At 34.1% G+C, this 144179-nt stretch overlaps 2 pseudogenes; one reads left to right on the forward strand and one right to left on the reverse strand.

Annotated features, from left to right (window-relative positions):
• Positions 1–366: 366 nt before the first annotated feature.
• On the reverse strand, positions 367–83840 carry LOC143386706 (kynureninase-like; annotated as a pseudogene).
• Positions 14128–15335, forward strand: LOC143386717 (omega-amidase NIT2 pseudogene; annotated as a pseudogene).
• Positions 83841–144179: the final 60339 nt, after the last annotated feature.

Below are 144179 nucleotides of genomic sequence, written 5' to 3' on the forward strand. Positions count from 1 at the left end.
GCCATCTACATGAAATCAATTTTGATCTATTTCTTCCATGGGGGTTGAAGGAAAAGGGAGGGGGCAGGGGATTAGCTAAGATGGTGGAATGTGATAGACATCCTTATCCAAAGTATATGTATGAAGACGTGAATTGGGTGTCATAATACTTTATATACAAACAGAGATATGAAAAATTGTAGTATATGTGTGTAATAAGAATTGTAATGCATTCTTCTGTCATTTATTTTTTTAAAGAATCAATAAAAGAAATCAATTTTGAAATATTTTTAATAATTAAAATTTATTTTTAAAAATTAAAAATTGAATAGTAGTAAAATAAGGCATCTTTCAGTAAATTTGTGTAAGTTAATAATAAGAACATTGCTACTTTTTTGTTTCTACAGAATCAAGTACAGAAGAAAGCAAATTGATAAATTTATAAATATCATGAAAAGAATTGTAGAGAGGAACTGGAGCCACTCGAATCCCATTTGGTTCTTGCTTGTCACACTGGAGGAAAAATAAATAATATAAAGTCACAAAAATTTTAGCACATACTGAAAATGTCCATTCAAGATAAACTTCCATAAAGCATTCATGCTGGCTTCCTTGAAACTTAATGCATAAGCAATTTTTCACTTTCAGTAAAATATGGTGTTTCTGTAATTTGAAACTTTCTTCTTTTTTTTATTGGTTATTCAAAACATTACAAAGATTGCAGAATCACTTTCTTCTTTATAATGAAAATAATAATGGGTTGGGCCTGAGGTCCAATCAATAATTATCTTCTCTCACCATCCAATAGATCATATATTCATTTTTTTCTGTGGGGAAATCCTGGACAGAGTAGAATCCTTGGACAAATTTAAATGAATGATATTCTTACTGGGAGTGTTAGCAAATTTTCCTTAAATTTAATTATCTAATCCCTGATGTTACAGATAAGAAGTTGGCTATATGCAGGAACGTTGTAGGAAAATTTGGCCTGACCCTGAAGATCACTATAGCCTACTTCAAGAAACAACATTGTAAGTCAAGGAGATAATATATAGTCTATGCACACTGTCCTATTCAATTCCCATCATTTGTTGTATTTCTCTTCAGGAGACTAAAGTCTACATAGGCCCAGGGGTTAAAAAACTATATATTCCTTGCAATGTTACTACTCTTGAGAATTGTCTCCAAATCTTTTTGACAAGGGTAAAAATAACTGAGTTTATTAGGCTTCTAAGTAAGACCAATTTATTTCTTATCCTTCACTAACTACTTTTGTTTCATAGATTAAATAAAGGTATACTGGAGTTTTCTTGAGTTAAATCTAGTGAATTAATAAAAAACATATACTAATACATCATAATGAAATAATTTCTTTTTGCACTATAATTTAAAAATGAGTAAATTATATAACAACATTTCTCGCAACAAAAATTTGTGATATCTTCTCTTTTATCAGAAATGACAGATACATCTCTGTGCCCTACAATTAGCAGTGCACTGAAAGCTTATTTGGCACCAAATTCATCCTAATGGATTGATGTGAAATGACATGCAAGTATGAATAAACCAACAAATCCAAAATTTACCCCCAATTGCAACACAAATATCCTGGTAGCAATGGGGAAAATATACTTACAACAACTCCTCTTTTTTCTAGTTCTTCAAAAACATTTTTCTTGGCAATAGAAAATGTTAGTGTCAATTGGCAGCCCCGATCCTCTATATTGGATGGAGTAATTATATTCACAATAGGTTTCTTGGTTCCTCCTATATCTTTGTTAAAGTAAAGCTTGATCATGTATTCCAGATAACCAGTTTGCAAAATGGATTTTTTATTCAGTGCTTTTATGATCGTTGCCTAAAGATCTGCCAAATGACAATCAGGTTAGCAGTATTTTAGTGATCTTCAAAGAAGCCAAAATTAAGTGTAAATCATGCATAAAAAAGGAGATGCTGACTTTTGCCCTATCGAACAAACACTCAGTTTTAGCTAATCTTTTTTTTTTTTTTGTAAAAACATGTCCTTTTCTAAGTATTTTTACCATTAAATATAAAGGCAAATTTCCATGAGAGGAAAACTGCAAATATCATTTAAACAATACTTGTGAAAGAAGAAAAATTGAGTTAATATCATATGACTTCAGAGTTATTTTATATTAATTTAATCACCAAGTAAAGCATAACTTAATGCATTCAAATATTTTGAAATTTAAACTTTTCTCTCAAAACCAGTTAATAAAATCAAAATCAAAAAGACTTTTTCTAGGGCTTGGACTGTGGCTAATTGGTGGAGTGCTTACCTAGCATGCATGAGGCACTGGGTTCGATCCTCAGCACCACATAAAAACAAAATAGTAAAATAAACATATTGTGTCCACCTATTAAAAAAAGATCTTTTTTATTCTTATATATGGTTTGGTTAGAAAAAAGTGCAATATGAGATAAATATATGTGCTTATGTGAAGGCAGTGTTACCAATATTATCTGTCATTTTTAACTGATTTATTAGAAAACAAATAGTTAAATAAGGAAGCTACATTTTCTTGGACCAAGAAGCAAACAATGTCACATAATACACTTATTATTACTGAAGCATTAGGATAGTTTGTTTGTTTCTTTATTTCTTTTATTTTATAATTTTTTTCTTTGATAAACTCAAGAAGCACTGTTGTAAAAAAAGTACCATTTGCTGCCGGAGATGTCATACATTAAGATGAGTGACAAGGACCCACGATACCAAATGTTGGAACATTAGGGTAAGAATAGACATGCTTTTTTGGCTTATCTCTGAAGGTTAAATAAAGTTTAAAAATATATCCTATGCACAAGAATTGAATAGACTTCAAACACCATGATGTGCTGGCATGACACTTAATGTCCCTTTTCTGAACTATGAGCAAAACTATTAAGGATATAGATAGGGTAATGTGGTGATATTTAGAGTTCCTCAAGTATTCAAATACAGTTTTTTTTGTATTTATATGTGACATGTGTGGATTGGCATTCTAGTAGGGCTCAGTTGAAGGTATATATTTTCAGGAACTACACTGTTGGAGCTTTTGAATTTGGCTGAAGGAGAAGATGAGAATTGTATTAAAAGGTAATGGTTTCTTAAAAAAGTGGGGATGGGGCAGAAAAGACAAAATGATACCATGACTCTCCAACCACACCTCAGGGACCATGTTTATAGGCCTGCAAAGGTAATCAGCTACCATTGGAAACTGATACTTTTATTTTCAGAAGGACAATTAAGATCTGAAAGCAAGCAAACTGCTTCAAGACTTAGGTGACCCAGATTGCATGGAATTTGATATGTGGTACTTCATCATTTCCTTATGTAAAGCAAAATGTAGGTAGACTTCAAACAATAAAAACTCAAGGGAACTCAATAACTTTTGGATTAACATAGTTCCAGAGGACAGGATCAGAGCCTCACAAGGCAGGGCCCACAATAAGTCATTCTGTATAAGTTTGGAATAAAAAAATATATGATATAGATAAAAAAGACTCTTAGGAGATCAACAATATGCTAAGATGTTTTAATTAATAAATAATTCTAGAAACATTTTTGGTTCTACTATAGGCGCCATAAAACACAGATGGGTGTAATGAGTGAAGTGCAGTTGTCCCTTGGAATCTACAGGGGATTGCTTCCAGGATCACCCTGCATAACAAAATTCACAATACTCAAGTCTGTTGAATAAAAATCATGTAGTATGTGCATATCACCTATGTACTTCCTCCCATATAATTTAAATGATTTCCAGATTACCTTCAGTACTCAGTATAATGTAACTGCTGTGTAACTAGTTGCAATACTGCATTATTTGGGGACTAATGACAAGAAAACAGGAGTCTGTACTTATGCAAAAATTTTTTCATGACTATTTCAGCTCAAGTGTGAACTCCATAGATGTAGAGTCTGTGGATATGGAGGGTTGCCTGTATACTTAGAATGATAATTAATTTGTATTCAAAGGTTTGTAAAATTTAGGTACTATTTTGCTGGGAGCCATCAGCCAAGTAGGTATGACAATTTCCTTGCCAGCATACTCCCATGCTGTCTAGTGGAAGGACTCCTGAAAGTTGACCTTGCTCAAGGACCAGGGCGGATCCCTGTTTAGGGAGTTCCCAGTTTAGCATAATACGAGATTAGGGTGTTCCCTGTTTAGAATAGGGCGTATCCTGCTGCCTGAGTTCCTCTTGAGTTCTTAGGGTCAGACAGTATATTTTGGGAGACAAAAAAGCCCAGTGGAGGTGGATTTGGGCAGAGAACGTGGATTTCCCCAGAGCGTGTTTGTAGAAGGCCGGTGTGAGATCGGGAATAAAGAATTGCTGTTTGAATCTACAAGCTGTGTGGTGGCTCGTGATTTGTGCCCAGACAGACTGCGGCACTATTTACTTACATTTATAAAATTTTTTAAAGTGAGTTAGGAGATTTTGCTCTTCTAGATTACTCTTGGTAATTAGAAATCAGTTTTTAAATGGCAAATAGTCTTGATTTTAACATACTGTTGAATGTATGAATGTAGAATGTTAAAATGTTAAAGAGTTGCTACTCTTTAATAAGAATATAACCTTTAATTTAATATTTTCCACATTACAACCACAACAAGGGCAAATTGGGTTTTGAAGCACTTTTAAATTTTTCTCACAGAATATAAAAGTCTATTCTGAGTCCTCACATAAAAATACTATAGAGGCTAATAGAAGTTAACAGGAAAATAAAAAAAATAATCTCTTTTTTTTTTGTTTCTTGTTAATTTATGTTTTCAGTATTCCAAAAAATTTTTTAGAAAAAATTAATGTAGCTTAAAAATGTTCAGCTTATGAGAATTCTTGGCAGAGTTTTAACTACTTGGGCTATTTTGTTCTTACTGAGTAAAATAAACAGAAATCTGGAAAAGATAGATAAGATTGACTAAAAATTGTACACATAGTATGATGTTTTTAGTTGTGATACTTTTCTCTTACATTCTTAAAATTAGGTCCCTAATGCAGTGTGAAGAAACACGGTGAGTTTCTTTTTTTCTTTCTTTCTTTTTTTTTTGTGTGTGTGTGGGTTCTGATCTTCTGTGTATATTAATTGTTTTAATTTTGTATTTTAAAACAATTTTCTTTATTATAAGTTTATATATTAACAGATCTAAAATTGTCTGCTGCTATATATAAATATGAAACCTCAAAATATAATATATATAAATTTCAAGTAAGTAATTGGAAGAGTGAGAGAACTTCTGAAGTAATCAACTCTAAATATCCTCAGAAAAATGAGGCAAATGAATTCAAGAGCACTAGTTTCGTGTTTAAGGTCATATTTAGTGACCACTTATTCAATAGAGTACTCACTTGGGTTTTAGCTTCAAGTTACTTCCTTTCATCCACAATATTTTAAATACTGTATAAGTCATTTAAAAGCCTGGATATAAAGGGAAAGACAGTTTGAAACTGACAATAAGGTATGTTTAATGGAATTAGTCATCAGGTGCACACGTGATTGCACTCATTATTAGTCTCTTACAAATTCATTGCTTTGAAAATCAGAGGTCATGTCTATGTAATATTGATTCTTGAGTACAGAATCTTTCTGTACAGTTGAAATTTGAGTATGTATAGTATTTTCTGAAAGGAAGGTAGAAACAAAGGAGAAAGTTGAAGTCATGCATATATTTAACTTACTTCAACTTCAACCACTTATCTTCTACAATGCTTTAACTTTTTAAAAGATAGGTAAATACCACTATGGTTAATTCATTAATACTGACTCACAGGGCAAGCTCAGTAAATGTTCCACATTGTGTAGAAAGCACACAATGTGGAACATTTATTACTTTGTAATTTAAACATTTTACAATTTATAATGGGGAGGATTTTGAACATTCCTTTCACAAAAATAAAGCTTGACTAACTAAAGATAATTATGGTCAGAACATAGTCTTACAGTGAATGACCTTGATAGAAGGCTCTAGAGAATTAATAATTAAGTGATGACAAGTTCCATGGATGTCTATATTCCCTTTTTAATGGCTTTTAGGGTCCTTTGGTTAGGTTTAAGTTTATATATTAAAGGGAAAAAATCAGTCTTCAGAGTCTTAGAATAAAATTTTGTCTAGGTTCCATTAATGCAGTTTGGTAGGAAACTAGAGGTAGAGAAAAACAAAAATCCTCTCTTTTTCCATAGAAGAAAGAGTGACTATTGGAGGAGAGACCAGCTTACTGCACAGGCCATACCACAAAGACAGTGTATAAAAGAAAATTTCTAGTTGTCTGAAAAATTATTTGTAAAGATAAAGAAAATCAGATAAAATCATGTTATTTTCTAGTCTTTCTATGATATGTCTTGGTGTCTTTCAGATTGTAACTCATCTTCCTGATACAAACTTGCAGAGTAAACTGATATTTCACTTTGTTTTAAAATGTTGTTTCTTTGAGAAACACTTTTTTTCCTAAGTAGATATTATAAAGCAACTAAAATATTATGAATTACTAAGATATTTACTTAAAAATATCTGTCTGAAAAATCTTGTCACTGGGAGTGTAATCCAATTTAAAAAAAAAATCTGCCCCAAAGTGAAAACAGCTCATGCCCCATCAAGTGGTCAACCTGAGTAGGTTGTGATGAAATGAATATAAGGCAATTGTCATTGTCATAGTGGTGAACTTGAATAAAAACAAAGGAACTTGACATTGCCATCCAGTGGTCATAATGAGAAACTGCCATGAGTATTTGACAATTAGGGCATAGAAGGGATTTGGAAGTCTTTATTCAGTCACTCATTTGATTCTGGTATTCTCCACAATTTGATTTCCCAAAATATCATGAGCTTGATGATTTTAAGAGGCACTGAAGAAAAAATAAAAGCCTTATTTGAATAGCTATGTATACAAAACCTCTATTAGAATAGGTATGTACATTTACATCAAATATATTTTACCCAAATATTTGTATATACAATATATAATTTAATTAATATGTGTATTAAGATTGTTAATTATATAGCATAAAATTATTAACAATCTATGTTTACTCAAATAAATTGAATCTGTTCCTAAATAATATCAAAAAAATCAGTTTGGTTTATATACATATATATATATTTTTCTATTTTCATGTGTGTGTATATATGCATATATATATATATAACTTAACTCATTATGTAAATATTAATTTATGGTGAAACTAAATTTAAATAAAATATTAATTTAAAGGACCATATTAAGCCACAATTGTATAGATTGTATAATGGCATAGAAGGCTCAGGAAAGCAAGAACTCTGTCTAATGAGGAAATCATACAGAATTTTTGATTTACTCTAATATTATTATTTTATAAAAGAGAACAAAAATTTATTTATTTTTTAATTTGATGTTTTATAATAATTTATATATAATAGAATTCATTTTTTCTAATTATTAATAACTCCTCTCACCTAAAGGTAAGTCATTTATAGCTTTGTCACCAGGCACTTTGTCAGTTCACTGGCTCACAGAAGTAGAAGAAACAGAATCCCCAGAAATCCAATCGTGCCTGGCACATAAATATTTTCTCAATGAATACATGCTGTTTGAGTGAGTTACTGAAGAATTAAACACTGGACACTAAATTATTTATATATAGAGAGAAGGTCAAATAACTTATTCAAATTCACACAGATTTTAAGTGGAACCAAAATATATGTCTCCCCAGCTAAATTCCATTTAGTGTTTACTACATTCCAACAATGTGCCAAGCACTGAGTCTGGGGCAGAAAATGTAAATGACAGGTGCAATCACCATATAGTCACCTTTCTAATAGGAAGATGCCGCCTTTTGTCCTTCATTTATGTACAGTGTACATTTATAATCTTGCTTATTAGCAGAAAAAAAATACTACAACCTGTGGCAACCAGGTAAGGAGAAAAAGTAAAGACAGGAAAGACTGACATACAAATCTCTTACCTCCAAACTAGCATGCAATGAACAGACCAACAAAATGGGAGGATTGGAAATATGGAATCCACTGACCCCAGGGATTAACTGCAGTTCTGAAAAGTTAATATCATGTCTTTATTAAAGAATATGCTTTCAAAAGGGTCAACAAGACAAGAAAGAACAGTAAAATATTAGGACTTAAATATTTTTATTACTCAGAGAGAATGCCTAAGATAAGAAACTTAATGGAGTGAAAATATTGGCATATTTTCTTTTAATTGGCAATTCCCATCTCTCCTGTTCCTACCTTCTCAGCAAACTACCAATCAATACAGCCCTTATATACAAAATGAATGTCGTGTATTAATCTGAGTGCAGTGGCACATGCCTGTAATTCCAGTTAGTCAGAGGAGGCTGAGGCAGAAGCACACCAAGTTCAAGGGCAGCCTGGGCAACAGGGCAAGATTCCATCTCAAAAACAAACAAAGCAAATAAACAACAAAAATAACCTCTTCTGGTAATTTTCTACTCACTCTCTCCTCTGCCTGTCTTCCAAACTTCCAAGCCAATATTCCTGTTCACCCCATGCTTTGATTTTCTATCATGGAGCAATGTCTTTCTTCCCCTTCCCCCTCCCCTCCTCCTCCTTTTGTTCAGTACTTGGGATTGAAACTAGGGGCATTCTACCTCTGAGCCATATCTTGGTCCTTTTTATTTTTATATTTCTGGAGCAGGCTCTTGCTAAGTTTGCTCTGACTGGCATTGAAGTTGCGGTCCTCCTGCTTCAGCCTCCTAAGTAGCTAGGATTATAGGCATGACTGAAAAAGAATATCAAGATATGAATGCTATGTAATTATAATGTCACCCAAAGGTAGAAAAATGAATAAAATAAACTGCAAAGGTTACTTTGAACTCCAGGATTATTAGGTCAAGTAGCTTACTTAGGAAAAAGAGGAGAACGAAGGGGAAAAAATTTGCCTAAGTATGAAATATTGGAAATATTAATTGATAAAAGATATTATTCCAGTTAGAATAAGTACAATAAATTGTAGCAAGCTAAATCCAACAGGGTAAGATGGCTAGGAAGAAATAAAACTAAAACTAAGCAAGACCAAGAAAATATTAAAAAAAAAAAGGTCTTTAAAAATTCTTCTAATCTGGGGCAAGTTTAACTGTGACCCCTAGGTCAAATCCAATCTACCACCTATTTTTTAAAATAAAATTTTATTAGAACATTGGCATTACTATGGTTTGATTCTGTAATGTACCCCAAAGGTTCATGTATTTAAGACTCAGGATTCAGTTGATGATGCTTTTGGGAAGAGTGGGACTGAGTTGGAAGAGGTGGGTCACCAGGGATATTTCTTTGAAGTTTATTTTGTCCCTAACCTCTGACACACTTTCTTTCTCTGCTTCTAGATCACCACGGGTGAGCAGCTTTGCTCTACCTGCTATTTGACCATCATATGCTGCCTCACCATGGGCCCAAAATTCATGCAACCAGCTAACCATGGACCAAAAGCTCTGAAACACTGAGTCAAAATAAATCTTTTCTCCTTTAACTTGCTCTTCTCAGTTATTTTGTCACAAGGATGGAGAGTTGATGAATATAATCAAAATCATTTATCTGTGCATATCTATGGTTGCTTTAGCTCCACAATGCAGAGCTGAATATTTTCTCAGAGACAAATATAACACAAAAAAACTTAAAATTTTTCCTATCATGTCTTTTGTGATAGAAAATGTTTTTCCTTACTTAATCAAATTTCTTTATTTACTGATAAGAAAACCCATCTCAAAGAATTAAAGAATTTAAGTAACAGTCATAACAGAGCTAATCATTCAACAACCACATTAAAAAAAAATAAAAAGCTTTCATGATTTAATTAAAGTTGCCCTCTGGGATCCTTTGTATCCTAATTGTTGCAAATTCAAATATATACATAGGTTTGGAAGCACTCTGAAATATTTAGTTTACAATGAATTCTCAAAGCACTTACAATGCTTTCTGTATTCTATATGACTAAAAACAGGGTCACTTAGGAAAAATAGGGCACTCTTTGAGACAAATATACAGCACAGTTTTATTTTTATTCACTGGGGTTAACATCACTCTTTGGTACATGGCAAAAGCCATAAAAAATATTTGGAAAAACAGGGTAAAAAATGATCATATTTAAAAGTACTGCTATATGCTATTTGGTTTACAGTTTTGAATTTGACTTACCCTTAAACAAGAGCCTAAAATAGATATTATTCATATTAGGTATGTGGAACAAAACAGCAAGGACACAAGATGAATACTGTGATTTGCAGCATCACAAAACTATTACACAGTAAAGACCCAAGACTCTCTGGGTCTGACCTTGAGTACCCAATTCCCTCTTGTTCCAACTGCTTGATGGTTTGGGCACTCCATATTGAGAGGATCTGATCAAGCCACATGGGCCATAAGTTAAATTTCATTTCCTTTTATCTCTCTACAAATAAATAGGCTCAAAATTATGCTAAAATCTATAAACACTCTTACACACTGAAAATGTCATTTCTTATTTTAAAAAATCTCAGTGACATTTTCAAAGTGCAATTTCCATGGGGTATGTATATTATATATGTTATACACATAGATGAAAATTAAAATGAAGTTAAAATAAAGTGACTTATGAAATAAAATTGAATATACTTACTGTTATCCATTTTAAATCTGGTGCTGAGTTCATGGCCAAACTATCCCACTAACCTAAAATATAAGGTACCCATTAGATGTTTTGGCCTACACAAATGGTTATTACTTTAGGAATCAGCCAGCATATTAAAATCACTTATGTTTTAAGTTATGAAATATTTAAACAGATAAAAGGTAAATGATAGAAGAAGGCAAGGTTGTCAAAAGTAAGGATAAATCAATTTAATTTTTATACGGCAAATCATCTATTTAATGTAGTTTTTTCTTACTTAAAATAAATTAAAATGACTTGAAATGTTAAGGAGTATGTTAATTTCAAAATAAAGTTAAAATCACAATAAGGTAAAACATTAATATAATATTTTCACAATCTTTAAAGAGAAATGGTAGCTCCAAAGCACTATTTACTCATTGGTATTCTAAAACGAAAGTTCTAAAGAAATTGATTACTTTCATATTGTTAATAAAAATGTTAAGGCCAGGCCTGGTAGTGCATGCCTATAAGCCCAGAGGCTCCTGCGGCTGAGATAGGAGGATTGTGAATTCAAAGCCAGCCTCAATAGTGGCAAGGTGCTAAGCAATTCAGTGAGTCCTTTTCTCTAAGTAAAATACACAATAGGGCTGGGGATGTGGCTCAGTGGTTGAGTGCCCCTGAGTTCAATTCCTGTTTCCAAAAAAGAGGTTAATTAGCCAAACACAAAATACACAATATGTAGGAACATCAATACTTTGGTATTGCTAGATGGTAGATAAAGAACAATTCATAACACTACATCTCAGAACAATTCAGGAAATTGAAATAAATCAGTGAAAAAATTGAAAAAATTATTAAACAAGAAAAACTGAAACCAAATAATGAGTAAATTAAGAAAAGTCAAAACTGATTGTTCCAAATAACAAATAACAATTATGTTGATACATAGATCAAATTTCAGTTGTGGTGGGGGAGAGATGTCAGTTAATCAAGATAATACAATTGTAAGCATGAAGTATAAACATTTTATGGAGGGAAAAATCACAAAATAGGGAAAAGATGAATATCATAACAATTATATTAATTTTAAAAAACTAAATAAAAATAGTACTGTTAAAATATGATACTAAATATTCAACTTAATTCTAAAATGAGAGAAAATCAAAATCAACAGATAGTAATAGAAGCAGTAGAGAAAAATCACAAACATCTAAAACTCCTAAAATTAGGTGGTCTCATAGAGAAATTCTACCTAAACTTTTCAGTTAATCCCAATGCTTTTAAAAAAATATTTTTATTAGTTTTTGATGGACCTTTATTTATTTGCTCATATGTGATCCTGAGAATCAAACCCAGTGCCTCACACATGCTAGGCAAGTGCTCTATCACTGAGCTACAACCCAGCCCAATTCCAATGTTTTTAAAATTATTTCAGTCCACAGACAACAAAATACAAATCAAAACAGTGTTATAGAAAAAATTAGCATACCTGTGATACTCATATTAATGTTAATATTAAACCATTTTAGAATTGCACATATTTAAAAATGTAAGCTAATTTTGAGAATATTAATATAAAATCTTACATAAAATATTAGCAATCAGATTTTAACAACACATTAAATTAATTATACATTATGAACAGTGGAGTTCATATCACGCATACAAGAGTAGCTCTTTACTAGCAAATTTATTATTATGCAATTTATTATATGTGTTAGAGAAAAATCATAGGGTTATCTCCACAGACCCTATAAAGACATTTACACCCTTTCAGAACAATTTTTAATTAAAAAATTAAAGAATATAATAATGGAAACTACCTATCTCAAACCTTAAAGTCAAACTTAGCCACGAAATACCAAAGGTACTTTTGTTAATAAGAAGAATTTACTTAAAGATGCAAAAAATAAAAAGAGGAAGCAAATTATTACCATTTTCAAACTATGTAATTTTGTGCCTGCCATGAACAAAAGGATAATTTAATGTTGCATTTTGGTATAAAATAAAAATGAAAAATTGAATTTAAAGTCACTACCAAGAAATGTTTAAGACTTACATCTTAAACAAACAAAATCTTGAGTAACATTCAACATTAAGAAAAAAAGTTAATTATCTTTAAATTAATGTATACCTTTAATATAATCCAAGTAAAAATGAAAGTAGATTTTTGTTTATTGTTTTTTACTTATAGCTATAGAGAAATGGATTCTAATATTATATGGAAAAAAACAAAACAAAAGATATAATAAGAATTCCATAAAACCATAAGAACAATGGAGGGATATATTTCTACAAGGTGCTAGTATTTAGTAAAAATGCTAATTCTAAACATTGTGGTGTTGTGTTAACAAATCCAATAATATGCAGTCCTTTGTACTAACAGCTCTAAGGGGAAACTTGGTATTGTTTCCATAGATCAATGAATAAGGAGAAAATAATGTCAAGTAACAGTCTATTTAAAAAATCATTTTCAATTTTATTGCCATGTATTAGCTAATCTTCTAGGTATAAAAACACCTAGATATAGTATTCAGCCATATGAAAGAATTAAATCTTGACATTTTCTGCAACATGGATAGACCTGGAGAACATCAGGCAAGTAAAATAAGCTGAATACAGTACCATATGATATCACTCATTTGTGATATATAAGAAACTGATTTCAAAGTGATTGAGAGAACAATGATGGTTATTAGAGGCTGAGAGTACAGGGAAGGGAGAGATGAAAAAGAGTTAATCGATAGATACTCAGTTATCATGAGGCAGGAGTAAAAAGTTCAGATGGCTGTGTACTGTATACCTTAAAATACTAATTAAAAGATGTTGAACATTCTATCCATAAAGAAGTAATATCTATTAGAGAAGACAGATATGTTTAACCTGATTCATGATGTATACATGAATCAAAGTGTTGTACCCCACTAATATGTACAATTTTTGCACTTTTACATATCAGTTAAAAAACAGAAATGAAAAAAAATATCTTAAGATTTGCCTTATGACAGCACCCAAATATAGGCCAAAGATCTAAATATATCACTTATAGAAAAGAAAAATGACTATTAAAATTTAAAAAGAAAAATCATCAACCTACTCATGATAAGAATACAAGCTAAAACTACATTGAGACAACATTGTTCATCTCTAAGGTTGACAAAAATTCAGAAGTTTGATTAATATGCTCCATTGGTATGACTGTGAGAAAAAGGAAAATTCCAGCATATTATTATGAGAGTATAACTGGATGCCTTCCTGTGGGAAAGGGATCCAGTTATATATATATATCCATTTGCATTTTCAGTGAATAATGAAATAAATGAATAAAGCCATAAAAGTGATAAATACATAACAGTTAACCTGGAAAATTCATGTTTGGGAATTTACTCTGGTGAAGTACTTACAGAATTATGAGGTGAATTATGTGTTAGTAGTCACTGCATCTTTTTAGTGATAATCCAGGATTGAAAGGAAACTACATTGTCTTCACTAGGAGGCTGATTTTTATAAACTGTGGTAATTTTGTATAATAAATACTATGCAATTTTAGGTTAAAAGTGAATGAGTAGGGCCCGACCCTTGCTCTTCCCGGGCTGCAGATGGTGCTTCCAGGGAGAGCCATGGCTACTTTCCGCTTGGCCCTCATCCAGCTTCAAGTTTCTTCCATCAAATCAGATAATGTCATTCGCGCTTGTAGCCTTGTCAGGGAGGCAGCAAAGCAAGGAGCCAAAATAGTTTCTCTGCCAGAATGCTTTAATTCTCCATATGGCACAAAATATTTTCCTGAATATGTGGAGAAAATTCCTGGTGAATCCACACAGAAGCTTTCTGAAGTAGCAAAGGAGTGCAGCATATATCTCATTGGAGGCTCCATCCCTGAAGAGGATGCTGGGAAGTTATATAACACCTGTGCTGTCTTTGGGCCTGATGGAACTTTACTAGTAAAGCACAGAAAAATCCATCTGTTTGACATTGATGTTCCTGGAAAAATTACATTTCAAGAATCTAAAACATTGAGTCCTGGTGATAATTTCTCCACATTTGATACTCCTTATTGCAGAGTGGGCCTGGGCATCTGCTATGACATCCGCTTTGCAGAACTTGCACAAGTGTATGCACAGAGAGGTTGCCAGCTGTTGGTGTATCCTGGGGCTTTCAATTTGACCACTGGACCAGCCCACTGGGAATTGCTTCAGCGAGGCCGGGCTGTTGATAATCAGATATATGTGGCTACAGCCTCTCCTGCCCGGGATGATAACGCCTCCTATGTTGCCTGGGGACACAGCACTGTCGTGAACCCTTCGGGGGAGGTCCTAGCCAAAGCTGGCACTGAAGAAATGATCCTGTATTCAAACATAGACCTGAAGAAGTTGGCTGAAATACGCCAGCAAATCCCCATTTTTAAACAGAAGCGATCAGACCTCTATGCAGTGGAGACCAAAAAGCCCTAAAGTTTGTTTCCAACATCTCACAAAACAGGAAGATACAAATGTTTCTGTAGCATAGCTTCTGTTGATTCTTGTTTTGTAGGGGTGCTGAAGATTGAACCAAGACTCATGCATACTACCACTGAACTACATGCTTAGGCTCCTATTGAATTCTTTAATGGTTTTTTAAATAAATTTCAGTCTTTTCCTCCTGGGAGAGCTGTCTGTTGAGATGATAAAGCCATCTTGAATAGTTAGAAAAAGGGGGGGCCATGAAGCTTCTTTTCTTAAGATGCTGAAGAGCAGTAGGTTAAAAAGTATCTTGGTATCCTGTTGGTTGATGTACCTAATATAAACCTTTTTGTATATCAAGCCTCTTATCCCACCTCCTTGAGTTGGTCTGCTGCTATTCGTTTTCAAAAGTATATTAAAGTTATTGTTAGTCCCTGCATAGCTGTGGGAAGCAAGATGATGGATCCTTGGTGTTTGCCAGAGGATATGGCAACCTTTTCTTTCCTAGCAGCTTTTGGGCTCTTTAAATTCAAGAAGGAGCTAATGACTTAACACTAGGCCTTCCTGATCTTGGAAGAAAGGCCAGGTCAACAGTGAGCCTCATGGGAAAATGACATTGGTGAAAGCAACTCTGTGTGTCTGCAGATTTTTCTGATAGGGTTGAGTGTCTGAAAATCTCATCTTTTTCTGCTTTTCAGTTTGCTTTTTTCCCTAGTAATACTTTACAGCTCCATAGATAAAAAACTTCTGAACCACTTTTGGTCTCAGAATCTTCTTGGACTAGTGTGTTTTTATTTATGTGTAAAAGTTGGCTCATGTGACCTGGTACAATACTGCTCTAGCACACTACTGGTTTTACATGATATTTACCATACTGGTAAATAAAGCAAAAATTTTAAACAAAAGACACGAGTATATATTCTATTTGCTATGAGTGAAGACATTATATATCATTTAATCTCTGGAAAATAGCACTGTGTACTCATAAGACCAAGAGTGAAAAAGACAAATGGCTTTTTAAATTAAGTGTATAATTTGGTGAAATTTTATATATAAAGAACCATGGAATAACTCAAATCAAGACAATGAACGCACTTACCACCTGCAAGTTTCCCTGTGCCCATTTATAATCCCTCTGGCTACTCTTCTGTCTTCGGACAATCACTGGTAAACTTTATCACTAATGATTACTTTGCATTTTCTTGAATTATATAAAAATGGAATCATGCCATATGTACTTTTTTCTTTTGGTCTTTATTATTTGGCGATTCATCTGTGTTTGTAACAGTTATTTATTCCTTTTTTAAAAGGAATTGTTTATCCACTTAAATGTTGGTGAACATTTGGGCTACTTTCCGTTTTTGGCTGTTGCAAGTAAAGGAGCTAGAACATTTTATACAAGTTGTTTATCTCATATATGTATTTCATTGCCAAACTGTTCTCCAAAGTGATTATGATTTTACAGTGGTGCCAGCCAGTTGGTCTACATCTTCAAGTACACTTGGTATGGTTAGCCATCATAGCTATCACCGGTGCTATAGAAACAAAGACACTTCATATTGATGTAGCATTCCTACAACAGACAAGGCAGATGCTTGCTAAAACTTGGTTTTGTATTTCAGTCTTGTTCTTTTAGTGTTATACCTGGTGATCTTATGGTGCATTCAAAGACTATGAAAGGAAACAAATGAAGTAGGGATCTCCTATAACGAGTATGAAACATTTTATTTTTGGAAGTGTGTGGTAACCTGGTCAATGTTTTTACCTTTTAGAAAATGGTATCTAATGAATGTTTTTATGGATGGAGTATAAAAGATACTTTGCTTTCATAACTAGTGGAACATAGGGGAGTTTACACACAAAATTAAAATGGTAATATCCATTTAAAGAAGTGCAGGAACAAAGGGTATTTACTGATACTCAAGCTGAAACTCAATACTTGGGGTATTATTATTTTGGAATTTTGCATAAGAAAAGGGGTTTCATTAACTTCTGACATTCTTGTGTCATGGCTGAAACCATTTGAATCACTTCATTAAATTTCTCTACACAGAAAAAAAAAAGTGAATGAGTAGGAAAGGTGTAGAATAGAACATATTATATCATTTGTTCATACTGAATAATTGTTGCTTTATTTGCTTTCCTCTTTCTTCCTCAGCTACAATATAAACTCAGGAGCTCAGAGACTTACCTCTTGATACTTATTTGTAGGAAAAGTAAGAGTGATGATGGGATGTGATATGACAAACAGTTGACAGGTGAAACACAAATTAGGACAACTGAGCCAACCTGGAGATGGACAGGGAGCAACCGTCAGCACCTTATCCACTATCTGTGTATGTTTTAGGAAAAGGGGAAGGACACTCTCTCCTCCATTTGCTACACAGTCAGAGCAGCATGTACAAGGTTCCAGAGCTGAGAAAGGGCAAGAAACTTTGGTAGTTAAGTGACCTTCCCAAAACCGATGACTGCTGCCTAGCACGTGCAATGTCCTTGCTTTGAATATCAGCACCACAAAACAAACAAGCAAAAATGTACACACCTTCCAAAGAAGACTTCTCCATGTTGTATAAATGGCAATTATGCCACCCATGAGAAATGTAGTCAGTATGTATTGAAGAAAAATTAATTGAAATACATCCAACAATTTCTAAAAATTGCTTTTAAATTTTTAAATTAGTCAAACTATAAAAGCAGAATTATCCAGTTTTTTTTTAATTGTTGTTGTTGTATTTTTAGCAGCTAAGTCAGAACTTTCTCAAGTGTAATATAATATGTACAGAAGCTCATATAATTCCTTGAACTTCTTCATTAGGATAAAGGAGGAGAAAAATATTATGATTAAATTCTTCATATGAGATTTTGAAGATAATTACAATGGATATTAATTTTGAAAATAAGAATTAAAAGTCAGAATTAAAATGTATCTGAGGTTTTTCTGATAATTATTTATTTATTTATTCTTTCTGGTAATAATTTATAATATCCATGTTCACATAGAACATTATAAATTTATACTGTATACATAGAAGAAAGAGCTTTATAATCCTATTGAAATAACCAAATTGTTTTCTAGTTTACACATTTTTTTAAAGAGAGAGAAAGAGAGAGAGAGAGAGAGAGAGAGAGAATTTTTTAATATATATATATTTTTTTAGTTTACGGCGGACACAACATCTTTGTTTGTATGTGGTGCTGAGGATCGAACTTGGGCCGCAGGCATGCCAGGCGAGCGCGCTACTGCTTGAGCCACATCCCCAGCCCTAGTTTACATATTAACACTGAAAGATGCTTCTATGAGAAAAAAAAAATTGAATTTTGCCTGTAGAGGAGATCTTGCCTCAGATGTGAAGAACTGTTCTTTCCTTCTAACTGAAATGATCTTGTAACTTTGTAAAGTTTAATATTAGAGCCACTAACTTAATACTTTATATATATATATATATATATATTTGCATTTTCAGTTTCAGGGCAAGCTTTATTTTCAATGTTAACTTGACAAATATTTCAACAGATGGAGCTTTGAGAAAAAGGTATATTCTAGAATTAATTGTTGTTTAGATTGATAGGCAAATAACAGGTTTTGAGTGATCTGGAGAAAAAAATAAAGGATGTTAAAAGTATTTCGGATATGAAGAAATAGGCAATTTGGAAATTGAAAAATATAAATTTAGCATTATTATAATTTTTCATATTTAAAAAAATTAAATTTTTAAAATTTGTTAAAGAGAAATATTTCTTCTAGTCACGTATCAAAAAACATATAGGACTGCATACATAATGCTTTCTGTGGAAACAGATTTACCTCTTGGCAATTTCTTTTTTTTTTCTATTAATCTGAGGCAAAAATGGTAACTGAGACAAAGCAGGGAAAAAAACATAGCGACCCGATTTTTTTTTCCTTTTATGTTCAGTGGGATCAAAACAAAAATTGGAAGAGAGATTTCAATCTTCTCTATTTAGTAAACTTTTCTTTCATATTTGTGTGTTCACTGAAGAACTGGGTATTTGTCATTTCAGTTTGTGGAGTGATATTAAAAATTCAAGAGCATGAGTTATGATGGCTGCTGGTGTATCTAACAGAAACATCAAAGACCTGGTGTTCCAACACTGTATCACAGGAGGAAATAATAGCTTGTTTTTGAAAATAGAAGATGACATGTTCATAAACCAAATATGAAATAAACAAGGGACTGCACAATGGGGGAGATGTGTTATTCTTAGAGAAAAACCTCAGAAATGATTTCTCAACTGAGGCCACATCATCGTTTTTTAGGCTTTATTTACTAAAGCTGTGAAAGTACTTGAACTACATTTTAAATGTGCAAATACAATATGATTATGTAGAAGGGAAGAATTTCAAAGTTGTTTACCTCATAATTTGATGTTGGTATTTCTCTTTTACACTGATTCACTAAAGACATTATATTTTTCTTTCCAATGGCAAAGGACATGAGGAGACCCCGGGACCCTAGCCCAGCTCCACTGAAGCTAATTGTTTGTCGTCCATCTCCTTTCCAGACATTCACAGCATTTGGATCTATTACCCTAGGAAGGAAATTATATAATCACACAGAGCATTAAGGAATGGTCTGGCCAATTAGATTATTGGTTCTCATGCCCATAAGAAATTTTATTCCAAAGGCGTGATTAAGCAATGTTCTTGAGCAGCTAACTGCTAAAGGAAAAAGAACAAAAACTAACAAAGGTTTTCTGGGAAATGGGCACAAGAGATTTCTTGTATTCTAGCTTAATCTTGGCATAATAACAACTTAAAATAGATGTCATTTCCATAATTTCAGATTTCAGAGAAATAAGGATTAAAGAAGTTGTGTGACTCCTCCAAAGGGACACAGCTAACAAAACTCATGATGAACAGGAACACTAACCCCAAGCTAGGAGCTGTGGTTGATATAATATTTTCAGAAGGAAGTTGAATGAAGTCTCAAAATAAGTATCTGAACAAGCCAGTAACCAGGTTGAAGAGGAGATGCTCAATCTCTGGGAGCCGAGTAGAGGAGAAGACATAAATGGCAGACTTCGATAAAGCAAAATAGTTAATAATGGTAAATTAGGGAGGGTTTGTTTTTTAACAAGGATTTTTTTTATGGTTTATGCTCTTAACTAAATCACCCTTCTTTCCTGAGGACTATTATATTTTTCTATATTTCTTTAATTACTTCTCTAGAACAGTTAATAGGACCCCTGACTAGAAGCCAGCTACCCCTACCACAAGAATATAAGGTCTTTTGGGTGGGTGTGTGGCTGGGGGTAGTGGGCAATTTAAACAGGCATTAACTCAGCATAAGTGTGGTGGGCAGACTCCTAAGGAGCTCCCATCCCTGCCTCCTGGCGTTTGGGCCTTTGTGGAACAACTGTCCTCTGGACCAAAAGCAGAACCTCGGACTCCACACCCATGAAGCAGAGTAAAGGAGGACACTTTGAGCTACAAAGAATTAAGAAAAAGGAAACGGAGTCAAAGCTAGATGTATGATATTGAACTATACCTAAAAAAGACAGAGATGCTGACATATTCAACCAGGAAGGAAATATTAACTCGGCAGTTTAAAGTCCTGAAAGAAATGAACACAGAAACTCAGGAAGATAAGATGTTTCAGTTTCATCAATGTGAATACTAATTTATTTTAGTTTAGTTTATTTTGGGGGTATATGGGATTGAACTCAGGGGCACTCAACCACTGAGCCATATCCCCAGCCCTATTTTTTGTTTTATTAAGTAACAGCGTCTCACTGAGTTGCTTAGTGCCTCGCTGTTGCTAAGACTGGCTTTGAACTCCAGATCTTTCTGCCTCAAGGGGGAAGTGAAGTAAGAAAAATAGAAGAAAATAGCAGCTCTCTATAGAGACTTTGTTTCAAACATAATTCTCTATTTATAAGTAGTAAATATGATCTCAAATATAATTCTCTATTTATAAGTAGTAAATAGGATCATATCACTGCAAACCAGGATAATAATACAGTTTTCTTTATAATAGGACTGAAATATTAATATCTTGATATGACAATGATGTCATTAAATTCAGCAGTCAGAGCAATTAAATATATTTTTTAAAAAAACCCTCAATCATAGATGCAAATTCTTGCATAGTTTTCTGTCATATGGTGCTCAAAAAGAAGGGATAGAGGGTTTTTCATATTCTAACTGCTATAAAGTAATAGGATCATTGGTGGCCCACTAGCTTTTATTGAATGATTTTTTCATCATTTGATTCTTTATTCTGATATATAATGTTAATAACTGCCTTGTTATTTTAATCACTGGTGGTATTCATTTTTTAATCTTAATGAAATTCTAAATGTTATTTCTTCTGGAAAATTTTCAACTTCCTAAGATTAATTGCTATACATTTTCACTTGATAAAAAGAAATTCAACCATCTAAACCATGTACTCTAACAAGAAGGTGCCATTTTTATCTTATTAAAATTTGCTTTTTTTTTTCCAGAAACTCCTGTTGGATATACAATTCTTGACCTGTCTTCTTTGATGTGCAGTATTTTCCAGGTTATTCAGCATATTTTCATGAACAACATCAATGATATAATACTTTTAATTTAAGTGGTCATGATAATATATGGTAAACTAGCTGGAAGTTTTATAAAATATTATTAATTTAAATAAAATTAGGAAAAAGAATTCTATTTAGTAAAACCACATGTGAAAGAGATCAAGTCTGGCCCCCAAATTATATTTCTATGGAAGAGAGCAAACAGCCCGAACTTGGGTGATTAATGACTCCCCAAACATTTAACCAAACTCTTATAAACAGGCAAACAGGTTGAAGTTTTATTTCCCTGATTTAGCTTATTTTAGTTGTTTAGTGATTTTGAAAGCAGCAAAACCAAAAATCAACAGAGCTTTCATTCTAAGTCAGACACTACTCTAAGCAGTCACTCCATCTTTAAAATACTCCTGTGAAGTAGAAACTAGTATTCTCCTCATTGTAAAGATGAGGAAGTGAGACTCCAGTAGCTTGAAGTGTAGCCTAAGATTCCTCAGTTATTAGTTGTTGAAGCCCAACTGTAGAGATTGACCCTGAATATCAGAATATTCACATAAAATGCAAAGTCATGTAGGGCAGACATTTTCAATGCCCTGGTAATTCCATGGAAACAACATCCAGGACAGGCTAAGTGCTGCACTTAGAATATTGAGGGGGGAGAATGCCAGACTGTTGACACAATTTAGATGGCAGAACTCCCACAATCTTTTTAGTATGAACAATGTACCCTCCTAAAATAAAACCTGCTCTTTGGACCTTCTTTGTTCTTCCAGAATCTCTGTAGTCAATTCTCTTTCTTCAAAATGGGTAAATCTAGATGTGTGATCTAGTGAACTTGAATAAGCATGGTCTCCCCTAGGTTATACCTTCAAGCCTACTAAAGGAAATGAGGACTGTTTAAAATCTTTCAAAAACAAAACAAATACATATAAGTATTTCAAGATACATTCACTCGAAAGGTACCACATTTAGAACCTAGGAAAACATTCAATTCATTATGAGCCCACTACTTGGAATGTAGAGAAAGCAAAATCAAAACAAAATAGAAATGTAATCTAAACTGAAACCTTAGCATGGTTTACACAACAACAGCAACAAAAACTCAATGTTATAACCTAACAATGCAGAATGAGAAAACTAAATTAGCTCTAAGTAGCTATTATCGTAACAAGCTTAAATCATTCCTAAAAATTGAAAATAAACAATAATAATCAAGATATAATCTCCTTGAACTTGGAAAAGAAATTCAATTTTTTTAATCAAAGATTGAAAACCAAGCAGGAATTTAATTTACTTCGAATGGGGATAATTAACAGAATTTTGCGAGAAGTGAGGTGCTAGAAGACAGCCAGTAAATAAAAAGTAAAGATCGTGATATTCTTTGTGTTCTTTGAACATCATAAATTACATAAAAGGAGTTGCAAATAAATGTTAAATCAACAGTATGACTTGTTATAAAGGCATCTTTGAGGCATCACCAGATTCAGTTACAAAATGAAACAGCCAATCTTGATCTCCTCAACAAACCTTTAATGGCCCAACTTTTGGCATTAGTTTTAAATCTTTTATGCACTGAATTAAATTATCTTTTAAACCCCTCACCTTTGCTCACCCCAAACCTCAACAAAACTAAACAACATTCTAGTTTTTGTTACTTATATTAGAATAAACATCTAGTTCATCATTGGGGCAAAACTCAAAATGTGATAAAACCAGATATTATTTAAGAACATATTCAAGCAATGCTAATTTCATGAAGTCTCTTAACTTGACATTTTATGACCACACATTTAATAATTTCTGTGTTTAAGAATGAGAGCATGACTAGAAGTCTTTCTTTTTCCGCTCTCTTCTCTCTCTGTCTCAAGGTCACAACTTAAAAGTAAATAGAATAGTTTTACCACTTTCACAGCTTTTTAAATGTGTTGAATCAGACAAATTGTTATAGCACTACAAAATCATGGAACATGTGAGTACAACATAATTGTTTAACCTGAATATAAACAAAATCTGCATAAGTATTTAAGGATAAGTAAGAATGTCTGTCATTCTAGCATCTTCTGTAGCTAACTTCAAATAAACTACTCATCAAATCATCATGTTTCATGGAGTCCAAAGTTCAACAAAGTTTGTTTTCTTCAAAGAATAATCATAAATTTACTAATTAAAATATTTTTAAAAATATTCTTCTTATTATTGTTTTTTTAACCCGGGGAGACTTTATCACTGAGCCACATCCCCAATCCATTTGTTTTGTTTTGTTTTATTTTTGAGACAGGGTCTCACTAAGTTGCTGTGGGTGGCCTTGAACTTCCAATTCTCCTGTCTCAGCCTCCTAGTCCTTAGGATCACAGATCTTCATCAGTGAGTCCAGCTATATTCTTAATTTTCATAATAAAAACATTGGCAGGTTGATTTTAAAAATATCTACATGCAAAGAGATACCTGCATTCCTATTTTTATTATAATGCTATTCACAGTAGCTCAGGTATGGAATTGGCTGAAATGGCCCATGATAAAGAAGTGTCCATGAATAAAGAAAATATACACAATGAGATAGTATTTGACCAAAAAAAAAATAAAATTTTGTCATTCATGGTAACATAGATGGAACAGGAGGATATTATGTAAAATGGAATAAGCCAGGCACAGAAACACAAATACAGCATGATCTCATACATGTGTAAATGTTAGAAAAGTTGAGCTCATAGAAGGGAGAACAGTATAGGCTTATAAAAGTAAGGAATAAGGAGAATAATTGGAGTGTGAATGATGAGTATCTAACTAGTTAGATTGGAAGAAAAATTCTGGTGTTTTACAATACACAGTGTTACTATAGTCAATTAGAAATGCATTGTAGTCAGAAGAATGGGATCCTAATTTGAATAAGTTATACTTCACGGATGTATAATATTTCAAAATACATTCTACTGTCATGCATATCTTAAAAAGAACAAAAGAAAGAAAAATGAAAAAGAAACAGAAAGGAATGCATTATAGCCAGGCAGAGTGGTATACCTGGAGTCCCAACACACATGAGCTGAAGCAGGAAGATCACTTGAGTGCAGGAGTTCCAGACCAGTCTGGAAAGCATGGTAAGACATTGATTAAAAAAATACAAGTATTGTATTCTTCAAAATAGTCAGAAAAGAAGATTTTGGAATGCTTCACCACAAACAATAGGAGATTAAAGTGAGAAATATGCTAATAACACTAACTTCATGTTAACACATTGTATACATGAATCAATCACACTGCATCTCTTTGATATATATAATTATTATGCAGCAAAATAACAAAGCACATCCACATTAATAAAACAGAGATATATAAAAAGTACCTTTTTGTACATGAGTAAAGCAAAAAACTGAGTATGTCAGAGTTTGGGATAAAGTTTTCTGAACACATTTTAGGAAAGTAAAGGGAGAATGGAGAGAGTCATCACAGCCACAGATATGGCCAGTGGCAGGCGGATTCCAACCTTAACCTGATGCTTTACTTTTATCACTTGAGAATCACAAAGTTTAAAAGTTAAAAAAGATAATTTCAGAATGATCTATTTTTTTCCATAAGCAAAAAAAGACTGGAAAGATGAAGAGTGCTGAATTTGTAATCTTTTTTTTTTCCATACAAAGAGTGGCTCCCCTTTGTCCTTAAGATAAAACTAAAATACCCTTCTTGGAACATAAGAACCTTAAAGTTCTACCCTTGCTTAAGATGCATGTGAAACCACCTTGTCTTAGTCCCCCACTCTTCCCTGTTCCCCTTGAGTCTGAGTTAGCAGTATGTCTCCAGTCAGCATAAATGTCCCCACGTTGGCAAAATTAACCAGCTTTTCTCTTGCCTTGGAATGTTCACACTGAATGGTAAGTTCCAGAATAAGAAGGTTCATTTGTCTTCAATGATTTCTTGCCTACTGTTCTGCCCATAGTAGATGCTTAAGAAAAACATTTCATATTTATTAAATAAGTATATGATATAGGACTTATGACTTAGTATTCTTTTGCACAAACATCAAATTCATCTTTATTCTCTCATTCTTGTCCCTCTATCCAAATTTTTCTCTATGCCCTTTTCATTCAATTTCCTAATAACTGTCAACTGTAATGCTTTCTCCATCCCATATGCCATTACTGCATTTTAGATAGTGAGCATTTCCCTTTTCTATTATTGCAAAGATCCATCAGTTAACTGACATTCCAATTCTATTCTTTTTTTACATTTTAATATTTTATTTACTTTTTAAAAATCATGGTAAGAACATGTAACTCCATCCTCCTGACAAATTTAAGTGTACAACACTGTGAAAAACTACAGACACAATATTGTAAAGCTCTCCAGAATGTAATCAACTTACATAAATAAAACTTCATCATGTTTCTATTTTTGAACTCTGCAAAGATTGCTATATATCTCAGAATAGATTCAGAGTCCTACCACTTCTCCTCACCTCCTCTGCTACCCCTCTGCTTTGAACTCATCTCTACCTGTTATCCACAATAGTGCTTAGGCTGGTCTTCCAAAGTCCACTCCTAACCCTCTTACAGTTTATTCCCAACAGAGCCCCTGGTGTGATCATTTTAAAAGTTTTTATGTCAGGGTCACTCTTTTGTCAACATAGGCAATGAATCCAAGTCTCTGTATTGCCAGCCAAGGGCTTGCATCATTTGCATGCTTTTATCTCTTGTCCATCTGTCTCCAGCTCTTTCAATCTATTGCAGCTTGTGGATATACTTTTCTTCAAGCACCCAAGATGTACACTTGTCTTAGAATCTTTGATAAAATGCCTCTTCTAACCAAAATTCTTTCCACAGGTAAATGCTTCACCCTCTTTTTCTTTTCTTCACCTTTTCATCTGATTCTTACTTTCTCAATGTGATCGTTCATGAATGCCTTTTTAATATTGCACATTGATAAGCATGCCACATTGATAAGCATGCCACTAGTATGTTCTGATACTTCCTTTCCCCCTTATACTTTAAAAATCATCTATAAGACGTACTGATTTTTCAGACATCATGATAGAGACTCTATTTTGTGTGAGTGTTTTTTTTTTGGTATATTCCAAATGACTTAAAAAAATTCCTGGAGTGTTATAGTAGATGCTCAATAAATATATCTTTAATGAGTGTAAATGTTGCACAGGGGCATTATGAAACTGTGATTTCAAGCAATAAAACTCAAAATTCTTCGGCAGCATATAGTGAAAATATCAACTTCTTTCATGAACAACATTTTTGACTTATTTGCTCTTTCTTTTTGTTTGATCCAAATTCTGTTTTGTATTATTAGCCAAAGTGATCAATAATCAATCCAATTTGTATAATCAAATGTAAACTAATGTGGGTTTGAGTATAATGGAAGTCTGCTTCTGGCAAGCATTCAGTATGGTAGGGTTTGGGCTTGGTTGCATAGCTACATAAATTCCCTGGTAAAATTCTTCAGCCATGACTTCATGGCAGGGCAATAATGTTGTTAATCTATCTTTGCAGTGAGTAGAAAGGTTGGGAAAACAGAGAAACACTTGCTACAGTTCAGTAGATATTGGAGTTCAGAAATAACAGCAGTTCAAACACATATAAAGAAGGTAATGCTAGTCCATACAAATATAGACCAGAGGGCATTAGGTATGAACTAAAAACAAGGTCAAAAATCACAATAGAAAAAAGTGAGAAAAAGAGCAAGAAGAATTTAAAGCTAGGAAGTTGTAAATTAGCACCTTGGTGAGGAAAGTAAAAGCATGCCTAGGTGATAAATACAGATTCAAAGGTCCTAGGGAAAACAGACAAACAAAAAAAATTTTCAAACTGACAAAATAAGTTGGTTCAACTGATAAGTTGTATACTCATCCCTAGACACCAGCAGCCAGCCATAGGCATAGCTGATATAAGGCTTGACATTGCATGACAGCAAGTAGGTGGAATATCACCTCACTCCTTGCAGAGAGAAGATCTCTATCAATTTCTATTTTCTAAAAAAAATGTTTATTCAGAATTGCTGGGCTCTGTTCTAACCTGTGTGATTTAACACTACTCTAGAAACTAGTTTGAAGAAAGTTTACTAAGTTCAATTTGTTTACTTTCTCTCATTTGCTCACCCACCTGTAAATACACAGGGGGGCTCATACTCAATTGCCTTCTCAAATCCCACTCTGTAGAAGAGCCGTTCAAATATGTCCAGTGAGCTAACAGTATGACAAGCATACTCATTAAAATGCACTTCCTAAAATAAAAAAATGCAGATAATGAAAATTGTTTTCTGAAGTCTCAGGATAATATGCTGTTCTTATAAGAACCAAATTAATATTTTTGATATAACTACATTACTAATCAGAAAGCTTTTGGCTGGGCATGGTGGCATAAGCCTATAATCCTAGTAGCTTGGGAGGCCAAGGCAGGAAGATTGCAAGTTCAAAGCCAGTCTTAGTAACTTAATGATGTCCTAAGCAACTTAGTAAAACCCTGTCTCAAAATAAAAAAGGACTGGAGATATAAATCAGTGGTTAAGTACCCCTGGGTGGTTCGATCTCTGGCACACACACACACACACACACAAAAAAAAAAAAGCCTTTGAAATTTTTCTGAATATACTTTTTGAATTGTCTTATCTTAAAATATAGGTTTATAATGTTTTGAAATGCTTTGAAATAAATACAGATGTTCCAAGTACAAAATGAGAAAGATGTCTCAATCTCAGACTTTAGAAAGAACTATACAAAGCTAGATACACTGGTGCACAGCTGTGATCCCCGCTATTCAGGAGGCTGAGGCAGGAGGATTGCAGGTTTGAACAGGCCTGGAAAACTCAATGAGACTCTGACTCAAAATAAAAAAATAAATACATAAAAGAGTTGGGGGAACCCTCTGTGGTATAGTACCCCAGAATTCAATCCCAGTATCACCCCCCCACACAAAAAAGAGACAATGTGATTTGAATTTTGTTCATCAATGCTGATTAAAATATCATGAAGAATTTTAACTATGTAACTAATTTTCATGTATATATTTGGTCTTCACAGAAGCATATGGAAATGCATATTTAATTTGTCAGAGTTTTGCAAGTCACACCCGCCTTCAGAATAATGTGCAAAGTAAAAATCTTCCATATGCTGAAAAATGGTTAGTCTATTATGCTGAGAATAAAGAGGCATATATTTAACAAAATTCAAGAGAAAATTCTTGATCACTATGGATTGTTAAAGAAATATTAATAAAAATATCCCTGCATGCAAAAATTTAGAATTGAAGGTTTAAATTTATAATCAATTTTTTTCAATCATATCACTTAAGATAAAGTCTTACTAGGATCATATTCCCCTTACATTAAAAAAGTTCCACATACTTTTTAGGCATATATTGCCATGGTCAATGTCAAATCTTCTGAGCCCTGACCAAAGCTGATGGGAATAGGAAATGATGTGGGAACCAACAGCATGCTACCTGTACAGAAGCTGATCATAAAAGTGATGGATTAAAGGGTAATTCCTACCCAAATTATCTTCTTTGGAGAGTAAAAGCAGGTTAACAAAGATAAAATGGATCCCATAGTTTAGATGTTTGTCCTGAGCATATATTCCAAGTGTCCTGGGGTCTGTAAAGCTAACCCCAGTATTCGATGTCTCAGGACCCCCACTGGTCTGTGTGTGAAGAGTACACATACAAGAGCCACCTACATACACAGTACATGTGACATGACAACAAACCTCTAACCTGGCTCCTTTGGCACTCATAAAAAACGTGATGAATACATGCACTTTGTAAATAAGAATACATTAAAAATTAGCAAGTTAGTTAAAAAAACCTGTAGATTTCAAATGTCTCTTTCAGGAAAAAACTTGAAGCAATTAAAACAAAAGCTGAAGCTCTTTGATAAGTTTTACTTTTAATGTCTGAAAAGATCATTGACCCCCATATATCTTCAGAGACAACAGACTGCATTTTAGAACAAAAAATAAATTTTGAGGTTTCAAAGGATTTCAGTGTTCTTGAATTAATGATTATGTAATTATTATCTGAGAGTAGTGATTTGTGAACAGAAGTGGACTTAATGTATTTTTTAATACAGATAATTACTATTTTCGCTTAATTTAAGAACTAGGATTATTTTATCTCCTGAGTAGCAAAAAACAAACAAACAAAAAATAGATTATTTACTGAACTTATTTTAAACTGTGATAACACTTCCAAACAAATAAGTTATTTTTATGATCGCAGCTTAAACTCACCATACAGGAAAATTATTTGGAAAATTTTACATAGTTGAAACTGTCAAGCCAAGAAAACAAGAAATCCTTTCCTAACAATTTTTATAAAACAGTTTCTGAATGAAAATAAGTTTAGGTTATGTGTTATGATGCTACAGATGAGTGTTCTTTAAGTAAGTTGCCCATTTCTGGACCCCTTGGAGGGACAATTTGAAGACCAAGACAGAGGACAGATGTAATGCATGAGTGTGGCTCTAGAAATAAGTGAGAGCTTGAAATCCTGATTTTACCACCATGTATAATTTCTAAAATATTTTATGATAATGAGGCAAAATTTAAAATGTTAAGCCAATAACTCAGATTCCATAAAAATTCTAGTAAAGAGATAAAGAGGAAAAGATCACTTGACATATCCCTTTAAAAAATGCCATTTAAATAATTCTTTCTTCTTTTTATACCTTCTTAAATTTATGAAATTTATGAAGTGAATCTCTCTTATAGGCAACATTTTCAGCTTTCAAAGTAACAGAGAGTGAATTTATTCACTTAGTTAACACTGTGTTCTATTTTACAGAGGATTCGTGTCTTTAGTTTCCTACCTCCTTGCTCAAGCTTTTCCCAAGAACCTCTGAGTTAGTCATTTTTGTCTCGACAGCTACTATGGAAAAGTTAGTCTGAGAATTTTCCAGGCCCATTAATTAGAGTTGCCTTAGGACACATATTCTAATTTTGGGTTTTCTGTCATTTATCTCACTCTTTGAATATTTAAGTGATCTATCTCCAAAAGGCCAGTAAGATTTAAAAATCATAAACAATAACCTGTTTTTAATTCCATCAAGAAAGTTTTATTTATTTAAATTTTTTTTTAGTTATACATGGACACAATATCTTCATTTTGTTTATTTATTTTTATGTGGTGCTGAGGATCGAACCCAGTGCCTCACATGTGCGAGGCAAGCACTCTGCTACTGAGCCACAAGCCCAGTCCAAAAGTTTTATTTTTTAAGAAAGGTTTTTGCACAGAAGTATTTGTTGGTTATATTTGCTTATGCTTTCTTAATCAATTAAGGATTGTTTCCTTAATTTTACATGAACAATGACCAGCTTAGAAAAATACCTGTGTCAGAGTAAAATGTGAGCTTTATCTTATTAAATTTTTGAAATAGAAAATAGACACACACACACACACACACACGTAAATACATATATGCACACATATTTATATGCATACAGACATACTGGAAGTTCTCATGATCTAAAGACAAAAGGGAAAATGTCTCTTAATAAAATCAATTTTAAACCTAGCAAGGAAAAAAATTGTCACTGAGATGCATATTAAAATATAAAGTTAAAAATTATAAAAGATTTAAACTTATAATTTGACAAAATTTAGATTAAATTTATAGTATGCTCATCTTAAAAAGACAATATAGTAAATATAGGTTTCTTTTTTTGGCATGTACTTTGACAAAATGATACTGTAGCAAAATATAATCCACTTCATATTATGTTTAACTTTTCAGCATGACCTTTAAGGTAATAGTTTTTAAAGATTTTTTTTAGTTACTCACCATTTTCTTTATACTGTTAATATTCAAGTCATATGATTTTGAAGTACCTTATCAAATCTCTTTTACCTAATCTACTAAGGATTCCTTGATAAATTCTCTCAGATGCTAATGGAAACATTATATTAATGACAATTTCAGAATCACATACCAATATTAAACTCTCCAATTCACTGTTACATTGCTGGAATCCACTCTGCACCAAGGAACTGCCCATTCCCTTAATACTTTTCTTATCTTAGCCTTGATTAGGGTCTAAGCCTGCTGTTTAAGCACACACAAGGAATTCCCCCTTCCGTGGACTCTCACCTTCATCCTGTTCTTCCTCTTTCTTCAAGGCTTTAACTATGAAATTCTTGTACTATTAAACACATAGTCAATCATTTAAACACACACACACACACACACACACGCACACACACACACACACTCTCTCTCTCTCTCTCTCACACACACACACACACACACACTTTAAAGTACTTGTTAAAGGGTGAATAATTAAAACAAGGAACGTTATTTGGATACCATTTCATTGAAATAATATATTTAGACACTAGATGTCACCTTTCTTTAAGCAACAAAGATGACTTCACAAAGTGTAATATATATATGAGCAGTTACATTCATTCTGGTATACTCGATGTTCTCCATATGGTTCTCAGCTATCATACTGAATACTTTAACAACACAAACTCTCCATAGTCTCTCTAATGTTCTAAGAAAATTGAAAAAGAAATTACAAGTGATGGAAGATTTGTTAAACATATTTAATTAGCTGATCCTCAAAGCCTAACAGCTAAAATATAATTATTAACTGGCAAGAGTTAGTCCTCATACAGGAACTTTTGAAGTTTAAGTTGTATTTAATCTCTGCGCAATACATATTTTCCACAAGCAATGTTTCTTCCCCTCATCTTTAAAATAATTTTACTTATTGAATATTATCCTAACATCTAAACAATGAGTCTTGCTCAATGTGATATTATTGCCTTTCAAGTCTTCCTGTTGCTTACTCTAACACTCTTGTGGAAGGTGGTGTTTATTTGTAGCTTCATAAAAAAGTAAAATACATTTATGGAACACAAAGTAAAGTTTGGCAAAGCATTTCTTTTTCTCTCAGGGATACTGAACAGATTATATGAAAATAACAGATCCTTGTATAAATAAATCTGCTACTTTCCATCAGTAATTAAAAAGCTCTAATTCTCTAACACAAATCAAATACATTGCATGATACCTTGTAGAGGAGAGGAAATTAAGGATAGAAATTGGCAGCACTTGAATTAGTCACTAGGCATCACATTAAGAAAAGTTAAGAATGTGAGAAAACAACATGAATAAGCTCGGAACAGGGTTTCCAGCCAGGTGCAGTAAGTAACCCACGCCTGTAATCCTAGTGGCTCAAGTGGCTGAGACAGAAGGATCATGAGTTCAAAGCCAGCTTCAGCAACTTAGTGAGGCTCTAAGCAACTCAGTGAGACCCTAAAATACCAAAAAAACAAAAACAAAAACAAACAAACAACAACAACATCATCAACAACAACAACAACAACAAAAATGGCTGGGGATGTGGCTCAGAGCTCAGTGGTTAAGAACAGGATTTTCTTTAAGGCAGAATTTACTAGTCAAGCCTGATTTGAGTCCCAACTGTCTCCAGAGTGAATTGGATAAAATGCAATGCATATATTTTCAAAAAAGCTAAAAGCATTGCTCTCACACAAATACAAAGTGAACACGCAAGAAATATGTCATTCAACTCAGTAATTAATGGGAGAACCAGTGAGATGAAAAGGGCAGTAAAAAAGAAAGTTCAGGAATGGGGATTTATACAGTCAATTGGGGAAAGATCTGTTGAAATAAACTTGGTGATAGGTAAAAATTTTTTAAAATCCTATAATGTCACAAACTGTAACTCTAGGGGTTTTCTTTACTGCATGAAAAAAATGATCTCCACTGGGCAGAAGTCTGTATGTTAGTATACAAATTTACAATGAGTAAACACAATATCTAGGAGTAAATATTATATAATTACCGAATAACATTAAAGAATGCCCCAATGACATTGTTAAAAATGTCACCCATCATTTTTTAAAATTTATCTTATTTTGGATTCTTAAAATATAGCTCCACATGTATCAATCACATATAGTAAAATGCTGAAGTGTTTACAATTAGTGCTTTAGATGCATCATCTCATTTTTTTCTCACAAAATTTGACTATGAGGTAAATGCTGATAATATTTCCATTAAGAGGCCTAAACAGATCAGCAAGAAGTCAAGCTAGAATATGAACCTGGTCTACTATAATTTAATTAAAGGAGAATAAGAAATGGCTAGGGTGGTGAGTCATCACACAAAAGCAGGAAACATCTTGGGTACCACCTATGTGGAAAATAATTGTGCTATGTGAGATGCTATCAATGGGATTTGCCAAAAATATAGAAGAGGACTTTTAAAATATGTATACTAACCTTATAATATATACTTGATATTGTTCTCTGAGTATTTGAGACAGAGAGAAAAATCTAATGTAGTAACAACAATGAAGATGTACGACTTATTAAATGTCTGTCTAAAGGAAATGTGCTCTTTAATTTAAAAATTTTAAAATTGTGAAGAAATTTTAGACACTATTAAATAAATAATAGAAAACCATTTTAAATTCCTAGGATTTATACATGCACATAACTTCAGAAATGTGAGGTGCTGCAAGACTTATTACTAATTCCACTTCAATTCCTGTAAAGATTATACCACTCAGCCAGTGTCTGAAAGGATTCAGAAAACTAATCAAACATTATTATGTTATCTATTGGGAGTCTAGACAGTCTCCCCATCACACACATTCCAATACAACAACAATAAAAAGGCTTCCTCCCCGACTTCTCAGAATATTATTCCTTTATCTCCATACCAGATAAAAATAAAAGGAACAGTTATAAGTTCCTCAGTCAAATAAAAATGTGTAAATGTGTTGGTGTATTACATTTGCATTTATACTTTCTCTAAAACATAAAGAGAGTTATATAAAATAGAAAAGTACTACTTTTTTATGTCATCAGTGTTGTTCAGTGTTCAGCTTCTTCAGGTTTCATGGAAGATAAAATCTTTTAGGACAAAAGATATTCCCTACAAGCCATCCTGTAACATTTTATAGCTTTAAAGGTAGATTTAATTTTAATAAAACATGCCACGTTCAAGCCTCTATTAGGCACAGCTCTGGTTTTCTTTGATTTATTCATCATTGTGAGGAATCCAAAATTTTCTAAAGTCTAATTTTTGAAAAACCAAATTCAAGCAGTCTTTTTTTCATATAACCATTTGCTCTAGCTGATTGCAGTGGCTCATTTTAGCATTGAAGCTTCCCTTTTATGACTAAATTTCTTGTTCAACCAATTGAAGTCTTTCAAAAGCATTTATTTTTGATAAAACATTTTAATGTTAATAGAGTAGTAAAATAATTGCAATCCAATTCTGATTCCCATTGGATAGCATCTTAGAAATTTCTGTAAATTTTTCATACTATGAAAATGCATTTATTTGTTCATCGCCAAAGAAGAATTTGAAGATGGTACTCACGTAGGTTTTATTGTGTGGGCATGCTTTTCATGGACAAAGGCACCAGCAAGACCTCCTGCTCCTGCATTTAAATACTGGATGGAAAATTAGTTAAATTTTATGAATCTACCTAAATATATTAAAATAAACAATATCATAGTTTTTAAATAAAAATATAACATTTTACTTTAAAATTTTTGAACTTTTGAAATAAAACAGAATCCTGGGGAATCTTATTAAATGAAAACCTAATGAAAATTTGTATTGTTAGGTTGATAACAAAACTGGTCTTTTTAAAAGTTTGATCAAATTTTTCCTCAGTTAGTAGATAGTTCCATTGAGGTCTAATTTCAAAGCTCCCATATTTAAATTGTTTTGCCACAAGAATATTGAAATAATAATAAAAGCATCACATTTTTAAATGCCTATATTAAATTTGTTTTATTTTCACCTATTAATTAAATTTTCTTCAAATACCAAGCTGATTGCCTAAGAATTATATTTACATATGTAGAAATTTCACAGCTTACTAAGAATCCTAATCAATTTGAATTAAGTTGTAACTGTGGGACTCTTTCTCTAGAACCTTTTGATTTTTTCATAACAGCTTAGGAATTAAAGAAATATGTTCTCTGTAATGATGGAAGTGCTAAAATTAAATATCATATCATTCTTCATACAATTCTACTTATAACCCAAATCAGACCATACAGTAATGAAAGAAATGGAGCAAAGTAACTTCAATCTTTGAAATTGGCCCATGGAGCCAGTTTTTCCTTTAGATTAATATCAATGTGAAATAAAAGGCTATAAATATGTTAAGTTGTTTTTACCTTGTAGGAACACCAGCAGGCAAAATCGACTCCCCAGTCATGTAAGTGGAGTTCAACGTTTCCAACTGCATTTGCCAGATCAAAGCCAACAAAACAACCCTAAGAAAGAACATAAAAAAAATCTGAATTTATTGCAATGATTAAAAATAGTAATACAAATATCTTTAAGTAAATTTTTAGCAAACTGTTATGCCATAAGTCATGGTTCATCCTTTGATTCACAAAGACTATTCTCCCCCCTCTTCTTCACTAGGTTGACATTTGCACCAACAATCTAAAATATGGCACCTTAGCAGAACACAAAGCATTAGCACCAGATTGTATCAGAAATCACTGCATTTGTCCCACCACTCACTAGGGGGAAAGAGAGCGTTCACCTAAAATTATCCTTACTAAAGCTACAAAAAGGATCAATTTTTATTAAACAAGAGTGACTTGTTTCTCATGTTTTTAATGTTTGATGTGTGACCACATTTAGAAATAGGATGGTGACCACAAAGGAATGCACTGGTGTAATTGGTTGAGTTGTTAGCTTAACTAGTCACTTTAAAATTTCATGGATGGAGAACCAGTTTTGCATGAAAAAGCAAGTGATAGACAAACACTTGTGATTCATACTGGGTATCTGACAGACATTCCTTTGAAAATGTATAGTTTCACTTGAAGGAAAATAGCCTGTAGTATTTTTACTCAAGTGATAAAATTACTTTCCTAGACCAACTAGAATTGTGAAAAACTGGTATCCACTTCTCTGAGCATGATTATTTCCCAGTATTGAGATATTTCTGAAAAATTTAGTCACAAAGTATAATTTTAAAAATGTTTATAATTAAATGTCAATATTTAGAAAACATATATAACTCAATGAACCAATATTTTCCAAATGATGAATGCTTGATGTTACAAATCATGTATAGATCCAATATATAACATATTCAGTATAATCATATTTAATATACATCAATGGATTTTAATATAATAAGGTACAGAAAGTTTAGTGATTTCAGTGATTTTTCTTCACATTCCATAAAGCAACACCTAAGAAGTTCTCACTTGTCAAGGTTTAGTGCAATATCAAAGAAAATTCACAATTTACTAAAAGGGCTGTTAAGCCACTTTTTGCCTTTTACAACAATATATCTGTATGAGTACAAATTATTTTATGTAATTCACCATGAAGAGAAAAACAAAGATTCAATGGAGAAGAAGCAGGTATAAAATGTCAGCTGTCATTTGTCAGATGTTAATGAATTCACCAAGGACTCTTTTTTTAGCTTGTTTGTTCTAGAAAACGTAATTTTTATAACAATATAATCTTTTATATTGAATTGTATATTTTTTAGTTGTAGTTGGACACAATACCTTTATTTTATTCATTTTTTATGTGGTGCTGAGGATCAAACCCAGGGCCTCGCATGTGCTAGGCAAGCGCTCTACGGCTGAGCCACAACCCCAGCGCAACAATGTATTCGTTATGTTAGTAAGTAATAAGCTTGCTGTTATTCTAAAATAAAGACACTTGAAAATTCTGTTTTAATTGCAAACACTGTAAATATAAATAGGCCTAAACACATCAAGTTCTCTTTGAGATTCTTGATGATTGTTAATAGTGTGTGATGGATTGGATATGAGGTGTCCTCCTAAAGCTCATGTGTGAGGAAATGTAAGAGTGTTCAGAAGTGAAATTATTAGATTATGAGAGTTGTAATATACTCTGTGGATTAACCCACTGATGTGGATTAACTGGGTGGTAACACAGGGTGTGGCTGGAGGAAGAAGGTAAACAAGAGCATGCCTTTTAGGTTTATATTTTGTCCCTGGTAAGCAGAGCAATCTCTCTCTCTCTCTCTTTCTCTCTCTCTCTCTCTCTCTCTCTCTCTCTCTCTCTCTCTCTCTCTCTCTGCTTTTTGACCCCATGTCCTGATTTGATTTTCTCCACTATGACCTTCTGCCATGATGTTCTGCCTATTGGCCACAGAGCTATGGAGTCAGCTGATTATGGACTCAACCTCAGAAACTATGAGAAAAAATAAACCTTTTCTCCTCTTAAGTTGTTTCTGCAGGGTCTTTTGGCCAGAATGATGCAACAGCTAATTAAAACAAAGTATAAAGGTTTTCCATTTCTAAAAAGCTTCAGAAGTCTCACTTTAGTACAAGTCAGTTATCCAAGTACACACACTGTGGTCAGTTTCACTAATAGTTCTGATGCTTTGCTCTTTTTTGTATCCAAATACTTTGCTCTATAAATTTTCAGTTACTTCCATTGTGAGCAATGTGTAATTTTCTGCTGGTGGTCTCAGTCATCTGATTTGTTTGACCAAAAGAATAATGTTATCACATGTAAAAAAGCAAAATAAAACAAACAAACAACAACAAAAGGAGTCTCCAAAACCACCTGTGTGGACTGGAGTTGTAGTTCAGTGCAGAGCATTTGCCTAATGTGATGAGGCACTGAGTTCGATCCTCAGCACCACTAATAAATAAATTAAAAAATAAACAAACAAATAAATAAATAAAGGTATTGTGTCCATCTACAACTAAACATATTTAAGAAGAAGGAGGAGCAGGAGGAGGAGGAGGAGGAGGAGGAGAAGGAGGAGGGAAAAACCACCTGTGTGACTTGGCTTGCTGCTCTCTTAGGGAAGGACTTGCTTTGGTCAATATGCCAGCCCATAAGGAAAAGAAATTTCTTCACCTGAGCTCAGCCTGTGTCTCCTGCATTACTACACCACTTGGTTGGCAACAGATGCATAAGTGAAGTTATCTGACATTATCAGGACCTCTCCAGCCAAGTCCTGAGTAGATCTGCTGACACCAAGGTGACCCATAGATGACTGATTATTATTTCAAGGTAGCTGGCTCTCAAATAGTTTGTTACACAGCATTTTTATGGCAAGAACTAATGATACATACACTCAGTCCAAAAAGGGCAAGACATAATTTACCTGGTCTTAGGAATTGTAGCTGACATTCCAAGATGATCATAAAATGGGAGGTTAAAATCAGTTACTCTTGAGTTCCTTTTAGTTCGCCTGTTGGAACGAGCATTTATCTACGCTCAGCACTAAAGATATATATAATACAGACCCTAAAAGCTGTTTTATCTAATCTTCAAATTTTTAAAAATCAGGAGCTTTCTATTCAACGATACAAGGAAAAGTTCATATTGTTTGGGAGAGAATTACAAAGATAATTTTGACTCCATGTGCTTTCCTTACATATTGGCTCTAGACCCTAACACTTCTTTTTAAAAAAAAAAAATCTTTATTTTCTATTTTTCCCACATTTTTAAATTGGTGCATTAGAGTTGTACATATTGATGGGATTTATTGTTACATATTCATATGTAACAATATATGCACACAATATAACAATATAACTTAGCCAATGTCACTCCTCAGCATTTCCCCCTTCCTTCCCTACCTCCCACTCCTTGGTCCCTTTCTTCTATTGATCTTCTTTTGATTTTTAGGAGATCCATCCATACCTTTATTTTCTTTTTTTTCCATTCTAGCTTCCTCATATGAGACAAAACATACAACCCTTAACCTTCTGATTTAGAACTTTTTCACTAAACATGATGGTCTCTAGTTCCATTAGTTCCATCCATTTTCATGGAAATGTCATAATTTTATTTTTCTTTAGGGCTGAATACACCATTGTGTATATAGACTACATGTTATTTATTCACTCATACACTGTTAGATACCTAGGTGGGTTCCATAGTTTTGACTATTGTGAATTGTGCTGCTATAAATATAAGTATGTATGTATCATTGTAGTAAGATGACTTTAATTCTACAAGGTAAATACCCCAAAGTGGTGTATCTGTAGCCCCTAACCACCTCTCAGGCTCCAACTGTTCTTGGTTATTTACTTACCATGTGGTTTCAAGCATTTTGAGTGTATTAGTGGAAATTCACGCTGTTATAAAAAAGAAAGCAAATTTCTTTCTACTAAATTCCCAGACAATGGAACAACGAATAACTACTATCCAAATTGTACTCAAGTAGTAACTTTCTAATTTAATTGCTTATGATCAAAATCATTTGACTTTCTCTATATCGAAACATTAAGACTTTTTCCTAGAAGACTAAATGATTCATTCCATATAAAAATCATTTTGTACATGAACTTGAGTTTAAAAAGAAAAACTGATAATTCCTTTCTGTTTTATCTCTGGTTTCATCCACTGTTGGTTTACCATTAGCACATATACACATTGAAACTTTAGATTTCCTGCACCATCTAAGGAAAACTTTTATTGACTACGGTCATCTTCATCATCTCCTCCTCCTCCTCCTCCTTCTCTTCCTCCTTCTCCTCCTCCTCCCCCTCCTCCTCCTCCTCCTTCTCTTCCTCCTTCTCCTCCTCCTCCTCCTCCCCCTCCTCCTTCCCTCCTCCTCCCCCTCCTCTTGCTCCTCCTCCTCCTCCTCCTCCTCCTCCTTCTTCTTCAAACCAGGGATTTAACTCAGGAGTGTTTTACCACTGAGCTACACCCCCCTCTTTTTTATTTTACTTTTTAAAATTTTTGAGATAGGGTCTTCCTAAATTGTGTAGGGCCTCACTAAGTTGTTGAGGCTGGCCTTAAACTTACCATACTTCTGCCTCAGTCTCCCAAGTTGCTGGGATTACAGGTGTGCATTACCATGCCTGACTGAGATAACGTTCTTGACGCAAATAATATTGCAGGATCAATTTTTGAGTTTTTCAAACACCATTTAAATATGAATAACCCCCAATTTTCTTTTTATTGCAGTTGCTTTCCCTATAGCAGAGATATGTAAACAATAAACTATTTGTATATAAAAAATTATATTGGAATACCATGAACGCCAGTCTTGTCTGTTTAATACAGATATGGTTCCTTTATGGCAGTAGAACTGAATAACTACATCAGACATCATATGATCCACATGGCCTAAAACATTTACTATGTTGTCTATAGCAGAGAAAAGGTACTTACTGCTACCCTGTGGCATTAGTTTCCCAAACAAAAACTCAATATATTGTAAAGTTGGCTAATTAAAAACTGTACTCATTGTAATATGATGGCATCTAGTATTTCACAGGGACAAAAAATTTCTTAACTGGTTTTATTATTGTTGCTTTTCTGGGGTTCCAGATAGATTTGTACTTTTTTCTTACCAAAAAGTTGAATTATAAATGTTATATTAATAAGAGAGGTTCTCTGTGCTTATGTAACTTTTGAGAATGATAGAGAAGAAATATAATTAATTTTTATTCAGAATTAGAGGTAATCAAAGTTGTAGAACAATATTGAGGTTTGATAGTCATTATATACTTAGTTTGTTCGTGTTTTAAGATGGACATGAAGTACTGGAATTCCATTTGGAAAAAGTTAAAGCTTTCTCTGAATTTGATATCCTTTTCCTACTGAATAACATTTCTAATAAGAACAATGATATTTTATTAAGCACTTTTTAACTAAACGTTCCATACATGTGTTTTTTTTACAACTCAACTTTTCTTAGAAAACTCAAGGATAGGAAAGGCAGTGCTTTTATTTCATTATTAATTATTTATAAAAAAAAGATACCAAGAAACCACAAAACTTCACCTAGTAGATCCCATTATTAAAAGTCCTGTGGCCACAGCTGTGGTATCACATCAAAAAATCACTTGCAGCTTCTACAATATGTTTTAATGCATGTATAGTCCTTTTTGTATGGATGGCAGAAAGCATGAATTATTAAAATGGGACTGTTTGGAAGAAAAGATTGGAAGATGCAAACTTGAGATTACCACAAAGTGATTTTACAAAAGTGTCACTAGATGGCAGCATCTTAAAAATATAGAATAAAACTGAATAACTCCCAAACTACAGTCATCCTGGTAGATATTTTCATTATTCTACCTGTAAGAGTAGTTACACTGTGTACATAGCCACAAACAGATACTCTGCACTTGATTTCCTCCTTTATGCAATTTTTAAAATAAAAATATTTATCAACTCATTTTTATTTATAATTACCCATAGGTGTTTATACTCACATTGATGCAACCCATAATAACATAGAAGTGTTCAGTCAACACATTATCACACTTTATAGTCAATCCCTAAACTATTGCAGTAATTTTTCAACTAATCTGTAAACTCACAACCTGTCTTATTCTAAGCAACTCTCTAAATCACACATTTGAATAGAAAGGATTCCCAGATTCCAAGAAAGTGCCTGCATTATGTTCTAAATAAAACTCAAAATCCTTGGTATGGCTGTTTATACTCTTAAATCCTGGTCTCTTCTAGCTCTTCTGCCTCAGAGTCCCCACACCACTCTCCCTTAATTTGCAAATGTGGCTTCTTTTTTCTCATTTGCTAGGTACTATATTTTGAATGTCTACAATGACTAAATGTGTTGGGAACTCAATCCCCAAATTCAAATTAATGATATTTGGTGGTGAAGCCTTTGGTGGTGACTATAATTTGAGAAGGTCAGGAGAATGAGGCCCTCGTGATTGCATTACAGGCACTCTAAAGAGAAGAAGAGACACCAAAACTGGCACACTTGCTCTGCCTTGTCATGTGATGCCCTCCACTATGCTATGGTGCAGAAAGAAGGTTGTCAGCATGTGCCAGTGACTTGCTCTTGGACTTCCCAGCCTGCAAGAATCATGAGTTGAATAAAGCTCTATTCCTTATAAACTACCCAGTCGATACTTTTCACAGATAATGACCTAAGTCACACACCTGCCTAACTCAGATATTGTTCACAAGATAATTTCTACGGGGCAGTTCTTTTGCCATCTCTCTCCTATCTGTCATCCTAGAGCTCTGTTTGTTTACCTCTCTTGCAGCATTTTATAATCTCATTACCTCCTACTTTTGCACAATATGTACCCAAAGTATTGAAAAATAGGTAAATGAATGAACAAATAAATGTGAGCCATTGTGAGCCATCCATGGGCTGTGTGTGTGTGTGAACTATGTGTATTTGAGCATATGAGGGGATGGTCTGGCATTGCACACTCATTGGGCTGTGTAATGCAAATGCCTTTCCTCTAGTTCTACCGTGATCCCACACAGCACCTGAGATGGGTGTGACTTGCCAAGATGTCAGTCAATCTGCTGACAACATAACATCACCAAGCAAGACTCCACCCTTCGAAACTCTACCCCTTGCCTTTTTTGGGTGGTATATTCTATCAAATGTCTTCTACCCAATGAATAGGGGGTTTAGGGGCTGGGGGTTTGCTTTATTGTTCTTTCCAGCACTGCCCAGTGTGGAGCTGACCCTTGGGGTAACTGAGCAGTCCTACTCTGTCCTTAGAAACTCATGTTCGTGTTTTGCGTGGATTCTTTGCTGCATCCAGCTCCTTTGAACCCAGCTCATCTTGCCAGCCCAGCCAGCTGGCAATTAATAAAGCCATGCAGTTGTCAACAGATAGTCTTTCAACTGATGTTAATCTTCAAAAGAAGATAATCTGAGGCTGCATGGTGGCACTCACCTGTAATCCCAGGGGCTTGGAAGGCTGAGACAAGAGGATAGCAAGTTTGAAGCCAGCCTCAGCAATGGTGAAGCACTAAGCAACTCAGTGAGGCCCTATCTCTAAATAAAATACAAAAAAAGGGGGCTGGGGATGTGGCTCAGTGGTTGAGTACCCCCACCCCCAATAAAATATTCTTTGAGATTCTGTCTTTCTGATGCTTTTTTATTATATACATTACTTGTTCAGATGTGGCTTCTTTTAAAATAAAGTATCTTGGGCAAAAGAGTAGTTAAAAATATGTTCAAAATCCCCCTAAATAAGGAATCACACACGTGCTTTGCTCTTGCCATCTTCCTTATTGCAGCACCAAGGTTTCTTCTAACCAGTTGAGTACTATGATACATATGGATTGGGCTAAACTTTCTAGGGGAAGACCTTATACATTCCCTCTCAATTTTGACTCATTATTTTTCTATTTATTAAAATAAAATACGAAATGGTGTAGCTGACAGTTTTTTAAAGGTATTAAAGTTTGGATAATTTTACTAATTCTGTAACAAATTGACTCTTGACTGTTATTATTCAATTAATTTTATTTTTCACCTTAAAAACTTCTCTGAATTCTAAAGACCATTAATAAGTGGCAGATTTAATTATAAGGGTAAATATGCTCTGGTATGCGTGTGGATTCTTGAAAAAACAAAATATTAAAGTAGGTAAATAGCCTTTGTCCAAACCACTTAAGTAACCACCCATTATTGTAGCCCTGTAGTCCCTGGGAGGTGCCTTTAAGGCATGCCTATGGCTATTCATAAATTCAGTCACTGAACGTACACTGCTAGACACTGCTCAGACAACAATGGATGTGATAGTCCCCTCATCAGTTTCACTAACTTTATGGTGGGTGAATTCCAGTTTCCCCATAGTCCCTTGGATGCTATTAATTTCCACTAGATGGTACTCCTATGTGACCTTCTAATGACTGAGACTGCAGCTTCTACATCATACCAACGAACAAAGTCTTTAGGTATTCTTTTGCTTATACAAAAGCAATAGGAAATAATGATAGGAGTACACTGATATAAATTTAAAAAATATTATTTTAAGAAAAAAGGGTGTGATGGAAAATTTAAGGTAATGGTTTTTTCCAATATTATTTATAACTTTTTTTCCAAATTATAGCGAAACCAGATATGTGGTGTACAACTATAACCCAGCTACTCAGGAGGCTGAGATAGAAGAATTGCAGGTTTGAAGCCATCCTGGGCAACTTAATGAGGCTCTGTCTCAAAATAAAAATACACAAAAGAGAACTCTTAGCTTGTGCAAAACCCTTGGATCAATCTCCAGCACTGGGTGGCGGGGGGGGGGGATGTTATAGGGAAGTGTGTGAGTGAGCACTTGACATGCTGATTGACTCTATATAAATGAGTAGACAAACGGTGTATTAACAATAATACACCTTTGGCTAGTCAACTCTGATATTAGGACTTCCCTAAGAAGTCCACAATTAGGGATTTGCTGGATGATGTTAGCAAGAAACGAAGAGTAGGACATAAGGTTTCTTATCAGAAAGAGCATTTAACTTTTCAAAATACACTCAGGTGTTATGGTTAAAAAGTGTACATAGATGCTATGTTAAAAACAAAAACAGTCAATTTGGGTAAGAGGGCTTCTAGCAGCTCTTTAAATATCTCATTTCTGAGTGAATAAAAGTACTTCCTTTCATGCAGACTTCATATATCAGTGCTTTCGAAAATCCCTGTTCTTTTTCCTTTTCTTCTGACTCTGTTTATAAAAAGCAACTAAGTGTTATTTTGTATTAGGTTCATTCTGTACTAAAAGTCAATGTGTTATATGGGACACAATTTCTTTCCAAAAATTAGTTTGGAAATAGAAGATACTGTTTTCTGCTACTTTTTAGTGCTTTATGTTCAGCCTTTACTTATTTATGCCAATAGCTCAGTAAGAATAGGAAGTCTTCCCTATTAAAATAGAAAATAATACAGAATGAAATAAACATACCAAGGGAAAGAGACAAGATACAATCTTTCACGTGGAGCTCCAAGAAGACTTTAGAAACCAAACAGCATGGCAGCCAGAATCAAAGGGTAATTTTCTGGAAGGCAGAGTTCTCATGCTACTTGGTTATATTAGTCCTAAGGCTCTTATAGATAATACATGAGACCAAAAAAAAAAAAAGTATATCATAACATACATTGCAGAAAAAATAACCTACACAGTATTTTATCCAGGAATCCCACAATGTGATAATTTTAAATGTTTGTAATGAAGCTCAGGAGCAAACAGGAATAGCAACAAGGTAAACTAGGACAGCTGACAAAATTTCATCTTCATACTTTTGATGAATTACTCTAAGAGTAAGATGTGATAGCCAGGTAAAGTTAGGCATATCTGTAATCCCAGCTACACAGAAGGCTGAGGCAGGAAGATCACAAGTTCCAGGTCAACATGGGCAATTTAGGAAAACTCTCTCTCAAAAATCAAAAATAAAAAGGCTGAGGATGCCTCCCAGTGATACCGCTTGCCATTAAAAAAAAATAGATTAAGGTCTAGTAACTTTAAATGTATATCTTGTGTATTGAGAAATATTACAAACATTATACACAATAAGTTGACTAGAAAAATCCTTTGTCCTTGAGCTGCTGATTGATATCACTTAGCATGTGCTAACAGAGGAGACAACAGGACTTTATAAAGTGAACAATGGTCATTTACACACACTCATGGGTTCATGTTAAGGAGTTAGCTGCTGTGAATATACTTGGGAGTTTCCATAAAGTTTGATTTTAAACATAAGAAATAAAAAAAAGAGCACTTGGAATTAAAAAGTCTGTCATAAAAAAGTGTAAATAGAAATCTGCACAGAAATCAAGGGACTTCTTGTATTAAAAAATTATTACCTATAACTTGGAATCAGAACAAAGTGAGAATAAACATTTTAACCTGGTGATTTAAAAACTCTAGCTGTATTCAAGGATAAACTAAAAAATGAAGATGAAATTCTTCCTGAAGTAGGCACTTATTTGTCAACCTGTGCAAATTACAGTAACAAAATATTAGAGTAACATAGTATTAAGATTTTATTTCTTATCAAACTACATTCATCTATATCAAGCCATCCTTGATATTTTTATAAGGTGCAGTAACTTATTGCTATAGTTACCATAAAAGAAAATATGATGGAAGTTTCCTGTTGAAAAATAAATCAACAGGGCATAAGATGTTGGAAAGAAAAGAGAGGACAAAAGCAAGTCAGGGACCTTGACTTTGGGTTAAAGCCCTGGATTCATGAATGAGGATGGTAGACTTTGACTCAGATGTTGAAGGTGGCCAAGCTATCACAATTTCTGGAGAACTTTCTGGGCTCAATTTATTTGTCAAAAGGGTACTTTTGCATATTTTTGAAGTTAATACATGTAATCTAAGAGATTATTTGATTTTTAGGAGTTTACCAGTAATGAGATGTACATAATTAGTCAGTTACACTGTGGGAAAAATTGATATGGAACAATCTGACACCAACGTTACGTTATGTTCCCTAATTATGAGAAAAGATGCCGCCAAAAGGAAATAACAGCTTTTGAATCTGAGTGGGAATGTATCTCCTTGAGCCAATTCAGAGGATGTGGTTTTGGACCAGTCATAAGGATAAATGAATCTGAACATGCATAACTATAATTTCTGTTGTGTTAAACTAAGACACATTAGTGGATCTTTCTTTAAAGCAGTGTTTGAAGAAATTTCCTATGTATCTCATCAGTCAGAATCTGTGCTTTTTAAAGGCAGAATTTTTTTTTCTCATTCCCTATATTTTCCATCTTTGTAAAAGCAACAATTACATCAACTATAGAGACAGAGGTCTCCAAATTAAAAAAAAAGGTAAGAAAAAATGGAGGGTGTTACATATTTTTTTCTTTGACTTTTATAAATACTCTTTGCCATTACATGATTAGTTTGCATATATAAAAGGAGACAATGCAGGGGAAAGTTCTCTCCCAGTCAATGCAAAGAACTTGGGCATCAGCATCAGTAGATGCCAGTTCCAGGTTTCACTGACTGGTTAAGTTGCCAGGCAAAAGTGCTTCACCTCTCTCAGGCTCAGTTGTCTCTGCTGAGACATAGTGCAGGCTGTTGACTATTAAAGTTGCTGGAAAATATAAGTGTAGTGTGGCACATGTCAAGTGTCTACAGCTCTGTAGGCTATTAGCAATAGCTAATATTATTGTCATTTGTACAATGTATGATTTCAGAAATAGATCTTCATTTTAGTTCTATTTTTAAAGTGTAGATATTGAGGGTGGGAATATGGCTCAGTGGCAGAGCACTTGCCTAGCTGGCATAAGGGCCTGGGTTCCATGTAAGAGGGAGTGACTGAGGGAGGGAGGGAGAGAGAAGAAAGGAGGAATGAATTAAGGAAAGAGAAAGAAAGGGAAGGGAGATATTGATGAGACTGGCAAATTCAGAAATAGGAAGTGAGAGAAGGAGAGAAGGGGAACACTTTCTTACTGAAATTTAATATGTAAATTGAGAAGAAATGAGACAGAGATAATAGCTGTGTGGAGAGTAAGAATAGAGGTTTTGGGAGACCTGGAAAGAAAAACCAGCTGTATGAAGTGGCTCATACTTATAATCCCAGAAACTCTGGAGGTGAGGCAGGAGGATTGTAAGTTTGGGGCTAGCCTAGGCAATTTAGTGAGCTCCTGTCTCCAAACAATAAAGTAATTAAAAAAAAAGGCCTGGGGAATGTAGTTTAGTGGGTACAATCCATAGTCAGACACACACACACACACACGAGAAAATAAAGCAAACCAGTCTTTAGACCTTAAAATTATACTTAGAAGTAGAAAAAAGAGGAAAAGAAAACAATTTCTATAGGACTATTTGATTATTCTCTTCTACAGGCTTTTTCTAGCCTGTGAAGGACCTCACACAAAATAGTTTGTTGGATTTATTTCAGAGGTCCAAAATGGGGAAATAGCTTAAGGTAATTTTCCGAGCATAATTTAGTTCACTTAATTTTTAATGACTTAAAAAAATCATTATGTCCTAACTGAGTCAAAGAATACAAATGGAATTTGAAGAAATTTACAAAAAGTATCTCAATTTTCAGAATAAGTAGCCATATAAAACATTCTGCAGAAATTTCAAAATATATTTAATGAACACAGTTCTGCTATTTTTGTTTTGTTTGTTTCATTTTATTTTGTTTTTGGAACACTGTGATCCATCAAATTAGCCTGACCAACACTTTTGCTGATATACATACTCTTAACCATTTGCTGGCCTAAAAGGTACAGGTACGTGTTTAAAGATAAATCATTGTGGGCAAAGCACTGTCAGGAGTCTGTGAGGTTCTCAGGGTTCATCCTTAATCAGTCACTGAACCGTCTACAGACAATTTAGCTTTCTAAATTGGAGAGTTAACATAGGCACAGCCATAATTATAAGGCAATGCAAAAGGTAGTCAGCGAGACATTTTCCATCATGCTATGGAAGTCCAACAGGAAGATAAATTCATCTTGGCACATAGGAGTAAGAAAATTTTAATAATGAAGGTCAAGTGTTTCACATTCAGATTTTTACAAGAGTGATTCAAGTAAAATACGAGTTGGGCCTGTAAAATATACTTCACTTTGCCCTTTACTGCAAGACTGCCACAATATAAGCATGAAAAACAAACATATATTTTATGCTTTTGTTTTGTCATCTCTCTATTTTTTTTTCATGCTTTTGTTTTGTTGCTCATAAACAAAGACACACAAATACACAAATACAAAACATGGAGGCAGAAGGTCTTTTATCTGGACATTCCCTGTGTGTATGGGTGACATTTCCAGGGTCTGGCTTTGATGATACACAAATTATGTGACAAATTATGTAAAGAAAAGCAGTGGGAAATATGATATTGACAATTTAGATATATGCAAAATCACAAAGATTTGAATATTTATGCCACAAGAGTGGCACAAGTGGAAGAGTGATGGTAATCAGCTGGGATAGGTGAGTTCTAGGAAATTCAACCAGGACATGTATTTAACCTATTGCAGCCCTCCTAAGAAAGCATAGCTGACTTTTCAGATGCATGATGACTTTTAACATTTAATTATTAATGTGGGCCAGTTTCATTATAAAGTAGATTTAAAGCACCTACTTAATCTACCCATGATAATTATATAGATGGTATCCATAGTTATGTATGGAGAGAGTCCCATTAAGTGTGGGATCAAAGTATACACTCCCCATAAAATATTTTTTCTACTTATTACTTTATCATTCTCAAAAATCAATTCCTCAAGCTAATCTGTTTTTTTAATATTTAATTTACGTCAAACTTGACAATATTGCATGAAAGTCTATGGGATAATTCTTGAAGATCTCTCTCTTAAATTTGTCCACTTAAAAACAGTTTTTAAAGACAATAGGATAGTTTCTTCTTTTTATGCTACTTTCCTTAAGACAAATTATTTGCTGGGAAGATATGTTCTCCTCAACTCAACTAACTTGCCTAATCTTGTTGCCTAAATAATTTAGTGAAAGAACTAGAGTGTGAGGAATTCTATTGGAAAAATCTCTCATATTTTATTGTGGATTTTTTTCCCATTTAAGATCATTTGGAATTTCCTTTTGATTACTATGACACAGAGCCTCCTTTTCCATTCTTAAAGAAGTAAGTGAAAAAAAATCAGATGTGTTGTAGGAAATTCAACCATCATACATCAAATGATGTATACATTTCACATTGAAACACTTTCAATTTTTCAGCTTAACATAGACTTAGCCTTCCTTGGTTTGTTAAGTGGTATGAAAACTGGAATACTAGAGAAAATATCCTGGCCCTTAAGAAACTAATTTTTTTTAATAAAATACTCATCATTTACAGAAACTCTATATGTAATATCTTCCTTGGGAGATACTGAAATTAGATGTTATGAAGCTTGATAACGAGAAACAGTTATCCTTGATAGCACTGAAGAGAGTGGTTGCAAAATCACAAATTCTGATTGACAACTAAGAGGCTTGATTTTCCCCATATCTGTAATCCTAAAACAACATCTGGATTCCATGTTTCTCTTCCATGGAGAATTAATCATTCTTTCTCCCATGGTTCATTTAGTCAAATCTTAAATAAAACACCTGCTGAAAACTTCTTAGCAATAGCTTCAAAAACTTAGGTTCTTGGGGACTGAGCCTCCCTAACATATTTCAGGTTATTGATGTTTGGCTCCTGCATGGATGAGTTTAAGGCCATGGGTAATTTATTATACATCTTCTCTTTTTGTTTCTTGGAATACTAGGGGTTGAAGCAAGAGATGTTCTGTCATTAAGTTACATTCTCAGCCCTTTTTTCTTGTTATTTTGAGACAGGGTCTTTCTTTTATTTTCCTTGCCGATAAGACTCCTGCAAATATGGTGAACATTCCTAAGATCCACTGGATGTTCTATAAGAAATGTACTGAATGCCAAGGTCATAAAGTGACACAGTACAAGAAGGGCAAGAATTGTCTGTATGCACAAGGGAAAATGGCATATGACAGGAAACAGAGTGGCAAAAAGCTAAACTACAAAGAAGGTTGTATTGAGGCTTGACTGTTTGAGCCTAAGTGCAGATCTAAGAGAATGCTGGCTATTAAGAGATACAAGCATTTGGAACTGGGAGAAGATAAGATGAGAAAAGGCCAAGTGATCCAGTTCTAAACTTCATTGTTTCATTACGCTAATAAAATGTTGAGGTTATCTTCACTTAGAGAGAGAGAGAGAGAGAGAGAGAGAGAGAGAGAGTCTCACTAAATTGCTGAGGCTTGTCTCCAATTTACAATCTCCCGCCTCAGCCTCCTGAGTAGTTGAAGTTGGGATTATAGCTATGTGCCACGGAGCAGTTTGTTGCTAAATTGCTTGGGTTGAACTCAATATTTTGATTTTCCTACCTCAACCTCTGGAGTCTCAGGGATTACATGCATGTGACATCTTGCCCAGCAAGGTTAATTTATTATGAATAGAAATCCATAAACCATGCAAATTCTTATTATATTTATATACAGTTGTGTTTGATAATAATTTTTCCTAGTCAATTCTTTGCTCACATGATATCATATGCAAATATTTTTTATACTCTTCTATAAAAATAGTTCATGAGAGCTCACTCCTTATTTTTAGACCTGGAAAGATAATAGCCAAGCTTTCTGTCAAAAGTTTGATCAGTCATTTATTTATCTCCTAGAAGAATTTCAAAATTGTTCAAGAAAAAAAAATTATATTTTCCCTTAATTAGATGGTTCATTGAGGCTAATGTTTATATGTGAAGGTTATATGAATGTTACCTGGGTGTCTTTGATTTTACTAAAATACCTTATTAATAATATCTTCATTTATATTCTGCTGCTGCCTTTTTTATTTTTCTTTAAGAGAGATTTGCTGACCACAAATTTTTGGGATCAAGTGATCCTCCTTCTTTAGCTATCCAAGTGGCTAGAACAAGAGGTACATGTCACTGTACCCAGTACTTTATTTATTAATTTTTTTCCAGACTGATTGGGCCATGACTGTGATTATTATTCATTAATAATTTAAATAGCTGAGCCAGGAGCAGTGGCACATGCCTATAGTTCCAGTAACTCAGCCGCTGAGGCAGAAAGATTGCAAGTTTAAGGCTAGTGTCAGCAACTTAGCAAGACCCTGTCTCAAAGGGGGGGAAAATACTTGGGATATAGCTCAGATGCAAAACACCTGTGGATTCAATCCCCAGTGCCATAATATAAATAAATAAATAAATAAATAAATAAATAAATAAATAAATACAGCTTGTGGTTGAGTCTAACAGATGTTTGCACTCAAATAGAAAGTGCCACATGACCCATTTAGAAACCATGAGATCCTGCGGCTGCACAAATGGGAAACATTGTGCCTTATCAAGCCCAAATCTTTTTCCAACCACTTTTTCCTAGTCCTTCTATCCTATGGGGCTATAAATGTGAACTCTTTCTTCACCCATGTTCTTTTTTAGCTGCCACTTCAGAAGGCAGTGAGTCACAAGAAAGAATTTGCTATGTTTTTCTGGGAAAGCTTTAGCACTTCAGATGAAAGGGACAGATGAAGCGGCTGCACTGATACTTCTCCCTTCTTCCTTCTCTTTTTCTTAAATAGAAATGGGATGTCTGGATTTGGGACAACTCCACCTTAGGACTGTAATGTGAAAAGTGTGAGAAAACTGAAGAGAACTCTGGAGATGCCAGTCAGACTACAGCCTCAAGTCTTCTGTGGTTAGAAAAGGAATTCCTGCTTTTTGGTTGATTTTGTTGGGATGTTGTTTACTGCAGCTGAAATGCTTCCTACCTGATTCAGCAAGATGAAGGGAAAGACAGACTCTAAGCGTGGAATTAAAAAGTGAGTGATTAATGACAGGAGGGATGAGATGAATCTGAAGGTGTAGCCGAATGGTAGTATAAAACAGTAGGAACATTTTGTGGGAGACAAATCTATTTGAACCAAGCTGATCTCAAGGTGCATATAGGATAGGACATCCAGGTGTAGCAGGTACATGAGCGTGGGTGACAGTTTTCTGCTCTAAGAGTAGACTAGAGCTTTCTTGCAGTAGTAGTAGTAGTTGAGTTGATGAGTAGTAGTTAAATCATTAGGGATAGGAAGGCAAAGAACAATGAGGTGTATATACATTTAGTTGGTATAGAAAAGAGGTGTTTTGTACTCTATATTTGCATACTGAATTTGAAGTAGATGCTATCTCAGATTAGTATTTTTAAAAATAGAGACTCAGAAAAGTCAAGAAACTTGACTTTATCATATAATAATTAAATGACCTAGCCAGGATTTGAACATTAGACAGTGTGATGATGCAAAAATCCATTGCCTTTCTTCTTTTTCTTTCTCATATTTAGGAAGTTTAATAACATGTGGATGTATATATACTAAGAATCAAGGACTGGTGATTATTTGCATAACATTTTAAAATATGATGTTTTTTCATTGGCCTCCCTTTATTTTGGTGCTTAACATTTAATGTCTAAACTAAGAATACATTATATTTATATCTTTTGTACTGCACCACTTTCATAGTTATCCATCAAACCAGTTGGAAGTCCTGGTTGGGGATTCCTAGAGACTGCTGATAACAGTGCTAAATTACTTTTCATTAGTTCCACTCATTAGCTTCAATAACTGAATATATTAACTAGACTTCACATATGTATGAATTCCATAACTTATTAATGTCCAGAATAAAATTCCATTGTCATCTTTTTAAATACATGCTGAATCAAATAGAATTCTTACTTTAGAATTTTAAATGTAAATTATGAGCATTGAATTTTACTCCCTTTATTTATTTATTTATTTATTTATTTATTTATTTATTTTGTTAGGGAGATAAACACCAGAAGCACTCTGGGTAAACACTTATTTACAAAAAAGACACAATTTAGAAGTGGTCAAAATTTTAAGTTTAATGTAGTAATGTATAAGGAAAAAAAATTCTTGAGATTCGTAGAAATTAAATGGCCTTCCTAAGTACCTTGAGTGAATACTCAATTTCTTGATAAAGTTTGATCCTACATTTCTCCATCTTTATGTATCTAGGGTTAAATGAGAACCAATTTATATTTAGGATGAATTACAGAATGGCATAATATCAAGGCAAAGATCTATCAGTCCTCACATGGAGTTACAAGGCTGGGTGTTTGCTCTGCTTCCTGCTATCTGAGCAGCTGAATACCAGTGACATCACCTGTGGGGAGCTTGCCTGTGCTGCTCACTAGAAGCAGACTTCAGACAGCAGTTGTTCCTAAGTGAAGCTGACCACAGACATGCAAAACTTGACTTTTTAAATAGAGACATCAAAAGCAAAAAAAAGAACAGTGTGCATTTTTTAAAATTTATGCCAGCCTTCCTCTTTTTTAAAGAAAAAAACTCCTTATAATAAATTCACAGTGCCAGAAACCAAGGTACTTCACTAGAAGTGCAGGTGAAGCAATGGCTGGGTGAGCTGGAAGGAGAAAATAATGTGCATACCTTTGCTTGTCCAGCTTTTGTAATGGCAGGCATATCGAAGAGCTGTCCAGTGTAAAAATGCAGCCCGCTGAACAGGATCACTGCAATAGAGTCTCCTTCCTTCTCAATTACTTCAAGAATATCCTCCATCCTTAATATTTCTTCTCCCTAAGTCAAGTTAGGTATAAGTTACATAATATTGACAATAATACTCTTATCACATATTTATAATTTCAGCATGAACTGTCTCACCATAAGGAAAACTAAAGGTGAAAATTTTCCACTGCATTAATGCTCTTCAAAACCTGAACAATGAGAAGAATTTGAACTTTTTTCTATAAGAAATGACAATTTAAAAAGAAATTATAATAAAATAGAAGTAGTTTTTTTTTTTTTAAAGTACAAGTCATTACAAAAGTATACTTGCTTATTTGTTCTTCAAGTTTTAGGTTAATCTTTACTATTTGTATACCTATTGGTTGTTTTCTCATCACACCCATCCAATAAAACACCCAAAAGTGCAATCTCATCGAATATCATATAGCAAGAGAAATCTGTTGGAAATTAATATTGCATTTGTCAATATACTATTTTCCCAAAAAGCATCACTTGCATATCTTTCATCTGAATAGTACCTAATATTTCTAACTTAAGAGTAAAATATTCTCCAAATTGAAAGATACTGATCCAAACATAAAGAAAAATAATTTACAAATAATTAGTATATCACCTTATAACTAATGATGATTACTTAGTAAAAAATATGAATGAATCTATATTTAGACTTGTAAACAACTTGAGCTGAATGAAATCAGTTCAATACTTGTAGCCTAACAATTGAGATATACACCAAGTTTTTATCAGTTTTGTGCAGTGCTAAATCTGACTTCTTTTAAAGTCAATGTAGACTAATTACATTAATATTGGAGGAAAACTCATTAATAAAATTTATTTTATTTTATTTTTATTGATTGATCATATCAAGGATTAAACCCAGAAGCACTTAACCATCAAGCCACATCCCCAGCCATATTTGTACTTTATTTTGAGACAGAGTCCTGCTAAGTTGCTGAGGCTGGCTTTGAACTCAGGATCTTTCTGCCACAGTTTACTGAGCTGCTGGGATTTTATAGGCATGTGCCACTGTGCTGGCTCCTTCCATTTACTTTTAAGTTTTTATAATTATTGCTATTTGTCAAATGTCTTACCTGTTAACTGTGTATGTGTGTGTGTGTGTGTGTGTGTGTGTGTGTGTGTGTGTGTAATATAATCTCTACTACAAGAAGACTGGAATCTCTATAAAATGGGAGTATGATAGATATTGAAATCTTGGAATTAAATAAAATGTATTTATATGCTATAAAGCATTTCAGTAGTTATTAGAAAAAAATCTAAGTTATAAAAATAAAAATTTGGTAATTCAAACTCTTTATTCTTTTTTAATATTTATTTTTTAGTTATAGGTGAACACAATATCTTTATTTTATATTTATGTGGTGCTGAGGATCAAACCCAGTGCTTCACTAATGCAAGGCAAGCGCTGTTCCTCTGAGTTACAACCCCAGTCCCGAAACTCTTTATTCTTTAAAAAATCAAATAAGGTTTAACCACCACAATTTTAAGAAGAAAGAGTAATGCAAAGTACTATATAAATTAGTTCATGAGTTATTTCTTTAAAGAAGCAGCAATAAGCAAATAAGAAAAACTGTTTTCCATGATAAGACATGTCGCTCATTCATGCTAACTTGTTATCATCTAGTAATGCTAAAAGATGAGTCTCAAGATTACAATTAACTCATAAGACTTCAAACTGCTGGGCACTTCCAACTAAAGCCTCTGATAGTAACTCTATCATTTATGCAAGAAATATGCAATTCATGTAGGATGTGTGAAACAGATATCCTCTCAGTGATGTAAGAACTTTTCATTCCATTAATTTACTGCATGTTGGCAAGTAGAAGAGAAGAGAGCAGGTCTTTAATTTCTTCACAGTAATTCTGGGCTGAAAGAAGTAATTGTTCAAACATTGGCTTAATAGCCTGGGAGCATCATATGTGAAACCTATAAATCATTCTGTGTGACTTTCTTGGTGCCAAATTATAGAAGCTGCAGGGGTTTATATGTCAAATGTGTACAACTTGGCCTTACACTTCTCTTAAGGTGAAATACACGAGAGAGTTTTGACCTTGAAGATATGGTTAAGTTGTATCAAATGTATCTTTTGTTACCTGTTTGAATATAAATGAGTCTCAGATAAATAACTTTAGTAAAGTCACACACCTACTATGTTGGAGAGGTGGGATTCTACTGGGTATGTCAGTCAGGCTGTAAAATCCAAGATTTTCCAAGTATACCTCATCCTTTCTCCTTTGTCTAAAGACAACGGACAATATTTGATACTTAGATTATTAAGGGCCAGGAAAGATAATCACTATTTAAATTCAACAAATACCACTGGTCTTTTACCTGATATTAATGGCCCTCAAAGGCAATAAAATTTAAAATTAAAAAAGGTACACCCAATTTACCATCTTCATCCCATTTCCTTGTACACTCTGTAGACTCCAGTAACATAAATAGAAGATTGTTTGCCTACCAAATGGGTAGCCCGTGAAATATAAAAATAATTACAATTCTGAGTTATTCACTATTTAAAACAAAATGAGCTGACAGTAAGAGAAGTATGAGTCTTTTGTACTTTCTTGAAAGTTTCATTACAGTAATGAAGATAATAAACTTTTGAGGAAAATGGATAAAAAAAATCAATAGTGAATTGAAGCATGATGAATATTTATTTCTTTCTCATATACCTCTCGTGGCTTTATTATCCGCATACTTCTTTTAACATGAAGTCCGTGAAGTTGAAGCTGTGACTCTCTTGCATACTGGAAAAAGAAGTTATTTATTAAATCAAGCCCGAAGCATAGAAGGACATTTACATAACAACTTGGAAAACAAATAATAAAATATCAATGAAAACAGCATTATATGAAATCCAAAGTCAAGGTTAAAAGTGAATAACTAATACTTCAGAAAAAAACTGCTTAATCTGATTTAAGTAGGAATCCGAACATTCTGAGATACTACAAATTATAGCCCAATGGAAATGTAGGGGTGATTTTGATTTCTGGAGTTAGGAGAGATTTTGCTATCAAAAGTCTCCTAATCTAAATCACAATCAGAATCTGCAGAAAACCAATGTGAGCAGTATGCACTTGCTACAGTTGAATCGAGGATATAAAAATGGCTTACCCTAGCATGAGTAAGTTAGTGAAAGGAAAGAACAATAGGAATTGACTTTACTGAGAATATAAGATATGACTGGGAACAAACAATGGCAGGGAGCATGATTTTTCTCAAGATATTAGAGTTTGATTCTTTCAGTAAAGAAATGGCTATAATTCTGACATAATTACATGCCTTAAAATTATGATATGTGCACTATAGTTAACAGTCATAATATAATGCAGAAATCAAGTTTCTCTAATACTAAAAGTGAAATATGCTATGTACCTTTTTCTGTGGACATGTCTGGAACAATCAAATTTTGCTGATAAGATATACTACATGACATTTTAGTGAACCATGAGAAATATTTTAAATCTTTAGTAGTTTTTTAAAATAATAAGGCATGAAAAATTATGCTATTATGCTATGAAAAAGAAGGGGCAAATGCAGGTTTAAATTGCAATTTTATATGGCCAAAGGGTTAAGCAGTGGGGTTTGTATTGATTTGATCTCATAACATAAAAAGGCAACAAGAATTAATAAAAAATTTATAACCACACTTCATTTAGACCAGCGGTTTCTTCAGTGTCTTAAAAAAAAAAAAACAACTAATAAATCAATGTTCCTATTCAATCCTTCCCTCCCTTAACTCATGTTTTACTTGAACAAAACAAATAAATCTACAATCTATAAACAATTCTTAAATCAAAAGCATTTGACAGATCTTTTTAGGGTAAGGTTATTAAGAAAAGACTAGTGAATAAACATTCAAGTCAGGCAAATCATGTCCCTCTAGGAAGAGTAGAAAGAGCACAAATGTAATTTGAAGAAATCCTTACATGATCAGAAGGGAAGGCTTTGGCTTCTAGAAGAATTTTATGCCATTTTGGTGTAGGCTTAAAAAATGATAACTGCAATGAAATGGATTTATTGAGAAAGCATTAATATACAATTTCTGCATTTGTTCAGTTGATTCCACACTTTCATTTTAGAATCTTCAAAATTTAAAGGCATAAATTAATTAAACATCTAAGATATCTGTCAGGGGTAGCTTTTAAATTAACCCTGTTTCCAATGAATTATGAAAGGAAGAAGAAATCAGCTCATTATGTTTATCATGGAATAGCAAACTCAGGGGGAAATGTAAATCAGATACAAACAAATTCCCAAAGTATACTTAAATGTTAGTTGAAAAATTATCTTCCCAAAGTATTTATTAGTAAATTCTCTAGTATCAGACTGAAACATCATGTTCTCTGTGTGTTTTATTTACAATGACTTATCTTGCACTACCAATTTTGTTTCTAATACATCACCTTTCCAATGTTATTTTATGGCATTTATTTTAGGTCCAACTAAAACTACTTCAGCTTTAACATGAAGCAGCTGTCTTTTTTAGAGGCACTAGCACAAAGTACTCATTTGGCCAGGGGGCCCCTTCATTTCTCCACATATTTCTTATATAATGAGTTTGACAATAATAACGAGATTGACAGCTGCCATATTTTGGCTGTTAATTATTGGCCCAACTGCTTAATAAGTTCTTACATATCACATTCAAACCTTGTGCAGATCTATGAGGTAGGTATTATTGTCATTTTTAGAAAGAAGAACTTTAAAACTTACAGATGATGAAAACTTTGTCCAATCTCAAATGGACATTAAATAACATACCTGGGAGTCAAAATAAGTTATGCCTGGATTTACAGATATGTTTTCAAATAATACTAAAGAAAGTGAAGTCAATTTTTTTCAAAGCATCAATTACAATAGACTCTACATACCAAATTCTGAATACATCTGACATTTTGAGATAAAATTATTTATTAAATATTTAACATGTAAGAAGTACTTTAAATACAGTAGCTCATTTAAGGTACTATATTTCTTTTCAACAGTTTACTTTCTGTGTTTCAGGTATTTTTAAGCTTCTCCTCAACCATGACTATAAAAATGTATACTGATCCATAATCTCTCTCTGCTAAAGATCTGTGTACTAGATAATGTCTTTCTGAAAAACTCAGTGCTTTGCTGGTAACTATACATCTTTGCTTTGTGTTCTTGCAAGCAGTGTTTCTTTTCATCCACTATGACTCTTTTTTTTTAGTTCTGAGCTAAGAATTCTTCATTATTCTGAATTTCTTGTAAGAGTCAACTTTTCCATCATTATGTAGAAACCATTATGTCATAGGCCATCATTTCCTGGTAAAAATGAACATAACCTCACAACTTATTTTTAAATAAGCAAACCATCAGAATCTCATGAATTAAAGATAGAAATACATCAGATCCCATAAATGAGTGTATTCTAAACATTGGTGGGAAAAGAAACTTACAAGTAGGAGATGTAAATTAACGGTCAAAGCATTCATTAGGGCTATTTCTTTCTCCTTGGCTCCTGCAAAATAAGCATATCAAAATCTAGTTCCTTAATTATAAGTTCTAAAGATGCATGAAAGTTAAACAAGGTAGGAGGATTTCTTTACTTCCTCCCTCTTACTGATTTTAGAGATAAGAACACATTTGATGTATCATCATAAAGAAATGGAAGTTTCCCACTTGACTCATTTTATCAAATGATATCTAGAGTCACAAACACATAACTAGCTAAAAATTCTATTCCTTTTTGAAGTTGTAAGTAGCAAAAAGAAATAATGAACCATTTTATTTTGCTTGAAAAAAAGAGCTACATAGCAAAATACAATAGCATAAATGGTTTTGGGATCTATTCATATACACTAGAACTTTAAAACTGACATAATTACATGACTTAAAATTATGATATGTGCACTATAGTTAACAGTCATAATAGACATATATTTTCCAATGAGAAAGCATGCAAAGATATCATATCCACTACATAATCATAGTCTGATCTAATTCTTTTGAGTGAGGGCTTTGGCACTAGAAAGAGACCCAAAGACAGAGAACACAATGGTCACTTAAGAATTCAGAGTGCAATAACAGTAATGATGCCATCATTATTCTGAGTTCTTATGGTGTCTCTTAAAGGTAATTAGACTTGTGTAATAGGAATGATGTTTTTCTCACCAACACTAAGAAAAATAGGCAATGTACCTTAATGTCTATAAGGCTGCACTAGATGTTAAGGAAACATAATTCACATTTTATATCCAAAGACATATTTTTGATAGAGTTCCATTTTAAAACAATAGACAGTAAATAGAATAATAAATCAATTAGATAGATTCCAGGATAAGGTTCATCAAGGAGAGGCCATTGGAAGTATGTAGTCAATTTAGGAATTTATGATTTAGCATAACCATTTAAGGAAAGGACCATCTTCACCTCATCAAGGAAACCTTTCTCTCCTATTTCCACACTGATTTTTCCCTTTGATACTACAAGGTGGTGAACAAGTGGTAGGAATTAAAAGGTGCTTCCCTGGTCATCACAAGGTGAATAATGTCTGAAATCAAGGCAATGAGAATAGTCTCCTTTTACATCCCCGGCACTAAATAAAATCCTGCCCCACAAGGCATACTAGATGGACACAATAAGCTCACATTGCTTGGAGTGGCATATGTCTTTCCTACAGTAAGAAATTTTCTTTGAAGTGTGGTCAAAAGCCAAAATCCTGACAGCTTTATTATAGCTGATACTTTATATTATGGTATGAATTCTTACTGCTACTTCTGAAACAAAATTATCTTATGCTGTCATAGCCACTTAAATAGCCATGTGCCTTAAGTTTGGTATCTGACCTGACATTTTCATAACTATCAGATGAGCTTCTCAGAATATATTGCTAAGCTTAGCAGACCTGTAGCTTCCACTAACCTTAAAGTTAAGTATGCTATAAAACCTATACCTGTGATTTCCCCACCTTGCTGTAGTCTTCCTCCTAGACAGTTGGTTCCACCAATAAAATTGGTAAATATATTTATTTAAGACTTTTTTTTCTCTGTGACTATAAAAGCTTATCTGTCCTCTTCCATGTATATGAAAACATGCCAATCAGTGTCATTTGAATCAATGTTCCTGTGATATCGTCACTCATATTTGGCTCCAGCTAAAATATTTTCTTGTATCCATTAAAGCACAGTCATTATTTTTTGTCAATAGTATTATCTCACACTATCCTCAAGGCAAACTGATGAGATATATACTTTGATATTTCTATTTTCATTGATGAGAAAACTGACATCCAAAGAGAAAAACTAACTTTCCCAAAGTCCTGTAGAATTTTTTTTTGACTCAGAATTACATTTGGAAACATTGCTTACAAGATACACCCTATAAGTCAAATATAGGAGATCCAAACTCATAATAAACTTCCTGTGTGTATTTCTAATAGTAGTATAATTTCAAATCTTTTGCAAAGTGAGATAACAAAGCTCCAAGCTGCTTATTGTTTGATAAGAGGGTTCATTTGTGCTCTCATAACCACCATACCATATTCTGCATATTTTATTAAGCAGACACAAGTGTTATTTTGAATTTGTCACATTTATAATTAGGCTAAATCAAATAATTTTAAACTTTGTTTTTCAAGTAGCAAATTTCTGTGGCCTGTAGAGATGACTAATGTATGGTAGAGGATCTATAACTGCTAGGGTAGAGCTTCCAGGGATTACTGAATTTCTGAGGGTCAACCATAAGTTACATAAAGAAATTTATGGTCACATTACAACATTTTTATAAGTTCAAATGCATGTATCTAGCTCTTTGTGATTTTTTAATGTACCCAGGGAGAAGTAGGCTTAATAATAATACTAATAATATTCTTCAGCCATTCTATTTCTAGCATTTTGATAATATGACATTAATTATAATGAAAAGTTATTCAATATTTTTGTGGAATTGTTGGCTCTATGTAAAATGTTTTATTAATAGTTTTTTTTCACATCCAAAAATCAAAATTCTTTTCTATGTCTATGAATAAATATGGTTGTTCACTTTCTTTTTCTTCTCAATACTCTACTAATTTGTACACATAATAATTTTTATTATTCTCTTGCTCCTTCTTTTTGAGAAATTTTTGATAAAAAAAAGACTATGGTTTTAAGAACCTGAAATATTCAATCATTACCCAAATTATACAATGTATATGTCCATGACAGAGTTAGATTACCTAGCAAGTAGGAAAAAATACATTTGACTTTTGGTATTGTTTACTATTGCAATATTATTTTATTTTATGACTTAAATTTTTACATTTATTTCCAAAGAAATTTCCAAAGAAGTTTCTTGCATTACACAATGCAAGGCAGAGTGAGAACAAATAGTAACTTGGGACTGGAGTGGTACTTAATCATAGAGTTCTTACCATGCATGCCATGGCCCTGATTTCTATCCTTAGCACCACATTAATAAAGAGAGAGAGAGAGAGAGAGAGAGAGAGAGAGAGAGAGAGAGAGAGAGAGAGAGAGAGAGAGAGAAGCCAGTGTAATGGCGCACACTTATAATCCCTGTGACTCAAGAAGCTGAAGCAGGAAGATTGCAAGTTTGAGATCAGCCTGGGTAATTTAACATGGCCCTATCTCAAAAATAAAAATGGCTGTGTTTTAGCTTGGTGATAGACCATCCCTGGGTTTAAACCAAAAAAAAAAAAAAACAAAAAAACAACTAAACAAATGAAGTATGATATGTGTAGATAAGAAATTGAAAGCTACTAAATGTTTTTCTTACTTCAAACTTGATCAAATTTTTCTGAGAACTTCCTATTCCTAGAAACTAAGGCAAGAGAGGAGACTGCATGAATTCTCAACAACAAAAAATGAATACACTGTTAAATAAACTTACAGGAAGCTATTGTTTTGGACAAAGCTTCTGTTCTGAGCCCCAAAATATCAAGCTAAAAATAAAAATGGGGTCACTTATGCTAATGTTCCAAGACACCAAGTGAAACTAAGCAGCTTATCTGATCTGAGAAATCAGGATTAAATAGAGAGCCCAAAATACCAAACTGGCCACTTTCGATTGGCATGACAATGAAGTGCCCTTTGCCTTTATCCTTTCACAAGAAAAAAGTTAGCTACTCTAAAGTAAGCTGGCATTAACCAATCAGTCTGTCTATAGTCCCTGCCTTTCAAGGAAAGTAACTTTGACAGGAACAATTAATTTTCTGTTTCTTACTCCTGCTTTCTTCAAACTTCTATCTGTAAAAGCCAATTATTCTGCTTAACTCACTGTAACACTTATATTATTTTATGAAAGTATTACTCAAATCTAGAATTAAAAAACTGAAATTTAAAGAATTTAAAGAAATTTCTAAAAATGTAGATTAAGATCTTTAAATTGTAATTTTGTTCACATACATACACGCACATATACACAAACAAACACTTTCAGAGAGAATATGTTCTTACTAAAGCAAGCAGCGAATTACTTTTTTAATTGACTTAAAGAATATTTCTTTAATATATACAATTTTAGAAGTAAAGAAATTTGGGAGATAAATAATTACTGATATTTTAAAAAGTCAAGTTTTAAAATATTGCTTAAATTCACTTTAAACAATAACAACAAAACAACAGTGATATTTTCCCTAATAAATTGTAAGCTATAGAGAAGAAAATAGGTATTTAACAACAAAATCATTAACCAAAAAGAACCTGTATTCACTGAAAATATTTTATATAATACGTAAGAATGTATTTGTCATATAACATTTGAGGTTTTGGAGGTGACATATGTAGATATTTAAAATATGTTTCATTAAGTTTTATGTATACAAGGCAGATATTGTACATTTCAAGAAACAATTATTTCTTTTATGTTCTTTACTATATTTTGGAGCCAAATAATCTTTAATTTCATTGATACAATATCCAAAACCAAAACACAAAATCACTGAAACTAAAAGATTCAGAGAGCTTCTGATTTGAAGAGCATACCTGAATGCTGACATGAGGATTCTATAATGTAGTCACATGTGGTATAATAAATAATTGGCCTTTGTTACCAATCCTGAAATGCATGGATATTCCCCAAATGAATAGAGCCCTTTTAGAAAACGTTTAGATTTATGCTGTTGTGATGACTCCAATGAAGTTTCTAGATTAATTCAGGTGCGGGACTGGTTGCCAGAAAGACTAAATAATTAGATGGTTGGAACATTCAGCCTCATCTACCAACCTCCTCCTGGGATGGGAGGGTGTCTGGAGATTGAGCTCTATAAAAACTCATCAATGAGATTCAGAGAGGTTCTGAGTTGTAGAACAGCTCTAAGTGCTGAGAGGTGACAGGCTTAGAGAAGGCATGTGTGCTCCATACCTCCCACCTCTCCCAAATGACCTTGTGTTCTACATTTCTTCCACTGGTTGTTGCCAAGTTGTAGTCATTATAATAAGTTTATCAAAGTGAATAAAGTGTTTCCCTCAGTTTTGTGAGCTGCTCTAGCAAATTATCAAGCCCAAAGAGGCGGCATTGCAATACCTCAGTATGTAGATGGTCAATCAGAAGAATGGATGATTCCTCAATTGTGACTGTCCTCAAAATTGAGGGCAGCCTAGAGGAGATGAGCCCTTGATCTATGTGATGTGTACCAAAATCTGGGAAGTCAGTGTCATAATTAAATTGAATTTTTTGACATAGTGTTTAAGTGTCAAAATTGGTTGCTAATGTTGAAAAAAACCCAGAATGTGTATTGTCTGACTTTATGAGGAAGATAGATGAAAATCTCAGTTTAATTTAATTTTCTTTACATACTTTTGGAAAAAATAAATTTAATCTTTTTACTTTTTAAAATAAACAATATTTATAGTCCCTTTTTCTTTATTACTTAGTAACAATAAGTGGTGGCTGGTTTAAAATTTTGGGGATTTTTATGTGACATATATGTACTTTTTGGGCAACAAAACACTTGCACATTTAATTAGTTGCAACAGAGCAATAAACTTTTAAATGGTCAATGAAAAACTTTTTATAGGGTTTACTTGCTTCATAAATAAATCTCACTACAGAATATCACCTTAGCACTTCCCTGTCCTGTGTATAAACATCTTAACTCCTCTTTAGGGGATAAGTATTAAGCACAAAATAACAGGATTACAAAGCAGTTTATGTTCTCAAAGAAAATCTAGTAAACAGAAGAAAAATCCATCTGTAAGGAAAGCATACATTCATGGTCAAATTTTCCAAGAATTTTTTCCAGTTTTTTGTTTGTTTGTTTATATATTAGACATTTTTATGAATATAACTGGCTTTCAAAAAAATGAATGCACATGAAGTCTTTCACAATTTGACCCATCCTTAAGAAAATCCTGGTTTATTCAGATTGTCCATAAAAATATATACTCTAAGTAATTCTGACAGCTGGATCAAGTGTTCTATGACCTACTAGTATGGAAGGATATATTTGGTTTTGGCTTTTGGCTTTAAATTCCCAACAATTCTTGCCATGGGCTCTAGATCAAGAAATCATGCCAGCACAGATTCACCCTAGGGTTTCCTATGAAAATCTTTGACTCAGGTCCTATATACTGAGCATACCTTCATGCATAATCCCCTAAATACTTCATGTCCAAACTTCTGAATGTTCTGTTCAATATTGGCTGTTTTTAGCCTATGGAAATGTATATATAATTACTTTTTTGCTGCTATCATAATCTGTTACATTAATATTTTGATTCTATAATGTAACCACATTAACAAATTGAAATTTGTATAGTGTTTACTCAATAATTACTGACTGGCAAAAGAGTGAGCTTTTGCTTGAAACTCTTCAGTTAAGGTTTTTTCCTTTTAATTTTTGAAAAGCTTTCATGTTCATAAGGTCAACAATCCCAAACCAGATTGTTCTTAAAGGTTTTTTAATTTGAGAATATTAAACATGAATTCCTTAGCAAACATGATAGCTATTGTTATTTGCATATAAGTTATCCCTCCAAAGCTTCTGTGTTAATGAAAGAATATTCAGAGGTGAAATGATTAGATTATGAGAGCTGTAACCTAATGAATCCATCCTAGTTTGAATGCACATACTGGGTGGTAATTGAAGGTAGGTATGGCATGACTGGAGGAAGTGGATCATTGGGGGTATGTCCTGAAAGGGTTTATCTGGCCTGAAGCCTCTTATTCTTTTTCTGCTTCTTGGCTACCATCAATGGGGCAGTGCTTTTCCACTATGCCCTTCTACCATGATGTTCTGACTCACCTTGGGTCCAGAGCAATAGAGCTGGCTCACTATGGACTAAATCTGAAACCATGAGCTAACAAACTTTTCCTCCTCTAAGTTGTTCTTGTTGAATACAATAGAGACAAAAAGTTGACTAGTACAATGGGGTTTGCTGTAAGCAGTCCTGTTGAGTCATTGTGCTGGGAAACCTCCTCATGTCAGATAATCCAGTAGCTTTGCCTAATCTCCAATATGAATTCTGGCAGCTAAATTAGAACCTATTTATTTATCCTTTTTCTATTACTGTATACATGTTATGGACTGAATTGTTTCTCTCCAAATTCGTATGTTGAAATCCTAGTCCGTAAGGTGCACTGCTATGGTTTGGATGTGAGGTATCCCCCAAAAGGTCACTCATGTGTGAGACAATTAAAGGTTAGGAGAAATGATTGGGTTATATCCTTAATCATATCAGGGATTAATACACTGATTAGGTTAACTGAGTGATAACAGGAGGCAGGTGGTGTGTGACTGGAGGAAGTGGTTCTTAGGGGGTGTGGCTATGGGGTATATATTTTGTATCTGGAGAGTGGAGTCTCTTTCTCTCTCTACTTCCCTCTACCACACTCTTCTTCCATGATGTTCAGCGTCATCTTGAGCTCCACAGAATGAGCTCTGGTTGATGAGAGCCACAGCCAAAGGGGCCCCAGCAAACTTTCAGACTGCCAGCTCATGATTGGCTCACGCAGCCCCAGCAGCATCTAGCTGATTGGCTCCCCTACGGTGATGCTCATTGGAGATGCTCATTGAGCTGTTTTCCCGCCCTTTCAGACTACCAGCTGATGATTGGCTCACAGCGGCCCCAGCAACATCTAGCTGATTGGCTCCTCGGCGGTGATGCTCATTGGACTGTTTCCCTGCCCTTTCAGGTCACGGAGCTGCTCATTGAGGGACTTTTTTGGCTCCACCCATGCGACCCAACCAATCGGCCTCAAGAGCAGGAGGATTGTGGGAGGTGGGGAGGCTGGGGGTTGGCGGAGTAGCATGTGGAAAGCCGGTGGTGGCAGTTGGGCTCTGAGGGTTTTTCCTGAGGAACTGTCTTGTTTGGTGTGTGTGGTTCTAAAAATAAAGTTAGTTTCTTTTGACAAGTGGCTCCTGAATTGTGCACACCCAGACTGCAGCATTTGGTGGCTCGCACGGGGAAAGACTGAGGCTAAGTAAACTGCTCGCCCCTGAGGGCAGGGTGAGAGGATGGGAAGCCATTTTAAGATTGCTCTTTTTTTTTGCTTCATTTTTGTTTTAAGTTGCCTGTCCCTGGAGATGAGTGAGACGGAAGAAAAGCCACTCACATCTGAGGAAAAACTATTTGCGTCTGAGGAACAGATAGGGAGAAAGGACGGATGCACATGTCAGGAGGATGGAAAGGCTATAATGAATTTTTGTTGTTCCCTTTTTGTTTCATTCTGTCTCGGTTTTGTTTGGCATCATCTTGTTGGGTTGGATTATAGTAGAAACACAGGATTTGAAATTAGTAAAAAACAAACCGAAAGAGTGTTAAGTAAATTGTTAGAGGAAGGAGGCATCCCAGTAAAATCACGAGCAGTCAGGGCATACGTTAATACAATACAAAAATGTAGCCCATGGCTTTTTAAGGAGGAGTTGTTAAGTATATCACAATGGAACCATCATGGTGAAGATTTAAAAAGAATAAAAAAGAACAGCCCAGGAACTCTGCCAGTTGGCACATTGCCATTGTGGACATTCGTATCTGGTTTGCTTAGTCCAAAGCCTTCAATTCAGACAAAGGTAGAGAAAGGAGAAGACATATTGATTCAAGTAAAAGAGAAGGTCTCTCGAGCTAGTCAGACAGAGGAAGAAAGTTTAGAGCAAAAAAAAGCCATCAGGGGAAAAGTTACAACAGGAGACTGCTATTAACAGCTTTCTATCACCAGAGGGTGTAAGTGTCCAACCAACAGCACCACCTCCATATGCTGGGAGGTCCCCAACCCCCGCAGTTGATAGATGGGATCCTGAGAAAGGACCTCAAAGATTACCATGCCCTGTATTTGAACAGGCAGGAGGGCAACGAATTCACCCTGCTCTAGATTTCAAAATAGTGAAGCAGCTAAAAGAGGCTGTAACAACCTATGGTCCTCAAGCACCCTTCACTGTAAACATGGTCGAATCCATTACCAACTTGAACATGACGCCAGCAGATTGGGCTAATATGTGTAAAGCTGTGCTAAATGGAGGACAATACCTGTTATGGAAGGTTGCCAATGAGGAATTTTGCACGGAGACGGCTAGGCGAAATGCAGCAGCCGGTTATCCTCAGAGAAATCTAGATACGTTGTTAGGAAAGGGACCTTATGAGGATCAGCAGCAACAAATTGCATATGATCCTGGTGTATATTTACAAATTGCTGTAGATGCAGTTAAGGCATGGAAGACTTTACAAGGACATGGAGGTTTACAAGGTCAATTATCTAAGATAATACAAGGAGCTAATGAATCTTACGCTGAATTTGTAGATAGGCTTATTCAAACAGCTACCAGAGTTTTTGGGAATACAGAACAAGGAATGCCATTAATAAAACAACTGGCTTATGACCAAGCGAATCGTTGGTGCAGAGATATCATTAGACCATGGAAACATGAAGACTTAAACACATATATTAAATTATGTAGAGACATTAATGAACAAGAGCAAGTCATGGCAACTGCAGTAAAACAGGCTTTAGATGCCAGAGACATTAATGAACAAGGGCAAATTGTGGCAGCTGCAGTAAAACAGGCTTTAGATGCCAGGCCAAGAACATGCTACAATTGTGAACAAACAGGACATTTTAAAAGGAATTGCCCCATAGGAGGAGGGTTTAACAAAACTAGGTATCAAAGGAGTAGAATACCGTGTGACCTTTTTACCACAAGTTAATCTTGGAGTCAATCCTAGAGGATTGATACCTAACCATATTTGGCAGATGGACGTCACACACTTGCCAGAATTTGGAAAATTAAAATATTTGCATGTTACAGTTGATACTTCTTCTGGATTTTTGATGGGTTCCCTTTATACCGGAGAAAAAACTAAAGTTGTTATAGCTCATTGTTATAGCTCATTTTTGTAAGCTCATTGCTTACAAAATTTTGCCACTGTGGACGTTCCAAAACAGTTAAAAACAGATAATGCCCCTGGTTATACTTCTACCTCTTTTAAACAATTTTGCTCATCACAGGAATCCCATATAATCCACAGGGAAAGGCATAGTTGAAAGAGCTCATCAAACTATTAAAATGTACTTATTAAAGCAAAAAGAATGAATTGGGAAGGGGTATATACTCCCCAAAGATAAACTTAAAATAACCCTTTTTACTCTAAACTTTTTAAATTTGGATTCATCAGGGCTTAGTGCTGCGAAAAGTCATATGTTTCCAAAAAATGTACATAAGCCTAAAGTACTTTGGAAAGATATTCTAACAGGACAATGGAAAGGTCCTGACCCAGTGATTGTCTGGAGTCGGGGCTCTGTTTGTGTGTTTTTACAGGGAGAACAGCAGCCGATTTGGATTCCAGAGAGATTAACTAAAGCGATTTCTACAGACCAAAAAGAAGTTGATTTGGCTCAAATCCATAACAGCTAATATCCAGAACTCCAGTTTGGTTATTCTTACATCTGCGACAGAACCAGAATGCTTTTTTCAATATCTATTTTATTATTGCCCTTTCCCATACCATGAAGTTCTATTTTGTTTTTTGAGCTCATACAGACCAAGGTTAGTGTTTTGCTGATCAGTTCTATTTTTTTGACTATAGAGTTTTTAAACATTGCAATGGAGATTTCACCTGTAAAAAGTTATAAGGCCTTTACTATTATGTTATGTGTTCTATATTATATTATGTGTGCACACTTGTGTTTTGTGTTATATGTTTGAATGTACGTATGTCCATATATCATATATGATGAGCACTCATGAAAAAATGGATCCAAATTTTTTTTATTTCACGTGATTTAAATGGTTTAATTTAAATTGGGTAAACAGCTGTTGAGGGTTGTTTCAAAATGTGAACAAAAAAAGAGGTTAACAGATCTGTCTGTTTACTTTCACCTTTCCTTTTCATTATATTTAATAATTCTCTTCAAGATAATGTAAATTGTTAAGAAAATTGTTTTCTTTTAGTGCCTTCTGGAATGTTACATAATGTTTTCTTTAGCCATTATTGCCAGAATTCCTATCTTCATCCCAGTGCTGGTGAAGACAAAGATAAAACCAATCTGCAGTTTCTACAATAGCCTTCACTGAACTGCTTGCAGAACTTGCCTGCATTATGTATCACTTGTATGCATTGTGAACTCACCTGTATGCACTGTGAACTATCTGTTGGTGCAGTGACTTGTGGTAGTGTTGGAGTATTTTTGCTGATGATGTCATCGGTGGTATGATTTTTCCAAAAAGAGCCATCAATTGGCTTGGTGTATCTTCCTCCCTTCTGCTTGTTATGACCGTTCAGCTAATATTTGGGGGCCAACAGAGGTGAGGCAAAAAACCTCACCCCCCCCCATTGGTACAAAGACCTCTTCACAGGTGTGGCTGTATACTGGACCGGTAGTCAGTGACGGGTAAGATCCAATTGCAATGGTACCAACCTAAGACAGGAGGCTGACTCCTTGAGGTCAGCTCATCCGATAACGAGTAAGGACCATATGTACTATTGGACAACCTAAGGCAGGCACAGTCCCTAAGCCACATGCTTGTTGTTTAAACAGATAGGGGGAGATGTTGAGAGCACAGCCGAAGGGGCCCCAGCAAACCTTCAGACTGCCAGCTGATGATTTGCTCACAGCGGCCCCAGCAACATCTGGCTGATTGGCTCCTCTATGGTGATGCTCACTGGGGATGCTCATTGAGCTGTTTCCCTGCCCTTTCAGACTACCAGCTGATGATTGGCTCACAGCGGCCCCAGCAACATCTAGCTGATTGGCTCCTCTGCTGTGATGCTCATTGGACTGTTTCACTGCCCTTTCAGGCCACGGAGCTGCTCATTGGGGGACTTTTTTGGCTCCACCCACATGACCCAACCAATTGGCCTCAAGAGCAGGAGGATTGTGGGAGGTGGGGAGGCTGGGGGTTGGGGGAGTTGCATGTGGGAAGCTGGTGGTGGCAGTTGGGCTCTGAGGGTTTTTCCTGAGGATCTCTTTTGTGTGGCTTGTGTGGTTCTGAAAATAAAGTTAGTTTCTTTTGACAAGTGGCTCCTGAATTGTGCCCAGCCAGACTGTGGCATCTGGTATCTATGGATTGAGACCTCTGAAACCATGAGACCCCAAATAAACTTTCCTCTACAGTTGTTCTGATTCTGATTGGGTCCCTTTAGTCACAGCCTTAAAAAAAAAAAAAACTGAATGAAATATTCATGTATTTGGAGATAGTGCCTATTCATTGGTAATTAATGTTTGTGAGGTTGTAAGGGAAAGTCTTAATCCAATAACAGAAGCTACCCCTAGGAGGCTGAGGTCTACTCTCACATTCCAGAGAAGATGCTAATCTTACCTGATAAAACACCTGAATACCCTGAAGCATCCAGACCTCCTTTTCTTCCCATGAGTCATTTGTGCCCTTAAGCTGGCCAGACAGAGGTTTGAGGAGCTAGCCCCTCTAAATTCTTCAGGGCCAACTTTGGAGAAACCCGATTCCTCACTACCAACACCCATATCCCAAGTATTGGTATTCAGCAGTGGGCAACCTGAAAATTTGTTTTCAATATTGCTTTTTCTCCCTTCCCCAGAGACTAACCAGGCTTCTCCTGGAGAAAGGTCTGGAAGATTCCCCTGGAATCATGAAATACCATTATTATGGTTTGCATGTGAGGTTCCCCCTAAAAGCTCATGTATGAGACAATGAAAGAAGGTTTAAAGGAGAAATGTTGGGTTGTGAGAGCCTTAACCCAGTTAGAGAATTAATCACCTGATGGGATTAACTGAGTGGTAATTGAAGCAAGTGAGATGTGGCTGGAGGAGATGGCATGGATTCGGATTATATATTTGTATTTGGCAAGTGAAGACCTCTTTCTGCTTACTGATCATCATGTGAGCTGCTTCCCTCCACCACACTCTTTTGCCATGATGTTCAGCCTCACCTTAAGGCTCAAGGAATAGAGCTGGCTGCCTATAGACTGAGTACATTGAAACTATGAGCCCTCAATAAACGTTTCCTCCTCTAATATTGTTCTGTTTGGGTCTTTCCGTCACAGTAGCAAAAAAGGTGATTCAAACAGGTATGTTGTATTCTAGTTACATTTTAGACAGACTTTCCACAAATCTGTTTTTATCCTGTTTTCACCTCCATTTCTAGAGGTGCTTAATTTCAGTAATTTCCAATCCTTTGACAGATCTAAAAGGTAAAATTGTAACTTTCCATTTTTCACCATTGGGAGACTTAAGTTTTATTTACTTTTTATGTATTTATTTTTGGACCACTTGATCTCTTCCTAGCTAACTCATAAAATGTCACTGGTACCATCCTCTTTGCTTTCTATTTAGTTCTTTAGGGGTTTACTTTAAAAAGAAAAAAAGAAAAATTTTTGTAGTTGTAGATGGACAGAATATCTTTATTTTATTTGTTTAAATTTATGTGGTGCTGAGGATCAAACTCAGTGCCTCACATATCAAAGACAAATGCTCTGCCACTGATCCACAACCCCAGCCCAGGGGTTTACAAAAAGTAAACCCCTAATTCCTTTAAGAGTTTTGAAAGATTTCAGGGGAAAAAGTAATTAAATACATGTTCTGTCTCCATCAGCTGGAGAATTATATGTCTTTTTGTAGCATGGGTTCTCATGATTCATTTTGTTTCTCTGTATTTTACTTGCTTATGTATGTATGTATTTTGTGTTTCTTTCTATCTTCGTTTACTGGGAGTCTCATGAGAATAAAGATAGTATTCTTTTCACCATTTCCTTTCAGGGACTACCACAAGTCCTGACATATAGCAAAGGTGCAATATTTCTTTTCTGAAGAAATAAGATATTCCACAGATTTTAATGATTTGTCCTAATTATTTCTGTATATAAGTCCTATCCTCCACTGGAATTTTTCTTTGTTTTTGAAGTAGGGTCTAGTTATGTTGCCCAGGCTGTTCTTTCACTCGCAGATTCAAGTGATCTTCATGCCTTAGCCTCTCAAGTAGGTAGGTTTATAGGTGCATACCACCACACCTGGCTCCTGATGACAATATTGTATGTGTGTGTGTGTGTGTGTGTGCTCGCACACGTTAGAATGAACAAGGGCCTTGTACATAGAAGGCAAATGCTTTGCCACTGGGCTACATTCCCACTCTACTTTGCCCACTCTAATTCCATTCAAACTTCATGTTTGTTTAATCATCTGATTACCGGCCTGAATTCAAGTCAGATGAAGCAATGTGAGTAACACCAATAAGTATATTTTTATACTTGTAATGCAGAGAGGCTTTGAAAAGCATTTTAAGTTTCTCAAATTCATTCAACTATTTACAAATAACACCAATTCCGTTGCTGAAATGTCATTAATTTTTGATCAGTACTCTAAATTTCAAGTAAGATTTCAATCAATGCTGGATATTCAACCCAATTAAATGAGTAACTTTTTCCAAAATGTTAACAATTTGTCATCTAAAACTATGATTCATACCATCAATAGTATATGTAATTCACTTAAATTCATGTGAACATCAAAACAGATTAGCTGTATTATTTTCAAGTACACTTGGCTTAAATTTAAATAGATCCTCAGGAGTTAAGTTGAAATGAGCCAAAATATGAATTCTAGTTATAGTTGTAACATGTGTAACTTAGTGTTTAATTTATTATGTAGTGATATTATGTACAATTTAGTGAAGTTTATTTTTATAATTGTACTAGGATTGAAACCCAGGGCCTCAGGCATTTAGCTATATACATCCCCAGCCCAAAATGTGTTCAACTGTAAGTTAATAAAATGAACAAGTTTTATGTGGGTGTATATTAGTTTAAAGATATCCAAGAAAATATAATAGGTGCATTTCGTTTTGGTGCCAAATAACCTGGTTATTTTCATCATATCAATCTTTGAATGAACAAACCTAACCTAAAAATATAGTTATCCTTTTTTGCTATGGTTTAGGGTAAAAGTTCAGTATATTAATCAATAATATTTTGACTTTATAACTTAACGTTTATAACTAAATGACACTAATGACAATTGGAGTGAGGGGGATTCTTTGAATTATATACTTACCTACAATGTCCTTCATAAGGTCTACAATGCTCTCATCTTCTACAATCCAAGGGCGTTTTCCTACATCATGACCATAGGCTCCCCTAAAATTGAAAAAAGACAAACATTTCTTAGCTTTGTGTGTGCATGTGTACATATGAATATGTTTATGTCTAATTTTTAAAATATCAGGGGTTTTTTTGTACTGTTAATTTAACCCAAGTGTTCTACCACTGAGCAACTTCCTCAAACTTTTCATAAAAAAAATTGACTCATGGGGTGGGGATGTGGCCCAAGTGGTAGCAGCTCACCTGGCATGCACAGGGCACTGGGTTCGATCCTCAGCACCACATAAAAAATAAAAATGTTGTGTCCACCGAAAACTAAAAAATAAATATTAAAAAATTATCTATCTCTCTCTCTCTCTCTCTCTCACTCTCTTTAAAAAATTGACTCATAGTGGAGTAGGGATGGGAGAATTAGATGAATTCTAGATAGGGAAGAGGGATGGGATGGAAAAGGAGAGGGCAGGAGATTAGCAAGGATGGAGGAATGTGATGGACATCATTATCCAAAGTACATGTATAAAGACTCGAATTGGGTGTCAACATACCTTATATAGAAACAGAGATATGAAAAATTGTGGTATAAATGTGTAATAAGAATTGAAATAATGCAAAAAAAAACTGACAAAGTACATGTAAAAGGCATGAATTGCATAAACATACTTTATATATAAAGCTATGAAAAATTGTGCTCTCTATGTGAATTAAGAATTGTAATGCATTCTGCTGTATTGTATTTTAAAAAAAAATAAAATCAATTAAAAAATTGAGATAGGGTTTCGCTAAATTTCCCAATCTGGACTGGAACTTACAGTACTCATGCCTCAGAGTCCAGATTGGCTGGGAATATGGGTGTATGCCACCATACTTGGATTAAAATATCAGCATTAGGAAGCAGGCATTTCTGGGTGGGCCTTCATAATGTTTTAACAATTAAATAAAACGTACTATTTTAAAATCAAAAAGTAATCCTTTAGGGACTAAAAAAAAACTTGTCATTTTAAAAATGGATTTCCTTTTTGTTGAGGGATAGGGAAATTTCCCACATATTATTTCATTATTTTGCTATATTTTACTGTCTTGGATGTTCTTTTTTTTCTCTTTTATTTTTAAAATTTCAAGACTGTTTGAACATTCTACTTGTGTACTTGAAGCATATTATAGTGTCTATACTAAGACACACACACTGTTTTTTAGGTTAGAGACTGAAATGATTATGAATTTAGTTTCAAAACATAAATATTAATTGAATAGAAGCATATAAAATTTGACTAAAACACTACATCCTGACCTATTTTCCAGCAATTCAACTGTCAAATTCTGGTTTAACTTTTATTCTAGTAAATATCCCAGCAGGCATAATGAAAAAAAAAACACAAAATACATAATAGTCCTTTGAGTCTCAAGAAGTTTTCATCAAATGAGGAGGAAAATACACTTGAAAAATATACAAGAAATTATAAAAAGGATAAAGGAAAGTATCTCAAGTGCTGTTATGTACTTGTATTTTAGGAAGCTCTGTTAGATTGGGCTTTTTTCCCCTTTTTACACTATGATTTAATTAATGCCCTTTCAATATTTTTCTGGATAATTTAATTTGGGATCATTAATTTGTTTTTTGTGATAATATATCACATTTCTGAAGCACATATTGCCTAGAAAATTCAAAGAATTTTGCTCAAACTTCTCACTGGTTTTGATTGAAGTTCCAGGATATAGGCAAAAGGGTGATTCCTTTGTCTCATTTTTCATCAGCAGTGGGCTGTCCTCTCTCAGATCTGGTCTCCTTGGCCATCTCTGTGTAGTTGTCAGGAGCCAGCAATGAGCCAACACTTCTTTCTCAGGAAAGGCCCCTGTTGAGACCATTCAAGGCATTGGCTATCCACACATAACTAGGTACCAACAAAGAATGACTCTGGCCTTGGTACAGACAATCAAGTGAGCCCATTGGGAGTGGAACTGCCTCTGGATGCCTCGCCTCCTGGATCCCAAGTTCAGAGAGTTCCATCACAAAGGAAGTGAGGTGAGGTCACTTCCTTCAGGGAAGTTAATGAGGTCACTGCCTTGGCAACCACCTTGTCCTAACAGTTGTTTCCAAGGGTCCCATGAGATGGAGGCTGCCCCACCTTCCTGTGACATTTTCACAAGACATAAAGGTTTATATACCCTAGGAGCCCGGGATCAGCAATCCACAGAGACCTGATTGTGTCCATCTTCCCTGCATTGAGAAGAGAGAGGCTGATTCAGCCTCATCCCTTCATCCTGACTGGGTTGTTGGCCATGGAAAATGACTTTAGACCTCACAGGTCCTACTTAGCTGCCTACATTTGCTCCAAGGATAATTTCTGCATCTACCTTTGAGCTTCTCAGCAGCTGTAGAATTCCCCACATACCTGTATGGCAAGATCAACTCAGGACCTGCTGTTATGTGAAAATAGATTGAGGGAACAGAGTATGGTTAAGGGACATATCATGTTCGATTTGGGTTAGGAGTCATTCTGCTGGATGAATACAGGTATTGGGCAACTGGGATATTTATAGGAATGTAAGGTGAAATGTAAGTATGAAAATAGAAAACTAGGTAAGATCTGAAGCACACAAGTTTGTTGGGCCCTTGATTTGGATACATAGTTTTGAATTCTGTTCTGCAGAGATGAATCCTCTAAATCCATAGACAATGGCCTAAGATCTTGTACCTGGGACTACTGAATGTAAAAGAGAACTTGCAGTGAAATAGAGTAGGCAGGATTCCAGTGTAGGGAAAGGAAGAAGAGTGAGTTTAGAATTTGGACCAAAGGCCCTTTTTGCAATCCAATGAATTTCTATTAAAGTGTAAATGGGAATGTCAGCACACATGAAGAGTCAGTCACAACAAGGCACTTGGGGAAATAGATATCAATAAGGATGTTAGGAGATTAGGCAAAGTATAAAATGAGTGATAAGATCAGGGATAATTTCAACAAGAGGGTAGTTGAACACACTATCCTTGAAAGAATCAAGTATATACTCACCATAGGAATGATTTTGAAAACAAGAGGCAATGCAGACATAGATGATTTTAGTAATTCATGCTCTCTTTAAAATGAGGCTTTGGCAGAAGAATAAGAAAGGTGTGAGTTTTGCATCTTGTGTCCAGAACATGATGTGATGAAATGCAGCAGGTGACATGTGTAATTCTTCCACCATTTCTGGGAGCATGTTTTGAAACCCTATCATTTAGAGTTTGGAGAAAAAAAGGTGTACCCTGGGTTTATGTATATAGAGATGATGCATGAATAGATCATATGGTGAATAAAAAATATTAGAGGTTACTATTTTAAACATGCCAATCAGTGTCATTTGAATCAATGTTCCTGTGATATCGTCACTCATATTTGGCTCCAGCTAAAATATTTTCTTGTATCCATTAAAGCACAGTCATTATTTTTTGTCAATAGTATTATCTCACACTATCCTCAAGGCAAACTGATGAGATATATACTTTGATATTTCTATTTTCATTGATGAGAAAACTGACATCCAAAGAGAAAAACTAACTTTCCCAAAGTCCTGTAGAATTTTTTTTTGACTCAGAATTACATTTGGAAACATTGCTTACAAGATACACCCTATAAGTCAAATATAGGAGATCCAAACTCATAATAAACTTCCTGTGTGTATTTCTAATAGTAGTATAATTTCAAATCTTTTGCAAAGTGAGATAACAAAGCTCCAAGCTGCTTATTGTTTGATAAGAGGGTTCATTTGTGCTCTCATAACCACCATACCATATTCTGCATATTTTATTAAGCAGACACAAGTGTTATTTTGAATTTGTCACATTTATAATTAGGCTAAATCAAATAATTTTAAACTTTGTTTTTCAAGTAGCAAATTTCTGTGGCCTGTAGAGATGACTAATGTATGGTAGAGGATCTATAACTGCTAGGGTAGAGCTTCCAGGGATTACTGAATTTCTGAGGGTCAACCATAAGTTACATAAAGAAATTTATGGTCACATTACAACATTTTTATAAGTTCAAATGCATGTATCTAGCTCTTTGTGATTTTTTAATGTACCCAGGGAGAAGTAGGCTTAATAATAATACTAATAATATTCTTCAGCCATTCTATTTCTAGCATTTTGATAATATGACATTAATTATAATGAAAAGTTATTCAATATTTTTGTGGAATTGTTGGCTCTATGTAAAATGTTTTATTAATAGTTTTTTTTCACATCCAAAAATCAAAATTCTTTTCTATGTCTATGAATAAATATGGTTGTTCACTTTCTTTTTCTTCTCAATACTCTACTAATTTGTACACATAATAATTTTTATTATTCTCTTGCTCCTTCTTTTTGAGAAATTTTTGATAAAAAAAAAGACTATGGTTTTAAGAACCTGAAATATTCAATCATTACCCAAATTATACAATGTATATGTCCATGACAGAGTTAGATTACCTAGCAAGTAGGAAAAAATACATTTGACTTTTGGTATTGTTTACTATTGCAATATTATTTTATTTTATGACTTAAATTTTTACATTTATTTCCAAAGAAATTTCCAAAGAAGTTTCTTGCATTACACAATGCAAGGCAGAGTGAGAACAAATAGTAACTTGGGACTGGAGTGGTACTTAATCATAGAGTTCTTACCATGCATGCCATGGCCCTGATTTCTATCCTTAGCACCACATTAATAAAGAGAGAGAGAGAGAGAGAGAGAGAGAGAGAGAGAGAGAGAGAGAGAGAAAGAGAGAGAGAGAGAGAAGCCAGTGTAATGGCGCACACTTATAATCCCTGTGACTCAAGAAGCTGAAGCAGGAAGATTGCAAGTTTGAGATCAGCCTGGGTAATTTAACATGGCCCTATCTCAAAAATAAAAATGGCTGTGTTTTAGCTTGGTGATAGACCATCCCTGGGTTTAAACCAAAAAAAAAAAAAAACAAAAAAACAACTAAACAAATGAAGTATGATATGTGTAGATAAGAAATTGAAAGCTACTAAATGTTTTTCTTACTTCAAACTTGATCAAATTTTTCTGAGAACTTCCTATTCCTAGAAACTAAGGCAAGAGAGGAGACTGCATGAATTCTCAACAACAAAAAATGAATACACTGTTAAATAAACTTACAGGAAGCTATTGTTTTGGACAAAGCTTCTGTTCTGAGCCCCAAAATATCAAGCTAAAAATAAAAATGGGGTCACTTATGCTAATGTTCCAAGACACCAAGTGAAACTAAGCAGCTTATCTGATCTGAGAAATCAGGATTAAATAGAGAGCCCAAAATACCAAACTGGCCACTTTCGATTGGCATGACAATGAAGTGCCCTTTGCCTTTATCCTTTCACAAGAAAAAAGTTAGCTACTCTAAAGTAAGCTGGCATTAACCAATCAGTCTGTCTATAGTCCCTGCCTTTCAAGGAAAGTAACTTTGACAGGAACAATTAATTTTCTGTTTCTTACTCCTGCTTTCTTCAAACTTCTATCTGTAAAAGCCAATTATTCTGCTTAACTCACTGTAACACTTATATTATTTTATGAAAGTATTACTCAAATCTAGAATTAAAAAACTGAAATTTAAAGAATTTAAAGAAATTTCTAAAAATGTAGATTAAGATCTTTAAATTGTAATTTTGTTCACATACATACACGCACATATACACAAACAAACACTTTCAGAGAGAATATGTTCTTACTAAAGCAAGCAGCGAATTACTTTTTTAATTGACTTAAAGAATATTTCTTTAATATATACAATTTTAGAAGTAAAGAAATTTGGGAGATAAATAATTACTGATATTTTAAAAAGTCAAGTTTTAAAATATTGCTTAAATTCACTTTAAACAATAACAACAAAACAACAGTGATATTTTCCCTAATAAATTGTAAGCTATAGAGAAGAAAATAGGTATTTAACAACAAAATCATTAACCAAAAAGAACCTGTATTCACTGAAAATATTTTATATAATACGTAAGAATGTATTTGTCATATAACATTTGAGGTTTTGGAGGTGACATATGTAGATATTTAAAATATGTTTCATTAAGTTTTATGTATACAAGGCAGATATTGTACATTTCAAGAAACAATTATTTCTTTTATGTTCTTTACTATATTTTGGAGCCAAATAATCTTTAATTTCATTGATACAATATCCAAAACCAAAACACAAAATCACTGAAACTAAAAGATTCAGAGAGCTTCTGATTTGAAGAGCATACCTGAATGCTGACATGAGGATTCTATAATGTAGTCACATGTGGTATAATAAATAATTGGCCTTTGTTACCAATCCTGAAATGCATGGATATTCCCCAAATGAATAGAGCCCTTTTAGAAAACGTTTAGATTTATGCTGTTGTGATGACTCCAATGAAGTTTCTAGATTAATTCAGGTGCGGGACTGGTTGCCAGAAAGACTAAATAATTAGATGGTTGGAACATTCAGCCTCATCTACCAACCTCCTCCTGGGATGGGAGGGTGTCTGGAGATTGAGCTCTATAAAAACTCATCAATGAGATTCAGAGAGGTTCTGAGTTGTAGAACAGCTCTAAGTGCTGAGAGGTGACAGGCTTAGAGAAGGCATGTGTGCTCCATACCTCCCACCTCTCCCAAATGACCTTGTGTTCTACATTTCTTCCACTGGTTGTTGCCAAGTTGTAGTCATTATAATAAGTTTATCAAAGTGAATAAAGTGTTTCCCTCAGTTTTGTGAGCTGCTCTAGCAAATTATCAAGCCCAAAGAGGCGGCATTGCAATACCTCAGTATGTAGATGGTCAATCAGAAGAATGGATGATTCCTCAATTGTGACTGTCCTCAAAATTGAGGGCAGCCTAGAGGAGATGAGCCCTTGATCTATGTGATGTGTACCAAAATCTGGGAAGTCAGTGTCATAATTAAATTGAATTTTTTGACATAGTGTTTAAGTGTCAAAATTGGTTGCTAATGTTGAAAAAAACCCAGAATGTGTATTGTCTGACTTTATGAGGAAGATAGATGAAAATCTCAGTTTAATTTAATTTTCTTTACATACTTTTGGAAAAAATAAATTTAATCTTTTTACTTTTTAAAATAAACAATATTTATAGTCCCTTTTTCTTTATTACTTAGTAACAATAAGTGGTGGCTGGTTTAAAATTTTGGGGATTTTTATGTGACATATATGTACTTTTTGGGCAACAAAACACTTGCACATTTAATTAGTTGCAACAGAGCAATAAACTTTTAAATGGTCAATGAAAAACTTTTTATAGGGTTTACTTGCTTCATAAATAAATCTCACTACAGAATATCACCTTAGCACTTCCCTGTCCTGTGTATAAACATCTTAACTCCTCTTTAGGGGATAAGTATTAAGCACAAAATAACAGGATTACAAAGCAGTTTATGTTCTCAAAGAAAATCTAGTAAACAGAAGAAAAATCCATCTGTAAGGAAAGCATACATTCATGGTCAAATTTTCCAAGAATTTTTTCCAGTTTTTTGTTTGTTTGTTTATATATTAGACATTTTTATGAATATAACTGGCTTTCAAAAAAATGAATGCACATGAAGTCTTTCACAATTTGACCCATCCTTAAGAAAATCCTGGTTTATTCAGATTGTCCATAAAAATATATACTCTAAGTAATTCTGACAGCTGGATCAAGTGTTCTATGACCTACTAGTATGGAAGGATATATTTGGTTTTGGCTTTTGGCTTTAAATTCCCAACAATTCTTGCCATGGGCTCTAGATCAAGAAATCATGCCAGCACAGATTCACCCTAGGGTTTCCTATGAAAATCTTTGACTCAGGTCCTATATACTGAGCATACCTTCATGCATAATCCCCTAAATACTTCATGTCCAAACTTCTGAATGTTCTGTTCAATATTGGCTGTTTTTAGCCTATGGAAATGTATATATAATTACTTTTTTGCTGCTATCATAATCTGTTACATTAATATTTTGATTCTATAATGTAACCACATTAACAAATTGAAATTTGTATAGTGTTTACTCAATAATTACTGACTGGCAAAAGAGTGAGCTTTTGCTTGAAACTCTTCAGTTAAGGTTTTTTCCTTTTAATTTTTGAAAAGCTTTCATGTTCATAAGGTCAACAATCCCAAACCAGATTGTTCTTAAAGGTTTTTTAATTTGAGAATATTAAACATGAATTCCTTAGCAAACATGATAGCTATTGTTATTTGCATATAAGTTATCCCTCCAAAGCTTCTGTGTTAATGAAAGAATATTCAGAGGTGAAATGATTAGATTATGAGAGCTGTAACCTAATGAATCCATCCTAGTTTGAATGTACATACTGGGTGGTAATTGAAGGTAGGTATGGCATGACTGGAGGAAGTGGATCATTGGGGGTATGTCCTGAAAGGGTTTATCTGGCCTGAAGCCTCTTATTCTTTTTCTGCTTCTTGGCTACCATCAATGGGGCAGTGCTTTTCCACTATGCCCTTCTACCATGATGTTCTGACTCACCTTGGGTCCAGAGCAATAGAGCTGGCTCACTATGGACTAAATCTGAAACCATGAGCTAACAAACTTTTCCTCCTCTAAGTTGTTCTTGTTGAATACAATAGAGACAAAAAGTTGACTAGTACAATGGGGTTTGCTGTAAGCAGTCCTGTTGAGTCATTGTGCTGGGAAACCTCCTCATGTCAGATAATCCAGTAGCTTTGCCTAATCTCCAATATGAATTCTGGCAGCTAAATTAGAACCTATTTATTTATCCTTTTTCTATTACTGTATACATGTTATGGACTGAATTGTTTCTCTCCAAATTCGTATGTTGAAATCCTAGTCCGTAAGGTGCACTGCTATGGTTTGGATGTGAGGTATCCCCCAAAAGGTCACTCATGTGTGAGACAATTAAAGGTTAGGAGAAATGATTGGGTTATATCCTTAATCATATCAGGGATTAATACACTGATTAGGTTAACTGAGTGATAACAGGAGGCAGGTGGTGTGTGACTGGAGGAAGTGGTTCTTAGGGGGTGTGGCTATGGGGTATATATTTTGTATCTGGAGAGTGGAGTCTCTTTCTCTCTCTACTTCCCTCTACCACACTCTTCTTCCATGATGTTCAGCGTCATCTTGAGCTCCACAGAATGAGCTCTGGTTGATGAGAGCCACAGCCAAAGGGGCCCCAGCAAACTTTCAGACTGCCAGCTCATGATTGGCTCACGCAGCCCCAGCAGCATCTAGCTGATTGGCTCCCCTACGGTGATGCTCATTGGAGATGCTCATTGAGCTGTTTTCCCGCCCTTTCAGACTACCAGCTGATGATTGGCTCACAGCGGCCCCAGCAACATCTAGCTGATTGGCTCCTCGGCGGTGATGCTCATTGGACTGTTTCCCTGCCCTTTCAGGTCACGGAGCTGCTCATTGAGGGACTTTTTTGGCTCCACCCATGCGACCCAACCAATCGGCCTCAAGAGCAGGAGGATTGTGGGAGGTGGGGAGGCTGGGGGTTGGCGGAGTAGCATGTGGAAAGCCGGTGGTGGCAGTTGGGCTCTGAGGGTTTTTCCTGAGGAACTGTTTTGTTTGGTGTGTGTGGTTCTAAAAATAAAGTTAGTTTCTTTTGACAAGTGGCTCCTGAATTGTGCACACCCAGACTGCAGCATTTGGTGGCTCGCACGGGGAAAGACTGAGGCTAAGTAAACTGCTCGCCCCTGAGGGCAGGGTGAGAGGATGGGAAGCCATTTTAAGATTGCTCTTTTTTTTTGCTTCATTTTTGTTTTAAGTTGCCTGTCCCTGGAGATGAGTGAGACGGAAGAAAAGCCACTCACATCTGAGGAAAAACTATTTGCGTCTGAGGAACAGATAGGGAGAAAGGACGGATGCACATGTCAGGAGGATGGAAAGGCTATAATGAATTTTTGTTGTTCCCTTTTTGTTTCATTCTGTCTCGGTTTTGTTTGGCATCATCTTGTTGGGTTGGATTATAGTAGAAACACAGGATTTGAAATTAGTAAAAAACAAACCGAAAGAGTGTTAAGTAAATTGTTAGAGGAAGGAGGCATCCCAGTAAAATCACGAGCAGTCAGGGCATACGTTAATACAATACAAAAATGTAGCCCATGGCTTTTTAAGGAGGAGTTGTTAAGTATATCACAATGGAACCATCATGGTGAAGATTTAAAAAGAATAAAAAAGAACAGCCCAGGAACTCTGCCAGTTGGCACATTGCCATTGTGGACATTCGTATCTGGTTTGCTTAGTCCAAAGCCTTCAATTCAGACAAAGGTAGAGAAAGGAGAAGACATATTGATTCAAGTAAAAGAGAAGGTCTCTCGAGCTAGTCAGACAGAGGAAGAAAGTTTAGAGCAAAAAAAAGCCATCAGGGGAAAAGTTACAACAGGAGACTGCTATTAACAGCTTTCTATCACCAGAGGGTGTAAGTGTCCAACCAACAGCACCACCTCCATATGCTGGGAGGCCCCCAACCCCCGCAGTTGATAGATGGGATCCTGAGAAAGGACCTCAAAGATTACCATGCCCTGTATTTGAACAGGCAGGAGGGCAACGAATTCACCCTGCTCTAGATTTCAAAATAGTGAAGCAGCTAAAAGAGGCTGTAACAACCTATGGTCCTCAAGCACCCTTCACTGTAAACATGGTCGAATCCATTACCAACTTGAACATGACGCCAGCAGATTGGGCTAATATGTGTAAAGCTGTGCTAAATGGAGGACAATACCTGTTATGGAAGGTTGCCAATGAGGAATTTTGCACGGAGACGGCTAGGCGAAATGCAGCAGCCGGTTATCCTCAGAGAAATCTAGATACGTTGTTAGGAAAGGGACCTTATGAGGATCAGCAGCAACAAATTGCATATGATCCTGGTGTATATTTACAAATTGCTGTAGATGCAGTTAAGGCATGGAAGACTTTACAAGGACATGGAGGTTTACAAGGTCAATTATCTAAGATAATACAAGGAGCTAATGAATCTTACGCTGAATTTGTAGATAGGCTTATTCAAACAGCTACCAGAGTTTTTGGGAATACAGAACAAGGAATGCCATTAATAAAACAACTGGCTTATGACCAAGCGAATCGTTGGTGCAGAGATATCATTAGACCATGGAAACATGAAGACTTAAACACATATATTAAATTATGTAGAGACATTAATGAACAAGAGCAAGTCATGGCAACTGCAGTAAAACAGGCTTTAGATGCCAGAGACATTAATGAACAAGGGCAAATTGTGGCAGCTGCAGTAAAACAGGCTTTAGATGCCAGGCCAAGAACATGCTACAATTGTGAACAAACAGGACATTTTAAAAGGAATTGCCCCATAGGAGGAGGGTTTAACAAAACTAGGTATCAAAGGAGTAGAATACCGTGTGACCTTTTTACCACAAGTTAATCTTGGAGTCAATCCTAGAGGATTGATACCTAACCATATTTGGCAGATGGACGTCACACACTTGCCAGAATTTGGAAAATTAAAATATTTGCATGTTACAGTTGATACTTCTTCTGGATTTTTGATGGGTTCCCTTTATACCGGAGAAAAAACTAAAGTTGTTATAGCTCATTGTTATAGCTCATTTTTGTAAGCTCATTGCTTACAAAATTTTGCCACTGTGGACGTTCCAAAACAGTTAAAAACAGATAATGCCCCTGGTTATACTTCTACCTCTTTTAAACAATTTTGCTCATCACAGGAATCCCATATAATCCACAGGGAAAGGCATAGTTGAAAGAGCTCATCAAACTATTAAAATGTACTTATTAAAGCAAAAAGAATGAATTGGGAAGGGGTATATACTCCCCAAAGATAAACTTAAAATAACCCTTTTTACTCTAAACTTTTTAAATTTGGATTCATCAGGGCTTAGTGCTGCGAAAAGTCATATGTTTCCAAAAAATGTACATAAGCCTAAAGTACTTTGGAAAGATATTCTAACAGGACAATGGAAAGGTCCTGACCCAGTGATTGTCTGGAGTCGGGGCTCTGTTTGTGTTTTTTTACAGGGAGAACAGCAGCCGATTTGGATTCCAGAGAGATTAACTAAAGCGATTTCTACAGACCAAAAAGAAGTTGATTTGGCTCAAATCCATAACAGCTAATATCCAGAACTCCAGTTTGGTTATTCTTACATCTGCGACAGAACCAGAATGCTTTTTTCAATATCTATTTTATTATTGCCCTTTCCCATACCATGAAGTTCTATTTTGTTTTTTGAGCTCATACAGACCAAGGTTAGTGTTTTGCTGATCAGTTCTATTTTTTTGACTATAGAGTTTTTAAACATTGCAATGGAGATTTCACCTGTAAAAAGTTATAAGGCCTTTACTATTATGTTATGTGTTCTATATTATATTATGTGTGCACACTTGTGTTTTGTGTTATATGTTTGAATGTACGTATGTCCATATATCATATATGATGAGCACTCATGAAAAAATGGATCCAAATTTTTTTTATTTCACGTGATTTAAATGGTTTAATTTAAATTGGGTAAACAGCTGTTGAGGGTTGTTTCAAAATGTGAACAAAAAAAGAGGTTAACAGATCTGTCTGTTTACTTTCACCTTTCCTTTTCATTATATTTAATAATTCTCTTCAAGATAATGTAAATTGTTAAGAAAATTGTTTTCTTTTAGTGCCTTCTGGAATGTTACATAATGTTTTCTTTAGCCATTATTGCCAGAATTCCTATCTTCATCCCAGTGCTGGTGAAGACAAAGATAAAACCAATCTGCAGTTTCTACAATAGCCTTCACTGAACTGCTTGCAGAACTTGCCTGCATTATGTATCACTTGTATGCATTGTGAACTCACCTGTATGCACTGTGAACTATCTGTTGGTGCAGTGACTTGTGGTAGTGTTGGAGTATTTTTGCTGATGATGTCATCGGTGGTATGATTTTTCCAAAAAGAGCCATCAATTGGCTTGGTGTATCTTCCTCCCTTCTGCTTGTTATGACCGTTCAGCTAATATTTGGGGGCCAACAGAGGTGAGGCAAAAAACCTCACCCCCCCCCCATTGGTACAAAGACCTCTTCACAGGTGTGGCTGTATACTGGACCGGTAGTCAGTGACGGGTAAGATCCAATTGCAATGGTACCAACCTAAGACAGGAGGCTGACTCCTTGAGGTCAGCTCATCCGATAACGAGTAAGGACCATATGTACTATTGGACAACCTAAGGCAGGCACAGTCCCTAAGCCACATGCTTGTTGTTTAAACAGATAGGGGGAGATGTTGAGAGCACAGCCGAAGGGGCCCCAGCAAACCTTCAGACTGCCAGCTGATGATTTGCTCACAGCGGCCCCAGCAACATCTGGCTGATTGGCTCCTCTATGGTGATGCTCACTGGGGATGCTCATTGAGCTGTTTCCCTGCCCTTTCAGACTACCAGCTGATGATTGGCTCACAGCGGCCCCAGCAACATCTAGCTGATTGGCTCCTCTGCTGTGATGCTCATTGGACTGTTTCACTGCCCTTTCAGGCCACGGAGCTGCTCATTGGGGGACTTTTTTGGCTCCACCCACATGACCCAACCAATTGGCCTCAAGAGCAGGAGGATTGTGGGAGGTGGGGAGGCTGGGGGTTGGGGGAGTTGCATGTGGGAAGCTGGTGGTGGCAGTTGGGCTCTGAGGGTTTTTCCTGAGGATCTCTTTTGTGTGGCTTGTGTGGTTCTGAAAATAAAGTTAGTTTCTTTTGACAAGTGGCTCCTGAATTGTGCCCAGCCAGACTGTGGCATCTGGTATCTATGGATTGAGACCTCTGAAACCATGAGACCCCAAATAAACTTTCCTCTACAGTTGTTCTGATTCTGATTGGGTCCCTTTAGTCACAGCCTTAAAAAAAAAAAAACTGAATGAAATATTCATGTATTTGGAGATAGTGCCTATTCATTGGTAATTAATGTTTGTGAGGTTGTAAGGGAAAGTCTTAATCCAATAACAGAAGCTACCCCTAGGAGGCTGAGGTCTACTCTCACATTCCAGAGAAGATGCTAATCTTACCTGATAAAACACCTGAATACCCTGAAGCATCCAGACCTCCTTTTCTTCCCATGAGTCATTTGTGCCCTTAAGCTGGCCAGACAGAGGTTTGAGGAGCTAGCCCCTCTAAATTCTTCAGGGCCAACTTTGGAGAAACCCGATTCCTCACTACCAACACCCATATCCCAAGTATTGGTATTCAGCAGTGGGCAACCTGAAAATTTGTTTTCAATATTGCTTTTTCTCCCTTCCCCAGAGACTAACCAGGCTTCTCCTGGAGAAAGGTCTGGAAGATTCCCCTGGAATCATGAAATACCATTATTATGGTTTGCATGTGAGGTTCCCCCTAAAAGCTCATGTATGAGACAATGAAAGAAGGTTTAAAGGAGAAATGTTGGGTTGTGAGAGCCTTAACCCAGTTAGAGAATTAATCACCTGATGGGATTAACTGAGTGGTAATTGAAGCAAGTGAGATGTGGCTGGAGGAGATGGCATGGATTCGGATTATATATTTGTATTTGGCAAGTGAAGACCTCTTTCTGCTTACTGATCATCATGTGAGCTGCTTCCCTCCACCACACTCTTTTGCCATGATGTTCAGCCTCACCTTAAGGCTCGAGGAATAGAGCTGGCTGCCTATAGACTGAGTACATTGAAACTATGAGCCCTCAATAAACGTTTCCTCCTCTAATATTGTTCTGTTTGGGTCTTTCCGTCACAGTAGCAAAAAAGGTGATTCAAACAGGTATGTTGTATTCTAGTTACATTTTAGACAGACTTTCCACAAATCTGTTTTTATCCTGTTTTCACCTCCATTTCTAGAGGTGCTTAATTTCAGTAATTTCCAATCCTTTGACAGATCTAAAAGGTAAAATTGTAACTTTCCATTTTTCACCATTGGGAGACTTAAGTTTTATTTACTTTTTATGTATTTATTTTTGGACCACTTGATCTCTTCCTAGCTAACTCATAAAATGTCACTGGTACCATCCTCTTTGCTTTCTATTTAGTTCTTTAGGGGTTTACTTTAAAAAGAAAAAAAGAAAAATTTTTGTAGTTGTAGATGGACAGAATATCTTTATTTTATTTGTTTAAATTTATGTGGTGCTGAGGATCAAACTCAGTGCCTCACATATCAAAGACAAATGCTCTGCCACTGATCCACAACCCCAGCCCAGGGGTTTACAAAAAGTAAACCCCTAATTCCTTTAAGAGTTTTGAAAGATTTCAGGGGAAAAAGTAATTAAATACATGTTCTGTCTCCATCAGCTGGAGAATTATATGTCTTTTTGTAGCATGGGTTCTCATGATTCATTTTGTTTCTCTGTATTTTACTTGCTTATGTATGTATGTATTTTGTGTTTCTTTCTATCTTCGTTTACTGGGAGTCTCATGAGAATAAAGATAGTATTCTTTTCACCATTTCCTTTCAGGGACTACCACAAGTCCTGACATATAGCAAAGGTGCAATATTTCTTTTCTGAAGAAATAAGATATTCCACAGATTTTAATGATTTGTCCTAATTATTTCTGTATATAAGTCCTATCCTCCACTGGAATTTTTCTTTGTTTTCGAAGTAGGGTCTAGTTATGTTGCCCAGGCTGTTCTTTCACTCGCAGATTCAAGTGATCTTCATGCCTTAGCCTCTCAAGTAGGTAGGTTTATAGGTGCATACCACCACACCTGGCTCCTGATGACAATATTGTATGTGTGTGTGTGTGTGTGTGTGCTCGCACACGTTAGAATGAACAAGGGCCTTGTACATAGAAGGCAAATGCTTTGCCACTGGGCTACATTCCCACTCTACTTTGCCCACTCTAATTCCATTCAAACTTCATGTTTGTTTAATCATCTGATTACCGGCCTGAATTCAAGTCAGATGAAGCAATGTGAGTAACACCAATAAGTATATTTTTATACTTGTAAATCTACACAGATGGACATCAAAGAATCAAGGTAGTGTAAGTATATGACACATATAGTTCATGTATGCAAATTCGTACCATATATATATATATATATATATATATATATATATATATATATATTTAATACATTAAAGTGTAATATTATGTATGCCAATCGAAATTCATAAGGGGATATATATATATCCTTCACATATGTACCCAAAATATTCATTTTCCTCTACATTGTTTCATGTCTAAACTTGTTGAAGTATAAATCTCACTGCAGCTTGAATTTTCAGTTACTTCAGTGTATTGGGGGGCAGTGATCTCTTCATGAATTTTGTATTTCTCAAAGTGAGAGTACTCTCAAAAATATACCTGTGATGGCAGTAGGATTATATATTGGTATATAAAAATATACATTGTGATCCAGGCGACAGAGACAGGGAGTAAGGAAGTTACATATTTGTTGATTTTGAAAATTCTTGGAGAAGTAAAATGAGAAAAATGTGTCACAGGTTTTATAATATGTATCTCTGATGAAGCAAAAGGCAAGTCCAAGTATACACCATGCCTCCTATCAAATGCCTCTACTTCTATTCCTTTAGGATTATTTTTATCAATGTTAGGATAAGTAGTAACAGCCTAGAAGGTTATGGGTTAGTGTCAGAGATTCAATATTTCAAATGGCAAAACGAAAACTAACTCTAATGCATATGGGAACACGTGGCACATAAAAAGCTTCCACTGTCATCCACCACAATGCCTGGACATTACTATCATCCCAAAGAAGACACAATGAGAGGAGAAGAGGAAAAAAATCTGTGAATACATATCTGGAATTGTAAATTCTGAGGAGCTCACAAACTTGGGTGTGGCAGAAGAGATCCCAAAACTAGAGGACAGGGTAAACATTCCACAAACATGGAACTTTGCTGGCCTAATGACTTCTTGACTATCTGCCTCTGTCATTCGTCCCCTAGAAATATCGCTTTGTGTTTTAGCTTCCTTTGTTGTGAGATCATGAAAGCTTGGTCTGAGTCTATGTGAACAGGAGGACATGGGTTCATATTTTCCAATAGGAACAGGAGGCAGAAGAGCTGAATCCTATCTATGCAGGTAACTGTGGCCATTGGGGTATGTATGTCTCCCTGGGTGCATTGTGAAACCTTTGGCTCAAAGCCCAGTTTTAATGGCATTTCTTACAGCTTTCCTGGAAAATTGGTGTTTGTTTTTGAAATACAAAAAGGTCAGCCAGGACACAGTGCTGGAGGGAGTTCTGCCATGTGGGGTGAGTCAGGGTCTGAAGGCAAAAATACAAACTGGGCTGCTACACCATATGTCTTTTCCACTTGAGTGTACCAACTTGTTACTGAGCATCACACCAAATCCTCTTTCCACAACAATAAGCCTTTATATTTTGGGGTCTACTGGCTGCACCTTGACAGTCACATGTCATTTGGAAGCCAATGACAGAACCACAGGGGCCCACCACAGATGTTGGATCACACACCTGCACTCCATTGCTCCAGGCCCAGTTCCCTGCTGGTTCCTACTCACTGGCATCTCTGTTCTTCACTATCTTCATGAATTCCACTCAGTCAAAAATGGCACTCGCTGGTTCAGTCATGATGACCAACAGAAGATCTAAAGGTTCTCCAGGGATTTCTGGTCATGGGATTCTCAAAAACTTCATGGTATTGGCCTAGCCATATTTCAAGAATGAAGAAGTTGACACTGTGGGTTTTGATTCATTCAGGAGCCATTAAGTGATGAGGAATCTCCTTTCAGTAAAAGCTCTGGAGATCGCCTGCAGGCAAGGTTCCCAAAAGTGGCGAAAAGTCACAGGAATCCAGGCCCATTGGGGTCTAAAATATGAGGTTCCTGTGAGTTTTGTCTCTCAACTATAGCTGAGAAGGCTTTCACAGCAAAATCATGTGAAATCCTGGCTGAGATTCCCAGTGCTGTGGAGAAAGCCACCTTCGGCCTAGATCTCAGTTTCCAAAGGCTCCTCTAATGCCTGGCCTTGTAAAATCACAACAAAATTCATGGCAATAGTTCTCTGAGATCAGTTCCAGTACTCAGTCTCTAATGGCATCACACCAGACTTCAAGCTGAGGTGCACCCAGTCATCTTTTCCAACCACCACACAAAAGACCACTATTCTAACAAAAACACTCCACATGGCCCTCATCTTCTTCCATACAGCCACTCATCATAACATTCTGGCTGGGGGTTTCTATAGGGTGAGCAGCCTTAGATGGTGTGCAAAGAAAGCTCTCATGCCCATCATATACCAAATGTCATGGTGGCCTGGACACCCTTCCTGAGAAACAGGATAGATAAAATGGGCCTGTAGTTCATACTGCTCTGCTTGTCAAATTAGATGCCTCCTTCCTGCCAGCGGTAGATTCTTTATGTGTACTGGACTCATGAAAAAACCCAAACACCTGTGTGCTAGTTACTGGAGGGCTTGCAACAACTCATTTGACCCAGAGGATCCCTGTTCTGACTTCAGAGGGGTCAGGAGCCTGACCAGAGGAACGCAAGAGACTTCATCCAATAGTACACTTCTTTTTCATCCTTTTAGATTGGGATGTACACATGGGATTTTTCTTGAGTTTCCTGGGGTGCTGAGAATGTAATTCACAGCCACACACAGGGCCAAGAGTCTGATTCAGACACAGCTTTTACAAAGCATTTTACCTAAAAGGCACAGATTAGGCCTCTTCATTTCCATTTGAAACTGTGTTCTTGAGGAGTCCCAAAGGAGTGCCCTAAGGCAAACACCTCCCTGACATTCAGGGGAACAGAACAATAAGAAAGAAAGAAGCCTGGAGAAAAACTTTTCTTTAATTGAACACTGTGGCACTGACAGCTCCTGATCATGCAACTTGGGTTACTATCTATCCAAGCAGGCATTCTCCAGAGAGATCCTTACCAGTCATGCTAATTTTTGAGTTTTCTGAGATGCTTGGCATGCCCTTCAGCAATCCAGTCCATGGCCATGTCACAGAGCTTGAATGTGGTAAACTTCTTGGACACAAAACCGCGAACCCCTTCAGAGAGTGGCCAAAATTCAGGAAGAATAGAGGAACTTAGAATCTTGGTAGGTGTTGCCCATCTGCAAGGCAAGCAGCAGTCCATTCATAAATTGGCCATGGGGAGTCCTGCAATGATTTCCACTAGACGGGACACATTCATGGCTGCATTCTTATGTCTACTCTCTTTAACCACAAACCCAGTGGGATCCACTGATATAAAAAGGCTCACTAGTTAACAGTCCATTTCAAACCAACAACACCAAGAACAACAATAAAAAAAGTTTTTCCTTCATGTTCTCAGAACATGAGACAAAACGACAAATTGAAACACACACCCACTAAGACACACAAACCACCCCTGTACATACCTGTATGTCAAGATCAACTCAGGACCTGCTGTTATGTGAAAATAGATTGAGGGAACAGAGTATGGTTAAGGGACATATCATGTTCGATTTGGGTTAGGAGTCATTCTGCTGGATGAATATAGGTATTGGGCAACTGGGATATTTATAGGAATGTAAGGTGAAATGTAAGTATGAAAATAGAAAACTAGGTAAGATCTGAAGCACACAAGTTTGTTGGGCCCTTGATTTGGATACATAGTTTTGAATTCTGTTCTGCAGAGATGAATCTTCTAAATCCATAGACAATGGCCTAAGATCTTGTACCTGGGACTACTGAATGTAAAAGAGAACTTGCAGTGAAATAGAGAGAGTAGGCAGGATTCCAGTGTAGGGTAAGGAAAAAGAGTGATTTTAGGATTTGGACCAAAGGCCCTTTTTGCAATCCAATGAATTTCTATTAAAGTGTAAATGGGAATGTCAGCACATGAACTTTGTGTCATAATGTATAAGAAAAGCTGCTTCCTTACCCCAAACCAGACATCATTGGAATAACCTTGTGTAATATCAGCATATACAAGTTTAGAGGAGGACTTTTGCATCTTTTCTTTTTTCTTCCCATGTACATCATGGCTTATTTTTTTAATAAGCAAATTTCTATGCTTGTTAAACCTCTCACACATCTCAGAATTTACTAGGAGGGATCCATGACAATCTAGAAATAAATGCATCAAATCTGGTTGTTAAAGACTTTTTGGGAACACCCAAATTTATCGTAGTAATTTCTACATTGAAAAACTATTGTTACCTTTAAACAGAACTATTCATTCCAATAAATTTGAAATAGTTCTTTAATATTGCAGAACTAAAATTGGTGGCATTATTCACTGAATGCCAATATTTTCAAATAACACCCTAGAGATACTTAACAAAATGGATAGATAATTAAAGTGTGAAATGAGACCCAGAAACAACTAATTATAGTAAAATTTATTATTAGCGTATTCAAATTCTAGTGCACCCTTTTGCTTTTTTTCCCCCAAAGTTAATTTTTTAACCCTTTTTTATGATATTTTACATTATTTATATAACATGATAAATAGTATGTTTTTTTCATATGCACTCTCTGATGAATCCTGAATATATTTGCATACCCCAACACCTTAGCAGATTTCTATATACATTATTCACTAGAGAAACAGTAGTTACTTCTGAAATCGATATTGGCCTTTTCAAATTAGGTCTTGCAGGTTTTTTTTTTAAATATCTGAAATAATTAGAATGAACTTCGTTCTAATTTGCATATAGTAAATTCCTGATAAATATTTATGAAAAGGATGAAGAAATAATAAGAGAATATATATAATCTGTACAATATGATATGAGGTATTTCATGTTTTTAGCTAAAACTTATTGAATATTATAACAATCTTACTATGTGGGTAAGATGTGGGTATGATGAACCAATAATAAATAAAAATTGCATGCTGCATTGTTAGTAATTCACCAAACAATTTTTTTTCGAAAACATACACTCTGATGTGTGGTTTTTTATCCACTATTATTTTATAAATGAATGAAGTTAAGTAAATGAATAATTGGAACTACTTACTTGCTTAGGGTGCCTATAATTCATTGTTAAAAAACCTTTAGGTATATAAAATTTTAATACCGTATCTCACATTGTGATTTAATGGAATTTTGATAAAATGTGCATCAATTATGCTGAAGTCTTTTATTGAATCTTATATCAGTTTATGAAATAAACATGCTATATGTGACTTCCTCAATTCTAAGTGTCTTATGTTTTAAGAAACTGTATGGACAATTGAAATTAAAGTTAACATACTAATATCAATAGCAGAAGCACCACAGGAGAAAAGAAAACAAAGAATTGGGAGATCCCACCATTATTAAAGTAATTTTCTCAGCATCTTTTCAATGTTCTTAACCCAGTATTGTTACCAAAATTAATGAGCAATCTCTTCTCGTGCTGAGTGTGCATGATGCTATTATATAAAATGAAAACAATTGCAAATGTTTCAGATATGCATTTTACAACAGTATCTCACTGTATTTGACCACAGCAAATACCTTCTCAGTGTTCAAATGGGTAAAAATTAAAAAAAAATTCAAGTAAAATTTATGTTAAACAATAACAACTATTTTTTCATAAGGAATCTGTCAATTTTTAGAGAGAGAAAGAGAGAAAGAGAGAGAGAGAGAGAGAGAGAGAGAGAGAGAGAGAGAGAATTTTTTAATATTTATTTTTTAGTTTTCGGTGGACACAACATCTTTGTTTGTATGTGGTGCTAAGGATCGAACCTGGGCCATATTCATGCCAGGTGAGTGCACAACCACTTCAGGCACATCCCCAGAACCCTGTCAATGCTTTTTTGAAAAAACATGACAATAAACTGTGTCCTATGACATAAAGGAAAGCAATATTTCTTCATTTTATTCTTTGAATATGCCAAGTATTCTTTGGCAAAATGCCACATATTTTTTTTTTTAATTTCACAGGTGTGAAGTACATCTGATTTTCTCTAAATTGCTACTTATTTAAGATAAATTTGTTGAGAAATTATTTCTGCATGTGCTGATTAGTGAAACATAGTGAGGAATGGAAGTCATTTAAAACTCTATGAATTGCAATCTCAGAATGGTAGGAGGAAGCTGTATATAATCATCAGAAACATATTGAGTAATATTAATTTATTCCAGATGTTTATTTCCCTTAGTATCCACTTTTCACATAAACTAGTGCTTTTAAATTGAGCTATTAAATATCATAGGAAAAGCCATCAGAACAATCAGAATAAGAAATTTTAAAGAGAATCAATCAAAGCTAAACATCTGGTTGAAACAACTAGCCAATTGTTGAATCTTAGCTTTTGACTTTACTAAATTTTCTCCTATTTTTTTGATGATGACTAAGAGAAAGGTACTACTATTAAGAGCATGACCAGAACAATTTATGGCAATTTGTTTTTCTGAAACATATAAAATTGACTTGCTAACTCAGAATACAATCTATTGAGTATATTTTTATGGTAAAAAAATGTATAACTACACAACATAAAGATTGGCCTTTTAAAAAAAATGTGATGGTGAAAACCAATTTGGGAAGGTAGTATTGAATATTTTATAACAAAGAAAAAGCAGGGATATTTAAAATAGTTTTGATTATTAGATTCATGTAAAAAATAAAAGGTAGTGTCCAGGCTTGATGTGGTGGTACACACCTATAATCTCAAAAATCATAGTGTCTGAGGCAGAAGGATCAAAACTTCCAGGTCAGCCTTGGTAACTGAGACCAGGTCTCAAAATAAAATACTGAAGAATTGTGAATATATATGAGTAATAAATCACCCCTGGGTTCAATCCCCAGGACTATATAAAACAGTAGTTTCCAAAATTTACACGCAAATCAGTAGCCTCCACTCTATCTGCAACTATGTAAAGTTCTAAAAGGCAAATAAATTTAGCAATACCTACTACTAGTTGTCTGATATCGATCATAATTTTGAAATATATACATAGAAGACCCTTCACAAAGTATTAAGAATTCCCATTATTTTCTCCAATTGCAATGAGAGAGGTAGGAAAAACAATTTAGCTTATTGGGCCATTTCTTTCTCTAAAGGTCAATGAGTCAAATATTAAAAGGCTTTAGTGTTTAATTGGTTATCATTTATGTAATCATAATGATATGTGTTCTGTGATTTCCTGCTTAATCTACATTGGACACTTTATTTTTTTCTGAGTATCAGCATCTGTACATATCACTACACCCCACTCTATTATTTAATAGTTACAAGTCCCTGTGTTCATGCTTCATCAGTTAGTTATTCTCTTTTAAAAATAATTATGTGTTGCATTCTTTGTCTACATAAAATTTATAAAGTTTAAAAAGCAGTAGGGATTTTCACAGATTTGACTTTAAAATAGTTTTCATCGCAAAACACACACCAGAAGTAAGAATGATTTCTTTGTCTAATTTATTACCCCTCTGACATCCAATATCAGGACATGAATGTTGCTCATGGAGGGATGTTCTTCCTATCAAGAACAATCAATACTACTTTCTTCTATCCCATCAAATGTTAAAAATTGCACATTTTACTGTATTTCATATGCAGAATTTGACTTTCCATTATTTGTGTTTATTAGGAGTTTACTTTCTTTTTCCTCAATTTGTTTTTTCTGTATTTTTCTAATATTCATTTTTTGTGTGTGTGGTGAGGAAAATAGATCACTAGAATCTTCTAACTTTTGCTACATTCAGTCACTTGACTACTCACTAGCTAATATTTCTATTAAACCATCATTTTGAAGGTAGGACTGAGGTATGCTAACAAAACCATTTTCAAAGTCTACTGAAGAATCAGCATAACTTTCTTCAGCTCTGTAGTTACAGCCACTGTTTCGTCCACAAATTCAGCTCTTTTTGTTTTATATTTCTTCTATATTGAGTAACTCTCTTTGAAATGAGGCATGGAAAATAGCTTTTTAGAATTTTATCATTTATGAAAATCTATTTTTATTCATCATTAAAGGACAGTCTGCTTCAGTTTAGAATACCAGGTTGAATGCTAGTTTTCCTTTAAATCATGAGGTTATTCTGTATTTATCATCTATAATCCATCATTAGTAATAAATACTTGGGTTCTATTCTTGCTTTCTTGAAGCTGTCCATGGTTTTTCTTTTCAGGATATTCTCTCTCTTTTTTTTAAGCATAGCTACTTGAGAAATTCTGGAGATATATTTAGCATATTTAAATTTTATTTTCTTGAATATAGCATTCAATCAAAGTGGAATATTTCCAGACCTGATTTTCTTTCCAGTATATACTTATAGAAAACTGGGTAAAATATGGAAAATACTATGTTTATTTTTCAGACACCAAAAAGTGGCATAGCAGGGCAGTAAAACCATAGCAATAAGTGCAGACTGGATAAGTGAACTATAACTATATTTTTTAAAATTGTTCTTAATAAGTGCAGTTTGATAAAATGCTGTTAAAACTTTTGGGTAAAGGGGAAGTAAAAATAATCAAAGTATACCAGTGTAAGAAAAACTTGAAGTCTGGCATCTGAAAGCAGATTGTGTGGGAAACTTCATGTTATGATACAAAAGAATCCCCCACTTTCCCTTCACCCTCTCACCCACTTAACCTCATCAGAAACCACAAAGTTACTTAGAATAAAAGGTTTCAAGTTCAAGAGTCACACTCTCTTCAAATACAAAAAGAAGTTAAAATTCAACTAAACACAGAATCTTATGGAGATCTGAAACATCCTTAAAAAGTTAGGTTAAAGATAATTCTGTGTTGTTGTTTTTTTTCTTTGTTTTTTTTTTTGTGTGTGTGTTTTGTTTTGTTCTGAGGGTGTGGCTATTCCTTGGTCACCTGAACTCGGCAAAGAAACTGTTATTTTGATGAAGTATCAGTGGCTGAACCACATTAAATACAGACAAATGTTAAAAAAAAATTAAAAAGCCTAATTATGAAAAAATATGTTACTGCTTTCTCCCTGCACATTTTTTCAAAGTATTTCTTAAAGTTTTTGATTTTTTTTTAGTCTTGAAAAATAGTGAAAAATTTTGTAGAATTTACAACCGACTGCATAAGGGTATGGGAAGCTGAGAGGCTGGAGGAGGGCTGGGAGGAGCAGACAGAAAGGGGTCTTTCCCTTAGTTATTGGAAGCCAAATATAACTAAAAAAGTTACAAAAATCCATAAGTATTTGTAAACCAGGAAATGATACAGATTATCAAGTTAGTATCAGTTATTAAAAAAAGCATATAATCAAGAAAATAGACAAATCATGAACATGATTAAAAAAAAATAGGTGTAAATTGTATTTTAGAAAGTTATTGGTGATGCATAAAAAATAAAGATGAATTTTATATTTTGATTTTAAATGGAAGGCAGAGAGATATTAAAGTCATGTAGTACTTCAAAAACCTTACTTAAGTTACAAAGGTACAATCAATTGATAGTTCCTACTTATTTTACTGTATATCTTCCTTGGCATTTCCCCTGAGGTCACACTTGTAGAGTGTGACCAATAACTAAGTAAATAACTAACCAAGAAGATAGTCACTGAAGTTACAATCTTTTTCAGAAAACCCCAATCAATTTCAGAGCAAAGAAATGGTACAACACCTATTCATTTCCTTCTTTGGAAAAAGGTCCCTTTTGCGAATCAGATAGAAGAGGAAATTGGTGAACCTTTATAAAAATATTATTAGAAATAAATATGAGTTTTCTTCATTTAGAAGTAAACTGAAATAAAATAAGACCATTGTACAATATCTTTCAGGGTTAGCCTAAAAAAAAAAAAAACTCGTTCTAAAGAGCAGAATACTAGGCAGCACACTTCATCTTAATTTTATGTGGATAAAGAAGTTACCTCAGGTAATAAGGTACATAAATTAATAGGAAGAAATCAAGACTTGATCAAGGGTCTAGAAGAAACCTTTGATGACTATAAAATTTGGGGGGTACAGTAATAAGGAGAGAGACAATGCAGTGTAAATCATGGGATTTCATGCTATCACATACGAAAGCACATACATCATGGACATTGAACAAGACAGCCAAGTTGACAACTTGACTTGGCTAGTTATTTTTATCCAGCCTCGGATGCTACACAGGATGAATGAGGACTGAGTACCATAATGGTTTCCATAACTGCATTTTATCTATCAAATACCTCTTCCAAATATCCAGCCAACTAGGAGGAGAGGTCTATCTCTAGGTTCTTGTTACAGCATAATTCTTTTCATCATTCTCTCATAATAAATTAACAAGTGGACCTCTTAACTGTGAAATAATTTTAACCAGAAAAACTCAAACTTTTTTTTTTTACATTTTGCTTTTAGAGACAATAAATGCTAAGCAAACACCACTAATAAAGTGTCAAGAGATTATGCCTAAAATTGAATCAGACCACACTTAACAAAAATAAAGATATTACTATTGGTCTATGACCATGGTATCAACTCTATTATCATCTACAAAAGAAACAAAAAGCTACTGGCATGGTAGAATACTGGAATATTGAGTTCTAATTAGGGCTCCCCAGTAGGTAGATTAAGACCATGACTTAAATTTCATTATATCAGTTTGTGCTACCAAGAGATAGACTACATACATCCAGGAGCCAGAAAGTCAAAGTTGAAGAGTCCTCACTCACGATCATTTCCATTAACCAACTTGGCAATTATATTTTCTTACACCATTCTTCTGCATCCTCCAGTTTTAGAAATTCTAATTATTTAAGAGGACACTTTTCCAACAGAATGTCTAACAAGATTCCAAATAAAATTTAAACTGCACATGAGAACTCTAAATTCTATATACTAAGAAAACAGAAAGGAAGAGAAGAAATTACAATCCTAGCTAGGTCACTTCGTTCTCCTTAACAGAAGGACATTTATTCCATGTTGCAATGATGACAAAAATCAGATAATGCAATCTGAAAACAGATAATCCTATTTTCTACTTTTTAGTACTCACTTGCCCTACAGGAATGGTTAAAAAAATAGTAGTTGTTTCTTGAGAAAATTATGGTGAGGAGGCTCAAATAATTTGGGGTAGAGTATAAGTTTCACTCAATCAGCTAACTTATAGAGATCAAAAGAAACATTTTCAGGGGATTTAAAATGAACAACAGAAGAGACATAAGATGACCATTAGTATGACATTCGATTAACACAGCTGTCAAAACTGTAATTAATTGCACTGCTTCCCTTCTTATAAGTTTTCTTCAGGAATAGAGTCTCACCAGTACCATAAACTAAGTACAGAACTTAGACTGAAAAGTGAATTTTTGTGATGTCACTATAGGGAACTGTGTTTTATGGCACCATTAGGACTGAGGGACTCATTTGCCAGACAATTGCTGAAAGTGGTCTTTTAAAAATACTTTCAGCAGGAGAAGAGAGTTTTGTGGCTATGACCATTCAAGGCTTCCTACACTCAAGACTGTTTGGAACTCATGTAAATCACACTCCATGTCTCAATGTAGGAACAAATATGAGAGTGCAAGACAGCTCCAAAATTTCACTTTGAGGAAGCAGAAGCCTCCTTTGAGATCAGACTGCAACCCCAGATTCTGTGCACCCAAACGTGCTTCCTTCCCTTCATTTCCATTGTGCTGATCTGAAGCATACTCACTCATTGACTTCCAAGATGCCTAGTCATGGTCTTAGTCTACCTCCCTGGGAGCCCTAATTAGAACTCAAATGCATCCTTAATCTGCTTCCAAACTTTTTTGTTTTCCAGAAGTTCTTTGAAGTCTTTTGTCACTGGAGATCACCTCCTCTTTTCATTGTGGATGTTTATCTCATTTTATGTTTCTCTTTGACTGTTACTTTAATTCATTGTGGGTAAAATAGACTTGTATATTTGAAGATCTGGATCATTAAGTGAAATACTTAGCTTAGTTTATGGGCTTATAATACACAATCAAAAATGTTCAATACATTTTAATATAAATTTAGATCCATGATTAAAATTGAGGAAATAAAATAGGCTTTATAAGGAAGTAATTCAGCACTACAAAATTATCATTGTTTTTCACAAAGGATAAGAATTTTAGAAGATAACATGGCACCAAGAAAAAGAATCACTATTTTTTATATATGGTTGTGCTTGAAAGAGAATAATAATGTCACCATAAATTGATGATATAATATAGAACAAAAAGCTTTATGAACAATTTCTGTTTATTTTTGACAAAATATATTTGAAGCAAAAATTTCAAAACCATGAATCTACCCAAAATACTATAAAGATACAGTGAATAGCATTTCTACACAAATTATGTAATTTTTGTTATATTATGTAAATTTTCTAGACATAGATGTAGAAGCAAAATACACTAATATTCTTTCTCAAGGCACATTTATAAATCTGCAAATATAATTAAACTTTATTTATTATACACAGATCAGTAAATCAAAAAAGACAAAATACCTGGAAATAATTCCTTTGGCATATCCCTATTTCCTAGACAATAAGGTCAGCTTTAATATAATATATCTTCTACATTTTCAGTGACACATAATTTTTAAATTTTAAGTAAACTTCTCCTTTAGGCTCAAAATTTACCATATAACTATGGTACTAATACTATGAGTGATGGATGTTAGAAGAAAAATTCTTAGTACTTTTTAGAAATTTGTTTGAAATGAAACACTAGATCAACACATGATCTTTCAAAAAAATATAATAATGCAAGCACAGCAATAAATTTGAAATAAAGAAGGTATAGACATTATTAGCTACAGGACTTTGAAACCTCATGCTTTGGACCTAAAAGGCAATTATTTTGCTTTGTAATTACAGCACTTTCATAGCTGTGTGAGGAGTCTTAGATCCATGTTTTTGTTTTGTGATCTCGTATGCTTCATTTATTCATATGCATTAATGTAATATATGCTTATATGAGTAATTTGAAATTATATGCCTCTTTCTATTTATAGAATTCTTTAAGAAATTCTTGGTAATTACACAGTTTCTACGTTAGAGAGCAATTACCCTGCAAGCTAGAAAATGAACATTGGCTTAAAGAACTCTTCATCCCAGAGTTTAGCCTTAAAATTTCACATAGTTGATGGTCAATAAATTTATATGGTTCATAAAGTTAAGATCGGTTGAATCTTAAAGTAAAGAAACAGGAAACCAGAGAGTGCTTCTTCACAGATGCCAAGCTGTTATTACTGGGAAACCCAAGGAGTCTTACAGGAGAGTTTGTCTCTCTGATTGATGTAGTTATGTAAAATTCAACTTCTGCTTTTCTTTCACACAACTTTGGCTTTACTGTGTCATCTTGTTCTTTGCTTTTCAGTGATCAGAGAAGGAGATAGGTTCACAATTAATTGTTCATGCTAAAGAAGCAAACAACAAGCAAAAAAACAAACAAAAAAACAAAACAAACAACAACAACAACAAAAAAACAAACACAACTAAAAAACAACTGAGTTTGTGAAAACTTCAGAAATTTAAGTACAGTGATCAGGGTAGGATGGGATTCCACTGACCTAAATGTTCCTTTAAGAAAAATTAGATTCGGACATTTTCATTGTAACAGAAATTCGAAAGGACATATATGTATGTATGTAAGCACACATGAAACTAGTACATAAAGAACTAATAAACACAAATATTCCTCCTCTAAACTTGGAAATTATATTTCTGTGTATTTTTAATCCAGGCATGGGAAATTACTGGCATGTTCATTTGATTTTTCAAAAATTTTCCGTGTGCTTCCAAACCCTTTTATCATGATCCTCTTACTTGTCATTTCTTAACTAAGAGAGTACAGGGTCAGGAAATTTTTAATTTTTTGAGTTAAATTGGATCAAAAGACTTTATGAGAAATATAAGTAGTTTATGGCATTGTGATATTGCTCTCTATAAAATGAAGTTTTGAACATAGAATTTCATTTCCTTCTAAAAATTTTAAAACTTATAATTAGTCAAATTATAAAATTCACATCATTAGTAGTTCTATTTTTTGTTAATATTACAGTAACAAGTTTATAAATAAAAAATGCTAAATTACAAATGGAGATATGGTACAGTGGTGGAGCACTTGCCTACTATGTGTGAAGTCCTGGATTTGATCCTCAGCACCACATGAAAATAAATAAAATAAAGGTTTATAAAATATCAAGTCAAAACTCATGTCTTCTTTTATAATATGTATACAAATAAGTAATGTTTAAAATCTCTAGATGACATTCCATATTTAAGTTGTATCAGTAAAACTCATTAAGCTTAGAACAAATGGGAAACTAAAATTAATTATCATTCCCTATTTTAAAAATGACTTATTTTAGGAGGATATGAATTAAAGAAGCAAACATTGTTAGAAGAAAATATTCTCAATGTACCATATGGAACACAGTTTTCTAGGCTGACTAGAACTGTTGGAGCTGAAATCTCTCTTCTGCAGCTACAAGAAACCTCACCAGTATGCTAAAATTTCCTCCTTCCACAGCCTTTCCATGAACCAACTGCACACTACTTCTGAATCTAAGAATGCAGAGGCACTTATCCAGATGGATGAGGCCAGGGAGGATGTGGTGCAGGTAACAGCCTAAAGAGTTACACATTATAAGGAAAGACATCTTTAAGTTCTGTCTCTGCAGGCCTATAATTTGAATATATATAAAAAATGACAAAAATTCCCCTGGAAAACACAGAACTGTGGCTTTCCCAGTGTAACATGTCAGCTTTCTCTTAATTTTACTTTCTTCTTTTTTGGATAACAGCAATCCTTGGAGAGCTGGTCTCCAAACTTTTTTCTGAACTTATTTGGAATGACATTTCAATTGGAATCATGTCCCAGTCAAAGTTGCTATTATTCTGATCATAATATCAAATTAGTCCAGTCCCATTAAACAATTTACAATGCCTCAACTTTGGCGTGAGGGATTCTTGGCACCTCCAATGGTTCCACTATGGCTCTGAGGGTCCTACCTCTATCATGTGTGATAGGCTCCTCTTCCCTAGCTTGTTCCCACATGAAGCACCTGGTTTTCTGGGTACTTTTGTTTCTGTATGCCACCATTTTCAAAGTGGCAGTTTTGTGATTCAGGCTCTGTGTAAAATATTAAAATTAATCTCAAATTTTAAAAGAAGAAGAAGAAGAAGAAGAAGAAGAAGAAGAAGAAGAAGAAGAAGAAGAAGAAGAAGAAGAAGAAGAAAAAGAAGAAGAACTGAAGGCCACAGGCTGAGGAGATCACAGGAAGATTAAACATGGAGCTGAGTCAGAGCACATGCTGGAAGGCTACCCTAAGGAACCTGTGATGAGCCCTCATACTCACTAATGGTGGTAGAGGGGAGGTCTGCCCTTTCTCTTAGAGAAACCATGTAATATTAGCTTGGGCTTGTGTGTACTATATATAAAGTTATATAAAGTGTAAAAAATAAAATGGAGACTTGTGATGGAGAATCAAAAGAAAGTGCAATCATTTTAAGCAGGTCACTGATACTCCAGGTGTTGAAATCATAAAATACTGCTTCATCACAACCATTGTCAATATGTGAAGGGTTAATAGAAGTGTCATAAAAAATAAAACGGGTATTTCAGAGAGATTTGGAAACTTGAACTAAATGGTAATACAATGAAACTATAACCTGTACAGTTAATATTCTACATGGTTGATTTTGGGATAGTTTGAAAGATGCATAAAAAATATAAGAAATACCAAAGCATGAGACCTGCAAAGCCATGTGCAAGAGAAATATAAAATAGGAGAAGAGCATAACTAGTTGAACAAGCATTTGTGTGATAAGGCAAGGCTCATTTGTGGAGGAGGAAGCCCTAGGCTTTATGTGCCCTGGAAAAGTTTATCCTCTATACCAGCCCCCATCCTGGCCCAGCCACACCTCTGCCTTTGCTGAAGTTGGTTGTGCCCTATTTCCTTGCATCACACCAATTGATCATCAAGGTACCACTTGGAAATGTCTCCTATATGTTCACTTATTCTCTGTGAGTATTGTTGGGTGAGATGTGGCAGAGGGGTCGGCTTGTATCTCCCCCAGCTTTGTGGAATCTCCTTTTGTTTTGAGCCACAGAGAGCTCTTTGGAGAGCTACAGAAGTACAGACATACACCCTGATTTTCCTGTGGACTTGACACACAACATTGAGCAGGTGAGTCCAATCTCTTTGTTTAAGCTTCCCTGATTTTTAATAGAAAAGTGATTCCATTCCTAATTGTGAGCATTAGATTCATTTACCCTGATACTCAGACTTTAGCTCCAATCAGTGAAACAATAATCTCTGGAGAGTAATCTTAAGCATTGGATTTATTAATCTTTCAGGGAGGTTCCTAGATGTTATGACTAGTATTAAATAAATGTTAATGGACCAAGGTCTTGAGTAAATATTATACATTTGTATTGTGGCTTTTATATATTTTTAGAGTCTTGAATAGAGTTTTTTCCTTTGGTACATGTGAGGGGCTCATAACCACTGAGTCACATCCCCAGTCTTCTTTTGTATTTTAATTACAGACAGTGTCTCACTGAGTTGCTTAGCACCTCAGTTTTGCTGAGGTTGGCTTTTAACTCATAATCCTTCTGCCACAGCCTCCTAATCTGATGGGATTGCAGACATGTGCCACCTCACTCAGCTTGAATAGATCTTTAACATCTCCCAACTTCTATTTATTTATCTGTAAGATGGGGCTGATGCCACTTGCTTCCCAAGACTGTGGTGAGAATTAAATGAAGTCATAGATAGTTGGCACTTGGTGCCTAGTGAATGCTACATAAGCCAGGGGGATGACAGGCCCTTGTATTTTTGCTTTGTGGGCACACAGCTTTTTGTCTGTTGGCAAAGCAACACCCTGTTTCAAAAAAATACATAAAAGGACTGGTGATTTTATTAGTATATTCATTTGTGACATATACATGTATGAGCATAACATCATTGATCAGTCTCATTTCTCAGTGCCTGAATCATCTCTCTTCTCTTCTCTTCCATCTGTCTAAACTCAACTATTCTCTCTCCAATTTTTTTGAGATCCACTTCTTTTTTCACTCCATTTTTCCTTTTACCTTTCACATATGAGAGAAAACACTTGACAATTGACTTTTTGAGTCTAATTCGTTTCATTTAATTTGATGATCTCTAGGTTCATTCATTTCCCACAAATGGTATAATTCCATTCTTGTTTATGGCTGAGTAGAATGAGTAAATTTGTGAAAAGATGTGTAAATGTTATTTTCTGGGTATGTCACCTGCCAGCACACAGAACCTTCATGTCCAAGCTCAGCCTGACATTGTTTGAGTCAGGGAATGAAGATGCAGGACAAAAACGGTCTCATGTGAACCATTTGAGGTCTTTCAATCTGTGGCTCTGACTGCTTGTACATGCACCAAACAGCCTGGTAACTTCCAGAGTGTCCTTTAATGTCTGCATTGATGACTAACCTGTCTTGTGGGTCTGTTTTCAGTACAGTTTTATTCTCAAGAGGAGGGAGTCAATGTGAAGGTAAAACCTCCGGATTTTCCAGGTGTCAGATATAGGATTTGGCTCCTTCCCACAATTCTTTCCCTTTTGTTCATTCATGAAACTGCCTTTATCAGCTTTACATTAGTCTTTTATTCATGTGGCACTGTTGTATTCATCCTGGCCCTGAGCTCTGATTGGGGGCAGGGAATCTAGAGTAAGAGCAGACCTGGGCCCACTGAACTTAATTATTTTATTTTTTTTTACTTTTCAGGGATTCATGTTCCCATGTTGTGAAGTGAGATTGACAGCTAGTAATGGTAACACTTAATGACATCAGGAGCCATTGATAACCATGTACTGGACTATTGTTTTTGAGATTTTTGTCCCCTGCCCCCTTCACTGGCAATAAGAACTCCATGAGAAGAAGCCATGTTTACATCCAAGTTGCAGGACAGGGATGTTCAGCTGTGTCGAGTTAACTTGTTTAAGGTAATACAGCTAGCAAATGGCAGCTTCATTGTAGCTGTGGGAACAGAGGGGAAAAATGTACAAATGATCATGGTAAAGTGTTGGCACATAATGATCAGGTCATAGATCAGTAAAAGGAGGTACAGGTACAATGGAAGACCTGGCTCTAACCAGGGTACAGGCAGGGCTGAGGAGGTGAGAGCAGAGTCCAGAGTACAGATTAGAAGCAGGCTTCACTCCAACCTTAAAGAGGTAGCTCAGAGAGTAACACCACAGGAGGTCTGGGACTGCCTTTCAGGGATGGGGCAAAGTAGGTGGTTCCCAAATTTGACATGTAGAAATGCAGAATATGAGGATTGTGCTTGGTGGAAAGCCCCAAGCTCCTTGCTGTTGTATATGCATGTACATAGGCACATACATGAGGGATGCCCAGAGAAATGTCCTCACCAAACATTGAATTGCCTTGTTCCTTGATCTTACATACTGTGAAAAATGAGTGTCTATGACTTATAAACCACCCAGTCTACCATAAATTATTGTAGCATCTTGATGAGAGTAAGGAAGTGCACCATCTGTGTCCTCACAGGATAAATTGAGAAGTTTTTTTGCAGCTCCCTTTTAATAAATGACAATAATCCCATTCCATGGCTCTACCCACATGACTTAATTGCCTTGCAAGACCACACCTTTGTCTGCCTAGGCTCATGATAAACTACCACAACATTCAAATACATACTCACACAGGGTCTAGGACTGGTTATTTTTCCCCAAGTGTGTATAGCCAAGCTTCTGAAATCTGGACCTGGAAGTAATTGTCAAGTCCTTTCTGTGTTCTTGGCATTAAATATTCAAAGAATTCTTCAGTGTATGTTAATAATCGTATCTGTGTATTCACCAGACTGCTCACCCTAGATAAGAAGTGGCTCCTGCACTTGGAGAATCGAGTCTAATGGAGAAAGTATAAAACCCATGTTGTCCCTTGCTGTGCAGACACTAAACATTGCATATGAATCCTGGGATCCTTTAATGTCAATTACTGAGCAGTAAATGTTACATCACAACAAGCATTGCTACTTTAGGTAAAAATTTTGATCACACTGGAGAAAAAGATCCTGGAAATCATGCAAGCTTAAGAAATTAATTAGTCACAGAATAGTATGGTTCATATTTGAGTTGTCAGACTCTTACCTGTCTTTTGGCCCTTGATTTTTGTCCTTTTATTTTATTCTATGTTTTCAACGTGGTTGTTGTTTATGTGGCTCAAATATAAACCCGGTTAAAATACATTGATGACTCACCTATATTCCATCTCCACTAATCTTTTCCCATTGCCCTTCATAAACATATGTTTTAATTGTTATATATTCTTACTGTTTCTTGTTCTGGTAAGAGGCAATAACAATAATAAGTTATTATGTAAATTTCTTTCTTACCCAAAAGGGAGTGCTCCTGTATATCCTGTCTGCCCCTTATATTTTACTCAATGAAACAACCTGGAAAACACTCCACATATGCAAAAATCTTAAATTCCCATGGTGTAGGTTGACCAAAGTTGGAACTAAACAAATGATGGACATTCGGGCTATTTCTGAACTTTTTTTATTATCAATATTTCTGTATTGAAAAGCTCTGGGAATCTATTTTATATTCTTGCAAATGTACATTCAATGTTCAGTCCTGCAAGAAATATTGCTTTATCAATGGCTACTTTTTATAATTTCAAATAATAAAGCCCTATTTGCTGGAAGATTGGAACATTTTTTCTTTCTCCCATCAGGTATACATGTTCATGCTTTCTGTAGATGCCCCAGTAGACAGAGGCCACATTTTGGATATTCTGTGCACAATCACAGTGTGCTGGTAATGTCTTCTTTTTCTGAGGGAACCATTTCTTATTTCTGTTATTTTTTTTTCCTTTTTACATACGATTGATACCATGTCATGGTTATAGAAGAAAATACCAGTGTCCTACCCTTAATAAATCCATGGCTTGGTGAGAGTCCAATGCTAAAACCAATAATTTCTTCCCAGTACAATGATCACCAAGGACACAATGCATTTTGGTTATTTGTGTCTTCCAACAAATTGATCTATGTAATATAAGTCCTTATACCTATGGGCTGAGAGTTTTAAATATTGTTTATTTATTTTAATGTTCAGGTATTAACAGTGATAAGATTATTTATTTTTAAGTTAGAGGTTTATCTATTTATTCAATTTTAGAAAGAACTGAGGATATGAGCCCTATAAAAAAGAATTCCTGGAACACCTCAAATATTTTAAATAAATGCCTTAGAAAGTAATACATTGGTATAATTATTCAGCATACAGTAATAAATATAAGATCACATTAGGTCACATTTACAATGGCAGTAGAAGAAAATGAGAAGCAAGCATTCAAGAACATGCAGAATTCCCATAAGGTACAAGGAACCACAGGCTCTGATGTGAGAATTTATGGTTTAACTTTGCCAAGCAGGAGCTTCTGGGGCTGAGGGTGATGTCATAGAGAACACACAGCAGGCTGATGGTAAAAATGAAGAAGTTCCCCCAAACCTGTGAAAGTAGATTATTAATTTATATTTGATGTAATCTCCAAAATACTGAGACAAAAACATCTGTAACTATAAACCCCATAATTTTCAGAATCCCTAGATATATTAGGGCCAAGAAACCAATGGTAAAGTTCTAGGGTTAGATCTTGTGTGAGAAAAGGAATGTGAAGTTGCAGAAGAAAATTATGGTGTTAGCTGAGATCTCAAGACGAACTTCAGAGGAAAATGTTTCTTATACAAAAAAATATAGTTTGTTGATCATTTTTTCATATACCATATTAATAGTATATATATTAGGAGAAAATGAAGCAGAAGCCTTTATTTCAAATATTGTCATCTTTATCAATCTCAGCCTATCCTATTACCAGAGATGTGATATTTGTGGAAATAGCAATCAAAAAGAATTTATTTTTAGAAATAGTTACATAATATTTTCTTAACATCTTATAAGTGTTTTAGATCATTTTCTTTTTTGAGTCATGCTCAGTCTCTGGGCCTGTGATATGCTTTTTAAACCTTGTAATCTCCAAGCATTTGCCCTCTATAAAAATCCGTTTGATAGATCTTGCTTCAGAAGAGTTCCTTTAACATGTAAAATGCTAAATCAGTTGTGTTTCTCCTAGGAAGTATTTTTGAGGTACTCTCTTCAAAATGAGGAAGAAAATATTTCTCCAGTCTGACATTCTTTATATAAGGAACAAACCAAACTTTGTTAAGCTTTGAAGAAATTTCATACTGTTCTGTATTCAGGTACTTCTGTGTGTGTTGCTGAGTTGCCTTTTGATGTCCAGAAACCTGTGTTTTATCATCTCTACAATGGGAATAATTTTCGAGGACAAAGATTAGCAATGTTCCTCACGCAGCCTACTAATACATGACTGGGCTGTGATTCAGACCTAACAAAGCACCTGTAAGACACCATGAAGATTCCAATTTTTTAAACATTATCTGCCTTTCACATATATCACATATACTTTCTTTCAAAAGATTGTAATAACCTTTTTAATGTAGGCCCCTGTGTCATACACATGAACAAATATAAAATGTTGAGTCCTCCATTTCTAAATTCCATTTTTTCCCTATGGTGATTCAAAATAATACAACTAATTTCATGTTTCTCCTTGCCTTCGTTTTACTCTATGTTCCCATTTAGAGTTCTCTACTTAGAGGCATAAAGAGATATCTATAATATATAATATATATACATATATACTGTGTGTGTTTACATGCATAATAAATATATACTATGGATAGTATATGTATATATATACTATGTTTAATATATGTTTCCTATATACTATAGTATACACATTCTATTATATAAACAAAATATATTTATATTATATAATATACATATATGATACATATACATATATTATACATATACACACAGTATATATATGTATGTATATATATAATATATCATTATATATATATATATATATATATATATATATATATATATATATCACTGTTTTGAATATTTATCATTAATCAAGGCCTAAAATAATAGGAAAATTTGTATGTGTGGTAGAGGTATTTGGGCTTTCAAATTAGATACAATTTTTTAAATGTATTATTTATTTATTTTTTGGTACCAGGGAATAAACCTAGGGGTGCTTTACTACTCAGTTACATTCCCAGTATTTTTTAATATTTAGAGACAAGGTCTCAACAAAGTTGTTTAGGGTCTCATTATGTTTCTGAGAGTCATTTTGAAGTTGTGTTTCTCTTTTCTCAGCCTCTGGAGCCACTGAGATTTTACACATGTGTCACCATATGTGGTGATACCTGCTTAATAATTAAAGTGTCTTTAATCATGGAAGAAAAACAAATGTCATAGAGTAGTAGTCATTAGGTCTAAAGTCAATAATGAAATAAGGAGTTTTCCTTTAATGCTTTTAAATAATAGACTCAGAGTTGTGATTATATGTGAAGACATGGGCACCACTTTCTGGAACATCTTCTTTTGCTTCTGTCTGATATCTTAAATGAAAGGGTCAATTGCCAGCATTTGGTGGGAAATAGTCTACTTTTGAAAACTCTCCAGTTAGACCTTCCTGCTCTTATCCATGGCATTATCTCTCATGTTTTTTGGACTTGAGAAGAAGTATTGGAAGAAAAACTTACATCCCCCACCTAGAATAAAAGAGAAGCAGTCAGGACCTTTATTTTTTTGAGGTCAGAAAAATTATAGTTCTGAAGTCCGGAATGTGGTTTTATGAGCTGTGATATTCTGGAGGCTTGACATATTGGTTTTGAGGGCAAAGTTTCAACAATGCATATACTTTTAAAATAATATTTTATTTGTCACATAATTGTAATATTCCCATATTAAAATATTTATGCCATTAAAATCAATTTTTTACTATTTATTTATTTTGTGAATAGTAAAAAAAATATGACTACATTTGTGTCTGATGCATTCTTATCATTGTGCTCACTGCCGTAAAGGATTGCATCCCAGTTAAATTTTCAATGTTTCTTCAGAAGAAGAGAAAGCAAGAAAGTTAAATAAAATTTTCATTATTGTTATTTTATTATTTCCATCCAAAATAATATACAGATTTATAAAATCACAGATTAAAAAGACCTTATGTGAGAGGTTAAATGCAAATGTTCTTTTGGGTAGGTTGGGTCTCACTACTACCAGGAAACCTTAACTGAAGCCAGTTGCAGCCTGAGGTTCTGTATTTCAGTTCCCAGCAACTGAAAAAAAAAAAAAAAACTGCAACCAAGAATCTCTTTCTAACCTCATTCTTTTCAGCATTTGATGACATGTCACTAAAACAGAAAACTCAGTAGGATTAGCCTGAGAGAGTGAAAATATAAGTGCTGTCCTCTTAGGTGTGCTATATCAAATATAGCACATGGCCAATAATGAGAGGCAGGCTTTGGCCATCTGGTGTGGCTTTATTTCTCTAGAGATTGCCAGTATTTTTTTCCCTTTCTAAGATTACATTTTATGTTCAGTGGATCTAATTTTTTTCCCTTGCTCATGTGCTGGAATATTTACTGACAGAACATTGGGCCCCTCAAAAACTAGTAAGTGGTGGTGTGCTCTGGTACCCTGACACTGGTGGGCAAGGCTTCATGAAATTGGCTGTACTCTCGTAGGAACTGGCAACTGTGGACTGGTAACCCTGGGGTAGTCGCTAGAGTCTGCAGGTCATGGTCTTCATCTAGGTTAGGTTATCTCTGAGTCTTCAGTGGCCAGTAATTTTGGGCATGTGTCAGTGATGGGGACTTTGAGAGTCCTGTCCTATTTCTGCAGAGTATCTTCCATCCTTACCTGAACTTCTTTCTGAAAGTGCAGCATTTTAGCCCCTTTCAAGATTGTGTCGTGGAGTGAGCAGAGTCACTAGAATCGAAACTCCATGTGTTCTCTCCTTGCATGAGTGTGGTAGTGATCTGTAGGAGTCTCAGTTATTCCTTCCTCTCAATCTTGCTAGTCTTTCTTTTTTGTGAGTATAGTGGTACTGTAGATTAAAAAATGACTACATTTGTGTCTGATGTATTCTTTATCCTACCTGAGATTTTCCCTAGCCCGTAACTTCTGCTGCTCCCTTATAATCTATCAGTACTCCTCTGTCTTCAATTTCTACAATTTTTACTTTAGATACCATAGTTCTATGTTGACACTCCTTTGCAAATATTCAGAGCTGCATTTCCCTGCCACAAACAGAACCAGTTTTTGCTTCTCTCCCTCTGTACACTTTTCTGTATTGATTCCCCATGTGTGTCACTCCAATTACTTTCTTTGTAAACACACTTTTGAAAAGATCTAAATGTCATTTCTTTTAAAAAGTATTTTATTGGTACATTTATATGGAATAGTGGGTTTCACTGGGGCGTATTCCTACAGGCACATAAAATAATTTAACTAAATTTACTACCCAGGATTTCCTATTTCTCTTTCATCCTCCTTCCCTCAGACTTCCTCACATCCTGACAGTTTTCACGAGATTTCCTCATTTTCTTTCTTCTCTCTAGCTTCTGTAATGGAAGAAAACACATGGCACTTTTCTGAGTCTGGTTTATTTCACTTAACGTGTTCTTCCTCTCCATTCATTTTCCTGCAAATGACACAATTTTGGTCTTCATGGCTGAATAATACTCCATTGCATGTATATACACACACCATATTTTCTTTATCCATTCATTTGTTGAAAGACAACTAGCCTGGCTTTATGACTTTATTATTGTGAGTTGTTCTGCTATAAACATGAGAATATATTTATCCTTAAAATATGCTAAAAAGACACTTCTCAAAAAAAAGTAAAGATAACTAACAATGATAAGAAAAAATGCCCAACATCTTTAGCCACCAGGAACATGAAAATTTGAACTACTCTGAGATTCTTTCTCATTTCAGTCAGAATGACAATCAGGGAGACCACAAATAACAAAAGTACTGATGAATATGTAGGGAAAATGGAAACCTTATGGACTATAAACCAGTACAGCCACCATGTAAATCAATATGAAAGTTCCTCAAAAATCTGTAACCGTAACTACTACATGATCCAGCTATTCTATTCCTTCATGCTTACCCAATTGAACTAAATATTAATTTTATAATACAGTGCTAATTATTTTCATTTTGAGAAATTGAGCAAAAGGAACATCAACCTGGAGTCTCATTGACACAGCCCCGGTCTCATTGGAGAAGCACTTTGATAAAGAGGCCTGTTTCCAAGAGAGGCACTTAGAAGGAAAGTGCTATAGGGAAGAACTTATTGAAAGAAGCTACTGAACAAGCTGATGCTGGAAACTGACCAGAGCTACCTTCTTCAGATGATAATGAAGTAGCATTACTGCTCTGGTATAGAAATAGACTCTAAGAACTAATTTTCTCCCTACATAGTATACCCAAGCTCATTGGCTATGTTTGCTCACTGGGAATGAAAATATTTAGATGGTCTACATGAGAAGTAGAACATTTGGGAGTGGACAGAAGATATTTTGAAACTGGCTGCAGATATCACCTGCTCTGTAATTGAAGCTGCTCTACTAACTGGAAACTTTCACTGGCTTTTGTAATAGGTGTTTTACAGACACTAAATTCATTACTGCCCTTTCTATTTGGCACCTCCAAATACAAACCATCCCTCAGACTAGGTGGTTGCACTGTGGGCTCATAGACCAATTCTGGAGATAGATGCTTTATAAAATGGAATCACCCATTAAAATATCCCATAGTGATGTTTACTCTAGAATTTTTGCATAATCAACCTAATTTTGCTATTATACAAGACAGGAAGTACTACAACTACATTCTTAAGGATTTTCCCTTGGTGACTTAAACACTTGATTCAATGATGTTCATATTGCTTTTTCAAGATGTGTTTACAAAGTTATCAATCTGAAGGACTAACTGCTGACTGAATAGCAAATCTATTGACAGAAAAGCATAATGAGCCTAACTATTTATGGTTTACGATTAATTCCAATCTTTAAAGTGTAATATGTGCAAGTGAAATTATATGCAATAGATACTTCCAATCTAGTTTAATTCTATATACAAAGTGTTCAAAAAATTGGAGAAATCAATGGCATATATTTATGGCACATAGTAAACGTTACCTTATTTTTCTGCTTCATTGAACATGAATCTTTTTAGATTTTTGTTTTCTCATTGAAATTAAAAATGCATTGACTTTTACATTGCATGAGCCCAGTTCTTAATTTCAAAGTTAGTTAGAAAGCTGATTTTCATGTTTATAGTATGATATGGACAGCATATAGATAATGAATCATAGTAAATTGGCATTTATAAAATATTAGTTTTCTGCAAGCATCAACTCAGAGAGGAAGGTTACATTTTCTATTCATTAAAAATACATTTTGAAAGTCATCTGTTCTTTAAAATTGTTACTAAAATAGATAATGCAACTTTTTTTTAATATGCCGGTCCTTGCTGAAGAGTGTTTTAATGTTGCTTTTCATGCACTATAAAATGACTCGTAGAAATTTTGCAGACATTAAGGAAATATTACATAAAAATAAATTACAAAAATAATTCATTAAAGGGTAATTTAAACTTTAAGAGTGAATTTTAACATTTTGGTACCAGATAATACTCATTATATAGTGATGTGAATGGGATAAGAATTTAACAAATAGTAGTTGAAAGAGCATATACTTATATGCACAGATAGGTATACATATACGACTAGGGTTGGTCCTTAACAAGAGCTTCTTGTCTTAGTCCTTGATTCCTTAATAAATAGTCATTATATTTGCTCTTTTATAATATTATTCATCCTTTCTTCCATAAAATTGATACTAATGTGTTTGTTTGGGAGATTTTTCCCTGGACACAATTTGTTTCAGAAAGGATTGATGATTTTAGAAATTGATAGTTTGATTTCATTAGGTTCTAATGATTTTCAGTTTGAACATTTGATTTTTGCTTCAGATACCTGTGGCTCTATATGCAAGAGAGTTCCATGCTCTTCTCAGCATTATTTTTGTAAGGGTTACTGCACTTCAGCAGGACAGTTTACAACTAACTTCCTGTGTAGTGATTAATCATTCAGAGCATAGGCTTTGATGTCACCCTGCTTATGATATCATGTGATTGGGAATTGTGTGGCTTTTCTCTAAGTCATCATTTTCTCAACTGAAATGGTGCTTTGAAAGTGCTTAGAATTTCTGAGAACTAAGTGAGGCAAAAAATTAAGGCATTTAACACAGTAAACTAACCTCAAATATAGTATATTTTAAGGAAAACTTTAGGACTAATGTTATCCTTGTCTTTATCATTTAATATTACCCAGGAACTTGGATATATCATTTTAACCTTCTCAGACTGTTTGCTTGTTTAGAATGAGGAGACTGAGTTAGATGGTTCTTAAATTTACGTTTAGCTCTGATTCTATGAATCTGAAATGAAGTAATGCCAAGTGAGTAATTAAATCCAGTTCTTTCTTGATGTGGGAGAAAGGGAGGAAAAACAACTTTTAGCTGTCTGGATTCCCCTCCAAATTTTCTACAACTATGTAGTATCTTGAATAAACGTATTTATTCCAGAAATCATTAAATTTACTTTCCTTTTATATTTTTTTTAATTTTTATTTATTTATTTTATTTTATTTTTTTCATCTTTCATACATTTGATTCAAGTGAGTTATGAACTTCCATTTATACCCCAAATACAAATTGCAGAATCTCATCAGTTACACATTCACAATGTTTACATAATGCCATATTAGTGACTGTTGTATTCTACTGCCTTTCCTATCCCCTACTCTCCCCCCTCTCCTCCCCTCCCATCTTCCCTCTCTACCTCATCTGTTGTTGTTCAGTTCTCTCCATCCCCCCCTTTCCCCTCACAACCTCTTATATGTGATTTTGTATAACGATGAGGGTTTCCTTCCATTTCCATGCAGTTTCCCTTCTCTCTCCTTTTCCCTCCCACGATTCATCTCAGTTTAATGTTAATCTTTTCCTCATGCTCTTCCCCCCCTGCTCAGTTCTTAGTTGCTCTCCTTAAATCAAAGAAGACATTTGGCATTTGTTTTTTAAGGATTGGCTAGCTTCACTTAGCATAATATGCTCTAATGCCATCCATTTCCCTGCAAATTCCATGATTTTGTCATTTTTAGTGCTGTATAATACTCCATTGTGTATAGATGCCACTTTTTTTATCCATTCATCTATTGAAGGGCATCTATGTTGGTTCCACAGTCTAGCTACTGTGAATTGTGCTGCTATGATCATTGATGTGGCAGTATTTCTATAGTATGCTCTTTTAAGGTCCTCAGGGAATAGTCCGAGGAGGGCAATAGCTGGGTCAAATGGTGGTTCCATTCCCAGCTTTCCCAGGAATCTCCATACTGCTTTCCATATTGGCCACACCAATTTGCAGTCCCACCAGCAATGTACAAGTGTACCCTTTTCCCCACATCCTCGCCAGCACTTATTGTTGTTTGACTTCATAATGGCTGCACAACACAATAATTATTGGGGACTTCAACACACTGCTCTCGCCATTGAACAGATCCTCTAGACAAAAGCTGAACAAAGAAACTATAAAACTCAATAACACAATCAATAATCTGGACTTAACCAACATATATAGAATATATCAACCATCATCAAGTGGATACACATTCTTCTCAGCAGCACATGAATTCTATTCAAAGATAGACCATATATTATGCCATTGGGCGACTCTCAGTAAATATAAAGGTGTGGAGATAATGCCATGCACCATATCTGACCATAATGGAATGAAACTGGAAATCAATAAGAAGGAAGGAAAATTCCTGCATCACCTGGAAAATGAACAATATGTTACTGAATGATCAATGGGTTACAGAAGATATAAAGGAGGAAATCAAAAAATTCTTAGAGATAAACGACAATACAGACACAACATATCAGAATCTATGGGACACAATGAAAGCAGTTTTAAGAGGGAAATTCATTTCCTGGAGTTCATTCCTCAAAAAAAGAAAAAACCAACAAATAAATGAACTCACACTTCATCTCAAAACCCTAGAAAAGGAAGAGCAAAACAACAGCAAATGTAGTAGAAGACAATAAATAATTAAAATCAGAGCGGAAATCAATGAAATTGAAAAAAAAACATTGAAAAAATTGATAAAACTAAAAGTTGGTTCTTTGAAAAAATAAATAAGATCGACAGACCCTTAGCCATGCTAATGAAGAGAAGAAGAGAGAGAACTCAAATTACTAACATGCGGGATGAAAAAGGCAATATCACAACAGACACTACAGAAATATAGAAGATAATTAGAAAGTATTTTGAAACCCTATATTCCAATAAAATAGAAGATAGTGAAGATATCGATGAATTTCTTAAGTCATATGATCTTCCCAGACTGAGTCAGGAAGACACACACAATTTAAACAGACCAGTATCAAAGGAAGAAATAGAAGAGGCCATCAAAAGACTATCAACCAAGAAAAGCCCTGGACCGGATGGTATACAACAGAGTTTTACAAAACCTTCAAAGAAGAATTAATACCAATACTTTTCAAGATATTTCAAGAAATAGAAAAAGAAGGAGCTCTTCCAAATTCATTCTATGAGGCCAACATCACCCTGATCCCGAAACCAGACAGAGACACTTCAAAGAAAGAAAACTACAGACCAATATCTCTAATGAACTTAGATACAAAAATTCTCAATAAAATCCTGGAAAATCAAATACAAAAGCATATCAAAAAAATTGTGCACCATGATCAAGTAGGATTCATCCCCGGGATGCAAGGCTGGTTCAATATATGGAAATCAATAAATGTTATTCACCACATCAATAGACTTAAAGATAAGAACCATATGATCATCTCGATAGACGCAGAAAAAGCATTTGACAAAGTACAGCATCCCTTTATGTTCAAAACACTAGAAAAACTAGGGATAACAGGAACTTACCTCAACATTGTAAAAGCTATATATGCTAAGCCTCAGGCTAGCATCATTCTAAATGGAGAAAAACTGAAGGCATTCCCTCAAAAATCTGGAACTTGTCAGGGATGCCCTCTTGCACCACTTCTATTCAATTTAGTTCTTGAAATACTAGCCAGAGCAATTAGACAGACAAAAGAAATTAAAGGCATAAAAATAGGAAAAGAAGAACTTAAATTATCGCTATTTGCGGATGACATGATAATATATTTAACAGACCCAAAAGGGTCTACAAAGAAACTGCTAGAGTTAATAAATGAATTCAGTAAAGTGGCAGGATATAAAATCCTTTTATATTTTGTTAACTGAACAAATTGGGATTTAGGAGTAGTTTTCTCTGATTCCAAATTTTGATTTTTGTGATTTCTCTATGTTCACCTGTAATTTTAAGTATGAAGTATTAGTTTTGTGTACATGAGGGTATTTAGCTAAATTGACCAATTTAACAAAAATCCCATTTAAATCAAAACTTAAGAATATTTTGTGAGATATCATGCTAAATATCTTGTTCATAAATATATTGAACAGTCAGGTTTTGCTTATGTATTTGAAGATGACATGGTGTTTTTAATGCATCACCCTGCCTAAATAACAAGTTAGAAATATTGTCTGTGAACAATTTATTTCATGATTGAAGTTCAATGGGACTTTAGTGATACTTTTTAAGCATAAATAGATCTAATGGCCTATTTTACAAAAGGATATTGAAAAATATTATTTGGATGACTGTTTAGAATCTGAAGTTAATGATGAATGAGCTTTCATATTAATCATTATCGTGAGAATCCCAAAGGGAGGTGTGGTTTTTAAATGTATGTCCTTGTAAGCAGGATAATTCATAAATGCACAAAGCATATTAGATATGGGACTTGAGTGGTAATATATTTAAGAATGTAATTTATTATTCTTTTCACACCTACTCTACTCAATATGCAGGGTTTAAAATGCAGTGACCATCAGACAAGGAAGTGTCATTAGAAGAATGTGGACATGGACTCCTGGGCTTCTAATGATTGTTATCTTTTGGGGTCAGCATGGGAATGAACAAGGCCAAGGTAGGTGCAAGCATGTTATAACACTTGAACACTGGATGTGAGTTCTACTTTAGAATGAAATTACATCAGTCTTTGGTTTGATGGTTGTGGCAATTTGTTGTAATCTTTCCCGAAAATTTTGTCAAAGTGTACCATTATGCTTTTTAATCAGTTAAATTGTCCTAGAGTTAGGTGTGAGTTGGTGTATCAAATTCAAAACCATCTTTCTGAAACTTGTTTTGCTTGGATTTAGTAGATACTGCATATGTGTGTGTGTGTGTGTGTGTGTGTGTGTGTGTGTGTGTGATTTTAGAAAAGTACAAAGCATTTAAAGGTTTTTATATTTTGAAGAGAAGTTTTTGAATCTGTTTTTGTTAGTGACCTTCATGGTATATAGATTGATTTCAAAAATATTTTTGATGTGATATTCTTCAGAAATTAAATGCAACACTTGATGATTCTCATTGTCAGAGCAAGTATTTGGGACAAAATTAGTAATGGAGTACAGCTGTGATGTTGTGGCATTCTGAAATGTCCTTTGGAGAGTAGAAAAAGGTCATAGATTTTGTAATAATGTTTTCAGTATATTGTTTGGTTGAGTAAATCTATGGAGCAGTTTACACAAATGCTAGTGTCTCTGTGTGTGCATTTCATGATTAGTATTGTATTTTTGGAAATGTGGTGCCTACTCAGATATAAATTAAAATTTATTGTATATGATTAAGAGAAGTTATGGTCCGCTTAGAATTATTATTTTTCCCTTTTGGAGAGCTGTGTTTTGACTTGTCAGAATTTGAAATGAAATTTTTGAACAGGAAAAGCATAGGGGTAGATATGTGACTCCTGATATAGTTGGAAGTGTGTTCTGGTATTATATAATTGTGATGGAATTGGGATTTACTAGTCCTTTGGCTTCCAAAATATTTGATGGGTATTTATAAATATTTGCATATTCAGATGTTTATTTACCCTTTTGAAGAGCTCCTTCAAAACAAACACTGTTTGCTTGCCATATGTAGTTTTGTCCTATGAATTTTTTAATTCAAATAGGAAGAAGTTTCCAAAATAAAAGTGCATGTGTATCCATGTATGAGAATAAATATATGTGTATATGTATGTATATGTAGGTAATGATGTGATTGTGTTCCTTTCATGCCATTAAGAATTTATATTATAGGCTGGGGTTGTGGCTCAGGAGTAGAATGCTTGCCTAGCATGTATGAGGTTCTGGGTTCAATCCTCAGCACCACATAAACATAAATAAATAAAATAAATGTATTGTATCTAACTACAACTAAAAAAATAATTTATATTAGTATCTAGTTGAGTATTCATTTTCCTTTTCTTCTATGTTGAAAACAATGTATGAAATTATATTTAATATATAGTTTTTTGAGCTTTTTGCCACCAAAGGTCTAAAACAAGAATCCGTAGTCAGTTGCTGTCTTACATTTCTATTGGCTAAGAGAGCTATTAATACTTCTGGCAGTATATCAGTTCACTAAAATGCAGTCTGCTTACTGTATATAGAGATCGAGCACTATATGTAGTATTGAACAGGATTGCAAAGTACTTTCTCTTATCCGATGGACAATATTTATTTTATTATTTTCTGATGAATAATCATTTATTGGACATGTAAAATAATTGTGAGAAATAAGTATTTTCTTTGTCCAAAATCGTTATTCATTTTTTAAATTTACTCTTTTAATTTTGATTGCTCAGATAAGCTTTAACTTTGTGACCATCATTTATTTAAAAAAAAATACCTGGAAATCAATTTGTAGCTTAACATTAGTGAAACTTCTAATGGTAAATGCGAGTTAAGTAATTTGGCTTCTTTTTAAAAGAATAAATTAAAATAGACAATAATTCAAAGGAAAAATGACTTAGCAGAAAACATAATGGAATGCTTTATCTTTATTATTAAGGGAATTTTACTTTCTGAGTAGCTAGACTGAGTGGTGGAGATTTCTCAAGTATAATGAACAGACCGCACCATTGCAAATATAACATAAACTACATATTATAATATGTTCACTATTAAATATTTTTTTTCACTTTTGAATATTGAAGCAAAAATCTGTTTACTAAATTTTTTTGCACTTTTGCATATGGAAACAAAAAATAAAGTTTTTCAATTAAAATTTATATTATTTGTCATATTTTAAATAAAAATGTTAGAGCTCTTTACTATTATTGATAAGAATATAATAATTAGAAATCTAATGAGTAATATATTCTCTATGGTTTGCAACTCTCCTTTGAACATTGGTGATTTACATTTTAAACTCCAGAATTATGACTAAATCTCAATAAAGTATGATTCTTACAGCAAGTGTGCATATAAAATGTAATGCAGTTATTTTAATATAAATTTAAATTCCTCAGGCATGGTAGTAAAGCCAGTCTCTATTTCTATGAGTAGATTATGTTTTAATTGTTTGTCACTCACTGGGAAATTTAGATATTCTTTCCCATTGATACCATATTAGAAATGGTTGTGAGAAAAGAGGACGAAAGTTTGTGTAGTTGAATTGAGAAGGTATGTGAGTTGTCATACTCAGTATTGTTTGAACTGTGGGTAATCGCCACTTAAACAAATGTGAAATAGCAAATGTAGTCTGAATTCTAAACAAGAATTTTCCCCCCAATCCCTCTGGAAGCATCAGGGTCAAAATAAGAGGAAACAGATGGACATGCACTGGTATCAGGCAAATTAGAAGTGGACTTTTTAATCCATCAAATAAAGCATCTGCGTTAAGACATCCAATGCTTAACTTCTGGATTAACAGGTGCTTGTCTTTATGGTAGCATTCTTGGCTAAGCCTTGCCTTTTATCTAGACTGCTCATGTTTTTTGCACAATAGAAACTGTTAGGTATGGGAAATTGTAGGCAATCCTTAAGATAAAGTAGAAGGTATGTGAACTTTAAAAGAAAATATATCCACCTTACAAATAAAATTCAGTGTAAACATTCAGATTTATTTTGCCTTTCCAGGAACTAGAATAGGCATTTTTATAGTCCTTTTTTAAACATTAAGTTAAATAGTGACATTACAATAATCTAGATAGAACTGAACTGGCATGCAATAAGAATAGGTATAATTGGTAACACAACCAGCAAAACCATGGACCTATTAACTGGAATAAAAGGGGGGGGGTGGGAGAGAGAGAGAGAGAGAGAGAGAGAGAGAGAGAGAGAGAGAGAGAAGAGTCCAATCCATTTATAGCCTGCTAGAGAGTGTAGGAGGCAGATATTATATTCAGAAATGAGAAATTGTTTTCAAATACAGCAATCCCATTTCTTCCTCAAAAACATATTTTAGTGATAATATGATGCATGCATTATGGTTATGAAAGCATTAGAATAAAAAAATCAGTCACTTAGATGAGTGTGAATATAAAGGGAATTTGAAGCAATTTGGGATTGAGAAGAATGCTTGCTAAAAATAAAGGCAATAAGTTTGACTTTAAGAAGCAGATAAACTTTATAACAATTATTTAGTAATTCTTAAATTTGCCACATTAATGGCATAGTAAAGAAATGCTATTTCTTTTTCATATGTAATAGAGATGTGTTTATTTTTATGGAACTTAATTTAAAAAAATGCAATGAATGTCAGTCTGTTTCAAAAAGGATTTGCCAGTGTTTTCAATGTAACATCATTTTAGAGTTTTTATAAATAATGTAGTTTTTAAATATAATAATGATTTTAACATGTTTTGGATATGAGAGAATTTTAAACATCTTTGTTTCCATGATGAGTTTACATGCTGAATCTCAAATAGCAACCTGATGCTAGATGTAAGAAAATTTGAAATTTTGAAGAACAAGTGAAACTTAGCAAAGTAAAGATTTGAGGACAATTCAATTTATGTTCCCTTTTAACAACTATATATGGGGTCAGATATTATAAAAATAAAATCTGGTAGTATCTGGTAATTACAATTTTCAGTTTCATGATCAATGAAAAAACTACTTAAATATAGATTTTTGGAAAATAAAGAGCTCTTCATTTCTCTCTCTCTTTCTCTCTCTCTCCCAAATCCTTCTCAAATCCCTCTCAATATTTTCCCAGTGTATGAAGCTGTTATTTTTGTTTCTCTCTTCCATTCAAGAAATTTAAGTGATTGTGTAGTTCTATCAATAAGCGAAGGTCTATGCAACTTTGAATTGAAGGTTTATAGATAGAGCTTTTTATTAGAAAATCTCAGATCACACAGTTTGTTTTAATATCTTAAGATCACTTCTGGTAAGGTATAATTACCTAGAAGAACCTTGAAGCCATCTAGAGCTGGCTTTTTGAAGTTGCTTTGTGAATTATTTTCATCTTATAATTGAGTTTTGTTATAAGAGAAGTGAGCTCAGACATTTTGGCAGTGACTATCGAATGATCATTATTTGTGTATCCCAAAAGACCTGACCTTAAAATGTCATAAAGTTAAGTAGTGGTGAAAATGAACTGTGCTATGTAATAGACGTCTTTGTTTCTGACATTCTTTATCAAATGTAAAGGATTTTACATTATCCTAGATGAGAATATATATATACACATACGCATGGTGGAATTTAAATGAATTTAATTTAGTCTATGGCAGAATTATGTTATATTAAGCTTTTAAATTTTTAATTCTTACAATTATAAATAAAAATATCCAACATTTCTAACCCACAAGGTTACTCACCACGAGCAATATTTAAAAATCTCAATTTATTTCTAATAGCTTCTTCCTACAAAAGAAGTCAGAAATTTTATGGAGTGTACCATTTCATATCTTAAAAGCTTAATATCATACAGTAAACAGGAAAATTATTCATTTGAAACTGGAAGTGGATTTATCTTAATGACAATGTTTCAGAAAAGGTGTCTTCAAAATTTGGATTCCTGAAAAATGTATGAAAAATGAAAAATGTATGTGTATAAATTCATCTTTTATTTCAAATTCTTTCCAGACATCTGAAATTTGTGTTTCTAACAGTAGCACAAGCACTTAATCTATATGACGATAGTGAGGTGTAAACTATAATATCTTGTAATAAAGTTTCATATTGAATTGCTCTTTAAGAAATCTTATTTTTTTTCTACAGATAGAAATTTCTTTAAACAACATGGAATAATCACTTTTAAACAAAATCACTGCATAAAATTTTCATGTTTCAAATAGTCTTTTTGAAAAATTATGGGTACATTACTATTATATATAGTAGTGGAATTCATTATGTCATATTCATACATAGACAGAACATAAATTTGATCAACTTTATTCTTTTATCTTCCCAACTTTCCTTCTCTTCCTCCCTCTCTCTCCTCCTTCTTCCCTATCCCTTGCTTTCTGATCTTCTTTATATCATCATTTTCATCATCATCATTATTTTAGTGTATTATAATAAATATTTAGTAATTAAAGGAACTGCTATGGAACAAAGGCGATTTGCAGAATATTCCATTTCTCTGTGGGAAGAATATGGTAATTTATACCTCTTGCTAACTAAAATCACAATACCCAATATTTGGGTGGCAGTCATTCACAATATTCTAGAAAAGTTTCTTACCATGCAACATAATAAAATGTGTTTTATTTCATATTTGTTTGATTTTAAATTGTTATTTTAAAAAATCTCATTTTAATAAAATTTATATCCTTTTAATGAGATTAATACCTTTCAAAATTAAAGCTAATTTAGGAAAACTAAATACCCTTTTCAAGGTACTTAAGTATTTTATTGATCATCTTTCTGTTTGCACTTATTTGGAGATGGCACAGTCAAACAATGTTTGCACTAATCACAAAAGCAGAGGTATCACTTCAATTTGCTAATTTAATTGTGCATAGATACATATTCAGTACTGGCATTTATGAATCTTTAGGTCATCCAACTGTTAATTTTTCATGTGTGGTGCTTGAGACTAACCCCCAAAATTCTATATCCCTGAACTACAACACAATTTTTTAAAATTTGCTTGAGTCATGCTGTTTCTAAATTTCTGCGACTTCCCTCAAAAATGAAGTAATTTTGGATGGCCTCTCAATTCTCACATATTACAAGGATACAGCACTGTTCTTGTGTATTTTTATTTATTTAAATATTTTTATACTTTTTTCCCCAAAATGGACTATATAATCTACTGCTGACTCCTTTAATGACAAATAAAAAATAGTACAGCAATATAAAGAAAGAGAAGCATGGCTTAATCCAATTAACAAAAGAAGAAAAAAAAACTTTAAGAACTGAATATTAGGATATTGACAGTTATTAATTACTCAATAAACTCTAAATAACTATTTAAAGAAAGTTTAGAGAGTAAAATTGAGACAAAAATATTAATATAATTAGGCACAAATTGTGTATGTGAATAATTCCTTAAAAATAAATGAGAGGGGGATTCCTAGTGTGCAAAGCTGAAATTCTACCAATATGGGAGAGGCTTATCAAACAGGACCAAGGTTAAGACAAGTCTAAGCAACTTGTGAAATACTGTAAAAATTAAAAACCTGCAGGATATATAAAGGGAAGATATCTATATCTATATCTATATCTATCTATCTATGTAAAGAGAAGTGTGAAAAGAATCCAAGCATGATCCAGAAATTAAATCATTAATAAAAATAAAAAAATAGGAAATATAGAAAACAACTTACAAAGTAAAAGTATAATGAGGTATTCACTTCAAAATATTTATGATTATTAATGCATTATTGCAAGCCACAAAACAAAAGAAAAATTTGACTAATAGAATTGAATCTAAAAAAAAAATCTGCCAAGTCAATTCCAACAGAGAACATGGAGAGAAATCAAGCATGATCTGCTCCTTGAAGCCCTATTTGTTTAAAGATGGGTAATGACCCTGCCTTTGCATCTCATAATTTTGCACAATTTTTAATCAATGAGATATAGTTTTAAATAATAAAATTTCTCATAATCTTTTTGGACAAGCTTTTTTGAGTGAGCAAATTGTATCCTAATACTTGCCTTTTAAAACAGAGACAAACAAACAAAGATATAGCCTCTCTCATTTTAATATGCATTAAATATTGTTTGATTTACTGTTACTATGCTCAATATACAACATAAAGTTTATATTCAAAGTTGGCCATCTGCATTGAATAGACATTCTATTCTGAAAAAGTCATTACCAAATTAAAGTATGCAATATATAAGATTCCACCTGACCAGCATGACAAGATCCTATGCCTTTGATCACCTGGGGAAAAGCATGGACTGCTACACTTATGTCAACATGTCCTGTTTGGACTCTAGCTTGATGTATGAAATACAGCAATTATAAATGTAAATCAAGGACTTCTAAGCTAATTCATAAGTTTCATTTAACCCTGGAAGAGAAGAGTCCCTTCAAAGAAGAGAATAATCATTCTCCTCAAATGAGGAGAAACATTATAAGAGGAACCCATGATACTATAATTAATTCCAGGTACTTGGGGAGATATAAAACCATTACCAAGCTCAGCTCAAAAGATGTTGGCTCAAATAGGTTAGAATGTACTTTGGATAAATTAGTTACTGCTTTGGTTGCTAAACTCACACAAAACTCTGTAAATGTTTTGGTCTTAATAATAATGTTGCTCTGTTTTTTTACACCAGCTATGGGAAATTCAGTACTGACAGATACTGGACTTCTATAACCCAGTACAATATCTTGTCTCACTTGAATGGAATTGTTATATACCTGAAAAAATGTCTCATGGTGTTCTTTGTTGTCTTAGCAGAATAACTGTTTCCTTATCATAGTATTTAATAGGTCACCATCCTGTGAAATTTGTTTATAAAAGAGCTATTCCTCTTGATAAAAATTGTGATAATTCAGTGTACCTTCTCTCTAAGGCAAAATTTGATGTTTTGCATTCTCTTTATAGGGTTTCCCTGGACTAGCTCTATGGGCTTAGAAAACTATTATGAAACTCACTTATGCTATCATAAAAAGTATTAGCCATGCCTCCATGGCTGTTAATATGCTTAATAAAGAACAAAAACAACCTTGCCAAGCCATACTTGACATTCATGCTGCAATTGATTGTCTGGTATTGTTACACCATAATGGATATTCAAAGTTTAATAACATGTGTTCCTTCAATTTAAGTGATAATAGTAATTTTATTTGAAAAGGGTTCAATTACCTTAAAGATATCATTAATAAGGTCCAACAAGATGATTGATGTTTAGACTTGATGGATTGGATAATTTCATGTTTATTCAATTTCATCTGTGTCAAAAAATATTCATAGGTGGATATTTACTGATGTTGGCACTTGCTATTGTCTATAGCTGCCTTATTTTTTGCACCCACCAGCATTAAGAAGATAAGTAATATTATTTATTCAAAAGGCCTTTAAAAAGGAGGGAAGACTGTAGGTATTCTGACCTTGGAAATAGACAGGAAAATGTGGGGGTGATGATAACTGGCACCGTGATATCCACAATTAGTAATGCCTAGCAGTTTCTCCCTGAAGCTATTGAGACAACTCTACAGGTGCACTATCTAGTTTCTCTCATAATGTCGTTAGGGAGAAAGGGCTCTATGTTTGTAGTAACTGTACCTTATCATGGTTAGCTAGCACTTGGGGTTAAAATAACACTAGGTTAGAATGTAGTCATGGTAACAGAAGCTATGTAATTCTGGAGTATACTATGTGCAGCCATGAAGAGGAGTGGCCAGTATTTTTTTCCTTATTTCTTTTCACTGTGAGTGTGTCTCTCTCTTCTGTTAGCTTCTTTACAGGTTTCTTCACAAAATTTGTAACTGATTATGCTGGCCCTCACAACAAAAGGTAAGTTTTGATGGTTAATCTGAATGAATTGGGACATCAGTAAAGAAGAAAACCGAAGAGTACAAAGAATTTGAAAATGTAATAAATGTAGGGCAGTATGTGTTCAATGATTAAAATCAAAAGAAATAAAGCTAAGCTTCTGAAAATTGTTTTCTGCTGAATAACTACTCTTTCAACATTTTTTAGTTTGGTTTTCTCCATTTGAACTTCTCAACACTGTCCCCTGCTATGTGTAGACTACAATAGTTTACATCACTAAATCATGCTAGGTACTATTTATCTAAAGTGAAGGATGTATAACACACTGAGAAAGAGAAAGATTAAAGTGCAAAATAATATATATTAAAGAGTAAAATATCTATACTAAAAATGCCCTTTTTCTTTGAAACACAAATCTGAAACTCATTCTTATTGAGAAGTTCCCAGAAGATACAAGATAAGTAAATTAAATAATAATTATTAATTAAAAATTTTAAAGGAAAATTAAACTTACCAAGGAAGGCAAAGTTTCTATAGTTCTTTAACATCACATCTTTATATAAGTTTTTCTGAGCAGGCTGAAGGCATATTCCCACTTCTCTTCAGTAAAATCAATGGCTATATCCCTGAATGTTAACGGTACCTGAAATAAGAATATGTAAATAAATAACACATTGACCACATGAACTTTTGCACAGTCTGTAAGGTAATCGAAGTTGAAATGAGAGTTAGTAGACTATCATGTAGGTAGTTTTGGAACACAATGATACTATTATCTACTTCTGCAGATAAAGTGATTTAAGTTCAAAAAAATATATATAATCCGCATTTATGAAACACAATATGAAACTCAGACATTACTACAAAAATACATATTTTGTAATTTTTAAATATTATGATCTAAAATATATATATTGTTCAGATGAGAAAATTATGGTATTTAAAAAAGGGAATCCTCAAATTTTAATTGTACAACCACTAATCAGAGATTTACTAAAGTGTAGAATCTTATTTGTAATTTCTCTGATGGAGCTGGCTCTTCTGAATATGTAGTGAGATCTCTAACAATGGTATAAGAGAAATTTTGAAATTTAACAAGGTAGACAGACCACTTAATGGAAATATTTAACAGTGAATTTAAGTTCAAACATTTTATGGTACTTATGTATGTTTTTAATATAAAAAATAGCAAAAGCAATCCTGTTTGGATTTTCCTTTTTATAATTTTAACAATTTATAACATACAAAATAATATATACATATGCATAAAAACTTTGTTTGATGTATATATTGTATGATGTTTATAATAGAACATACATATAGCTTTTCAAACAAATATAATTTGTTTTTTATTTTATTGGTTCTTTCTAATTCTACCTGATTGTAAAATCAATTTTTATGACATTATGCAAGTATAGAATATATCTTATCCTAAATAAAATCCTGTTCTTGTTGGTTGCTATCATGGTAGGATTTATATATATATATATATATATATATATATATATATATATATATATATATATATATATATATATATATCTTTAATATTTTCATCCCCTTCCCTTTTATTTGTTTATTCATTGTTTACCATTTTGAAATCTACTGATTTTTTTTCTTACCCTTTTCCGCTTTATGAGCTTTAGATTTCACATATCAGCAAAAACTTTCAACCTTTGGTTTTAAAGAAATGGTTTGTTTTACTTAGCAATAAAATCTCCAGATTCATCCATTTACTGAGAAATGTCATTAAGTCATTCTTCTTTATGGCTGATTCATAGTTTATTGTGTACATAGGATAAAGCAACAATTTTTTATCCTGTCATCACTGAATGGACCCATTTATTATGGAATGGTTGGCTTTATAGCTTAGCTATTGTGAATTGTGCTGCTATAAATATTAATGTGACAGTTTCAATGTAGTATGTTGATTTTATGTTCTTTGGGTATATACTGTACAGTCAAAAAATGGGCAAAATTGTGGTTCCATTTATTTAACAATATCCATACAGGTTATTATGTTTCACTTAGACCTCCATACAGCTAAAAAAATGGAATTCATATAAACCTGAGGTTGAAATAAAACATACCAAAAAAATATTAAGCCCTAAAATGACTAGAATTTATTATCAAATCATCCATCCCAATAAAAAGTAAATTTTATAAAATAAAGTAAGAAAATCTTAAAAAAACGAGCAAAATTAGAAGCTATTAAAGATGAACATAGCAGAGAGAGAGTTAGCAATATCCATGTTGGTGCTTTTAAAAAGCAAATGAGCCAGTTCTAGTGATAGATAATTTAGTTCCAGTGACTGAGGAGGATAAAAAAAGATCATAAATTTTAAGACAATATTATATATATTTATATATATAAATATATATATATATTTATATATATATATATATATATATATATATATATATATATATATATATATAGTATTGAGGAACTTAGTGAGCACTTAGCAACTCAGCAAGACTCTGTTTCTAAATAAAATATAAAAAAAGGACTGAGGATGTGGCTTTATGGTTAAGCACTTCTGAGTTCAATCTTCAGTACAAATAAATAAAAAGCAGAGACAATTTAAAAAGCACTAGCAAATTTGAAAATTCAACAAATAAAAATTATATCAATTATGCAGTTTATAATTGCAAAAATATGCCTATATACTAATTTCTCACTTGATGGAAATACACTCTGGAAAATTTCTCTTAAGAATCTTCTGCAATTTTCCAATTCTCTGAGTGTAATGACAAGAATCTAGATGGTATAGACTAGTATATGGCTAAGATATTTGGTATATCCACTGTTGTAGATAAAGTCTCCTCCTGACCAAACTACCATGATGCCACATCATTGGTGTTATGAAATTAAATTAATCAGAGTTAACCTCATAATAAAATAAATGGTTGAACTACAGAAAACCAGAACAACAAAACTCTTTATAAGTCTCTTGTTATTTAGGCAGTGGTACATAATGAAGATTACAGTGCAGGGAAGAGAAAAAAATGGTATTCATTTCAAAGAACGATGCTCGGATATTGGGAAAAACAGTGTGATAATAAAATGCTATTTTATGCCTTCACTGATTAAATATTACAACATATTTTGACTTTAAATTCTGAATATAAGTTATTAATAAATAGTACTGAAATATATAAGAAAGTACAAAGCTCAGAAGTTTTCATACAAAAGATAGGGTGCATATGGTGGTGCACACCTGAAATATCTTCTATTCTGGAGTCTAAGAAATGAAGTTGAAAATTTAAGGCCAACTGAAGAAATTGAGCAAACCTCATCTGAAAATAAAATTTAAAACAGAATTGAGAATATGCTCAGAAATACGACACTTTGGTTGATCCCTAATATCACAAAAGAAAAACAATAGTTTTTGTTTTCATAATTATACAATATAATATGTGTAAATTTATGAATTACAAAATATTAATAAAAAATCTATTCATCAAATTATTACATTAAAGGTACAAAAGTGACAAGGTAAAAAAAAATCTAATTTCCTCATATAATCAAGAAACAAAATATAAAACAGATTGCAAAAGAAAAGCAGAATAAATTCTTGAAGAGACACTTTTAAAAGGATATATCTAAGTGTTCAATAACCATAAAAACTCAAAATCTTTAGAAATTTGGTACATTGAATAAAATCACATCATATAGATGAATTAAATAGTATTGATGAATATGTGGAATGAATGCATTCACAAAAGTGGGAAATAATAATTTAAGCTTTTATTATCCATTTGTACAAACTGTTTTGTAATCAAATGTATATGATTTACCCACACAAGAAACAGAGACTAAAATTACAACAACTGTACATATGAGAATACAGCCATATTCCTCCAGTGTTGAAACCAACGGGCATGGTTACAGAGAAAGAAATAATTATGAAATTTTATAAATAGTAAATTCAAAGAACTAGAATTATTGTTGATGTATTATATTCAGTTTGACAAAACTACAAAATACCATGTATGTTTTATGCCAATGTCACATGAATATTGCATTTCATATGCAAGTATATTTAGAAAATGAATATGCAATATTTGAGAAAATAAAAATATAGAAAAGCATATAAAAGACTCAAATATTTAACATATTTACAAAGGATAAATCTATTGTAAAAATGACCATTTTCCCAAGTTAACCTATAATAATAACTGGTCAAAATTTTACCATGCTTTAGTTTTTGTTAAAGAAGAAATCAAAGCAAAAACTTCTAAGATTTTCCTGGAAATTTAAATGTATACAAAATTAGCCAAGAACTCTCTCATATATAAGAGCAAATGTACTAGTGATTATTACCTGACACTAATACATGTTATAATATTGCAACAGTGTAGTAATTTTAAGATAAAGAAATCACAATACGGAAAACTACATAGGGAAATTCATATGTAGGCAAATATCTTTTTATTGTTAAGTATAATAAGTATATAAATCAAAACATATCAATAAAATATTTAATATAAGTGAAAAAATGGTATTCATTTCAACCTCAATCCAACCTCAATGTAGATGTTAAAACCATAGGCACAGATCACAAGTAGGGACTTGTGTGCAGAATGTGTGTGACACTGTAATTATACACAAGCATCCACCAAACAGTAGATATAAAGAGATAATTTTAAAAATAAAATAAAAATAAAAGCAGAATATAAGCCTCCCTCTGTTTATGAATACACCAAATATATATTTACTCCTGTTTTGGGCCTTCTTAAAACTGTAAAGGAATTAGGGGCACACACATTGGAAAACTGAAAAAAAAAATATATCGACCAAGAGATAAGTAGAATGCACTTGAAGATTTTCCTGATTTGAGCAATATGCAAAATTACTGGAACAAAATGCCCAAATCCAGTGTTAATATAAATAAAGGAAGATTGATTTGGTTTTGAAATATATTATTTAACTCTAAATTGCCTGTAGTTTAAATGCTAATTTATCTGGACACAGAGAGGAAGAAGTAAGGTATTTCAACTCCAGAGGGAAAAATAAGTGGTTTTCTATGGTCATGCAAGATCCATGGGCTTTATTCCATTAGACTAGAGTGAAAAATATGTTAAATCTTAAGGAAACCCCTTAATCTCTTAGAGGGATTTGCCAACATTCTCTAAAAATGCAAAGAGCTGTTGTTGACAGTTCAACTTTTATCTAGACAGTACCAAAAAATTAACAGGGAAATACAGACCACCACTGAAAACCGAAGTGTCAGTTTAGCACTTCCTCAGCTCTCTCACCCAGCTCACTTTACTAATAACACCAGAACTAACCAATTCTTTCTGTAAGTAATTTTTCCCGATATTAACTTTTTCCATTCAATAGACTATATCTGAAACCTCAGAGCATTGAAAGCTCTGGTAACTGTGCAGGTGCAAATCTCCCTAGATCAAAAAGGAGTGGTTTCACATTGGTGTGCAAACATTCTAATGGGCCAAAATCTCAAATATTATGGAAAAAATATGGTTACAATCACAGATACCTCTTTATTTCTAATATAGGTGTATATCTTTTTTTTTCCAGTGAGCATAAGGCACCCTGGAATCTAAAAAGCTTACATCAGAATTTTAGTGCACAGGCCAACTATAAGATCTCCTGCATTAGCACATCTGTTAGAATGGCAACTCTCAAAAAGTGGAATAGTACATAGTACTCCAAGTGTATTGATATTGTAGAAAGAAACACTATGCTAGACAATAAAATTAGTGGACATTAAAAAAAATGGAAGTTGAGAGTTCTCTCAGTTACTTCCTTGAGAAACTATACTATCTACATTTATACTGCTTTTGAATAAAATAAGCCCCTAATACTGGTCTGGACTTATGAGAGGCATTAGATTTGACAGGTGTGAGATGCTCATATTACATACGTTCTGAAACACAGTTCCAGGAAAATACCAGAGTAGGGAATGAGAATGCTCTCATATACATTTCACAAAAGAAAATCTGAGCATAAAGACACTCTGACAGGTTGACTGCCCTTGGAGACATAAAGAAAGAATAGAAACACATGATTTTTCCAAGATCAAAGGATTCTTCTTTACTTTTCAATCATGTAAAATGCTCATAAACAACATCAACAAAATTTTTGCTTTTGATTTTTGTCTATGGTTCTGGGGATTTGAAACAGGAGCATGTTAATTCTGGGCAACATAGCCAGCCATGTTTTAAAATTTTGAGACAGGTTTTTCTAATTGTCTAATTGGTCTACCTAAGTTCCTGATGCTTACCATGAAATTGCAATCTTTCTTACTTAGCCACTTGACTCTCTGGAATTAATATGCATGTATCATTGCACCCAGAGGGAAAAAAAAAAGATTATTTCAAAAGTCTCATCCAGTTTTTGGTATAACAATTGAAAATACCATGTTCATTTGAAATATAATATGGGTAAAGTAACTGATAATACTGCAAAAATGTAACTGATAATACTGGGAAAGGGGGAAGTTGTCATTGAACAGTAAGCTAAAATTTTATATATAAATACAACTCACAATACTGGCACACAAATTTAAATTCACACTCAGCAACTGTCTGGAGATAAAAAGAAAGTACCAGGTATGTAGCTAAATGGTACAGTACCTCTGGCTTAATCCACAATACCACAACTCCAAAAAGAAGGAGAATGAATTCAGGAGTAAAGAAAAACTGAGATACCTATAGAGTATCTCATCCCTCTCCTGGAGGAAAAAATACATGGCGTTGTGATTGTGATGATCTCCTGACTCCAGAATCCATAACACAATCTGAGAAGATTCGGAAATATTGCCACAAATGTTCTCAAATAGAATTTAAAGTAGGGGATGAAGATATTCTATAGAATACTATAGGACTTGCAGGGTCTACTGTTAATATATGGTCGAGTTGACTGGCCAGTGGAGATTCATGGCTGACCTTTCTCAGAAGAAGACACAGGACTGGAGAAACCAAAGATTACACCAGGGATTCTAGCCAACCATTGCTAGTTCCCACCATAGTCAGTGCAGCCAGTTTCAACCAGACTCACCATCCAGTCTCAGGATTTCACTGCACACTCATCATTTACTGTATTTTTAGGAACCAAGTGTCCTCTCTATAAATCACACAGTACCTATGCAGGAGAAAAAATCAGGTTCACTGAACATAAGTGAGGGAGCCTAGAAATGGATACCCACACTGGCAGGCTTCACACCAGATGGTCAAAACTTGCTTCTCTTTACTGAATATGTGTGGATTGGACAATGCTTATATAAGGGCTCCTGATTGGACACAACTTATGTCATCATATGCTCAATCTGTGCCTAGTGAGTTTTTTGAGTGACAGGAGATAACATCAAATCTAAAAATAAATGATGTCACAATTGTAGGGGCTTGTCTGTACATTTATTTTTTTTTCTTTTGAGGCTGCAGCTAATTTAAGGCTAGGTATCCTTGGAGAAGTAAAATCCAGCCAACCCAGAAAAGCATTTGCATTTAAACTTGCATATGAAGCCTTTTGAATTTGTAGAGTATATATGTAAATATATTATTTATGGAGGAAAATAATACAGTGACAATCCTGTAAAATTTCAGTTAACTTCTGTTGTATGGAAATAGATTGAGCATTAAAATTATATGAGGTGGAAAGTTAATTATTTTTTTTAGAATTCATATAAAAAATAGTAAAAATTGAATTTTATAGTATAACCCATAATTTCCACTATGTGAAAATCACCATTATGTATTTAAAATATTCCTAATAAAGTAGATGTATTTTTGGAACAGCACCCTCAAATTGGTGACGACTCTAAATTGGTGACACCAATCTCGAAAAGAATAAGGAGATTCCTTAGATAACGTGGAAAGGAACCAAAATTGATCCAGCTATCCCAATCCTCAGTTTAGACCAACAAGAGCTAAAAATAGCATAATACAGTGGCATATCCACATCAATGTTCATAGCAAAATAATTCACAATAGGTAAACTATAGAACCAATCTATATGCTCCTCAAGAGATGAATGGATAAAGAAAATATGGTCTATATACACAGTGAAATATTACTGAGCATAAAGAGAATAAAATTATGGTATTGGGAAGTAAATGGATAGAGTTGGAGAATATCATGTTAAAGAAAGTAAACCAATCCACTAAACCAAAGACCTAATATTTACTCTGCTAAGTGGATGCTGATCCACAATGAGTGAAGTGGGAAGTAGCATGGAAGAAATGAAGAAACTTTGAATAAGACAAAGGGGAGGGAGGTGTTGGTAAATGGTATAGAGGTAAGTAAGATGGTGGAATGAGATCGAAATATTTTGAACACAGACTTACATGGGTTTTGTAATTATACTTTCTGTATAGGAGAAATAAAATTTTGTGCTCCACTTGTGTACTATGAAGTGAATTGCATTCTGCTCTAATAGCAAATTATAACAAATTCATAAATTAATTGATTTTTAAAAATTCAGGAAAGAGACTTGCTTTCTCCTAGATCTATACATAAAACATATATATATATTCTATGTATAACATGCACATATTTAATATATATAATTTATAAACTTTTTTTCATATTATTTCAATTTTTTAAATAAATGATAACAGAAGCATTACAATTCTTATTCCATGTATAGAGCACAATTTTTCATATCCCTGGATGTATATAAAGTATGGTAATACCAATTTGTGTCTTCATACATGTACTTTTGATGATGAACTCTATTACATTACACCATCCTTGCTAATCCTTTGCCCCCTTTTTTTTTCTTCCCACCTTTTTGCTCTATCTAGAATCCATCTGTTTCTCTCATGCTCCCCCTCCCTACCACATTATGAGTCAGCCTCTTTATATCAGACAAAACATTTGGCATTTTTTTGAAATTGGCTAGCATCACTTAGCATTATCTTCTCCAATGCTATCCATTTACCTGCAAATGCCAGATATGATTATACACCTAAAAAACTCAAAACCTCCACCAGAAAACATCTAGAACTAGTAAATAAATTTAGCAAAGTAGCAGGATATAAAATCAACACCTATAAATCAAAGGCATTTCTGTATATTAGTGAAAAATCTTCTGAGAAAGAAATGAAGATAACTATCCCATTTACAATAACTTAGAAAAAATAAGATACTTGGGAAGCAACTTAATGAAAGAGGTGAAAGATTTAAACAAGAAAAACTACAGAACCCTAAAGAAAAAAATAAAAAAAAATACCATAGAAGATGGAAAGATCTACCTTGCTCACGAATAGGCAGAATTAATATAAAATTACCATGCTACCAAAGCACTGTACAGATTTACTGCAATTCTGATCAAAATCCCAATGGCATTCCTCATAGAAATAAAAAAAAGCAACCATGAAATTTATCTGGAAAAATAAGAGACCAAGAATAGCTAAAGTAATCCTTAGCAGGAAGAGTGAAGCAGGTGGCATCACTATACCAGACCTTAAACTAGACTACAGAGCAATGGTAACAAAACAGCATGGCATTGGCAAAAAAAAAAAAAAAAAAAAAAAAAAAAAAAAAGACTTGTAGACGAATGGTACAGAAATGAGGACACAGAGACTAACCCACAAAATTACAATTATAATATATTAGACAAAGGTGCCAAAAACATGCACTGGAGAAAAGATAGCCTCTTCAACAAACCATTATCTCTCACCAGGCAGAAAACTCAACTCATAGTGTATCAAGAACCTCAGAATTAAACAAGAGACTCTACATCTAACAGAATAAAATGCAGGCTCTAATCTTCATCATGTGGGATTAGGCCCCAAACTGTTTAATAAGACACCTATAGCATAAGAATTAAAACAAATAATTAATAAATGGCATGGAATCAAACTAAAAAGTTTATTCTCAGCAAAAGCAACAATTTGTGAGGTGAAGAGAGAGCCTACATCCTAGAATGATTTTTTTACCCATCACACATCAGATAGAGCACTAATCTCTAGGGTACACAAAGAACTCAAAAAGCTAAGCAAATAATGATAATAATAATATTAATAATAATAATAATAATAATAATAATAATAATAACAACAACAACCCGATCATGAAATGGGCCAAGAATCTGAACAGAGAATTCTTAGAAGAGAATATACAATCAATCAACATTTTTTTCTATATATCTGATTGGTGGTGCCCCCTTCAAAAGGCCAAGCATAGTTCTGGTTCAGTTTCTAAGGAAGGGGGATTCAAGAAAGAAGTATTCTCAACTCTCCTTTATAAATTATTAAACACAATTTTCTATGTCATTTTCTAAACATAGCTGAACATGGAAAATATTGGCTTGAAGCAGAGAACATTTTTATTAGAAACACAGTGTAAAAGAAAGACAAAAAACATAATTATTTGCACCACATTGAACCATAAAAGAAATGGAACCTGGAGTTCAGAAAAGAAAGATTCAAACTTTTATACTTGGGAATGTGGATGACATGGATGCCTAAAGTGAAAAGATTAATACAAGCTTTTGAAAGAAAATTCATGTGAGTGGCAGATAATGGTTAACCAACTAGAATCTGCACAGTGTCTCCCAGGGCTTTCTCAGCTGTGCACTACAGAACACACAGGTATTCATAGCATCCATGAAGAGCATTATTCATCTGTACCCTCTAAAATTATTCACATAGTATATGAAAAAACAGGTGTATGTGGATACTAAATGGCAATTCAGCAGAAAAGAGAAAACTACCCAGAGACAGAATTGTAGAAATTTCTTCAAATATCATCAATGTATATTTAGCTCCTGACACAGGGATGTCAGTCTGGGGAAATATTATTTTCTCTCCATTTTGAAGAGAGTGCATTGAGAATACATTTCAGGGGCAACACAAATACTTTTTTTCTGTCATTTTAAGAAAATCTTCAGAAACAGAGCTCAGAAGACAGATTTCTTAGAAGGGTAAATGCCTGGAGATTACAAAATAAAAAAAAAAAACACATCAGTAGCTCTGAATGACTCAGTATGGAAATAAATCTAAAAGGCTTATTAGAAACTGAAAAGGAAAAAAGTAAGTATTTCTTAAAATAAATATGTTCATTAGTTGCTATCTCCACAACATGTCATTAAGTAAACAACAAATTATGTATAAATTTTTATAGGAGTGGCCAAATTTTATTCCATATGATTTTATATTAAACTCCAAAATACAGATAATAGAGTTCATGATTCACTGCCAAAAATATTACAGAAAAAAATTTTAATGAGTGGATGTTTAGTAAATATGTCATTTAACAATTTTATTACCATATAATTTTAAAGAAATTTAATCACTTTCATGCAGTCATAATGTAGAGAAATTTCTTATTTATTTTTCCTGTAGTAATTAACAAAGATAAGCACTGGAATCCACTTTAAATAACCTACCTTTACAATCATACAAAAAATCTATAATAAAAGATGAGGAAAGAAAAATGTCAATTTAAAAAAATAATTTAAAACTTTTTCTTTTTCTTGAAATCAATCGCTAGCTGCATTTTTAGATTCTTTTCTCATCTTTTAAGCCAAAAAGATATAAAGGACAGAAGTTTGAACTACAAATTTATACATGAGATATGTTTATTAAGTATAAAATTCAAAAACTTTAGAAAATTAAGAAATACAAAATAAAAACCCATCATGGGAAAAATTAAGTAATATTCATAAACATTTAAAACAAATCAATAATCATTAACTCAAAAGGAGTTTAAATTAGTATCTATTTGTGGAAACCATTTTGCTATTGAATATACATGATACTCCCCATCACAGAGACTTACTGAAATTAGAGCATATGTGATCATAATAACATATAAGTACTCAATGGTACTCACCCAAACACTTGAAGCCCAAGGACACGGCTCAATACAATATAGATCATGGAAGATATAAATAATAATCTGTAGGAAAATTGGTAACTAGAGCCAGTTACATTCCATAATATATCCAGATTACAAAAGAGCATAAAACATTATGCATAAATTTTACATAGGTGCTTTATGCAAGTGGTATTTCATATGTGTACATTTTTAGAAACTAAATATGTAGAAATTATGAGAAAATGAAAGTCACAAAAAGCACATAAAAGACTGAATTATACATCCCATGTACAGAGGATAAAACTCATCATTATAAAGATGATAATTTTCTTTCAAATTAAACAATATATCTCACCAAATTTCTATGTACAAATATGAACATATCACATGAAGTCTACTTTTATGTGTATTCTATGAAGCAATCATTTTTTAAAAAATGATAAATAAATATAAGATAGAAGAAAATAGGAGAATAGGCAAAAGGGAACTACTGGATACCTAAGGGGGGCAAATTATATTCCATGTTTTATGGTTATGTCAAAATAAACCTGACTATTAAATACAGCAATTATGCAATAAGCATAAATTTTAAAAATTCATCTACAAAGTTATATGTAACTTTAGTCAAAAATCTTTTCAATTATAAGAGCAAAAAACGAACTTATCATGACCTACTATTCATAGATATTGTGAAATTATAATATTACAATAATCATCAAAGAATCACAATATAAATAAGATCCCCATATGAACACATATATATGTAAAAACAGTATGTTTTATTGCAATAGAAAATTCTAGATAAATCAAACCATAACAAAAATAATCTCAGCAACTTAGCTAGGGCCTTTCTCAAAATAAATTTAAACCTGTTAGGGCTGTTTATGGGTGAAGAGTTCTTGCTTCCCAAATGCTGAAGTATAACACCAGAGAACTGTGCCAAGGCAGGTTTAGAGCGAAAAATAGAAGCTTTATTAAAGGACAGTAGAAAAGACTTCTCCCAAGAAGAAAAAGGGGGGCCAAAGAGGTAGAATCCATGAGAGGTATTTTTTTTTAAACTAAGGTCTTTTTAGCTTTTTTATAGCTAAGGTCTTTCTTCAGCTATCCCTCATTCCTACCACATTCCTGTCCTTTGTTCTGTTATCTTGCAGTGTTGGAATGTAGGTGGGAAGACCCAAAGTGTGGAGGACAGGTGGGCTGAAGGAGTAATCTGGTCAGGAAGGGCTTTTGGATTAGCATCCTCATGTTTGCTGTGAGCTGCTTCATTAAAATTTCCTTGCAATGGGCTTAGGGCCTTGGGGACATTTTCAATTCCCCTTATTCTTGACTCCATCCTCAATATGGTGTTCATTCTTGATCTTACTGGCTATTAAACCCAATTTACCTAAATACACTAACTACCTATCTGTAAATCTGGCTCCACTTCCAAGGATATGGCTAAGTAGTAAAGTATCCCTGAGTTCACCTAACTTTTACAAAATAATAATAATGAAGAAAGTAAAAATAAAAGAATGTCAAAATGAAAATTAGCTAGCCCAAAAGGAAATTAGGTACCATAATGACAAAATGACAGGCCCTCTCCTGCAGAAAAATTGCCCTTGGAGATTTGATTTTGATAATTATTTCACCTGTCAATCTCCAGCATCTGGTAAGACACTGGGCTGCAGGAACACACCTGCCACATAGTATTTTATGCAGATTCTGAGGATGCCCTCTGAGCTTAAGGAAGGCAGCAAAGAGTCTCTGCCAGTGACATGTTCCCCACCTGGTTGGCCAGTAGGACTTAGGACATAGTGGCCCACTGGAGGACTTAAGCCTGCAGACTCCAGAGACTGCCCAGGGTCCCAATCTGCTAGCTCCTGTTTTCAACACAGCCAGTCTTGTGGATCCAATAGTCTTCCTCCCCCACCCTCCCTTGCTAGGCCAATGCACACTCACCATTTCCTGGTTCTCAGAAGTAGGGCTACTTGGGATCCTCAGTTCCTGCATAGCAGAACAACCTGTGACTCTGAAGTATGAGACTACAGATGGCAAAAATGGAGGACTCAGGAGATAAGAAGGGAAAGCCCACCCTCCTACTCCCTGATGACACACAGGATTGGAGAGTTCCCACAAAATTCTCTTGATTGG

This window comes from Callospermophilus lateralis, unplaced genomic scaffold (genome assembly GCF_048772815.1).
Source record: "Callospermophilus lateralis isolate mCalLat2 unplaced genomic scaffold, mCalLat2.hap1 Scaffold_120, whole genome shotgun sequence".
NCBI lineage: Eukaryota > Metazoa > Chordata > Mammalia > Rodentia > Sciuridae > Callospermophilus > Callospermophilus lateralis.